At 41.5% G+C, this 144,179-nt stretch overlaps 5 protein-coding genes and 1 pseudogene across 5 annotated transcripts; all 6 read right to left on the reverse strand.

Annotated features, from left to right (window-relative positions):
- Window positions 1-15,581: 15,581 nt before the first annotated feature.
- On the reverse strand, window positions 15,582-16,556 carry LOC148534931 (olfactory receptor 1M1-like). The gene has a single exon (XM_088464823.1). The coding sequence runs from the start codon at window positions 16,554-16,556 to the stop codon at window positions 15,582-15,584; it is 975 nt and encodes a 324-aa protein (XP_088320949.1).
- Window positions 16,557-30,565: 14,009 nt separating this feature from the next.
- On the reverse strand, window positions 30,566-31,477 carry LOC148534932 (olfactory receptor 5V1-like). The gene has a single exon (XM_088464883.1). It carries the CDS (start codon window positions 31,475-31,477, stop codon window positions 30,566-30,568), a length of 912 nt encoding a protein of 303 aa, XP_088321009.1.
- A 27,596-nt stretch (window positions 31,478-59,073) lies between these two features.
- Window positions 59,074-60,825, reverse strand: LOC148534933 (olfactory receptor 5V1-like). Its single transcript, XM_088464824.1, has 2 exons — window positions 60,124-60,825; window positions 59,074-59,310 (listed from the first exon to the last, which is right to left on the reverse strand). Exons 1-2 carry the CDS (start codon window positions 60,823-60,825, stop codon window positions 59,074-59,076), a joined length of 939 nt encoding a protein of 312 aa, XP_088320950.1.
- A 23,984-nt stretch (window positions 60,826-84,809) lies between these two features.
- On the reverse strand, window positions 84,810-85,748 carry LOC148534934 (olfactory receptor 5V1-like). The gene has a single exon (XM_088464884.1). It carries the CDS (start codon window positions 85,746-85,748, stop codon window positions 84,810-84,812), a length of 939 nt encoding a protein of 312 aa, XP_088321010.1.
- A 15,811-nt stretch (window positions 85,749-101,559) lies between these two features.
- Window positions 101,560-102,489, reverse strand: LOC148534935 (olfactory receptor 5V1-like; annotated as a pseudogene).
- A 20,297-nt stretch (window positions 102,490-122,786) lies between these two features.
- Window positions 122,787-123,725, reverse strand: LOC148534936 (olfactory receptor 5V1-like). Its single transcript, XM_088464885.1, has one exon. It carries the CDS (start codon window positions 123,723-123,725, stop codon window positions 122,787-122,789), a length of 939 nt encoding a protein of 312 aa, XP_088321011.1.
- Between the last annotated feature and the right edge of the window lie 20,454 nt (window positions 123,726-144,179).

Raw genomic sequence — 144,179 nt, forward strand, 5'->3', positions numbered from 1 at the left:
ATATCTATCACCCAACGTTTCAGCCAGTCGTACCTTTTAGCCGCAGTAGGCACCGCAGAGGCGATATTATTATTCATCATGGCGTATGACCGATATGTGGCCATATGCAATCCCTTGCACTATCACCCCATAATGTGTTGGAAACACTGTGGGCCTGATTCAGAGCCGCTCGTAAGCGGCCACTCGTCGCTCCGAGTGATGTTCGCACACCTGCGCATGCGTTTTAGTACGCATGCACGAACCAGTCAGTGCGGTCGAAAATCGTGTGCTCGCAAAACAGCGAATGCCTGCTAATTTGAGTGACAGAATGAGGCATTTGTGGGTGGTAACAGGGGAAGGTGCTTGAAAACGGGGAGTGGAGATCTGAACGCAGGCGTGCCAAACGGTTTAAATGGGCGTTTAATGGGTGTGCATAATTAACAAAGCAGCGTCATTGACCACGTCACTTGGTTGTATTTTAGCCTGAACTGCTCGCATGATTGCGGTAGGAAAATCCAACCACAAGCACTGCGAGCAGTTCATACGCCTTTCGATGTACTCGATTAATCTAATAAATAGGGGAGATGACGTATGATGCGAGCGGCCAGGGGGCGTTTTTTCCAAAATAGTGAGCGCATGTTTTGTTCGCTCGTTCAGACATAGAGGCGTCAACAGACCGCAAAGAGCGAGCGCTTAATTTAAATAGCCAGCCCCTTTTTCTGAACGAGCGTCCGCAAATAGCGTCCGGCTCTGAATCAGGTCCTGTATCCTGATAACTATAGGAACAGAATAGAATCATCTTTATTGGCCAAGTATAGAAACGTACAGTATACCCGGAATTTAGCTCCGGTTACTGCATGCCAAAAACACACATAAATAACAATTCACAGCCAATCATAAAAAATATAAAAACAATACATAAATGATTACCACAAATCTAAGCAAATCCTCACGTTAGTTATTCAGCAAACGAACAGCCTACGGATAAAAACTATTATAATGTCTGGAAGTGTTTGCAGGCAGTGTTCTATAATGCCTGGCTAACGGAAGTAGTTTAAACAAGGGACAACCAGAATGCAACTGATCCCTTGCACAATATTAGTAGCCCGATTCCTTGCCCTAGACAGGAACAGCTCCTCAACTGAAGGGAGACCTACCCCAACAATCCTTTCCACTGTTCTCACAACCCCTTGGAGCCTACAGTACACTTATCTTTTCTGGTCGCTGAACCAAACCAGATTATAACCGAGGAACATAGCACTGACTTAGTATTGGCAGTGTAAAAGAGAATCAGCAACTCACGGGGGAGATTAAACTTTTTAAGCTGCCGCAGAATATACAATCTTTGCTGAGCTTTCTTGACAATAACATCGATATTAGGCCCCCACTTAAGGTCTTGTGATATTGTGGACCCCAGAAACTTAAAGGAGTCAACAGTAGCCACAGCATTTCCATCTATCACAAGTGGGGTCACAGGGGCAGAACTCTTCCTAAAGTCTACAACCATCTCAACTGTTTTGAGCGGATTCAACTGTAGGTTGTTACTGCAACACCACAAGGCCAACTGTGCCACCTCTTTCCTATATGCAGACTCCTTCCTGTCCTTTATCAAACCAATAACAGTGGTGTCGTCTGCAAATTTCAAAAACTTCACAGATTGCTCATCAGCACAACAGTCATTGGTATACAAAGAAAAAAGAATAGGGGAAAGGACACAACCTTGGGGAGCCCCTGTGCTGATCCTGCGTGCACATGAGGTGATCTCCCCTGCTTTCACATACTGCTTCCTGTCTGTCAAGAAATCTACAATCCACACACAAGCAGATACTGGAACTCCCAAATGCAACAATTTGGAGTACAATATCCGTCGGACAATCGTGTTGAATGCCGAGCTAAAGTCGACGAACAGAACCCTCGCATAGGTACCAGGCAGGTCAAGATGTTGCAAAACATGATGCAGCCCCATATTGACTGCATCCTCCACTGACCTATTTGCCCGATAGGCAAACTGCAAGGAATCCAAGCGAGGGCCTGCCGTCGCCTTCAGATGGTTCAATACTAGGTGTTCAAAAGTTTTCATGGCCACAGACATCAAAGTGATCGGTCTGTAGTCATTCAAACTCAAAATGGCAGATTTCTTCGGGACAGGAACAATTGTGGAACATTTAAAACAGGAAGGGACCACACATAATTCCAAAGATCTATTAAAGATCCTTGTAAAAACAGGTGCCAACTGCTCAGCACAGGCTTTTAGGCCATAGGGGGATATGCCTCCCTGGGCTTTAGCTGCCCGAATAGCTTAGCCACCTCCGCCTGACTTACCTGTAATCTAAAAGAACCACTCCCAGTCTCAGAGGAGGCTTTTTGGGGAAGGTCAATAATAAATTTAGATTCAGGCTTCTCAAACCTACAATACAATCCTTTGAACTCATCAACCAATTCCGGCTCATGGCAGCATGGCTAGATGTTATTTTATAATTTGTAATAGCCTGCATGCCTCTCCACACAGACATAGGATCGTTAGCCGAAAAATAGTTTAACAGCTTATCAATGAAACATTTCTTAGCAGCCCTGATCTCCCTGGACAGGTTATTACTGACTTGTTTATACAAATCCCCGTTGCTATAGGCCTCCTCCTTGGCACGGCGCAATCTCCTAAGATTAGGAGTAAACCATGGTTTGTTATTACTAAAAATTTGAAATGATTTTGATGGCACACACAAATCCTCACAAAAACCAATGTAAGATGACACAATATCAGTTAACTCATCTAAGTCAACAGCTGCATCCTCGAAAACACCCCAATCAGTACAGTCAAAACAAGCCTGAAGTTCCAACTTCGCCTCATTGGACCATCTCTTCACCGATTTAACCGCAGGTTTGACCGATCTTAACTTTTGCTTATAAGTGGTAAGCAGTTGTATCAAACAGTGGTCAGAGAGGCCTAACGTGGCACGATTAACTGACCGATAAGACGGTATAGCAATGGTCCAAGTACGTGCATCCCTAGTTGGACACTTGACATGTTGCTTGTACTTGGGTAACTCCTGGCCTAGATTTGCTCTATTAAAGTCTCCCAGCACAATAGTCAATGAATCCAGGTATTTAAGCTCTGTCTCAGTAAAATAGGCAGCTACATGATTTAACGCCTCAGTTACACAAGCCTGGGGAGGGATGTAAACACCAATCAAAAAAACTATGCAAATTCTCAGGGTGAATAAAAAGGTTTGCAATTGATGAAGAAAGACTCCAGATGGAGGCTGCATGATTTCTGAAGAATATAGGTGACAACATGCATAAATTCATTAATACTAACAGTCTCATCTATAGTTACGTCCTACTGTCATTCTAATTTAATTCACCAGTTCTTCTGTGATACAAAATCTCTGACTAGGAGCTCCTGCGTGAGCACAGACGGGTTTTATACAATATTGTGAATTGACATCTTCCTTTTCGAACTTACTGTTATGCAGTTTGCCATCCTATATAAACATTTTCTCGATCGTCTTCAAGCATCAAGTCCAGTGATGGAAGAAGAAAAGCCTTCTCCACCTGTTGAGGCAGTTTTCATTATAGCAGGTGATTTCAATCAAGCTGACCTGAGGAAAGTATTGCCTAAGTTATATAAAAATGTATCGGCTCCAACTAGGGGCATGCGTACCTTGGACCAGGTGTATACAAACCTCAAGTCAGCTTATAAAACTGTTGTTTGCCCCCATATTGGCAGATCCGATCATATGTCCCTGTTTCTCATACCTGTTTACAGGTCATTAGTTAGGAGAGTGCGACCGGTCAGACGTCTGGTAACTATATGGCCGGAGGACGCACTGACTAGATTACAGGATATGTTGGAATTCACAAACTGGGATTTGTTTATTGATGAGAGTAGGGTAAATGGCGATATAGATATTGACTCTCTAGCATCATTGATATTAGGTTACATCGGTTGCTGTACGGATAGTGTTACAGTAACAAAGAGTATTAAAATATTTCCCAACGTGAAGCCTTGGTTGAACGGGGAAGTTCGATCTCTACTCAAGGCTCGTGATAGAGCGTTTAAATCTGGTGATTTAGAAATGTTGAAATCTTCCAGGTGTGAATTGCAGAAAGGTATTAGGAGGGCTAAAATTAGTTACTCCACAAAGATTGAAGCTAGAAGTCATGATAACAGGAATCCGAGAAGCCTGTGGCAGATGATCCAGGATATTACTGGTTGTAAAATAAAAAAGGAGGTGATTAGCAATGACAATAATCTATTAGCTGAAGATTTGAACCTGTTCTACTCTAGGTTTGATCAAGAGAATAGTTTTTCTGTTACGCCCCAAATTCCCCGGGTGGGGGAGTCTCCTCTTATGTTGGAGGAGTATGATGTGATTAAATGTCTACGTCGGGTTGATTTGTGTAAATCAGCCGGCCCGGATGGGATTAGCGGTAAAGTCCTCAAGGGGTGTGCAGACCAGTTAAGTTGGATATTAACGGTCTTATTTAATTTGTCCCTTTTTAATTGTGTAGTGCCGAGATGTTTTAAGAAGGCAAATATTGTTCCAGTTCCAAAAAAGGGGGTAGTAAAATGCCTTAATGATTATCGCCCAATTGCACTAACTTCATTGATAATGAAATGCTTTGAAAGGCTGGTATTAGGACATATTCAATCTTTTTTCCCAGTAGATTTTGATCCTTTTCAGTTTGCATATAGGAAAAATCGTTGCACTGATGATGCGGTACTTACAGCACTTCACTCTATTTTAGCTCATTTGGAAGTGAGGGATTCTTATGTTCGGATACTCTTTGTTGATTTTAGTTCTGCTTTTAATACGGTTATTCCCATCTCACTAACATCTAAGTTGTTTGACTTGGGGTTAAGTGGGTCTATTTGTAACTGGGTTTTAAACTTTTTAACTGATAAACCACAAGTAGTTAGAATTGGAGGTGATGTGTCGGGGGAAGTGTTGATTAAGACTGGTGTTCCCCAGGGTTGTGTTCTCAGCCCCCTATTATACTCGCTATTTACCCACGACTGCGTGTCGACTTCTGATTCTGTGAAAATCATCAAATTTGCTGATGATATTGCAGTCGTTGGGTTAATTAGCAGGAATGATGAGTCCCATTATAGGAAAGAGATCAAAAATTTGGTTTCTTGGAGTGGTGATAATCACTTGCTCCTAAATGGTGACAAGACAAAAGAACTGGTAATTGATTTTCGTAGGAGATGTTTAGAGCAGAAATTGCCAGTGTCTATTAACAACCAGGATGTTGATATAGTTGAGTCTTTTAAATTTCTGGGTATCCAGGTTGCGGCAGATTTGACATGGTCTTTAAATACACTGTCCCTAATTAAAAAGGCGCAACAGCGTTTGTTTTTCCTAAGACGTTTGAGGGCCTCGGGAGTTAGCAAAGTAACTATGCTAAACTTTTACAGATGCTCAATTGAGAGCATTCTGACGTTTGGTATTATTTTCTGGTATGGCAACTGCACAGCGAGTGAAAGAAGTGCACTGGAACGGGTTGTTAGGACCGCCAGCAAAATCATTGGCGTGCAGTTGCCAACTATTCATGATGTTTATGGGCTTAGGGTTCTAAAGAGAACCAAAGGTATCATATCGGATCCAAGCCATCCATTTCATGAATTTTTTGATAAGCTCCCATCTTTAAAGCGGTTTAGAGTACTTCGGGCACGTACGAGTCGCTTGAGGGTTAGTTTTCTTCCATCTGCTGTGCGCTTGCTGAATGCTATGATTGTATCTCTTTAGTTAATTTTAATTTTATTATTTTTGTGAAATTGTTTGTGATAACCTTTACCATGGATTGCTATTCACTGTTTTAAAAAAGTGCAATGTAATTTCGTCTGTCAAACTTGTTTTGCTGATGACAACAATAAATACAATACCTGCTCATCCCACCTCTCTGTGATGGCCTTGTACTATGGGTCAGGAATATCGGGTACATGATGCCATCATCGGAATACTATCATGCCCTGGGACACATGGTCTACATGACTGTTACACCCTTGATAAATCCTATCATATACAGTCTGAAGAATTAGGATTTAAAAATGAGGTGCGGGTTTGGTTTTACTCGGATTTACTCGGTTCTCTTTGCCAAAATTATCGCAAGTTCGGCTTAGTTCGGATTTATTTTATTGGCTATCCAAAAAACGATAGCCGATAGCCAATAAAATGCCGTTTTTGAGATCCGAACATATCCAAGTAAATCCGAGTAAAACCGAACCCGCACATCTCTATTAAAAATGTCTCTGCAGAGACTTTGGGCAAAGATTCTACCCTATAAAAGCACCTTTCCCACTCAGGAAATATGGAAGCTATTTTCTTCCTATTCAACACTTTGGCCTAAATCTAAAAGAGTGTGAGCCGGCGCCACTATGGGAATACATAGTGAGTATTCCTGTACTTTTAAAGCAGCAAGCATGTTAAAGGCAAAACCATCTTGGTTATGCCGGTAACATGCTTGCTGCTTTAAATTTCTGCTTTAAATTTAGCCCTTTCTATCTCAGAAATGCTAATTAACCATTGATATTAATACTTGAATGCACTAGTTACTTATGTAGTCAGTGACAACTCTACTGTTTAACTTGCAACTTCATACACATGCTATAATTCTAAAAAATATAAATGTATACAATATAATATCATCTAAGAGCACAAATACACACAAGACGAGTACTAGTCTTCTAACAAAAACAGCAAAATACTCAATAGTAGGAGCAAATAATAATAATTGGAGCAAACCAGGCACCGCTCATCACCAGGCCAATACCATCCCTACAGCGAAGCATGGTGGTGGCAGCATCATGCTGTGGGGCTGTTTTTCAGTGGCAGGAACTGGGAGATTAGGATAGATGGAAAGATGAATACAGTAATGTACAGAGACATCCTGGATGAAAACCTGCTCCAGAGCGCTCTTGACCTCAGACTGGGGTGACGGTTCATCTTTCAGCAGGACAACGACCCTAAGCACACAGCCAAGATATCAAAGGAGTGGCTTCAGGACAACTCTGTGAATGTCCTTGAGTAGCCCAGCCAGAGCCCAGACTTGAATCCAATTGAACATCTCTGGAGAGATCTGAAAATGGCTGTGCACCGACGCTTCCCATCCAATCTGATGGAGCTTGAGAGGTGCTGCAAAGATAAATGGGCGAAACTGCCCAAAGATAGGTGTGCCAAGCTGGTGCATCATATTCAAAAAGACTTGAGGCTGTAATTGCTGCCAAAGGTGCATCAACAAAGTATTGAGCAAAGGCTGTGAATACTTATGTACATGTGATTTCTTAGTTTGTTTTTTTTAATTAAATTTGCAAAAATCGCAAAAAAACTTTTACACGTTGTCATTATGGGGTATAGTGTGTAGAATTTTGAGGACATAAATGAATTTATTCCATTTTGAAATAAGGCCGTAACATAACAAAATGTGGAAAAAAGTGAAACGTTGTGAATACTTTCCGGATGCACTGTATATAAACAAAATAACTTGTGTATTAGAATAGTCAACATTTCAGGGCAGCAGCCCCTTCTTCAGAATCACAAGTACAGCATAGAGAGATAAGCATAGAGAGATTTTGGCTCGGTTAAGTTCGGATCTGAAAACCGAACCTTGTTGGCTATCTCGCATGTTTTAGATATCCAGGGTGAGATGTACTAACCTTGCGGAGTACATCCTGCCGTGCTTCGCATTCCTACTGATCGCACATGCATAAAACATATGCGATCAGTAGCGCAAAGGACAGTTCTTCGATAAGAGCTGTCCTTTGCGATGTGCGCTGTGCTGTGGACTTCCGGGTTTATGACCCGGGAGTCCATCTGCGCATGTGCAGAGTGACGTGGTGGCCGCAGGGCATGCTGGGAGTGATCCGATCAGATCCCTCATAGCAGCGCAATGCGGTAGAAGCCCGTAGGCTTTTATAGCGTTACCCTCCGCATCGGAGACCCGGCGGCCAGGTGATTATTTATTTATTTATTAACAGTTTCTTATATAGCGCAGCAAATTCCGTTGCGCTTTACAATTTGAATCAAGATTAACATTATACTGGGTTGTAAAAGACATACATACATGACATACATAAGGGTAAGAGGGCCCTGCTCACAAGCTTACAATCTATAGGATACATACAGAAAATGCTGTAAAACCCTGAAAATGTTTTTTTTTTTTACCGCATTTTCCGTTTAGTACATCCCGTCCCCAAAGAGATAAATTTGAACTTGTGCTATTTTGGTGGAAAGAACCGAGTAAAACCAAACCTCTCGTCTATAATAAATATATATTGCGGCAGGGTGGCCATTGTCGTGTCAGTACATTTGAACGCCGTTGCATGGGCGTGCATAAATTAGCCATTGTGATAGGATACGCAGCTTGAGCTCCCACTGCGTGCAATGAAGTTAGCAATCTCTAAGTAAGGTCAGGGCTGCTGTAGTTCTACGTGAGGGACCGATGGTACTCCATGGTACTGATGGTTTTGCTATTTAGCAAAGTATTATGGATGTGCGTAAGGGGAAGTGGGCGTCCTTATGTTGGGCTGCGACGGCATCGCGATTGCTATCATTAGCATATTTTCGCAGTGGATCTGCATGCGATTACGGAGCTGTGATCGCAGTAACGATCCTTACCGAATCAGGCCCTTTGAGTGATGTTTTTCAAATAACAATAGTAATTAATACTAAACCAGGCTTGTTTACCATTAATTACTATAACTGTTTGAAAAGGATTGATCAAAACCATCATCAGCATCTTTGAAAATTCAACGCTTTGTAAATATGCCCCTTAAGGGCCTGCTTTAGAGGTGCACGCAATGAAACTTCTGAAAACCCCCTATAACGCATGTGTTACACAGGGTGTACTCTCAATGGTTATGTCACGACTTGGAACAGACAATATTAGTTAGGGAATATATAGGGGAAACCTCACGCAATTTTTTTTCTCCCTATATTTAAAACCAGGTCTGGCCCTGCTGCCTGGTGCTGGTTCTTAAATTACAGTGGAACCCTACACGTTTTGTTCCCCATAATTTTAGGTACCAGGACAGGCTGCCAAGTCCGGGGCTGGTTAGACCTTTGGGGGGGGACCTCACGTCATTTTTTAAACACAAAAGTAACCGTAAAAAATACAATAACAAAAAACAGTCTGCACATATTTCACTGATATGTGCAGGCTGCTTGTTTGGGAGAGAAATTCGGCCGGTTAAATCAAGACTTCAAAATGGACAGGATCGACCAAATACACCATCAATCAAAATGATCCTGTCAAAACCGGGACTTTGATAAATTCCAGATTTTTTATGAGAAAAAAAAGCCAGTTTTTGATCGATCCTATCCGAATTGAAAAACGGGACAAATCGGGACCAAATCGAATGTTAATAAATTTACCCCTCACAGTTTCACACTTGCACTACATACTTACATTCTCCCTGGAGGAGGTCAGTCCCCTTCTCCAGGTAGAATCCCAAGTCTTCTGAACAGAATACCCGATACCCGTGGACCCACTGCAGTACTGTATAGAGCACCAAATGATGGAACCCAAGTGGGTTCCGGCCCTATAGCCATGATTGGCTAAGAGTCACACTACTCTTAGCCAATCAGCAGTCGCTGTCATATGACTAGTTACCTTCTTCTCTTCTTTATTCAATATACAAAATAGCTCCTCTAAGCGCCCAGGTTCCAGGCGACTCGACTGCTCTGAGTGTCCTTTTCGCTCAAAATGTCCATCTTATTTGCACAAGTAACCACTGGAAGCGGCACAGCTGCATTGCTAGCACACACAAACTCCTGCGGAGTATGACTTTTGTACATCTGTGTGTGACCGTGTCTGAATCTGTATAAAAAGTGTTCTGCTACCAGCGGCCATAGCATTTCCTCATGCAAAGTTCCGCTGTGCTTAATCTGCAAATTTGTACGTGTATGAATGAAATTCCTGAGCTGGTAAAGTGGCAGCCCAGCATCTCTAGTACACTGTGAGTGACTTTTTGTGGAACCTGCGATGTGACTAAGATGCAAAATTTGGTATACTATTGTTTTTCTGCCTCTTGAAAAAGCCACTTAAGTACGGAGAAACGCGTTGAGAATATGGAGATAACTGGACTTGTGGCTGGATCTTACCATCTAAATAAGATCTGTAGCAGGACTCCCCAGTGAAACCCATCTGCAGTTTCCAGCGCCCCACAAGACACTGCTGAGCCCTGTGGAAGTGGGAGACTCATAGAGCTGAGATCAGTGAGGCCTGTGGAGAGAGAAGCCGTGACACTGCGCTGAGGGGAAGATTCACATTACTGAAGGACTCAGTCTGAGGGCCTCTGGAGCAGTGCTTCACGCAAGTGGATTGTGAGTACTGTGGAGAACTGGGATTTTTTAACTGTCCCCTACTCACTGTTTGTATATACACTCCTGCTACAGTATTTTGAATTCCACTATCAGAGTCCTGTGGAGCTTTGGAGACATTAACCTCTAACTGTGAACATATAACAGCTATAACAACCTGCTACAGTGTTATTATCTACCAGCGATACATAAGCTCTTATTGAGAACTGTTACATAACAATCAATATTGCTACTTTTCAGAGACGTTGCTGGATAGCAAGACCACAATTATAGTGGCTGAGTTTATTATGAAAGCTACCTGCCACAAGCTGATTTTATTGGATGTATATGCTTTTTTATTTCCTATTGTGATCAGACTGATGCACTCATAACCCCACTCCCGAGAGTTTTATAATTGTTGACCATTGATTATTTAGTATTTTTTTTTTTAAATAAATATTGATACATCATCCCTCGCAGTGAGTGATAAGCGCCATCTACTATTGTCTTTTTCTGGTTTATTGTTAGAGGTGTGCAGCATTGATCACTAGCAGGGGAATTAGTTCTTTACACCCCACTGGTGCCTGGGCTATTACATTGTTTTGTGTGATACTATTGTTTTTTGTCTCACAACCTATGGCGAACAGGTGTTATGAGGAGACATCTGTGTGTCTACAAATGAACTTGCTTGACAGCACCAACCAGGTTGAGACAGCTTCAATAGGGAAAAATACTTATACATTTATAGTTTTAACCTGATATACACTACTGTGCAAATATTTTAGACAGGTGTGGAAGAAATGCTTTAAAAAATAGAAGTGTTAATAGTTTATTTTTATCAATTAACAAACTGCAAAGTGAATAAACAGAAATAAAAAATAAACTATTAACACTTCTATTTTTAAAAGCACTTACTTTGCAGCATTTTTTCTACAATATCATGTAGAAAAAGAGTGAGATTCTATGGTGCACTCAGGGAGTTGTTGAATACTATTGTTAACTACTGAATTTGGCCCTCATTCAGAGCCGTACGCTCTGAGCAGAGCGCACGCTCTGAATGAGGGCCGCCCTCCATGAAAATGGAGCGTCCTCCTGGACGCTCGTATAGCTGTGGGTCACCACCCACAGGCTATACGAGCGTGCAGTTTGATGGCCGCGATGGTCTTGACCATCGCGACCATCGAAACTGCGAGCCGGAGCCTGCGGTTGAGGTTTTCAACCGCAATCTCCGGAGTGATTTTGGCTCTATCAGAGCCAAAATCACTCCCACTGACATCACTAGTGATGTCAGTGGGCCGGCTTCTGACGGGAGGCGTTCCCGTGGGAACGCCCCCGTCAGGGAGGCACGCCCCCGGCACGCCCACCAAAGGGGGCGTGCTGTCAATCAACATCGACAGCACGCCCCCTTTGATCAGACACAACGAGCGAAGGACTTTCCTTCGCTCGTCGCGTCTGGCGCATGCGCACAACGGAGCTCCCTCCGTCGTGCGCATGCTCAGTGCAGAACATCGACTCACTTGCGAGCGGACAGCCGCTCGCGAGTGGGTCTGAATCAGGGCCTTTGTTTGTAACTTTGTATATAATGTCATTAAAACATAGCTTTTATTATAATATTTATAAAAGTTTAGAGAAACGCTTCTATTTTTTCTAACACAAATATTAAAATAAAGTCAAGAAAAAAAGTGCTTGAAGTATAGAAATGGTGTATATTAAAATTATTATGATCCGCTGTGTCAGCGTCTTGTTAAATACTTATTGAAGAGGTATTATTTATTTATGTAATTCAAAGGATACTTCTCTCCAAGAAAAAGTCTCTTCAGTAATAGTTGTCTCACTAACTAGTGTTATAATAACATTGTTACTTCTTCAATTTCGTAAATACCAAGTTGCCAGTTGTATCTCATAAATATGTGTGCTGCTTTACTGGCTGTTCTATGGGGCGTATGTATCAAAGCTTGATGTGAGATAAAATTGTGTGATATATATCACCAACCAATCAGCTCCAAACTATCATTTCTTAAACACAGCCTGCAAAATGTAAGTTAGAAGCTGATTGGTTGGTGATATATATCTCACAATTTTATCTCACATCAAGCTTTGATACATAGGCCCCTATATGTGAAAGTAAACAATGCTTAATTCCCTGTTATCCTATCTCTCACACAGGATAAAGTGAATATATTCACTTGGCCTCCTTATTTTAATTATATTTATTGGGATAATATTCCCTACAGGGGTAAGTTTGTGGAAACACTTGTATCGTTTTCCTCAGTGTACCTATGGAAGCAGATCTGGATTAAAACACGGGAGCTTTTCACTAAGCTAAATTGCTGTTCTGACCTCTCCCTGTAGCTGCTCTAACTATCCATTACAGCTGTTCTCATTATCCACTTCTGCACTCAATATGTTTTTACAGGGCTCCGGTGTCCCGCAGTGAAGCCGGCTATTGCTTTTCATTGACTGCCGGGATACACACACCTGTTACAAGTGTTTCCATATTTTAGTTAGTACATGACATTCATTATAACATGTGTTTTAACAAGACTGACTCAGCGGTCAGTACTGCCGATGCACATTTTGCTGGACATCCGGCTTCCTCAGGGCAAGCCGAGCGGGCCACGTATGATTTTTTGTCCTCTCTCTCCTAACAACCGTAGTTAGGGGGTGTGTCTACTGGATATCTATTGTCTTTTCACATGTTCATAGGATAGTGGATATATCTTAGATCGTTACAATAAAAAGGCACTTTTGCTATTTCACAAATATGTATATCCTATTCAAATATGATTCTTATCATTTCTAACAAAATTATATTAGATATATCATATACTTGTGTGTATACATAGGTGATTTATTACTTAAATTAAATATTTAATTGGAATATCTCAGAATGAAAATAAAATAATAATTCCTATATACAGTCAGGTGCATAAATATTGGGACATTGACAGAATTTTCATATTTTGGCCTCTATTCACCGACACAATGGCTTTGAAATGAAACAAACAAGATGTGCTTTAACTGCAGACTTTCAGATTTAATTTGAGGGTAATTACATCCAAATCGGATGAACGTTGTAGGAATTACAACGGTTTCTATATGTGCCTCCCACTTTTTAAGGGGCCAAAAGTAAGGGGACTATCAACTCAAAAGCTATTTCATGGACAGGTGTGGGCTATTCCCTCGTTATTTCATTATCAATGAAGCAGGTAAAAGGTCTGGAGTTGATTCTATGTGTGACATTTGCATTTGGAATCAGTTGCTGTCGACTCTCAATATGAGATCCAAAGAGCTGTCACTATCAGTGAAGCAAGCCATCAATAGGCTGAAAAATCAAAACAAACCCGTCAGAGAGATAGCAAAAACATTAGGTGTGGCCAAATCAACTGTTTGGAACATTCTTAAAAAGAAAGAACGCATCGGAGAGCTCAGCAACACCAAAAGACCCGGAAGACCACGGAAAACAACTGTGGTGGATGACAGAAGAATTATTTCCCTGGTGAAGAAAAAACCCTTCACAACAGTTGGCCAAATCAAGAACACTCTCCAGGAGGTAGGTGTATATGTGTCAAAGTCAACAATCAAGAGAAGACTTCACAAGAGTGAATATAGAGGGTTCACCACAAGATGTAAACCATTGGTGAGCCACAAAAACAGGAAGACCAGATTAGAGTTTGCCAAACAACATCTAAAACAGCCATTACAGTTCTGGAACAACATCCTATGGACAGATGAGACAAAGATCAACTTGTACCAGAGTGATGGGAAGAGAAGAGTATGGAGAAGGAAAGGAACTGCTCATGATCCAAAACATACCACCTCATCAGTGAAGCATGGTGGTGGTAGTGTCATGGCATTGGCATGTATGGCTGCCAATGGAACTGGTTCCCTTGTATTTATTGATGATATGACTGCTGACAAAAGCAGCAGAATGAATTCTGAAGTGTTTTGGGCAATATTATATGCTCATATTCAGTCAAATGCTTCAGAACTCATTGGACGTCGCTTCACAGTGCAGATGGACAATGACCCGAAGCATACTGCAAAAGCAACCAAAGAGTTTTTTAAGGCTAAAAAGTGGAATGTTATGCAATGGCCAAGTCAATCCCCTGACCTGAATCCCATTGAGCATGCATTTCACTTGATGAAGACAAAACTGAAGGGAAACTGCCCCAAGAACAAGCAGGAACTGAACACATTTGCAGTAGAGGCCTGGCAGAGCATCACCCTGGTGATGTCTATGCGTTCCAGACTTCAGGCTGTAATTGCCTGCAAAGGATTTGCAACAAAGTATTAAAAAGTGAAAGTTAGATTTAGGATTGTTTAGTTTGTCCCATTACTTTTGGCCCCTTAAAAAGTGGGAGGCACATATAGACACGGTTGTAATTCCTACACCGTTCACCTGATTTGGATGTAATTACCCTCAAATTAAATCTGAAAGTCTGCAGTTAAAGCACATCGTGTTTGTTTCATTTCAAAGCCATTGTGGTGGTGAATAGAGGCCAAAATATGAAAATTCTGTCAATGTCCCAATATTTATGCACATGACTGTATATATAAAATATATTATTTCTATTATGTGTTAATATCTCAGTTGTTACAATATTGAAGAAACTATATTTATCATTAAATCCCTTTAACCCCTAAGTGTATTATATTCCCTAAAGGATTATGAATTGTCTATATACTTATGGTGCCAAATATAAGTTGTGTAATAAAAATAAAATAAAATTGTGTTCTAAGATTACTTCTTTGACCTTATGATTTCCTTGTTAAAATGACTATGATGTTTATAAATGTAAATAAAACCTTAATATAATGTGCCACACTACCTGAAATCTATCTTATCTAAAAATTATATAAATGCCTAGCTCTCAAGTGAAAAACTATACTTTGAAAAAATATATTGTGCTCAAAAAATATAATATAATTTTTCTAATCATTAAATAAATAGTGCTTATTAAATCGGATTATGTGTTTTTGGCCTAGCCCATAACCTATATCATGTGTATCAATTTCATGTGAATTAAACAAAAAAAACTATCTCATTAAAAACCTTAAAAAAATTATTATATATATTAATCAAAATGTCAAAAGAACATGTGGACTGACATGACTGCCCCTTAGCAAATCTCCCCCAGGGCTTCCATTATCTGATATTTTCATCCAAACCTCTATCCAATAATGACTTGCACTTGTTTTATGCTGCAGGATGGTCAGATAGTACCTGCAGGATAGTCCTGTGTTGGAAGACAGATAACAGAAGTACATTTTTCACAAAGTTTTTTTTTTTAATTACTATTAGGATATAATATTTAATAAACAATTTAAATTAATCAAGTTAATTATTGCTCTTATTTTTAACCAAATGCATCTCTTTATTGCATTCTTTACATCTTTATTCTGTAGACTGTATATCAGCGGGTTAAACATGGGTGTAACTACAGTGTACAGTACAGTGAAGATCATCTCCAGGACTCTGTAGTGGTCTGAGGATGGCATCATAAAGACAGAGGTAATTGTCCCATAAAATATGGTGAGGACCGTGAGGTGGGATGAGCAGGTGGAGAAGGCTTTTCTCCTGCCATCTCTGGATTTAATCTTCAGGATGGCGCTAATTATTTTTATATAAGACAACAAACTGCAGAAGAACGGGCAGCAGCCAAATACCAACAATTCTACATATACCACTATAAAAAGCAGCTCCTTGTTGGCGCTTGCAATGTCCATGAGAGATTTAGTATCACAGAAGTGTTGGTGAATTATATATGAATAAGAATAAGACACATTTGAGGCTGATAATGTAACTAGAAAAGAATTTAAACATCCAGATACCCATAGGGCAGCCGTGAGTTGTACACAAAGTTTCCAGCAGAATATACGGTGATAGTGTAAAGGTTTACATATAGCTACATACCGGTCATAGGCCATTGTGGACAAAAGAACAACTTCGGTGACAGCAAATAGATCAAAAAAATACATCTGGGTAAAGCACTGTATGAAGGACACGATGTAGTTACCAGACAGTAACATGTACAGCAGCTTAGGGACCGTGACTGTTGTGTAACAAAGATCTATTAAGGACAAATTGCAGAGAAACAGATACATTGGGGTGTGTAAGTGCTGATCCATATATATAACTGTTATTATAACAGAATTTGCCATCAGACCCATCAGATATAAAAATAGAAACACAGTGAAAAAAAATGAATTATACGCTGATGTATTAGAAAAAGCCACAATATGGAATTCTGGAAAAGATGTGTAATTATCCATTAGTCATTAAATGTTTATTATTATTTTAAGATTCTGGCGTTGACTGGTCAAAGTGTCCTGTGATTCCTTGACAGATGACATCATCAGGGGAGCACATGGGTATGGATACGACATGACAGTGAGTAATGACTCTCTCAGTTGTTGATGTAACCAAATTTATATAGACACCTGCAATATAGCAAAATCATTTATATAACACTTCAAAAACTGAAGAATTATATAAAAGTATCTTACTCAAGCATCTATTCTATAAACTTCAAAACAACAAGCAATTTAATCACTCCAAATCAATGTGTATGTATATATCTGTAGAAACAATACTATGGAGTAGAATATCAAATACTCCTATACATCTAAAAATTTTAAAATACACATACAATAAAGACAATAGAGAATAAGTTTATCTGTCTAGATCATGGCTCCTGGGAGCTAGAAATCAGTCAGCAGAAGAGTGGGCAGCAGACCTGACCATTCAAGGCTTTATAGACAGGTAACAAGCAATGGTATCCTAGTGATGGCCCTGGTGAAATTTGTCCTTTCGGCTTCTTCAGTCCTCAGTTCCTTAATTCTAGTTTTGACACCTGCCAAACAAACTGGTGCAATGGAAGGAAGGCAGCTATTATATGCACTGTATTATTGGTGTTGAGCACCGGATCCCACGGGTGAAGGAAGGTGATGGGGCTGGGTGCAGAGGAAGGTGATGGGGCTGGGGGCCCGATGGGAGGCCCGATGGGAGGAATAAAAACTTCACCCTTATCACCTCACAACTCTCTATGTAATAGGAATAAAAATTATACTATAAGAAGGGGGAATTGGATCCCATATAGAGTTGTATAATCCACTTTAGGAGCTCCCCAATAAACCAACATTATCATGGCATATCTTTTAGTTAACATATCATGCTTCACATATCACACATGCAGGGGTGGGATGTGTTGGTTTGGGGTCGGGGGGTTGGGTCCACAGAGACATCAGTGTACAAGGCCCTGAGATTTTTGTTGGTGGCCCTGGTTCAGTATTTGTGGGCTATAGGCAGAAGCAGACAGAATTTGCCCTGCATGCAAAAAATAATACATGTATTTGCCCCCTTTGCATTGCACCCCATAGAAATTAGCTCTTTTCTGCTATGTATTAAATGTTATTCCCCCATACTCAGTGTTATAGAATGATATGGAGAAGAGCAGGACTTACCATTGGAATTGCAGACAGGATAACTCCAAGTTCCAGCTTGTGTTACACTGAGTCAATGAAGGAAACTATAAATAACATACACTATACCACTGAGGAACAGGAGATAGGTGATCATTGGTCCCCTGTGCATGTAATGTGATTATTCTATAATTCTGTTATTCCCTCTTCTATTAATTTGTTAAGCTATTTTGAGGTGTGTTGGGAGATTGGCTTCTAGTCAGTATGATGTGAGCTAATATAACTGGAATGTTGAAATAAACCTAAAGGTATTTAGCCTTAAATTTAATAGATAGCAATCATCACTATAAAATGGGTTTATATATTATGCAGAACTAGATCTACTGTATATGGAAATTATGTTTGTATTTTTTTAACTGTATTTTATTAATTATTTTGTTGTTATATTATTTGCGACATGCCAGTATCATTAATGCTGTCCCATTTATTTAGAATAGTGTCAGATATCTTTATACCAGGGTCACCATCAGTGGAGGACTGGAAGGACTAGAGTCCTGGACCTGGACAGAGAAGGTGGCCCAACCTCACTGATAACTGGAGAGATGCACAATGGCAGAACTCCTGGAGGTCATGGAAGCATTGGTCTCTGGGTGCCAGCTGTCCGGGGGGCACAGAGAGAGCCATCTATAATGGGTGCCTGCACCCTGCTCATCACTGCAGCGCCACAGGTAGTGGTTATACAGTAAATGGATCCATCCTACCCATAACTGTGGGGTCATCCTAGCACAATAAAATTTTTTTTAATTGAGACAAGGCATGCACACCACCCACTGACAAAGGAGCCATCTGCAGCATGAAGAGAAGCAGCCAAAAGGTACAAGAGAAGGAAAGTGTCTGTGGGCTGCAGGGGACTGGATGTGGGGGCTGGCTGGAAAGAAAGAAGGAGTGCTGGTTGGAGAGACAGGTTGCTGGCTGGAGAGACAGAAAGGGTGTTGTCTTGAGAGACAGAAAGGGTGTTGTCTTGAGAGACAAAAGGAGTGCTGGCTGGACAGACAGAAGGGGTGCTGACTGGAGAGACATTAATATCAGTATCTTTTATAATTGGGGTACTAAATCATCCAACTGAGCTTTGATGGTATTAATGGATATTAGACTACGACAGCAACTAGGAATGGTATTCCATCCCACTAAAAATGTTTTAATAGTTCTTGTATATACAAACTCCAAACTCAGTGGTGCACGTTAATATTATAATGAATTCTGTTTTAAAACCTCATTCTGCCTATTACAGTCAACACCAGGGGTGTCTGTTGCAAACTATGTTTACTGGCTTTTAGCTATATAGCTCCTAGTCACTCTCTTTTCATGAGTCTCAAACCGACTTTATGGGTCTTAATGAGAGGGAAGGCAGCTGCTGCAGATAAAATAGTGTTACATAGAAATACTGTATTTGGTTTGTTGCAATTGAAGTAGTGCACATGTATGTAATTGGGTCAGTTGAGACTTATGATGTAGGTAATGTGTAGGGTAGTTGGATGTAGTAGTTTTGTCAAGACGTTGCATGGAAGTGATACTTGAATGTTGCACACCCAGGTCCATGTGTCTATTATAGTTTTGTACTCCAATCAAACACTTTACCTTGTATGTTCCTTTCAATTTTGTACATATATCTGTTATTCAGGTGTAACTGCTAGTGCATGATTCTAATATGGTCATGTATGTGCTATTATGTTTTATTATATTTTTGGATGTTATGTTTGCTTTTTATATTTCTGTAATTCATACCTGCATGATTACCTGGTGCCACATTGCAGGTGTCTTCTAAATAAATAAATAAATAAATGTTGATGATGATTATTATCTGTTAGTATTATTATTATCTATTAGTACTGAATTTGACTGTTATTTTCTTTTAGTATCCAGATTAGTATATGGGGTATATTTACTAAGGTGAGAGTTTTTAGAAGTGTAGATGTTGCTTATAGCAACCAATCAGATTCTACTTAACATTTAACTAGCACCTTTTAGAATATAATAGCTAGAATCTGATTGGTTGCTAAACTCTCACTTTAGTAAATATACCCCCTATGTTGTATTTCTCTAAACCATTGTATGTAAACTGTTACAGTCGGTGCATTATGAAATGCACTATAATATGCAGTTACTGTGCACTTATGATCGGTTTTGTGTTAGAAACACTTCCAAAAGTTGTGATCTGTCATCTAAGAAGTGAAAATGGGTTAATTTTTCTACCATGTAATGTATATGAATGCTGTAATGGAAAAGACCTTGTAAATAATTTGACAGTTTTTTTTTTAGATTTAACCATTTTACAAGATCCGGATTAAGACCCCATGGGGCACGAGGCAAGATACCAGTTTGCCCCCCCCCTCCAAAATGCACCAGTGTCCCAGTATCTATATTCTGTACATGTAAATATATATAAATACTGTAGAAAGATACTATCACGAGTATCCATTGTTAATAGTATAAAAAACTAAACAGTTCCAGTGCTCAAGATCAAGAAAGAATAAATAAAAGCTGTTGTATAAAAAGATACCACTTAAATATTCAAGAATGACAACTCACAGCCCAATTTGCATACTGATGGTGAATTTGCATATAGCATATTTAACAATAAAAAGAAGTCAAATCAGACAGCGCTAGCGCATGTTGTCAGTCTGGTTATTAAATTAATAGAAAGAGTCAGATGTATTATAACAATTAATAATATGCATATAAAACAATAAGAAACTCTGAATAATAACAAAGGAAATAAAATGAGTTAATACAAACTCACATGGGCGCCCAACGAAACAATTCCATTGTTTTAGGTACCCATTAATTATCGCACTGGGTTTAGCCTCTGGAGGTTGCGAGCAGAAATGTAGGTGGCCGTGGGACTTGAGCCGTATTGGAGGAACATTTAAATTGCTCCGCTGGGCGCCCATTACTAATAGTCACGATAAAAACAATTTAATCCCCCCCACAGAAAGTGAGTTTTATATAGACAATATAACTTTGTAACAAGGTAAAGAGATTAGTTACATGTATCACTAGCACTAAAATGTATCAATAGCACTAATAAGATTTTTTTAAGTGTGGGTACTGCTTAGTAATACTGTTCCTTCAAAGTGTGATTATTTACCCATCACATAATCAATTCCAGTGGTCCAATATATGTAAAAGGCTTTCAGATAAAACAGATGTATAGGAAACTATTATCCCAGTTGGAAACTATTATCCTGGTTAACGCAAAGTTGTAATATAGTCTCCAGGTAAATCCAGGTGGTCCACAGCCAAGTGACACTATTATCCTGGAAAGATGTACTGTATATGGAGATTATATTAGGTCATTAAGCAAAATAAGCTGCACTTTATGGTGAAATCGCTCTGATGTTGGCGGATGGCAGACTGACCCACAGACGTCCTCCGGTTCTGCTTGGTGAATTATAAGGCCCTGCATTCACTTTTGTATTCCCCTTTGAGCAATCATAGAAATCCAGTTCTTTGTTCCCTGAAAATGCTCTTCAACATAAGGCCAGGCCAACTATCTGTTTTATCTTTGCCTATAGGCTTTATGGAACAATCAAAACAAAAGAACATTCAGTAGGTCAGAGGCACCAGCGGAGACAGTATAGTCTGATGACTGTGTCTTTGTTCAGTGCTCAAGGAGGATCAGCATTGGAAGGTAAACCCACAGCACCTCTAATGGGTGAAACTTGCTACGTAGAGCTCGCAGTGTGATGACAATCATTGCATTCACCAGAAAGCGCAACAAGGGAACTTGGGGGGTAGATTTACTAAGGAGTGAGTTGTCAATGCCGCCAATGATCGGTAGCCTTGACCAGCAGTTTTAAAATGCTCGCCACGCCAACACATTGAAATAACGAGGGAGATGTATCAAAGTATGGAGAGAGATAAAGTGGAAAGAGATAGTGTGAGAGTGTGGAAAGAGAGTGTTTGAAAACTGAAAGCTAGGAGCTGATTGGTTGGGAGTGGACCTTATCTCTTTCCACTTTACTTTTCTCCAAGGTTTGATCAATCTCTCCCAAATACTTTGATATTGTATATTCAAGTTTATTATAAAAAAAATTAATATACAATATCAAAGTATTTATTTTCTATGTGTTGGCGTGGTGCTATAATAGCCAAGAATGTTGATATTATCTCTTATAAGAACAACTAAATAACTAAATAACTATAGAATCCATGTGGAGAGATAGGGAGTTGTTAACCCAGTTTTTATTCTAACATCACAAATCAGTGTTATTATTGTTTTATTATATGATCATTGTCACATATACTGTATGTATATGTTGTCGTGTGACACAACTCCTGATACTGGTCACATCCCCTCCCCCATTTGTATGTTTTGCCATTTTTAACAAATTGGAGAGTAACAAAATATCATTGTAAAAATAATAACTAATAAAAACTCACTCAGTGATGGCGTCTATAAGAACTGGTTACATTTTTATTTTCTGTTATCAATACACAGATGTGTCCTATCTTATTGTGGCTTCAGCCGTGCCAAATATCCTCTCTCCGGGTAATGGGTGACTCGGCTGTAATGAGCGTCCTTTTCCTTCAACATGTGCATCTTATGTGGTTTGCGACTTTTGTACATCCCTGTGCAACTGAGTCTGAATCTGTATGAAAAACAGCCGCGTCTCTTCATCATACCAAGTTCCGCTGTGCTTAATCTGCAAAACTGCACATGTATGGAACTAATTCCTGTGTGATTAAAGTTGCGGTCTACAATCTCTACTACAAAGTGAGCACCATTTCCCTGAACCTGTGATGCGCCTAAGATGCAAAATTTAAGGGAAAATATTTACTGTTCTCTGTCCATCTAAGCCATGTGGGGCATCTCACGCCATATGGCATATTGGATATGTGCACAGACTCCAGTGTTTTGGCTTTGATTTAACCAAAACCACACTCAAAGGTTTTGGGTTTGCAAGAACCACCCTTAAGTGTTTAGGTTGTAGATCTAGATTTCTTTAAAAATTGATCAAAATAGCTAAAAACATTTAAATTGGGCCTGTTTTTGTTCCTGCAGTATTATTAACCTCAATTACATTAATTTCCAGTCATTTCCAGTCAATTTTCACCACCAGACAGCTCACATTATTTTTTTCAGTTTTCACCCATATTCGCCACAGGCTGCAGTGACAGAGCTGTGGCATAAACACATGGCAGTCAGTTTAAAAGAGAATATAGCACATCTAGGAAACATAGTGGTACTGCAGTGGCAGACAGGATGGCAGTTTAATATAAACTATACAATGCTATAGGATGTTTTCATTAATCAAAAATTAGATCAGAGGCCAGAGGCCAGCACAGGTAAGTGGATGTGGAGTACTATTTACTGGAAGCTAGGTGAAGCATTTCTTGACTGATTGATTAATTGATTCATTGATTGATTATAGTATATATCTATAAATTTAATATATATATATATATATATATATATATATGGAAAAAAATCATTAAACAACAAGAATCCAAATAAAATTGATTGATTTGATTACAGAATACAACTATAAATTGAAACAGAAATAAATTAGTAAACCATTAAAAAATAAGTATCCAAATAAGATTGATGAATTGTATTAATATAATTTAATTGAAAAATGTAAATCCGAAAAAAGAAAAAAAAAACACTACCAAAAAACAAGCATCCAAAATACCAATGAGGTAGATTGATTGATTAATTGATGGATTGATTAGAGAATATAACTATAAATTAAAAGAATTTGACAAATGGAACAAATCCCTATAAAACAGGAACCCAAATGAGATTGATTGATTACAAAATATAGCTAAAAATAAAAAAGTTATCAATTGAACAAACCATTAAAAAATAAGAATCCAAAAGAGATTGATTGAATAATTGATTGATTAGTGTTAATAATTTAACTATAAAAAAATAAATTAGAGAAATGGAAAATAAATCATCACCAATTAACAAGCATCCAAAACCCCAATCCGACTGATTACTGACAATTTAAGGCAGAGTAAAAGCATATTCATATTAAATAATTAATTATATGATTTGATGACACTAGTCTGTATCTGCTGAGAAGCTGCAGGGAATGGGCCCTATGTGCTTGGATGAGAAGCTGCTGATGGGATGCATTGCAAGATACAAAAATAACATGAATACTCCAGTAAAGTACAGTAATATATAGTACACTGCCTGTCAAACATGCACAATTTTGCTAAAACCCATGATAAAAAGTGGCACATGATGGAATTGTCCTTGGGCCAATATGTTGTATTTTAAAAAACACTTGCAGAGTTTAACAAATCAATCACTTCAGCAACAGGAACTGCAACTTTGTGGCTGAAGTGCTTGATTTGTTTGGGCCCTACAAAACAAGCTACCAATGGGTGTTGTTATTAATCATGTAAAAAACACTAGTGTCTGCGCCTATAAACACCTGACCATATGAACAAACCAGAAAAGTAATATGAATTAATTTATTTCAATAACAATAGACCTGTTAGAACTGCAGCTCCTCAGGACATAAATTAAAACAATGCAGTGATATAATAAACCACTTTTGATACTGAATAAAATAAAAAATGAATAACAAATAAAATGAACCAGTTTCTGGGTGGATGACAAAAGTTCCTCTGAATATAGAAATCTGGGTATAATGATTCAATAGAGATGGCAAACAATTGTCCCAGAGGTATAGGTTATCCGCATCTCCTTGGACCAAAAAAGGGGACTACTCACTGCTGATAAATTCAAGTTCCAAGTAAGCCAGTATGGATGGACAATACGGTATAAAATCATATAGTGATCATATAACCTGCGCTCCTATAAGACCAGATGATAATAGATAATCTGGGACTGCAGATCGAGATGAACTCTGGATTTGTAAGCTCTCAAGACCAATCACAGTGTACCCAGAAAAGAAATATAATATGCATATGATGAAGTACAGTTTAATAAAATATAAACATAAAAACAAGTGAATGAACAATCACACAGGGATCCCCAAGGAGGCAACAAAGGTAACGTTTACCGGATCCGTGCTTGAAAGGAGCATGTGGTGTAAAACATCAATAGAAGTCCCGGTCACTTCAGTGATACAGCTCCCCAGCCTGGGTCCGTGTCAATCATGATCCCCGTCAGCCGCCGAGGTTCCCGTTCTACCGACGCGTTTCGACCCCCGTTCTGGGGTCTTTTTCAAGGTAAGTACGAAATGGTGAGTGTATGTTTCTGATTTCCTATCCCTTAAAAACCCCCCCTGTCCAATCAGATCGGCGCCGGCACAGCTGATCTCTATACAGAAATCAACTACATTGTCCATGATCCTTTGCTGCGCCAGCGCCGTCCACATGACTATCCCGCGTCACTTCCGGTTGCATGCACTTGCAGGAACAGGTCTTTGTGAGAATTGTTTTGGGGTGCAGATGATGGGGGGGCGCCAACATACACAGAACAGTAATATACGCTGCGTTACTCTTGTCTTAACAAATAACTTTTTGATATACACAATATAATTTTTTCAATTCAATTAGAAAAGACTGCAGGTTTGTTTGTATTAAACAGGAAAAAAAAATATTTGTTTGCAATTTTCTTTTTATGTATAACTTGGGTTGCAGCAGTTTAAAACACCGCAGAGTATTTTTTAGACAGATAAACAATATAGTGTAATGCAGGAAGCAGGGGCGTAACTAGAACTTTTTGGGCCCCATAGCAACATTTTTAAGGGGCCCCCCTAACTTAGGTCTTACACATTGCCCACAGTAGTTCCCCTAAAACACTAAATGCCCACTGTAATGGTGTCCCTTATGCAATGGCCACTGTAATGGTGCCCCTTACGCAGTGTCCCCAGTAGTAATAATGCCCCGTGTAGTAATGCCCCTAAAAGTAATGCCCCCTGTAGTAGTGCCCCCTGCAGTGCTGCCAGTAGTAAGGTCCCAGTAATGCCCCCATATTATGCCCCCAGTAGTAAGGCCCCTGTAATGCCCCCTGTAGTGACCCATATTATGCCCCCAGTAGTAAGGCCCCTGTAATGCCCCCTGTAGTGACCCATATTATGCCCCCAGTAGTAAAGCCCCTATTATGCCCCCTGTTGTGCCCCCATATTATGCCCCCAGTAGTGAGGCAGGCCCCTGTAATGCTCCCATATTATGCCCCAGTAGTGAGGCAGGCCCCTGTAATGCCCCCATATTATGCCCCCAGTAGTGAGGCAGGCCCCTGTAATGCCCCCATATTATGCCCCAGTAGTGAGGCAGGCCCCTGTAATGCCCCCATATTATGCCCCCAGTAATGAGGCAGGCCCCTGTAATGGCCCCATATTATGCCCCCAGTAGTGAGGCAGGTCCCTGTAATGCCCCCATATTATGCCCCCAGTAGTAAAGCCCCTATTATGCCCCCTGTAATGCCACCATATTATGCCCCCAGTAGTGAGGCAGGCCCCTGTAATACCCCCATATTATGCCCCCATATTAATCCTCCAGTAGTGAGGCAGGCCCCTGTAATGCCCCCATATTATGTACCCAAGTAGTGAGGCAGGCCCCTGTAATGCCCCCATATTATGTACCCAAGTAGTGAGGCAGGCCCCTGTAATGCCCCCATATTATGCCCCCAGTAGCAAGGCCGCCCCCCTGCCGCACACCGACATACACACAAATAAAAAAAACTTACCTTAAACCCCGCTCCAGTGCCTGCTGCTGACATCCATCCCCGGCGCCCGCTCCTCGGAACTATGGGAGTGACGTCATGACGTCACTCCCATAGTGCACTGCAGGACCCAGAAGCCGGAGCTCAGGAGTGAGCTCTGTCGTCCGGGTTCTGCTGGTGCCTATAGGGAGAGAAAAGAGAAGGAGCCGGGCGCCCGCTAGTAACACAATCTCAGCAGGTGCCCGGCAAATGGAGGGTGCAGGGAGTGCGATCGCTGGGCCGCTGGGCCCCATAAGCCACCGGGCCCCATAGGATCCGCACCCCCTGCACCCTCCGTAGTTACGCCACTGGCAGGAAGGTGCAGGTTACAAAGATGCCTGAAGTCACATTTCCCAGACACCTACTCCTGTCTCCAGATCTACCTATTAAACTCTTAAATCTAAACTAACTCCTCCTAATTTAATGGTAATCTGATGGTGCCCTGATGGTGTGCTAATGGCATCACAGGGCTACAGCCCACAGTCCAACACCCTCTCCCTCTAATCTCCTGTGTGAAATGTTGCCCAATTACAAGGTCGGGACTTTTATATGTAATACAAAACATGTGAGATCCGACTCCGGGAAGATGACGCTTTGAGACCCAACCCGGGACTCAGAACCACCCGTTTCCCTTATGTTTGGATGTGTTCAGTTTTCAGGAAACCAAACTGCTCATCTCTAATGACGACACATCTGTAAGTCTACTAAAAAAACAGATAGACAGCACCAACCCAGGTTGAAAAAGCTTATATGTGATTGCATTAGGTCAAGAACATTTATTTCTAACTTATCCATGATTTTCTTCACAAAAAAAAATACAGTATGTCATCAAAATAGCAACATTAATAGCATACTGTGCATGGACTGGAATTCTAAACACTTTTAAACTATGTAATCATCCCTACTCCTCATCCCATACCTATATTCTTGATCAATATGGGTGCACCATAATCAAAAGGACACATGCAATTAGGAACAATATTAATATTATATAATATTTACTTTCTGATAGATCAGCAATCACGAAGTGCTAGGGGAGCAGAGGCTCGTCTATATTTATATGTCCCTGGTAGCTACCCTTCTCTGCAACTGCCAGGTATACACTGGTGCCTCAGGGATGCTTGCTTTACTTTTCTGAGGTGACTGCTCCTCTCTGTAGCCAATGAGGGTGGTGGTGGGTGTGGTGCTGCTGGGCATACAATAGGGGAGGATGCAATGTGCAGAGGGGCTGGGAGCAGGCCCGGCCACAGGGGGGGACTAAGGGGACACCTGTACTGGGCCCCAAGGTCCAGATGGGCACAAAACATGGAGGTCAGACTTACTGTTCCAGCCGCGGCCACCAGGACCCATAGCCGCCACCCAGCCACAGCTCACCTGTGTTACGACCAGGGTTTTCTGGAATAGGCAACGATGGGTATTACCTGTGAGAGCGCTGTGGTGTGGTCCTTCCGGTGGAGAGGCTGGTGTCTGGCGGCAGGCATTGGCTGTGCAAAGTGTCCCGCAGGCACTGTGTCATTCTGGCTGGGGTAAGTCTGGTGGTGTTTCCATTCTGCTCTGGTATGGGCACCGCCATCTTGCTTCTGGTCATGTGATTTAGATGCTCCAATCCTGGTGTGTCACATGCTCTCTCCGACCTATCACGATCCTGCACTGGGTACTTAAGGGAGTTATAGCCTTGCAACGTGCTTCACAGCACATGCTGTGAGAGAGTTCCTGTGCTCCTGAGACCTGTCTGTTCCAGGGCTTGCCTGTGCTCTTGCTGGATCCCAGCTTCTTAGCTGCCTTCACCGCTCAGCCTGCTCCTAGCCTCCTGCTGGAACCATCCTTCCCATTCTATCAACACTTCCCCTGCCAGCAGACCTGAGTGTGCAGTTAACCCTGTACCTACACTGCCTCTGCTTACCTTGCTCTCTGTTGGCTCTTGTTACAGCTAATCCAGTTTCTACACTACCCATCTCAGTACAACTCTCCAGTTAACACAACAGCTACTACTATTCAAATTACTTCATAACCTCTCTGGATTTCATCTCACCTGTATCAACTTGTAACCTGGTATCCTGTCTGCAGCCTTGCATTGACCCATTGGATTACAAATACTTTTTATTAGATCTGTCATTACCTAGACATTACCCATTCATACTTCACTACAGTTTCTAGTCATCACTTTCCTAACTATATTCTGGACTTTATTTTATCTGTGTGCATGTCTTCAAATTCACCCATTAAAAAAACAACTTTTCAGTTTAAATCTGTTCAGGTGTCTGCTCCTATTACCAATCTGGGTGCTCAACAAACCCAGATCCTAACATCCTGTAGCCTGGCCCGGGCAGTGCTGGGTTCTTCCAGGTGGCTCAGCTCTGGCCTGGGCCAGGCATAACCTTTAATTCTGTGAAGTGGCGGCATGACATCATAGGTCACATTGCCGCACATGTTCCCTGCTTGAGCGGAAGTGTATAGCTCCCTGGCTGGCCGTCAGGCAGGCAGAGCTGCTGTGCTAGTTTTGGCTGCACCACTGCAGTAGTAAGGAGTTGAGTTGAGGCTGCCATTAGGAATGGGGCTGGGGTTGGAAGATGGTGAAGGGAACAGAGAAAGGTGATGAGGGCTGGGGGCAGAAGGTGACAGGCTGGATGCAGAGGAAAGTGAAGGAGGCTGAGGGTAGAGGAACATGATGGGGGCTGGGGCAGAAGGTGGCAAAGGCTGGAAGCAGAGGAAGGTGATGGGGCAGAGGATATGAAGGAGGCTGGGGGCAGATGAAGGTGATAGGGGCTGGATGCAGAGGAAGGTGATGGTGCCTGGGGACAGAGAAAGGTGAAGAGGGCAGAGGAAGATGAAGGAGGCTGGGGCAGATGAAGGTGATGGAGGCTGGGGGCAGAATTTGACGGGCTGGATGCAGAGGAATGTGATGGGGGCTGGGGATGGGGGGCTGATGGCAGATGGTGATAGGGGCTGGGGACTGAAGGTGGGGGCTGGGGATAGAGAAAGGTGATGGGGGGACTTCTGAGCTGATGGTGATGAGAGGCTGAATTTGAGGAAGGTGATGAGGGGCTGACAACTAAGGATGGCTGACTACAGACACCATCCCTCCTACCCCTGAAGCATCCACCTCACTGTCATCAAGATGACCTTGCAAGAGGCGGCAGGCAAGAACTACAGCCTGCATCCTCAGTGACAGAGAGACAGTGTGGAAGTCATAGTGTATTTTAAATTTATTTAAAGGCTGGCATATCTTTCAGTTAAAAGTATCATGTTTCACATATCACACATGCAGGGAAGGGATGTGCGTGATCAGGGTTGGTGGTGAGAAGATGGGGCCCCCAGAGACATCAGTGTACTGGGCCCTGAGATTTCTGTTGCAGGCCATGGCCAGGAGGTCCACCTGAGATTGCGGCTGCTGGAAGACAATCTTTCAGCAGCCGCTCATTGGGAATTTCCGATTGAACGTGTCAGATGGGACCGTATCAGGAAAAACCTCAACCTGGTGTTTTCACAACTGATGCGACTGCTCCACGCAAGTGGTTAATATGGAAAAAGTCTTATAAATGTAAAGTTTTAGCATAATGTAGATGAAAATTGGTTGATCTTGTATGGTTAGCATGGCCTAAGCCCCCTCTGTTTGCATGCCTGATAGCTACGTATAAAGGCAAGCGATTTCAGCTATCTTACCTATTAAAACCACATATTTTTTGGGGTGCAAATAAGCAGCAGTTCGTCATGCACTTTGGTAGACTTCCATGTAATACATGGAATGGTTTTATACCTTCTCTTCCATATACAAAAATCAGCACTATGGTTTTATGTAATGCAATTTAATCTAAGTGAGGACTGATGAACAATTAGACTCTTAGTAAATTACGTGTTTTGCAAATATATCAATTCAAAATGTAAAAAAAACATAACATATGGTTTGGTATAACTGCCCCTTAGGAAATCCACCCTTGGGGCAAATCTCCCCCCAGGTCTTGCACTATTTGTTATTTTCAACCAAACCTTTATGCAATAATGATTTGTACTTGTTTTATTACACAAAATGGTGAGATATTACCTGCAGGATAGTCCGGTGTTGGACGACAGATAAAATGAGTAATTTTTTCACAATGTTGTTTATTACTATTAGGATATAATAATTAATTAACATTTTCAATAACTAATTAATTATTGCTCTTAGTTTAAATCAAATGCATCTCTTTATTGCCTTCTTTACATCTTTATTCTGTAGACAGTATATCAGCGGGTTTAACATGGGTGTAACTACAGTGTACAGTACAGTGAAGATCATCTCCAGGACTCTGTAATGGTCTGATGATGGCATTATGTACACAGATGTACCTGTCCCATAAAATATGGTGAGGACCGTGAGGTGGGATGAGCAGGTGGAGAAGGCCTTTCTCCTGCCATCTCTGTATTTAATCTTCAGGATGGCGCTAATTATTTTTATATAGGACAACAAACTGCAGAAGAACGGGCAGCAGCCTAATACCAACAATTCTACATATACCGCTATAACAAACATTTCCTTGTTGACGCTTGCAATGTCCATGAAAAATTTAGCGTCACAGAAGTATCGGTGGATTGTGTATGAATAATAGAAAGACATATTTGTTGCTGATAATGTAATAAAAAAAGAATTTAAGCAACCAGACACCCATAGGGCAGCCATGAGTTGTACACAAAGTGTCCTGTTGAATATACGGTGATAGTGTAAGGGATTACATATAGCAACATACCGGTCATAGGCCATTGTCATAAAAAGGAGAATTTCTGTGCTGACAAACATATCAACAAAATACATCTGGGTTAAGCACTGTATGTAGGACACGGTGTAATTCCCAGACAGTAACATGTACAGCAGCTTAGGGACAGTGACTGTTGTGTAACAAAGATCTAGTAAGGACAAATTACCAAGGAACAGATACATTGGGGTGTGCAATTGTTTATCTATATATATGATCGTAATTATAACAGAATTTGCTATGAGACCCATTAGATATAATAAAAGAAACACAGTGAACAAAATTGAATTATACGCTGATATAGTAGAAAAAGCCACAATATGGAATTCTGGAAAAGATGTGTAATTATCCATTATTTGTTCATAAAATTCTTGAAAATAATTTCATTATATATATATTTGAAAAAAAAAATGGTTTCCAAAAATTGGTTTTAATGGAAGGAGGAGTTTCAGAGTGTCCCGTGATTCATTGACAGATGACTACATCAGGAGAACGTACTGACATAACAAAAGCATGTCAGTGAGTAATGACTCTCTCAGTTGCTGATGTAACAAAACATTTTTATAGACATATAATATAACGTTATTTATCTAACACTTCAACCACTGAGGAATTATATAAAAATATCTTACTCAAGCATATATATCCCATAAACTTTAAAACAACTTTCTAGGACAATTTAATCACTCTAAATTCTATATAAATATGTAGAGAATATAATAATAATACCAATAATTATTATTATCCTTTATTTCTATGGCACCAACAGGGTTCCTCAGTACCTTACAAAGTTCATAAAAAAATTAGCAGAACAAGAGAACAGTGACATTTTGAACAAGACAATGCAGGATGAGTAAATGGTATATAAATTTTTCTGCAATAGCAGTTATTACCATCAAATACTGTATGTAGTATGGTGGCAGAAGTCAAGGGTTAAGTGCTGAAAGTAATGCTAAGGGAAGGAAAATCACATGAGTAAGAGGGCCCTGCTCGTGAGCTTACATAGCAGAGAGATAGTGTTAAGATCTGCAGTTAGCAAATCATCTTGATTGCAGTTCTAAGTCTTAGTTGCTACTGGGACACTGCATTTTTCCTATCTGTCTGTTTGCAGTATCAGCTGCACACTAGTTAATTGTCCAGTCTGTGTGCACAGGCCAAATGCACACTAGTCTGTCATTAGGGAGGCTTGCAGGGCTTGCTCTGATTGTACCTTGTATCTGTTAAATTACAGCCAGCCCTTCACTCCATGCCGGTGATAGAGTATTTGTGTTTCTGGTTCTGGCTTAGGACCTGATTCAGAGCCACTCACAAGTAGCTCGATGTTTTATCCCTGCATATGCGCCGCGTCCGGTGTTCGCATGCACAAGCCTCGCAGAGTGACTGAAGTTCAGTCGCTCTGAGGCTCGCAACAAGATGGGACAGCTGTCGATGTTAATTGACAGCTATCCCTGTTTTGTGGGTGGGTAGGGGGGTGGCTGGACAAATGCACGCATTCCCTTAGGAATGCCTGGCGTTTGTAGGAGGGCTTACTGACATCACTGGTGATGTCAGTAGTGGACTTCCTGCTCTATTAGAGCAGGAACTCCACTCGGACTTGGGGCAGCAGAGACCCTACCCAGGGTCTCGACGCAAGCCAGATGGTCACGATACCCACAGCTTTGCAAGCAGCCTGGAGTAAAAAAAAAATGCCCAAAGACCCAGCGAGCAGCCAGCAGCAGCGACCTGGTCTGAATCAGGGCCTTAGTCTCCTGTCACTCAGTAGAACTTCAGTTCTCCTGTCTATTGTATTGTGCTATTCTGCGGTTTGTGTCATCAAGGCAGCATGGTTTGCTTATCATTTACCTGTTATTAGTGTCATCTTGGCGGCACGGTTCACATACCTGTCCTCTGCCGTTCGTGTCATCCAGACGGCACGGACAGTACTCTGTGTCCAGAGTATGCAGCCCAGCATATACTGCTTGTGTCAACCCAGCAGCACAGGCTGCATTACAGCATCAGCTGCTTGTGTCAACCTGGCGGAACAGGCCACCCTACAGCATCAGCTGCTTGTGTCAACCTGGCGGCACAGGCCACACTCCAGCGTGTTCAGTGCACCATCTGGCGTACCAACGCCAGTGACTTTATTATTGTACAGATCTTAATCTTCCACAACTTGCCAAGCTTATTCAGCTCTCAAGGCTGCTTCATGGCCCAAATGGCGCACCATATTCTATGGCCCACCGGCCACAGCTAGCCAAGATATACCAGCCCTCAAGGCTGCTACATGGCCCAAAGGACACTTCATATCCTATGGCCCACCGGCCACAGCTAGCCAAGTAATTCCAGCTCTCAAAGCTGCTTCACGGCCGCATCTAGCCAAGAAAATCCAGCCCCCAATGCTGTAGTGGGACTATACCCTAAAGGGTCACATATGTGGCATAACAGATAATTAGAGATACAAGTGAGGAGAGAGAGTGAGAGGCCAGGGGAGGATAGGTGGATCTGTGTTTCATCTTCATAGAGCTGATATGTAGGCCAAAAGAACTGATGAGCTTACCTAAAGAGGATATATAGAGGGAGAATAGAAGGGGACCATAAATAGAACCTTTGGGGACACCTACTGTTAATGGAAGTGTGGGGGAAGAGTAATCAGCAGAAGCAGAGAAGGAGCAGTCAGAGAGGTAGGAAGACAGCCAGGAGAGAGAGCAGCATCATGTTGATCAAGGGAGTAAAGGATTTGCAGGAGAAGAGGTTGGTTCACAGTGTCAAAAGTAGCAGAAAGGTCAAGGAGAATGATCAGAGAGTAATAGCCCCTGGACTTGGCAGCAAGTAGGTCATTGATGACTTTTGTCAGGGCAGTTTTATTGGAGTAGAGAATATGAAAGCCACACTGCATTCAGTCAAGTAAGGAGTGGGATAAATGAAAGTTGGTTGTAAACAATATGCTCAGGGTATTTAATGGCAAAATGGAGGAGAGAGATAGGTCAGTAGTTGGAGAGAGTGTTAGGATCAAGGGTAGTCTTTTTAAGAATGGGGGAAACAAGGTGCATACTTGAATGCTGAGGTAAGAGTGCCTGAAGAGAGGTAGAGATTGAGGAGGTGGGCAAGATGGCAACAGATAGGAGAGATGTTTTGGAGGAGGCAGGAGGTGAGATGAAGATCAGATGAGAGCCATAGCTTCATCTACGGATACAGGGAAAACTAAGTCAGTTGGTGAAATAGATGGGGAGGGATAGGCTGGCAAATGAGGGGGTGGGATGCAGAGGGTCTAGTGGGATATGAAGTCCTTACATATGGAGTCAATTTTAGATGTAAAGTAGGTGCAAAATCAAGGTCAGAGAGTGATAAGGGGAAGTGAAGAGGGTCTGAGCAGAGGAGGGTGTTGAGAGTGGCAAAGAGACTCCATGGGTTTGAGGATTGGGAAGAAAAAAGGTTTTTGAAATAAGACTGTTTAGAGAGGGAAAAGTCAGCAGTGTAGGATGAGAGCATAAATTTTAAATGGAGGAATTTTGTCATAGAGTGTGATCTTCTCCACTGTCAGAGGTTAGTGAACACTTTTGTAGGTATCTGGTGCACTTAGAATGCCAGGGTTGAGGTGTGAATCTGTGATGGTGAGTAGAGATTGCCAGAGCAACAGAATCAATAGCAAAAGTAAGGAATGCATTGTATACGGAGGTGGCTTGTTGAGACTAGGACAGAGAGATTAGGGTACAGAATTTAATCTAGTAGGGAGTATAGGGAAGCAGCGTTGACAGCCTCAATGTTACGTTTAGTGGTAGTAGCCTTAGGAGGCAGAGGTGGAGAAGGTGAGAGGGGTAAGTGAAAAGAGAGAAGGTGATGGTCAAAGAGGGGTAATGAAAAATTTCTTTAATCAGAGATATCACAGCGGTGAGTGAAAACCAGGTTGAGTAAGTGCCCACTTACATGGGAGCATGAGGAGGTCCATTTGAAGAGACCAAATGATGATATTAGGGTAAGGAATTTAGAAGCAGAGGAATGAGGGGATATCGTTAGGGATATTGAAGTCACCTAAGATAATGGAAGGAAGAACTGAAGAGATGAAGTGAGGAAGCTGGGAAGCAAAGTTGGCAAGGAATTTAGAGGGAAATAACAGCTGCTTGAAGGTAAACAGGTTGGAAGAGACATATTGCATTAACCTCAAATGTAGCGAATGTGAGGGATGGTTCAGAGGAAATTTGTTTTTAGGAGTAACAGGAGGATAGAATAAAATCAACACCACCACCATGGTGACCCTCCCACCTCCTTAATTCCCTCCTCTCTCTACCCTGTGATCGGCTCTTTGCCCCTGTCCACTCCTTTCTTATTGACTTCTGTCCCCTCCCCTCTCTGAACTGCACTCTCCTCTACCCTCTCCTCTTTGATCCCCTCCCTCCTCTCCTCATTCTGTGATTCAATGGACTGGATAAGTAATGGAGATGTTCCCAGGCATGACCACAAAGTGTTATTTGAAAGGTCTTTTAATAAATATTAGGAGACATGAAATAATAATAATGGTGGTGGACAGAACATTACATGGTTAGTATAGGTGCAATGTATATGAGACGTAGGAGCATAGCTGAGAAGGGTATGCAGTCAGGAAGCCAGCAGTCGAAATGCCAACTGCTGGCTTCCGACAGAGAAATCCCAGCATGGGACTAATGATAGGCATCTAAATACCACCGCCTATAGTTTGCCCCACGCTGAAATCCCAATGCCTGGCATACCGATCATAGGTAAGCTGGAAATTGGGAGCGGCTAGCCACGCGGGGGGGGGGATTAGGTTTTGGATCTCCCAGGGGGGCCTTAGGGTTAGACACCCCCCCGGATGGTTAGCCTAGGGAAAACGGGGTTAGGGCCAGGCACACCTGGGGAAAGGTTAGGGTTAGGCACCCCCCCAGGAGGGTTATGTTTAGGGTGTGGGGAGTGGGGGTTAGGTTTAGGTAGGTACCCCTGGGGCAGTGATTAGGGTTAGGCACTAGGGGGGAAGGTTAGGATTAGGCACCCCTAAGGGAGGGTTAGGGTTAGGGGGGGAGGCTTAGGGATAGTCATTATACTTACCCTGTTGGGATCTCCATATGCCAGCCTTTTGACATCGGTATTTCATCTGCCGGACTTACGTCACATACCGATTCCCTGAGAAGGGCGCTTCCCATAGGTGTTCCCACTCCAGTGAAAGCTGCTCGGGGCAGTAATTGTAGTAATAACCTGTGGAATATCACTCTAGCACATGTATTGTGTCAATTTAATTTAAATGATCAGAATATATAATACAATCTCCTCTATTGACTAATACCAATAATTGAAATGAGATAAAAGTTAGATCCTAGGTGCTATATATAAAAAAGCAGTGCCAAGGAACTACCCATTAATGTCAGATCACTGAAGCATCACTGAAGCATTACTGAAGCATTCCATTCCCCTATTGAGACCTCAACGCCCAGCGTGATACTACCAGTACAGGGAGGGGGGCACTATGACATGCACTTTCTCCAGGCGCCATTGTTCCACGCTACTACTCTGCTAGTGGTTAGATGAATAAAGGCCATGGGGGAGGGGGAGAAAATGGAAAAATGGGGAAAAAAATGACAAAATACAAGATTGCACTTTAGACAGGGACAAATATATATTGGTACAGATGTGCAGTCAGATGTTTGTGTAAACCAGAAAGTCTGCACAAAGTACTGTAAGTGAAGTTGTGGTTTCTTGCAATTTTCAAACTGGGGGTATATTTACTAAAGTGCGGTTTTTTAGAAGTGGAGATGTTGCCCATAGCAACTAATCAGATTCTACTTAACATTTATCTAGCACCTTATAGAAGATAACAGCTAGAATCTGATTGCTATGGACAACATCTCCACTTTTAAACACTGGCACTTTAGTAAATATACCCCTTGTTGTTCTGTGTAGATTGTCCAGGTTATACAAACAGCTAGTTTTAGTAGTGGAGATTAAGTAAAACTCACAATTGTTGCATACAAGTAGCCCTTCAGTAATAGAGATTGATGTTTAAACCTTCAGTTTTCCTTTGGTATAACGCCGGTATAACACCAAAATTAGGTTTAAAATGTAAAGTGCACTTTTAAATTCTGCATTTATAATATGCACTAAAGCGCAGCTTACAGCCTTATCATGAACCTTAAATCAGGAGACCTGACATGAGAATCCACAGATGGCAAACAACCCCCAAAACACCCCCACTCCCACTAGAATGGCTAGCAATAATTCACTTAAACAGATAAACAGTCCATACCACATTGCTAACAATTGGGTCAATATGTAAACTAAATAAAAAACACTTGAAGGAGATACAATGCAGTAATGTATGAAATTAGGTTACCTATAAAGTGAATACTGGGTGTTGTAGTCAACTCCCTATAAGTTTTAAATCTGGGCTGTAGCAATACAAGGCAGCAGTAAATACTGAGTGTTGTAGTCAATTACCTGTAGATGACAAGAAGAGAAGAGAAGTAGTACATGAAATACTCCTGTACTGTAATAGGCAAATTGAAAAATACATTAAAAACAATGGAGCTGTCTAGATCGTGGCTCCTGGGAGCTAGCAATCAGTCGGTAGAAGAGTGGGATACAGACCTGACCATCTAAGGCTTTAACAGACATATAACAAGAAATGGTATCCTATTGATGGCCCTGATGACAGTTGTCCTTTAGACTTCTTCAGTCATCTGCTCCATCAGTCTAGTCCAGCCTGAGGAAGCAGACGGATCTGAGAAACGCGTAGCTAGATTAAGAAATAATTGACTGTTTTATAAAGAAATAAGTGTATATTCACAATTATTTTTGGACTTGGTATAAGGACCCATAGTAATATACCGACAGACATTGGGATGAGAAAATGAATGTCCAGGGCATATAATATATCCCACTCAAGGTGAGCACACTACATATTGTGTACAATTTTGGATTGGGTAAATTGATCTGTACCATGGAGGCTTGATGTATTTATTTTCCCATTTATAACAGTACGTGTGGAGGAATTGAAGACCTCACCTTAAAGACCAACGTTGTATTTTGCAACCACCTCACGACCATAGCGAAAATTGGGTCCAATGTCAATAACTCATGTCTAATGGGTGAGTGTATATCAATCTTTCACGATTTATAAAACATTATTACGGTTTTACACTATATATTATATTTTTCTTTTACATATATTTTTTTGGAGAAAAATACCAAAAAGAAAAGACTTTCATCAGATCACAGGAAGGGCCGGAAACACTTTACAATACAATTATCCTTCTGAGGGGCCGTTTGAAAGCTCCTGCTGTTCCGGGCTGTATTCTGGGTCGATCGTTAGACTTCACAGGGAATGTAGCGTCAGCCACTTACATCTGTAGCCCTAGTTTTTCCTCCTGCCAAACCTACAGAGGAAAGGAAGGCAGCTGTTATATGCACTGTACTTATCTTAAGGTTTTGTTTTCCATTTATTGGTTATGACTTAAATTCATCACTAGTTAAATCTTATGTCGAAGCTGGATAATTGGCTGAGACAGAATCAGTTTAAAATTAGATTGGAACGATGCCATCTTGCGAATGGCCGCAAGACACCATCTTAAAAATGAGATCTGCACAACGCCATTTTGTGAATGGCCGCCCAGCGCCATTTTAGAGAAACTCACACTTAAGTACATATGGTGTTGCTATTATTAGCATCATGCGATCGCATATTTCACCATACCCCATACACACATTAAAAATGCGCACATTAGCGAATGCATAATACCCCGCGTATGGACGCTGTTTATTAGCTTCATGCGTACGCATCTTCCCTAAGTTAAAAGTCCTCACTACATAAATCTAACTAATGTCTTTTCCCAAACCCCTAATACTTACACACTGCACACTCACATGAAAGGTTCCATAGTTTCAAAGTGTAATATTCAAGGTTTATTCATTTATTACTAATGTTGTGAAATAAAGACTATTTGATATCTAAGGTTTAGTACATGATAAGCAAACCGTGTTTGGTGTTGTACTGATCTACTCTGTCTCAACAGCTTTCCGTTGTCATCGGTGAGAAGAGCGCAACATGCGTTCACAACTTATGGACTGTAGAGAGTTAAAACACTAAAATGTACTTTGTAATGTTAGCAGCTTAGATTTGCATGCGGCGGGAAAAAGGAGACAAAAGGCTGTTGGAGGCTGACCTGTGTCCATTTGAATCGACCTGTTAAATGTCCTGTAACAGAAGCACCGTGACGGAGAACCAATGGAATCATGCCAAACTTTCCTATTGTATTGCCTGTCCCTGTAAGGGAATATATGTGCTCTCAGACCCCAATCTGGAGTCTTCTTGCTGATGCTGTTGACGGAGGTTTCTTGTTGATGCCGGTAACTGGTCCCAGAGCACGTGCGTATGTAATAACTGTACCTTGGGTCTGTATGATTTCTTTGCACTAAATTGTCTTTAGATCACAGCATGTAACCTACTGTTTTTATGTTGAATAATAACCTTTGTACATTGGAAACACATTTTAAAGTCTGAAGGCATTTATTTACTGTATGACTGCGTATGCAAATAGCGACAATTCTAGAAGGTATAGTCAGGATTTAGAAGGTATAGGCAGGAGTGTATAGAGGTTTAAATCAAGGTATCGTTAGTAAGGGGGCTCGCAGTGTGAATCTCGCAACCGGTCTGTAACACTCGGTATCAAACTCTCAGCAAACGGGTGGAGGCGCCTGAGAGGAGAATGCATTGTGCGTTCGGAATCTGTTACTACCGTTGTTGCTGAGAGTGCGCTACCGGTTACTGTGACTTTAGGAGCGCTGATTGAGAATCCAGGGACGGGGGAGGAAAAAGTTTGTTTTCCTTCATCGATAGGTTGTTTTTCCGTTTTATTTTGTGTGTTAAAAAGGGGGTGTCGCATTATTGCGTACACGGCTGGGTCGCATTTTTGCGTACACAGCTGAGTCGCATTTTTGCATAAGCAGCTAAGTGTAAGAGTCATAATACGGTTGTGTAATAGTTGCAATATTGTGTATGCGACTAGTCGCACAATAGCATATACGTATTTCCGGTCTTGCTGCCACATGTTTTAAACAAAGCCGTTGAAATTACATTATCAATTGTTGCCAATAACTGGGTTAACGTGTATTTTTCTGCACAGGAAAAAAGTGTGTAACTGTGAGTATTTGTTTAGGGTGTAACACGGGACCTAAATGTTAAGGGTATCATAGGACCCTTAAGTGCTAGGCGTAATGAACGGCCTAGTGACTCGGTAGCAGCTTACCGTTTACACAAGGCAGGTGTATGGGTTGTTATTTTTGTTAGGGTTCGGCTCCCAGTGTGATTATAGTATTCAGTAATCGGTTAGGCTTATTTGAGCACTATAATTGAACCGCATAGTTTTGGGCTAAACTGTGATTGTGAACTGGTGAGAGGGTGGATAAAATCAACTGGAAAACAAAGGGTATATATTGCCCCCTAGCAGTTGAAACGTAGTGAAAAAGGGATTTCTAGTGGGAGTAGCTTTTCTTCCATAGGTGAGTGGAGGCGTCTAGAGGTCTTCCATACTGTTTGTGGATACACCCTGTTTCCAAGACGTCCACAGGTAAGTGAAAGTATCTTGACTGTCTTTCATCAGTTTAAATCTTTATTGAAAAACGTAGGATTTGTCCCAGGATGGGAGCCACGCAAACAGTAGAGATATTAGACAATGATGTGCTGCTAATGGAAGCGCCGCTTGGATCGGCACGTCGTATTATGCATACTAAGTATGGTTCTTATGCAATTAGGTACTGTGATATATGGTTTAAGAGGACGATAAAGAGTGTAAGGCCGTTTCCCAGAATTGGTAGTTTTGATAAGGATGTATTGAACAATGTCCAAGATCACATCAGTCTGGTGCGTTCTCGAGTGAAAAAGGTAAAATATAATGAATGTTTAAAATTAGCGTGAGGGGGATGCGTGGCTTAAAGAGGTGCAAGAGATGCAAACTAGCGTCTTGAGCACGTTACCAGAAAGTACACAACCAGCGCTAAATTGCAATGTGTGCGAGCCGCGAAATAGCGCGCACGTGCAACAAGGTAGCATTGTGGAAGGTATTGCCAGTGGTTCACACGCACCACCGCCGCCCTATGTTGATGGTGGTGCAGGTACAGTTGTTGAAAAAACCCATAAAAATGTAACAAGTAATTTGTACCCTCTCTTAAGTAACCATAAGGAAAATGTTTATGATGTGGATGATGAGCCTATTGTTATGTCTGCCATTTCCCATTCTGTACACATGTTAGATGCTCCACCATGACAATCACAAGTGGTGCCACCATCTCCATCAGTGATAGTACAGGAAGTGTTAACATCCACTGCACCCGTAGAGGAAGTTGTTAACCCTATACGTTGCAGTAACAGACTAAACCCCCAGCCGGGTAATACGGTCAAAATACGGCAGTGCGGCTAGTCTGCATCCCATCCGGACAATAACTGTTCCGAATGGGAATGCGGATGTGAACGGAGTAGTGCCCACAAGGGAAGTAGTAATGCATTGTCCTTGGACAAGAGCGGAGCTAATTTCCATAATGAATGATTTCCCAGATCCCAAAAAGGAATTAGCCAAATGTCAAAGATTTTTGAGAAATTTGGGTAGTTCTCACGAGCCAACCAACAAAGATTGGCGAGTGGTGTTAAGGGCCTGTCTACCACGCAATATCAATGTGACAAAATTTATCACGGATTGTGTATTGGATGGAGATGTTCCCTTAACAGACAAAATTAATCAAGGTAACATTTCCCGCATTGTAACTCAATTAGGTGTATATTTCTCAGTAGTAGTTAACTGAACAAAATCTTCACCATAAAACAAAAAGAGAGTGAATCTGCAGAAGATTATTGTGACCGGGCTCTGCAGGCTATCACCCAGTACACTGGGTTAGAAAATATTAACGATAGCACTCACCACAGGGGAATGGTTGTCACTGTACTCATGGATGGTCTTAAAGAGGACCTAAAGACCTGGGTTCAGACCTCACAGCCTGGCCGGAGGGGAGTCACAGTAGACACCCTCATAGAATCCGCAATTGAACATGACAAGAACATCTCTAAAAAGAGAGAGACCCAGAGCGAGAAACTAATGGCTGTCAGTATTCAAGCTCTAGAAGGAATGACGGTAACATCACAGCCAGCAGACATACCTGCATCCACACCTGCACCTGAACAGTTACATGTCCTCACTAATCCTACACCACAGCAAACGCAGCCTGACCCCACTTATCACACACAGCCACAATTCCCATGCTATCCACAAACCCCATATCTCCCACAATATCCTCTCCCTCAATATCCTTACCTATACCCACCACCTTTCCCTCCTGCTCAACCCACACAACAATCCTTTCATCCACCCCACCCACGAAAGTGTTTTAATTGCAACCAGCCAGGACATCTCAGTAAGAACTGTACGGCAAAGAGGGTAGGACCCTCGAACCAGGGAGTACCTGGGTATCCCCATAAAGAATATACACAGAGACCAGCATATGTCCTACAGGCACCAGCTCCAATTGTGGCCGTTAATTCTTTATTGGAGAGTGGGAGCCAACGCTAGGGGTCAGGTCATACCTGCGGTCTACAGATAGTCAGGTTAACGGGAAGTACTAGGGAAGAACCGGTACTGATGATTGATGTAGCTGGTACTAAATATCCTTTTCTTGTAGACACAGGGGCCACCAGGTCAGTAATAAAATCTCCCATTAATTTACAGGTAACCAACGAGACAGTACCAGCAATGGGCGTAACAGGTAAAGTACAACATTATCCTTTAACAAAATCCATAGAGGTCACTATCGGGCTGTTGCATACCAGGCATTCTTTCCTCCTGGCAGCAGCAGCAGCTCCTACTAACCTACTGGGAAGGGATTTGTTATGTAAGATGGGATGTGTTATATATTGTACCCCTGATGGTGTATTTTTAGATATCCCAGAGAAAGTTGCGCACGAGGTGAGGGATATGTTGGACACTCCCCAAAGGATAATGTATCACTCTATCAGTTTAAGTGAAAATCCATCTCAGGTAAATCAAATGTTATCCCAAATTCCAGATTCACTTTGGTCCAAGGATGGACAGGATACTGGATTAATGGATAAATGTAAGACCTGTAAAGGTAAATTTAAAAGGCGGTAGGCAAGCTCCAAAAATTCCCCAGTACCCACTAAAACAGGAGGTAGATTTAGGGGTTTATCCCATAATTGAGCAATTGTTACAACAGGGAATTTTATTTCGTACAGCTAGTGTAGCCAACAGTCCCATCTTTCCGGTAAAGAAGAGTGGTGGGAGGGGTTATAGGCTGGTACAAGACCTTAGAGGTGTTAATAAAGTAGTAGAGAGCCAATTTCTCGTAGTGCCAAATCCAGCTTTCATTCTCATGCAGATCCCACCAAATGCAACCCATTTCACTGTCATTGACCTCGGTTCTGCTTTCTTCTCTGTGCCTCTTCATCCTGACTGTCAGTACCTATTCGCTTTCACATACAGGGGTGTACAATATACATGGATACGATTGCCCCAAGGTTTCATAGACAGCCCCAGTATCTTTTCCCAAGCCTTGCACGACTGTTTACAATCTTTTCAACCTGCCAATGGGTCTGTTGTAATACAATATGTAGATGATTTATTGTTATGTTCTGATTCATTTTTAAATGATACTAAACTTTTGTTGCTTCATCTCTCACAAACAGGACACAAGGTTGCTAAGGACAAACTACAGCCGTGAAAATCCAGAGTAAAATACTTGGGACACTGCCTAACCCAGGGGTTACGACATCTAACTACTGATCGAATCCATGCCATACAGAACATGACACTGCTGCAGAACCAACAGCAAATTTGTACCTTCTTGGAAATGTGTGGATACTGCAGAATGTGGATCCCAGGTTTTTCCATTTTGGCCTTGCCATTACAGGACTTAGGACCTCATTCAGAGTCGGTCGAAGCGGCCGCACAGTCGTATAGAAAAAGGGGCCGGATATGCTAATGATGCACACGCATGTTGCGTCCCTAAGGTCGGATCATTAGCTGGCCGACCAAGGGGTGTATGCGGTCGGATCGCTAAAAATACGCCCACATCTCGTACGCATAGCACGTCATCTCCAGCTACATAAGGATTAATCGCGAGCATCGTATACCATCGGAACTGGTCGTAGAGCTAAAGGTTGACCTTACCCTCTCTTAAGCTCTGTGATCATGTCAGTGTAAAACCTCCCCTGTCACGTGTGCCATGACACTACTTTGTTAATTATGCACTCCCATAAAATGCTGTTCGCATAATGAGGCATGCCTGCGTTCAGATCTCCACTCCCCCGTTTTCAAGCACCTTCCCATGTTACCACCCACAAACGCCGCAATCTGTCACTCAAACTACCGAGCTGGCGGTGTTCAAGGAGAGAGAAGTTTCTGGTCATAGCCGCTAGTTTGCGCACGCGCATTGCGAACTGTACGCATGCGCAGTTTAGTGAACATCAGCTGCGTACGACCGTGCGGCTGCTTCGACCGACTCTGAATGAAGTCCTTAGTCTCTTCCTCAAAACCCGTCCGTGTCATACACACACAGGAATCAGAGCAGGCTTTCCTTAATCTTAAGGATAGTCTGACAAAAGCACCTGCATTGGGAATACCTGATTATGTAAAACCTTTTGATTTGTATTGTACAGAAGCCGATGGTTGCGCAGCAGGTGTCCTTACACAAAAACATGGTGATGCCAGTAGACCCGTAGCATACTACAGCGCACAATTGGACACTGTGGCAAGATCACTCCCAATGTGTTTAAGAAGTGTAGCAGTAACTGCTCTATTGGTCACTAGGAGTGAGGATGTGGTACTAGGCCATGATATGATTGTCTATACTCCCCATGCTGTATCTGCTCTGCTGAACTCTGCCCAAACCAGACATGATGCACAAAGGGTGGAGGGAGACCGGTTGCTGGTGAGAAGTGAGTTCAGCGGACATAGTGATGCACATGATTGTATGGAATATCTGAACCAGACCTTTACTGAACGATCTGACATACGTGATACACCTTTAGAGAATGTGGATGTGACATTTTACACGGATGGGAGTTGTCATAGACAAACAGACACAGGTGAATTATGTACAGGTTATGCTGTTGTAAATGACACAGACATCATAGAAGCTGAACCCCTTGCTCCTCCTCACTCAGCCCAGGTGGCGGAGTTAGTAGCACTAAAAAGAGCGTGTGAATTGGCAGCAGGCAAATCTGCTAACATTTACACTGACTCTAGGTATGCATTTGGAGTGGTATATGATTTCGGAGATCTATGGCGTCTGAGAAATTTTATGACAGCAGCAGGCACACCAGTTGCACATTCCAGACATATAAAACAATTACTAAAAGCAATTCAACTGCCCAAAATGGTGGCAGTAATTAAGTGTAAAGCCCATACATGTGAGGATGATCCGGTGTCACTGGGCAACAACAGAGCAGATGAAGCTGCAAAATGGGCAGCAGGGTTAAAAGTGAATATACCAATGGAACAAATAATGTTTTTTCAAACAATTGATATGCTGAAATTAATTGAGATGCAAAATGTGTGTTCTATCCAGGAAAAGTCAGTCAGGAAGTCCAAAGGATGTGGGCAAGAGTCCTCTGGGCTCTGGAGGGACGGACAAGGTAAGCCAGTAGCTCCCAAGGCATACTACCCCATCCTGGCTGAGGCAGCGCATGGTATGACTCTTTTGGGAAAGCAAGGCATGTGCAAATAGGTGAGAGCATACTGGTGCGCACCGGGGTTTTCTTCTGAAGCGGAAAAGAGAGCAATGTCCTGTCTGACCTGCTTGAGGAAAAACATTGGGAAAACAATCCCTACCAAACCATCCCACATTCCACTGACTGACAGACCTTTCCAGGTAATACAAATTGATTTCATCCAATTACTACCTTGCAGGAATCTCAAGTATGTATTAGTGTGCACTGATGTGTTTTCCAATTGGGTTGAGGCATACCCAGCGGCCACTAATACTGCTGTGTTTACTGCCAAGAAAATTGTACAGGAGTTTGTATGCAGATACGGTATCCCTGAAATTATCGAGAATGACAGGGATACTCATTTCACAGTGATGTTTTTCAAAATATGTGTAAACTGATGGGTATTAATAGTCGACTTCACACCCCCTACCGACCGCAAGCCAGTGCCAAGGTGGAGAGGATGAACTGGACTATTAAAAATAAACTAAGTAAAATCATGGCAGAGACTGGACTAGGATGGCCAGAAGCATTACCGTTGGACCTACATAGCATAAGGACCACTCCTAGACCCCCTCTAAATCTGTCCTCCTTTGAAATACTGTTTGGTAGACAAGCTCATTTGATTATAAGTCCACAGGAAGACTTGGAGGGTAACAACGAGGTAACTGTAAGGTATCTTATATCAATGAGTAAACAGTTAAAACAGCAACAGCAGAAACTGAAATTGTTGTCACATTATATGCCTGAAACTAACTGTCATGATGTTGAACCTGGAGAATATGTTATGATCAGAAATTTCTTATGATCAGGTTGTGTGGCTGATTGTTGGGTGGGTCCATATCAGGTGTTGCTGATGAGTACCACATCTTTGAAGGTGGCCGAGAGAGATACCTGGGTCCATTCCACTCACTGCAAAAAGGTCAACCAACCAGTGGAGACACAAGGCGGAGACAAGGCTGATAACATGGACCTGTCGATCGCAAGCTTGTTTCGGGAGGATTAAAAGGTTGTAGCGAGATACCTGAGCTAAAGAAATTTGCAGGTCCTTGCTGCGGCGATGGACTGGTCTGCTGTGTTCATTTTCATATTCTCTTCCAGAGTTTCAATCATCCTGGTTTGTTTGGGGATATCTGGTTTCTGTGATGGGGGACCGATAGAGGAGATGGGAGCTGATGGCAGTGCTGATGGAGTGGAGTCAAGAGGAGGAGTGCTATGCCAATCAGGGGAGTGTCTGACCAATCTTAGTACTGTAATTGTTAAGAGAACTGCTATTTTGGATACTCGGGGACAGTGTGAAGGTCTATCGTCTGAGGATTATTGTATGTGTGAGTTCTGTGGGTCAGTAATTGATGAGAGAAACATCCAGCGTTGTCAACCTAAGTATAATCAGTATTGGGGTGGGTATCCTTTACAGGATTATCACACCATGGTGAGCAACATTTTGAACCAAACCGACTGTTGGGTGTGCCCTCATGTGCCCTAAGGACAGCATAATGTAGGATTGGTGCCATTCCCATTAAATATCTCTGAAATTTTAGAATTGCCAAAAGGCAAGACACTGGACGGAAAATTTCTTAATACCAAACCACCTCATTTTAAACTCTGCCAGTACCAAGTAGATAAAACACTTTTATGTTTAAACATCACCAACTCCAATGACCCAGGAAGTTGGGAGGTGACTGGTAATAATCCGACAATGACCTTCTCACAAAGAGCTGACCGTGAGCCTATGAATTATGAACTACTACGCAAAATTAGGTCAGGTGGAAGGCACTTCCGGTATAAATATACACTGAGTAACACCAAAGAAATGGTTAGTAGAATACTAGAAGGGTATTGTGCAAAGCTTATACAATCAGAAACATGTATTTGCCAGATGGGAGAACCTGAGATAGGGTTATATGCGAGAGAAATGTGTTTAATAATAATGATGCATACTATTCCTTATGTTCTCCCTGATGATGTATATTTTATATGTGGAAGGAAAGCTTATACATGGCTCTCTCCGAGTTTCGAAGGTTTGTGTTACCTGGTAAGAGTAATCCCAGAGGTTATGACCCTTACACATGGTGAAATGCTTGGTATTCATAAAATCACACCATCACCATATCTTCACATGCAGTATGAACACAGAGGCAAAAGAAATATGATACCTGGTGATGTGCATAAAGCCACTCAGTTAATTAGTGAGACAACTGGCTTTCAAGTTTTAGTAGCATTGGATCCCACCAGGATCGCTCTGGGTACACTAAATTTTAGATATATCCAAGATCTTGCTAAATTGATAGATAATATCACTGAGATGTATGATGACACCTTCAGGTATACAGGTAGAGAATTGCAAGCATACAAGAAAGAACTGGTGCAACACAGACTAGTGTTAAATTACTTAACAGCTGTCACTGGAGGGTACTGCGTAACTTTGGCCACCCAATTTGGAGGGAAGTTTTGTACTTATGTCATGAATGATACCAGCGATCCCAAGGAGGTGATAGACCGGAAGATGGATGAAATTCTGCAGCTAATATGGGAATTTCGAAAGAACCATAATGCTTCAGTGGCTGAAGTGGAGGAGAATGTAGAGGAATGGGTTTCATGGTTGAACCGCAGGAAATGGTTCTCAGGTCTAGGGGAGTGGGTCCAGGAAATGATTTCAAGCATAGGTAAACTCCTGGTCCTCATATTGGTTGTCATCATAGTAATTGGCATATGTGTCAAGTGTGTTCCTACTGTGTTGAATTGTGGAAGATGTAAAAATAAGGTAAACCGGAAGAATGAAATTATGATGGTGGTCAGTAGTGACAATATGAATACTGAGGTAAATGTAGAACTGCATTACAACCCTGAACTAGGAAATACCAACATATGATGTATTATATTTAGACATGCACAAAATGTATTATTAAAATGTTATTTTTAAACACCTCAAATAATGTAAGTCCCTAATCCCCCTCAAGACTTCCTTTATAGGATAGGTGCACCCCCACATATAATGGTAGTTTTATGTTCCCTCTTAGAGACCAATTATTGATGGATTAAGAACCACCTTGTGCCATCCCATAACAACATTAAATAATATGTCAAAATGTAAACCTAAAAAAATTAAATGTAAGATCAATGTATGATAGCCTGTTGGTTGCTGCCAAAGGGTGGACTGTCGAAGCTGGATAATTGGCTGAGACAGAATCAGTTTAAAATTAGATTGGAATGATGCCAACTTGCGAATGGCCACAAGACACCATCTTAAAAATGAGATCTGCACAATGCCATTTTGTGAATGGCCGCCCAGCACCATTTTAGAGAAACTCACACTTAAGTACATACGGCAATGCTATTATTATCATCATGCAATCGCATATTTCACCATACCCCATACACACATTAAAAATGCGCACATTAGCGAATGCATAATACCCCGCGTACGGACGCTGTTTATTAGCTTCATGCGTACGCATCTTCCCTAAGTTAAAAGTCCTCACTACATAAATCTAACTAGTGTATTTTCCCAAACCCCTAATTCTTACACACTGCACACTCACATAAAAGGTTCCATAGCTTCAAAGTGTAATATTCAAGGTTTATTCATTTAATACTAATGTTGTGAAATAAGACTATTTGATATCTAAGGTTTAGTACATGATAAGCAAACTGTGTTTGGAGTTTACTGATCTACTCTGACTCAACAGCTTTCCAGTGTCATCGGTGAGAAGATTGCATCATGCGTTTGCAACTTATGGACTGTAGAGAGTTAAAACACTAAAATGTACTATGTAATGTTTGCAGTTTAGATTTGCATGCGGCAGGAAAAAAGAGACAAAAGGCTGTTGGAGGCTAACCTGTGTCCATTTAAATCGACCTGTTAAATGTCCTGTAACAGAAGCACCTTGACGGAGAACCAATGGAATCATGCCAAACTTGCCTATTGTATTGCCTATTTCTGTAAGGGTATATATGTGCGTTCAGACCCCAATCTGGAGTCTTCTTGCTGATGCTGTTGACGGAGGTTTCTTGTTGATGCCGGTATCTGGTCGCAGAGCACGTGCGTATGTAATAACTGTACCTTGGGTCTGTATGAATGATTTCTTTGTGCTAAATTGTCTTAAGATCACAGCGTGTAACCTACTGTTTTTATGTCGAATAATAACCTTTGTGCATTGGAAACACATTTCAAAGTCTGAAGGCATTTATTTAGTGTATGACTGCGTATGCAAATAGCGACAATTCTAGAAGGTATAGGAAGGATTTAGGTATAGACAGGAGCATATAGATGTTTAAATCAAGGTATCCTTACATACAACAGCCTAGAATTGTTTTTATATCATATTAACAAAAGTAATTATTTGTATAAAGTGTCAGAATTCTCTATCTCCACACATACGGTATTGTACATTACGTGGTATATAAAATAGGATAATAGCATGTACAGACACAAAAATATTATGAGATGAATAAGTCTTTCATATAAATGCAGGGTCATCTGTCCTCTATTTGCTTTTGGAATACTCCGCAAATGTATTACGTGAGGAAGATAAAGTTATATATATTTATGCTGCATGCAAAGAGCAAAACATGTATCTGCACCCTCTGGAATTGCTCCATAGTTTGTCTTTTTCTGCTTTGTGCCCTACAGTAATTAGGTATTTCCTGCCATGTACTAAATGGTAACCCCCTTGTATATCACCATTGCTTGTTGAGGTGCAAAGTTACTTCATTTATTTGTTTTGCTTCCAACTGAAAATCAGCCCCATAGTAATTAACTCTGTTCTGCCATGTAATAAATATTAGCCCCCAATACTCAGTGCTGTAGAATGATATAGAGAAGAGCAGTACTTACCATTGGAATTACAGACAGGATAACTACAATTCCCAGCTTGTGTTACACTGAGGCAATGAAGGAAACTATATATAATATAAATTACACCGCTGAGGAACAGGAGATAGGTGATTAAATCATTGGTCCCCTTTGCACCTAAGTGTGATTATACTATATTTATGTGATTCCCTCTTCTATTAATTTGTTAAGCTATCTTGAGGTGTGTTGGGAGTTTGGCTTCTATTCAGTATGACGTTAGCTTTACCGCACTGTGGAATGTTGAAAAGTGTATTTGCTAAGTATAACAAGTAAACCTAAAGCTTTCTAGCTTTAAAGTTAACAGATAACAATCATCATTATAAAATGTGTTCATATATTATGCAGAACTAGATATATTGTACAGTACCAGTCAAAAGTTTGGACACACCTTCTCATTCAATGGTTTTTGTTTTTTTTAAATTATTTTCAACATAGTAGATTAATACTGAAGACATCAAAACTATGAAAGAACACATATAGAATTATGTTGTAAACAAAAAAGTGTTAAACAAATCAAAATATGTTTTATATTTCATATTCCTCAAAGTAGCCCCCTTTTGCTTGGATGACAGCTTTGCACACTCTTGGCATTCTCTCAATCAGCTTCATGAGGTAGTCTCCTGGAATGGTTTTGAATTAACAGGGGTGCCTTGTCAAGAGTCAATCTGTGGAATTACTGGCCTTCTTAAAGCATTTGAGACCATCATTTGTGTTGTGCAGAGGTAGGGTTAGTACACAGTGGACACCACTATTTGACTACTGTTGTAATCCATATTATGACACCAACCACTCAACTAAGTAAAGAGAATCGACAGTCCATCATTACTTTAAGACAGATTAGAGACTACATAAAGTCTTCATAGAGTTCATAGAGTTCAAGTAGCAGACAAATCTCAACATCAACTGTTCAGAGGAGACTGCATGATTCAGGCCTTCACGGTCGTAGTGCTGTGAAGAAGCCACTACTGAGGATGAACAACAAGAAGAAGAGAATTGTTTGGGCCAAGAAACACAAGGAATGGACATTAGACCAGTGGAAATGTGTACTTTGGTCTGATGAGACCAAATTTGAGATTTTTGGTTCCAACCGCTGTGTCTTTGTGAGACGCAAAGGTAAGCGGATAGTTTCTGCATGTATGGTTCCAAGATACAAAAGACCTTGAACAACCTAGTAAAGTACAGTATTATACAGTACAGTGTCTGTTAAACACACCAACTCTTGCCAAAGCCCATAATGAAAAGTGGCACATGATGGAATTGTCCTTGGGCCCTCTCACCCAAACTTATGTTGTATATTAATAAGTACATGCAGTTTAACAATCTAAGCACTTCAGCGACAGGAACTGCAACTTTTGTGGCTGAAGTGCTTGATTTCTTTGGGCCGCACAAAACAAGCTATCAATGGGCTTAAAATTATACTCCACCATTTAATTGATGCTTACTGTATTAGACGGAGTCATGATAGAGATGTCAATAATGTTGGCCAATTCTTTTTAATCCTGACCAAATGTCATAATGGTGTTTAACCAAACTGATGCAGGAGACATTATTGTGTTGTCTTTGTGAAAATTGTTTTCAGAGTGCAGATTAAGGGTGTGACACCACTACACACACTGTCACTTACACTGGAAGAATAAAGCACTATTTAATCTTTTTTTGCTTTAATGGATTTATTTTTCAGACACAGATAACACTGACAATTGTTTGCATGAACTTGGAGGAACAGGTCTTTGTGAGAATTGTTTTGGGGTACAGATGATGGGGAGGCACCACCGCTCACAAAACAGTAATATACTGTACACTATGTCACTTATCTGAACAGAAGACAATTTCTTGAAATACACTATATAAACTTTAATTTCTATTAGAAAATATTGAAGGTCTTTTGTTTTGAACAGAAATAAAACATTTTTTGCAATTGTTTTATGTTTAACTACAAAAAAATTCAAAACAAAGTGGTCTTCTTAGGGTGAAAGAGCAGCCTTAAACAGTAGAGTATTTTTGGACAGACAAACAAAATAGTATATTGCAGGAAAAAGACGTGAAGGTTTAAAGTCAGAAACAAAAAAGTCAACAGCAAAACACTCGGTAGCCTGTTAGCTGCCTGCAGTGTGTGAGTGTGCAGTGTGTGAGTGTGCAGTGTGTGAGTGTGCAGTATGTGACAAACACACATACACTGATATGTGACAATGATGCCTGCAGCCACACTTCCCAGACACCTACTCCTGTCTCCAGATCTACGTATTATAGTCTTAAACCTAAATTTATCTAACTTCTCCTAACTTGATGGTCCCCTATTGGCAGCATGATGGAGTTTGTTTTAATAGAGTGCCTCACAGGGCTCCAGGTCACAGTCCCACACCCTCTTTCTCTCTAATCTCCTGGTGCCCGATCACGAGGAAGGGACTTTTCTAGGTAAACAAAAAATGCAAGATCCAACTCCGGGAAGATGACATTTTGCCTCCTTTTGTCTGGAAGACCTAACCCAGGACTCGGATCTACTCATTTCCCCTACATTTGGATGTGTTTGGTTTCCAGGAAACTGAACTGCTCATCTCTAAAGAGGACACATCTGTATGTCTACAAAGAAACAGGTAGACAGCACCAACCCAGGTTGAAAAAGCTTTAATTACTTTTTCTATGGTTGAATGAGGTCAACTCACCCTCTATTAATAGAGGGTGAAGAAATATATAAATCATGTGCATGAGTAAAGTACATTTTGGGGAAATAAGCAGACCCTTTCCATATCGTGGTATTTACACATACATAGTTGATCTATACATTAACCCTTAAACATTTCCTGAACCATCATGTAATTTTTAGCCATAGGTTCATATGGCTACATTAGCAATATTAATAGCATACTGTGCATGAACTGGAACTTTAAACACTTTAATCATCCCTACTCCCCTGTCCCATACCAATATTCTTCGTATTGAGAGAGCCATAATCAAAAGGACACATGCAATTAGGAACAATAGTAATATCAATTCTTATACAATATTAATTTTCTGATAGATCAGCAATCACAAAGCGCTAGGGGAGTAGAGGCTCGTCTATATTGATATGTCCCTGGTGGCTACCTTTCTCTGCAGCAGACAGGTATACACTGGTGACTAAGGGATGCTTGCTTTACTTCTCCGCTGTGGCTGCTCCTCTCTGTAGCCGATGAGGGTGTCAGTGGCGGAACTCCTGGAGACAATGGAGTCATTTGCCACTGGGCTCCAGCCCTTAAGGGGACACCTGTCTCCATTGTCCCTCGGCTGTCCACCACTGAGGAGCTAGATGGAGATGGAGTTTTTTTTTGTATGTGTGTGTGCGCATGCAGGGGGGCTCACTACAGGGGGCATTACTGGGGGCTCACTACAGGGTACATTACAGGGGGCATTACTGGGGGCTCACTACAGGGGGCATTACTGGGGGCTCACTACAGGGGGCATTATTGGGAGCATTACTGGAGGCTCACTACAGGGGGCATTACTGGGGGTTCATTACTGGGGGCATTACTGGGGCTTACTACAGGGGGCATTACTGGGGGCTTATAACAGGGGGCATTACTGGGAGCACTACAGAAGGCATTACTGGGAGCACTACAGGGGGCATTACTGGGGCACTACAGGGGCTTACTACTGGGTGCACAACAGGGAGCTTACTACTGGGGGCACTACAGAGGGCTTACTACAGGGGCACTACAGGGGCCATTACAGGAGGCTTACTACTGGTGGCACTACAGGGGGCTTACTATAGTGGGCTTACTACTGGGGGCTTACTACTGGGAGCACTATAGGGGCCTTACTACTGGGGGCACTACAAAGGGGGACCACTACTGGAGGTACTGCATAGGGGGACCATTACTGGGGGCACTACATAGGCGGGCATTGTATAGGGGGACCTATACAGTGTGCACTGCACAGGGGGACCACTACTGGGTGCATTACAGGGGGCATTACTGGGGGCTCACTACAGGGGGCATTACTGGGGGCTCACTACAGGGGGCATTATTGGGAGCATTACTGGAGGCTCACTACAGGGGGCATTACTGGGGGTTCATTACTGGGGGCATTACTGGGGCTTACTACAGGGGGCATTACTGGGAGCACTACAGAAGGCATTACTGGGAGCACTACAGGGGGCATTACTGGGGCACTACAGGGGGCTTACTACTGGGTGCACTACAGGGAGCTTACTACTGGGGGCACTACAGAGGGCTTACTACAGGGGCACTACAGGGGCCATTACAGGTGGCTTACTACTGGGGGCACTACAGGGGGCTTACTTTAGTGGGCTTACTACTGGGGGCTTACTACTGGGAGCACTATAGGGGCCTTACTACTGGGGGCACTACAAAGGGCGACCACTACTGGAGGTACTGCATAGGGGGACCATTACTGGGGGCACTACATAGGCGGGCATTGTATAGGGGGACCTATACAGTGTGCACTGCACAGGGGGACCACTACTGGGGGAACTGCATAAGGGGGCGGCAGCAGCTGGGGCTGGCATAGGTGCTGGGGGGGTGGTACAATTTAATTTGGGGGGGCACCAACATTTATCTTGCCTCCGGGCACCTGGGATGAAGTTACTTGAGGGTGTTGGTGGGTGTGGTGCTGCTGGGCATACATTAGGGGAGGATGCAATGTTCAGAGGGGCCAGGAGGACCACCTGAGATTGCAGCTGCTGGAAGACAATATTCCAGCAGCTGCCAAGTGGGCATTTCTGACTGATCATGTCAGATGAAACCATATAAGGGAAAACCCAGCCTGGTGTTTAACCCCAGCCACTCTGCGCAAGTGGTTAATAGGGCAAACGACTTACAAATGTAAGCCCCCTCTGTTTTCATGCCTGATAGCTACAGATGCGCCAAGTTACATTGTGGCTGATTGCAACAAAAATGTGAGCACGCATCCCACCATTATTATTATCATTATTTATATGGTGCCACAAGTGTTCCACAGCGCCTTACAAAGTACATAGACAAATAAGTAAGCAGTGACTTACAAAACAATACAATACAGGACATGGATAATAAACATTGCTATATTAGTGACCTTTATGCCTACATAAGCAGCCAAGTGTTAGTTGCCCTAGTGAGGAGTAAGAGATCAATTAAATTACAGTAGGGATAAGCACAAGAGGGTAGAGGGACCTATTCAAAATAGCTTACATTCTTTAAAGGAGGGGAAGATAAACAGGAGTGACACAGAATGGGGTAGGTAGGGAGAAAGGAAGATGTAGCAGCAAGTTAGGATGAGAGATGGAAGGCTTTAATGAAATAATGGGTCTTAAGAGCTCGTTTGAAAGATTGTAGAGAGGTGCAGAGTCTGATGGGGAGAGGGAGGGAGTTCCAAAGGTGGGGAGCAGCATGGGCAAAATCTTTGAGGCGGGAGTGGGAGGAAGTAATCAATTGGCATGAAAGGCAGCGTTTGTTAAGTGAACGAAGAGGGCAGACAGAAGAGTGAATGGAGATGAGATCAGAAATGTAAATGGGAGAGGAATGGGTGAGGGCTTTGTAAGTAGGTGTGAGAACCTTGAATTGGGTTCTGAAAGGGAATGGGAGCCAATGGAGGGCTTGCAAAAGAGGGGAGGCAGATGTAGAGCGTTTGGAGAGGAAGATGAGCCAAGCAGCAGCATTGAGCAAGGACTGGAGAGGAGAGAGATGGGATTTGTGGAGGCCAGCTAGGAGAAGGTTACAGTAGTACAATCTGGACATGATCAGTGAATGTACGAGGATTTTGGTAGCATCCTGGGTGAGAAAGGGTCTGATCTTGGAAATAGTCTTGAGATGGAAATGACACGACTGCGAGAGTTTCTGAATGTGTGGTTTGAAGGAGAGGGAAGAGTCCAGGATGACTCCAAGACAACTCACTTTGGGACTAGATGAGATAGTTATGCCATCTATTAATAAAGAAATAGTGGGACATGATGTTATGTGGGAGGGTGGGAAGACTATCAGCTCAGTCTTAGACATATTAAGTTTGAGAAATCACTGGGACATCCAGGAAGAGATAGCAGAGAGACAGTTAGAGATATGAGTCAGTAGAGAGGGGGAAAGATCAGGTGAGGAAAGGTAGATCTGAGTATCATCAGCATAGAGATGATAATGGAGGTCAAAAGAGCTGATGAGTTCACCTAGAGAGGATGTATAGAGAGAGAATAGGAGAGGTCCAAGAACAGAACCTTGGGGAACACCTGCTGTAAGAGGCTGTGGGGGGGAGGAGTCATCATGAGAGGAAACAGAGAAGGAACGCTCAGAGAGGTAGGAGGACAGCCAGGAGAGAGCAGTGTCATGTAGACCAAGGGAGTGAAGGATATGCAGCAGTAGAGGGTGGTCCACAGTGTCAAAAGCAGCAGAGAGGTCAAGGGGAATGAGCAGGGAGTAGTGGCCCTTGGATTTGGCAGCAAGGAGGTCGTTGATGACTTTGTGAGGGCAGATTCAGTGGAGTGGAGAGAACGGAAACCAGACTGAAAAGGGTCAAGGAGGGAGTGGGAGGAAAGAAATGTGGTGAGGTGGTTGTAAACAATGCACTCAAGGAGGCAAAAGGGAGGAGAGAGATTGGTCGGTAGTTAGAGAGAATGTTAGGTTTTGTAAGAATGGGGGAGACAAGGGCATGCTTGAATGCAGAAGGATCAGTGCCAGAAGAGAGGGAGAGATTAAGGAGGTGGGCAAGATGGGAGCAAGCAGAAGGAGAGAGGTAGCAGAGGAGGTGGAAGGGGATAGGGTTGAGGGGAGAGGTGGAAGGGGGGAGGACTGGATAAGGGCCTTAACTTCCTCTCTAGTCACAGGGGAGAAGGATGTCAAAGTCGGTAAAATGGATGGGGAGGGGTGATCCAGGAAAGAGGGTGGAGAGCTGGTGGACTGGTTGGATATGATGTCCTGATGTATGGAATCAATTTAAAATGTGAAATAGGTAGCAAAATCAGTCGCAGAGAGTAAGGAGGGGAGATGAGGAGGGGGTGGGCAGAGGAAGGAGTTGGAGGTGGAAAAGAGACGCTGGGATTTGAGGACAGGGAGGAGATGAGATTCTTGAAATATGACTATTGCTCAGCGGTTTGTTAACATTTTTGCAGGTATCTGGTGCATTTAGAATGCCAGGGTTGAGGTGTGGATTTGCGAGGGTGAGTAGTGATCGCTGGAGCAACAGAGTCAAGAGCAGAAGTAAGGGAGGCATTGTATAGGGAAGCAGCTTGTTCAGTGCAGGAGAAAGAGAGTATAGGGGAGAGAAGTGAGTAAAGTAGGGAAGAAAAGAAAGCAGTGTCGATAGCTTCAATGTTACGCTTATTTATGGTGGCTTTCGGAGGTGGAGGAGGGGAAGGAGAGAGGGATAGGTTAAAAGAGAGAAGGTGATGGTCAGAGAGGGGGAATGGGGAATTAGAGTAGGCAGAAATATCACAGCGGTGAGTGAATACCAGATCAAGCAAATGCCCACTCGCATGGGAGGGTGAGGAGGTCCATTGGGAGAGGCCAAATGAGGATGTGAGGGTGAGAAGTTTGGAGGCAGCAGATTCTGTAATATAGCTAGCAATAAATTAAAACAAACACACAGCACATACCACTAGGCTAATAACAGGCTCAATGAGCTAAATAACAATGAAACTAAAAACATCAAACTAATATACTATGCAGTGATATGCTAAATAACATTGCTTATCAGCAAAAGTCTGAGACTTGTAGTCTGTTACCTAGTAATCAGTAGATTAATGCAAACATCAGAATATGCTTCCAGCAATGTTTGGATTTAGATATACCTAGTAATCAGTAGATTAATGCAAACACCATGCGATTACCCGTGCCTGCATACGCTACGGTACGCTATGGTGCTCACTGCGATCGCACCATTAATTCCTATGGAGGCGCAGTCACGTATGCAGTGCATGTACCTGATTGCCACACCAGAGGCAAGGATATAGCTGGGCATATCTGTATAAAAGCAAGCGATTTCAGCTGTCTCACCTATTAAAACCACGTCTTTTTTGGGGTGCAAATAAGCAGCAGTTCGTCATGCACTTTGGTAGACTTCCATGTAATACATGGAATGGTTTTATACCTTCCCTTCCATATATAAACATTGGCACTGTGGTTTTATGTAATGCAATTTAATCTAAGTGAGGACTGATGAACAATTTGACCCTTAGTAAATTACGTGTTTTGCAAATGTCATATCAAAATGTAAAAAAACATAACATGTGGTTTGATATGACTGCCCCTTAGCAAATCCCCCCTTAGGGCAAATCTTCCCCTGGTCTTGCACTATTTGTTCTTTTCAACCAAGCCTTTATGCAATAATGACTTGTACTTGTTTTATCCTACAAAATGGTGAGATATTAACCATTAAAATGAGTCATTTTTTCACAATGTTGTTTAATACTATTAGGATATAATAATTAATGATCATTTTCAATAACTCTAATTAATTATTGCTCTTAGTTTAAACCAAATGCATCTCTTTATTGCCTTCTTTACATCTTTATTCTGTAGACAGTATATCAGCGGGTTTAACATGGGTGTGACTACAGTGTACAGTACAGTGAAGATCATCTCCAGGACTCTGTAATGGTCATTGGGTGGCATTATGTACACAGATGTACCTGTCCCATAAAATATGGTGAGGACCGTGAGGTGGGATGAGCAGGTGGAGAAGGCCTTTCTCCTGCCATCTCTGTATTTAATCTTCAGGATGGCGCTAATTATTTTTATATAGGAGAACAAACTGCAGAAGAACGGGCAGCAACCTAATAAAAACAATTCTACATATACCACTATAACAAACAGCTCCTTGTTGGCACTTGCAATGTCCATGAAAGATTTGGCATCACAGAAGTATCGGTGGATTATGTATGAATTACAGAAAGACATATTTGTTGCTGATAATGTAATAAAAAAAGAAGTGAGGACTGATGAGCAATTTGACTCTTAGTAATTACGTATTTTGCAAATGTCATATCAATTCAAAATGAAAAAAAACATAACATATGGTTTGGTATAACTGCCCCTTAGCAAATCCACCCTTAGGGCAAATCTCCCCCCAGGTCTTGCACTATTTGTTATTTTCAACCAAACCTTTATGCAATAATGACATGTACTTGTTTTATCCTACAGGATGGTCCGATATTACATGCAGGATAGTCCGGTGTTAGAAGACAGATAAAATTAGTTATTTTTTCACAATGTTGTTCATTACTAGTAGGATATAATAATTAAAGAACATTTTCAATAACTCTAATTAATTATTGCTCTTAGTATTATCCAAATGCATATCTGTATTGCCTTCTTTACATCTTTATTCTGTAGACTGTATATCACTGGGTTTAATATGGGTGTGACAACAGTGTACAGTACAGTGAAGATCAGCTCCAGGACTCTGTAGTGGGCTGACGGTGGCATCATAAAGACAGATGTAGCTGTCCCATAAAATATGGTGAGGACTGTGAGGTGGGATGAGCAGGTGGAGAAGGCCTTTCTCCTGCCCTCTCTGGATTTAATCTTCAGGATGGCGCTAATTATTTTTATATAAGACATCAAACTGCAGTAGAACGGGCAGCAGCCAAATACCAACAATTCTACATACACCACTATAACAAACATTTCCTTGTTGGCGCTTGCAATGTCCATGAAAGATTTGGCATCACAGAAGTATCGGTGGATTGTGTATGAATAGTAGAATAACATATTGGAGGCTGATAAGGTAATAAGAAAAGAATTTAAACAACCAGACACCCATAGGGCAGCCATGAGTTGTACACAAAGTTTCCTGTTGAAGATACGGTGATAGTGTAAAGGATTACATATAGCTACATACCGGTCATAGGCCATTGTCATAAAAAGGAGAATTTCTGTGCTGGCAAATTCATCAAAAAAATACATCTGGGTTAAGCACTGTATGTAGGAGACGGTGTAATTCCCAGACAGTAACATGGACAGCAGCTTAGGGATAGTGACTGTTATGTAACAAAGATCTATTAAGGACAAATTACCAAGGAACAGATACATTGGCGTGTACAAGTGTTTATCCGTATATATGACCTTTATTATAACAGAATTTGCTATCAGACCCATTAGATATAATAAAAGAAGCACAGTGAATAAAATTGAATTATACGCTGATATAGTAGAAAAAGCCACAATATGAAATTCTGGAAAAGATGTGTAATTTTCCATTATTTGTTCATAAAATTCTGGAAAATAATTTCATTATAAAAAAAATGGTTTCCAAAAATTGGTTTTAATGGAAAGAGGAGATTCAGGCGCTGAATGATCAGAGTGTCCTGAGATTCATTGACAGATGACATTATCAGGAGAGCACACTGGCATAACAAAAGCAAGTAAGAGAGTAATGACTCTCTCAATTGTTGATGTAACAAAACTTTTTTATAGACATATATTATATAATGGTATTTATCTAAAACTTCAACCACTGAAGAATAATATAAAAATATCTTACTCAAGCATATATAGTCAATAATCTTTAAAACATCTTTCTAGATCAATTTAATCTCTCAAAATTCTATATAAATATGTAGAGAATATAATAATAATACCAATATTATTATTATTATTATCATCCTTTATTTCTATTGTACCACAAGGGTTCCACAGCATCTTACAAAGTTCATAAACAATTGAGCAGAACAAGAGAACAGTGACATTCTGAACAAGACAATGCCGGATGAGTAAATGGTATATAAACATTTCTGCAATATCGGTCATTACCATTAAATACTGTACGTAGTATGGTGGCAGAAGTCAAGGGTTAAGTGCTGAAGGTAATACTAAGGGAAGAAAGAGCACATGAGTAAGAGGGCCCTGCTCATGGGCTTACATACCAGAGAGATAGTTAGAGATACTAGTGAGGAGAGAGAGGGAGAGGCCAATGGAGGATGGGTGGATCTGTGTTTCATCATCATAGAGCTGATATTGTAGGCCAAAAGAACTGATGAGCTTACCTGAAGAGGATATATAGAGGGAGATTAGGAGGGGTTCATAAATAGAACCTTGGGGGACACCTACTGTGAATGGAAGTGTGGGGGAAGAGTCATCAGCAGAAACAGAGAAGGAGCAGTCAGAGAGGTAGGAAGACAGCCAGGAGAGAGCAGTATCATGTTGACTAAGGGAGTAAAGGATTTGCAGGAGAAAGGGTTGGTCCACAGTGTCAAAAGCAGTAGAAAGGTCAAGGAGAATGTCCAGAGAGTAATAGCCCTTGGACTTGGCAGCAAGGAGGTCATTGTTGACTTTTGTCAGGGCAGTTTTATTAGAGAAGAGAATATGGAAGCCACACAGCATTCGGTCAAGCAATGAGTGGGATAAATGAAAGGTAGTTGTAAACAATATGCTCAGGGTGTTTTGAGGCAAAATGGAGGAGAGAGATAGGTCAGTAGTTGTAGAGAGTGTTAGGATCAAGGGTAGTTTTTTAAGAATGGAGGATTCCAGGTGCATACTTGAATGCTGAGGGGAGAGTGCCTGAAGAGATGGAGAGATTGAGGAGGCAGGCAAGATGGCAACAGACAGAAGGAAAGATATTTTTGAGGAGGCATCAGATGACGGTCTGGTTGGATATGATGTCCTTACATATGGAGTCAATTTTAGATGTAAAGTATGTGCAAAATCAAAGTCAGAGAGTGATAAGGGGAAGAGAAGAGGGGCTGAGCAGAGGAGGGTGTTGAGAGTGGCAAAGAGACTCCAGGGGTTTGAGAACTGGGAGGAGATGAGGTATTTGAAATATGACTGATTAGAGAGGGAAAAGTCAGCACTGTAGGATGAGAGCATGAATTTGAAATGGAGGAATTTTGCCATAGAGCGTGATCTTCTCCACTGTCAGTGTTAGTGAACACTTTTGTAGGTATCTGGTGCAGTTAGAATGCCAGGGTTGAGGTGTGGATCTGTGATGGTGAGTAGTAATTGTGAGAGCAACAAAATCAAGAGCAAAAGTAAGGAAGGCATTGTATAGGGAGGTGTCTTGTTCAGGGCAGGACAGAGAGAGATTATAGTAGAGAAGTTAGTGAAGCAGGGAGTGTAGGGAAGCAGTGTCAATAGCCTCAATGTTACATTTAGTGACAGTAGACTTAGGAGGCAGAGATGGAGAAGTTGAGAGGGATAAGTGAAAAGAGAGAGGGTGATGGTCAAAGAGGGGTAATGTGGAATTTATGTAATCAGAGACATCACAGCAGTGAGTGAAAACCAGGTCGAGTAAGTGCCCACTTACATGTGAGGGTGAGGAGGTGCATTTGAAGAGACCAAATTATGATAGCAAGGTAAGGGGTTTAGAAGCAGAGGAACCTGTGGGGATATCAATAGGGATATTGAAGTCACCTAAGATAATGGAGGGAAGAACTGAAGAGAGGAAGTGAGGAAGCTGGGAAGCAAAGTTGGCAAGGAATTTCAAGGGAAACCCAGAAGTATGGTAAATGACAGCTGCTTGAAGGTAAACAGGTTGGAAGAGACATATTGCATTAACCTCAAATGTAGAAAATGTGAGGGATGGTTCAGAGGAAATTAGTTTTTAGGAGTAACTGGAGGATAGAATAAAACTAAAACCACCACCATGGTGACCCTCAGGCCGAGGTGTGTGAGGGAATGTGAGGCCCCTAGTGAAAAAAGCAGCCGAAGAAGTGGTGTCAGATGGGGAAATCCAGGTTTCAGTAATGACTAGGAAATTCAGAGAGTTGGAGAAGAAAAGGTCATGGGTGGGGACCAGTTTATTACAGACAGATCTGGTAGGAGAGAGGGACAGAGTTTGTAGGAGAGATATAAATACGATTATCAGGGTTGCTGTAGTGTGAAGGTGAGACTAATTTGGGAGATTGAGATGAATATAGTGTAGTGATGGTGAGGGCTCCAGAGCTAGGAAGGGAGGGAGTATAGTGTGATGTGGAAGGATATGAGGTGAGGTGAGGTGATAGGGAGAGGAGGAAGGGTGCAGGGCTTAGTGGTGGGGAAGCAGCACCGCAGTTGGGGAGAAATGAATGAGAGTGGAGGGAGAGGAAGGCATACAGAGAAGGGGATATAGAGGGAGAAAGAGTAAAGGAGACAAGGGGGAAAGAGAACATGGTCATGTTGTGGATGAGGTTAATAGGGGAAGGAAAACTGGAGGAAGGAATAAGGATGGATGAGAGATAATGCAGTAGATTTACAGAAATGCAGGTAAAGGAGAGTGTTGGTAAATGACACAATTTTTATTTTTGAAGTGGAATACATGTAGGGCAGTTATAGGTTTAAAAATGTAGTCTTAAAGTAGAGTGTGTTAGAGGTTAGATGAAGAAAGGCTATGGGGAGGGGGAGAAAAGGGAAAAATGGGAAAAAAATGACAAAATACAAAATTGCACTTTAGACAGGGAAAATATATATTGGTGCAGATGTGCAGTCATTTGTTTTTGTAAACAAGACAGTCTGCACAAAGTACTGTAAGTGAAGTGGTGGTTTCTTGCAATTTTTAAACTTTGGGTTATATTTACTAAAGTGCAGGTTTTTAGAAGTGGAGATGTTGCCCATAGCAACTAATCAGATTCTACTTAACATGTATCTAGCACCTTATAGAAGATAACAGCTAAAATCTGATTGGTTGCTATGGACAACATCTCCACTTTTAAACACCGGCACTTTAGTAAATATACCCCTGGTTTTTCTGTGTAGATTATCCAGGTTATACAAACTGCTAGATTTAGTAGTGGAGATTAAGTAAAACTCACAATTGTTGCATACAAGTAGCCCTTCAGTAATAGAGATTGATGTTTAAACCTTCAGTTTTCCTTTGGTATAACGTCGGTATAACACCAAAATTAGGTTTAAAATGTAAAGTGCACTTTTAAATTTTGCATTTATAATATGCACTAAAGCGCAGCTTACAGCCTTATCATGAACCTTAAATCAGGAGACCTGACATGTGAATCCACTGATGGCAAACAACCCCCAAAATACTCTCACTCCCACTAGAATGACTAGCAATAATTCACTTAAACAGATAAACAGTCCATACCACATTGCTAACAATTGGGTCAATATATCTATAAACTAAATAAAAAACATCTGAAGGAGGTAAAATGCAGTAATGTATGAAATTAGGTTACCTATAAAATGAATACTGGGTGTTGTAGTCAACTACCTATAAGTTTTAAATCTGGGCTGTAGCAATACAAGGCAGCAGTAAATACTGAGTGTTGTAGTCAATTACCTGTAGATGACAAGAAGAGAAAATAAAAAGTAGATGAAATACTCCTGTACTGTAATAGGCAAATTGAAAAATACATTAAAAACAATGGAGCTGTCTAGATCGTGGCTCCTGGGAGCTAGCAATCAGTCGGTAGAAGAGTGGGATGCAGGCCTGACCATCTAAGGCTTTAACAGACATATAACAAGAAATGGTATCCTATTGATGACCCCGATGACATTTGTCCTTTAGACTTCTTCAGTCATCTATTCTATCAGTCGAGTCCAGCCTGAGGAAGCAGACGTAGGATATGAGAAACGCATACCTAGATTAAGAAATAAAATTACTGTTTTATACAGAAATAAGTCTATATCCACAATTATTTTTGGAGTGGGTATAAGGACCCATAGTAATATACTGACAGACATCGGGATGAAAAAATGAATGTCCAAGGCGTATAATATATCCCAGTCAAGGTGAGCACACTACATATTGTGTAAAATCTTGGATTGGATAAATTGATCAGTACCATGGAGGCTTGTTGTATTTATTACCCCATTTATAACACTACGAGGGGTATTCAATTTGGAGCGAAAACTCCGTGATGGACATTTTTCGCTCTACATCGGAGCTTTTCTGGGGATAAAGTATCGGGCGCACGCCCGCTTTATCCCCGTATTCAATTAAAAAGTTACGAAAACGGGAGCCGGCGAAACAGGATAGGCAAAAAAACACGGTATTTATCTGGAATAAATTGTAGGACCCCCCTAAAGCTGTCCAGATATGGGGGTCACTATGGGTACCCCCATTTTAGCCTGCAAAAGAAAGTCGGGGTTTTAAATATCTGCGGCAGGTGTTTTTCTCCCGACATTGCAGAAGTGATGCAGAAGAGCAATTAGGTTATTTTTTTCATTTTTTTAAATGGTCCCATCAAATTTGGGGTACATGAAAATGGGTACTAGCATATTTTTAAGTCCCTAAAGTGTTTTTTTTTAAATTCTGCAAAAATGCACCTTCCGCTAATAATCTATTCTAGAAAACACCTGCCGCATACTTACAGAATAGCCCTGAACCTATTTCCCTATTTTTAAACACTTTTTTTTCTTTTTTTTTTTCACCCCAAATGTTTAAATAATTTATTTGGGGTGTCCCTATTTTTTTTAAAACTTTTTTTGACAGTTATTTTTTAAATGTCGTTCCCAGGGGTGCAGCCTATTTTTTGTAAGCCTGCACCCCTAAACCCCAATTCTGCACTTTTTTTCACCATGTAAAACATGGTGAAAACTTATCCCCGTTTTTTTTCAAAGACTTTTCGAACCTGCGAAAAGTCTTTGAAATTGAATATGGGGATAATTGAAATCAGCGAAAATGACGTCATCGGCGATAATTTATCGCTGATTCCGAACTTTTCGCCCCAAATTGAATACCCCTGTATGTGTGGAGGAATTGAAGACCACACCTTAAAGACCAGCGTCGCATTTTGCAACCACCACACGACCATGGCGAAAATTGGTTCCAATGTCTATAACTCACGTCTAATGGGTGAACGTATATTAATCTTTTTCTTTTACATATATTTTTTTGAAGAAAAATACCAAAAAGAAGAGACTTTCATTAGATCACAGGTAGCGCCGGAAACACTTCACAATACAATTATCCTTTTGAGGGGCCTTGGTGAAAGCTCCTGCTGTTCCTGGCTGCATTCTGGGTCTATTGTTAGACTTCACAGGGAACGTAGCGCCAGCCACTTACATCTCTATCCCTAGTTTTACCTCCTTCCAAACCTACAGAGGAAAGTAAGGCAGCTGTTATATATATGCACTGTATTTAGTGTAAGGTTTGGTTTTCCATTTATTGTTTATGGCTCAAATTCATCACTAGTTAAATCTTATAACAGCCTAGAACTGTTTTTATATCATATTAACAAAAGTAATTATTTAGTGTCAGAATTATCTATCTCCACACATCCGGTATAGAACATTACCTGGTATATAAAATAGGGTAATAACATGTACAGACACATAAATATTATGAGATGAATCAGTCTTTCATATAAATAAGTGCAGGGTCACCTGTCCTCTATTTGCTTTTGGAATACTCCATAAATGTTTTGCGTGAGGAAGATAAAGTTATATATATTTATGCTGCATGCAAAGAGCAAAACATGTATCTGCACCATCTGGAATTGCTCCATACTTTGTCTTTTTCTGCTTTGTGCCCTACAGTAATTAGGTATTTCCTGCCATGTACTAAATGGTAACCCCCTTGTATATCACCATTGCTTGTTGAGGTGCAAAGTTACTTCATTTATTTGTTTTGCTTCCAACTGAAAATCAGCCCCATAGTAATTACCTCTGTTATGCCATGTAATAAATATTAGCCCCCAATACTCAGTGCTGTAGAATGATATAGAGAAGAGCAGGACTTACCATTGGAATTACAGAGAGGATAACTCCAATTCCCAGCTTGTGTTACACTGAGGCAATTCAAGAAACTATATATAACATACACTACACCACTGAGAAACAGGAGATAGGTGATTAAGTCATTGGTCCCCTTTGCACCTAAGTGTCATTATACTATATTTCTGTGATTCCCTCTTCTATTAATTTGTTAGCTATCTTGAGGTGTGTTGGGAGTTTGGCTTCTAGTCAGTATGATGTGAGCTAATATAACCTTACCAACACTGTGGAATGTTGAAAAGTTTATTTGCTAAGTATAACAAATAAACCTAAAGGTATCTAGCATTAAAGTTAACAGGTAACAATCATCATTATAAAATGTGTTCATATATTATGCAGAACTAGATATATTGTACAGCACCAGTCAAAAGTTTGGACACACCTTCTCATTCATTGGTTTTTGTTTATTTAAATTACTTTCAACATAGTAGATTAATTCTGAAGACATCAAAACTATGAAAGAAAACCTATGGAATTATGTTGTAAACAAAAAAGTGTTAAACAATCAAAACATGTTTTATATTTTAGATTCCTAAAAGTAGCCCCCTTTTACTTGGATGACAGCTTTGCACACTCTGGCATTCTCTCAATCAGTTTCATGAGGTAGTCACCTGGAATGCTTTTGAATTAACAGGTGTGCCTTGTCAAGAGTCAATCTGTAGAATTACTTGCCTTCTTAATGTGCTTGAGACCATCAGTTGTGTTGGTGGACACCATTATTTAACTACTGTTGTAATCCATATTATGGCACCAACCACTCAACTCAGTAAAGAGAAACAACAGTCCATCATTACTTTGAGACATGAAGATCAGTCGATAAGGAAAATTTCAAGAACTTTGAATGTATCCTCAAGTGCAGTTGCAAAAACCATCAAATGCTATGATGAACCTGGCTCTCCTGAGGATGGCCCCAGGAAAGTTAGACCAAGATTTACCTCTGCTGCAGAGGATAAGTTCATTAGAGTTACCAGCCTCAGAAACCACTACTTAACAGCACCTCAGATTAGAGACCACATAAAGTCTTCACAGAGTTCAAGTAGCAGACAAATCTCAACATCAACTGTTCAGAGGAGACTGCGTGATTCAGGCCTTCATGGTCGTATTGCTGCAAAGAAACCACTACTGAGGATGAACAACAAGAAGAAGAGAATTGTTTGGGCCAAGAAACACAAGGAATGGACATTAGACCAGTGTAAATCTGTACTTTGGTCTGATGCATCCAAATTTGAGATTTTTGGTTTCTGCATGTGTGGTTCCTACTGTGAAGCATGGAAGAGGAGGTGTGATGGTGTGGGGTGCTTGCTGGTGACACTATTGGTGATTTATTCAAAATTCAAGGCATATTTAACCAGCATGGCTAGCACAGCATTCTGCAGCGCCATATCATCCCATCTGGTTTGCGCTTACTTGGAAAATCATTTGTTTTTCAACAAGACAATGACCCCAAACACACCTCCAGGCTATGTAAGGGCTACTTGACCAAGAAGGAATGTGAAGGAGTGCTGCATCAGATGCCCTGGCCTCCACAATCACCTGACCTAAACCCAATTGAGCTGGTTTGGGATGAGTTGGACCGCAGAGTGATGGACAAGCAGCCAACAAGTGCTCAGCACCTCTGGGAACTCCTTCAAGACTGTTGGAAAACCATTCCAGGAGACTACCTCATGAAGCTGATTGAGAGAATGCCAAAAGTGTGCAAAGCTGTCATCCAAGTAAAAGGGGGCTACTTTGAGGAATCTAAAATATAAAACATATTTTGATTTGTTTAACACTTTTTTGTTTACAACATAATTCCATATGTGTTCTTTCATAGTTTTGATGTCTTCAGTATTAATCTACTATGTTGAAAATAATTTAAATAAACAAAAACCATTGAATAAGAAGGTGTGTTCAAACGTTTGACTGGTACTTGTATATGGAACTGATGTTTGTATTGTTTTAACTGTATTTTTTTTAATGATTATGTTGTTATATTATTTGCAGTATACCAGTATCATTAATGCTGTCCCATTTATTTAGAATAGTGTCAGATATCTTATAACCAGGGCCGCCATCAGTGGGGGACTGCTGGGACTGGAGTCCTGGCCCAAGACAGAGAGGAAGTCCACCCCTGGCTTCTACTGCTGATACCTGTAGAGCTGCCTAGTGGCAGTACTCCTGGAGGCCATGGGGGAATTGGCCTCCGGCAGCCAGCTGTCAGGGGGGCACAGAGTGATCAATCTATAATGGCTGCCTGTGCACTGCTGATCACTACAGCGGCGCAGGCAGCGGTTATATAGTAGATGGATCTATCCTTCCCTTTACTATGGGGTCCGTCCTGGTACAAATTAGCTTGTTTTATTGAGGCAAGGCATTCACGCAGCACCACTGACAAAGGAGCCATCCGCAGCATGAAGAGGAACAGCCTCTTGTGTGTGTGTCCAGCCAGGCCCATGTGTCCAACCAGCCAGGTCCCTTTATGTGTCTAACCAGCCAAGTCCCCTTATGTGTCTAACCAGCCAGGTCCCCTTATGTTTCCAGCCAGGCCCCCTTATCTGTCCAGCCAGGCCCCCTTCTCTGTCCAGCCAGGCCTCCTTATGTGTCCAGCCAGGCCCCTTATAAGTCGAGCCAGCCCCCTCTTCTGTTTGTGTCCAGCCAGCCCCCCTTTCCTCTGCTTTCACAAGCACAGCATGTTTAACTTACTGTCTGCTGCTGTGCTGTCTCAGTGTCTCCTAAGTCCCGGCCCCCGAACACTGATGCGCCTGCATGTGTTCCCGGGCAACCGGAGCAAGACTGTTAGAGTCGTGGCGGGTCCTAGTGCCCGCCGGCTCAACTTACTATGACGGAGACAGTAGCTGCTTTCTGTAAAAAAAAACCAAAACGCTAGAAGCCAGGGGCTGGCTGGCAACTTTTAGCCTTCGGGGCAAATTCATGCAGGCGGCCCTGGCAGAGGGGTAGTGTGTAGCCAGGGTGCCCGAAGAACGTGCATACTACGGCACCCTCCTCCCTCAAGTGTTCCAGGGAGGAGGCGGGTCCATATGGGATTAATGTAAAGTAAAAATAAAGATTAGGAACAGCCCCATCGTGGTGCCCATATGCAGTGCCGCCTGTGCCCCAGGAGAGGACCCCCTTATGCAGGCCTCCAATAGTGCCCCCAGTACTGATCCCCCTTATTCAGCCCCTAGTAGTTGTCCCCTCCCCTTGTAGTGCCCCTAGTAGTAGTAGTCCCCCCTTGTAATAGTAGTCCCCCCCTTGTAGTGCCCCCAGTAGTAGTCCCCCCAGTTGTAGTCCCCCCCTTGAAGTGCCCCCAGTTATAATCCCCAGTAGTGGTCCCCCCTTGTAGTGCCCTCCCCCCTGTAGTGCCCCAAGTAGTGACATCCCCCTTGTAGTACCCCCAGTAGAGGTCTCCCTCTTGTAGTGCCCCCAGTAGTAGTCCCTCCCTCTTGTAGTGTCCCCAGTCCAGTAGTGGTTCCCCCTTTGTAGTGCCACCAGTAGTCCCCCCTTGTAGTGCCCCCAGTAGTAGTAGCCACCCCTTGTATTGCCCCCATTAGTAGTAGTCCCCCCTTGCAGTGCCTCCAGTAGTGGTTCCCCCCTTGTGGTGCCCCCAGTAGTGGTCTCCCCCTTGTAGTGCCAGCCTCCCCCCCAGTAGACACACGTAGTAAAAAAACCCAAAAAACACTTACCTGAATCCCCAATCCCGCCGTCGCCATCCGCTTCTCCGTCTGTCCTTCCCTGGCCGGGCCACTCTGCATTATGGGAGAGACGTCATATGACATCATGACGCCTCTCCCATTGCCCACTGCGGGAGCCGGAAGATGGAGCAGCTACTGCAGTGGGTGCAGCAGCAGCTAATGAGAGTCTGACAGACTCTCATTGGCTGCTGATCAAAACAAACACACAGCTTTCAGAGCTGGCGGCTGTGTGTTTGTCACTTGTGTAGCGTTGACCGAACTCCGTCCGGTCAGCGCTACCACGTGGTGCAGTCTGTGTCACAGTGACACAGACTGCCCACGGCCCGCATGACGTTGCGGCCCGAGGGGCACATGGCACCCTGCCCCCCGGCCCAGCCTGCCACTGCTAGAAGCGACAGGAGGGGGAAGGGGGAGCAGGGCCCCCTCCAGTCCCAGCAGTCCCCCCTTGATGGCGGCCCTTGTGCACAGGTGTATTTATTACTCACTGACACATTTTACAAAAATCCACAGGTGGAGCTAATTATTTCCCTTGTGATTCTGTGAGGAGATATGGAAAACATGCACTGTTTGGGGTCCCGAGGACCGAGTTTGAGAACCTGTGGCTTATAATAAACAGCCATCCTGTTTCCTACATGCTCTATATTAATTTTTTTAACTGCCCTGCGTTTGTGCTGTGGTTCTATCACAGAGTTTAGCTAGTCAGCCAGCTGCAGTCTTTGGCCAATATGGGTGAACACTGAAAACAATATTATGAGCTGTGAGGTGGTCAAAATTGACTGGAAATTACTGGAAATTAATGTTATTAAGGTTAATAATACTGTAGGAACAAAAACATGCCCACATTACATGATTGTATCTGTTTTTATACATTTTTCAAGAAACACAGATCTAAACCCAAAAACAAAATAATTACGGGGGGGTTCTGGCTAAACCAAAACCTTTTATTGTGGTTTTGGCTAAATCAAAGCCAAAACACGGGGATCTGCACACATCTCTAGTTCTCATACACTATGCGCCGGTACGCCATATGGCGTGAGATGCCCGGCATGACTTAGATGGACTGAGAAATGTAGCATACAGTATTTTTCCTTACATTTTGCATCTTTGTCACATCACAGGTTCAGCAAAAAGGGTCTCACAGTGTACTAGAGATTCACACACATACAATGTCACAGATCAAGCACAGCAGAACATGGTAAGGTGAAGAGACGTGGTCACTTTCCATACAGATTCAGGCTCAGTTGCACATGGGTGTACATTAGTCACAAAGCGCAGTGGTTTCTGTGCTAGTAATGCAGCTTTATAGCTACCAGTGGTTTTATTTGTGCACTTAAGATTCACATTTTAAAGGAAAGGGACGTTTAGCGCAGCCGATTCATTCATTACCAGGTGCGCTGAGAGAGGATGTCTGGCAAGGCTGAAGCCACAATAAAATTGGAGATATCTGTATATTGATAACAGAAAAGAAAAAGGTAACCAGTTCTTATAGACACACACTGAGAATTTGTTATTGCATCACTTTTATCAGTTATTTCTTGTAAAATCGTATTTTGTTACTCTGCAATTTGTTAAAAGAGGCAAAACAAAAACGGGGAGAGGTTGTGACCAGTATCAGAAGCTGTGTCACATGAACACACAGACATATATATATATATATATATATATATATATATATTAGGGGTGAGCGGGTTCGGATTTCTGAAATCCGAACCCCCCCGAGCCCCCCCGATCCGAGTCCGATCCGAATCAGGCTCGACTTTTCCCGCCTGACTCGGATCTGAAATCGAGGCAAAACGTCATCATCCCGCCTACCAAGTCTCGCGGGTTTTGGATCCTATATAAGGTACCCACGTCGGCGCCATTTTCTCACTCGGCTGTGGACAGTGAAGAGGGAGGGTGGGAGTTAGGGCTGTGTAGTGTAGTGTAGTGTAGTGCTGCTGTTGTCCACTACTTCAAAGTCCATAGGGGCTGGTTGTGTTGTGCTGTGCTGCTGTTGTTAATAGGGGCTGTGTCCACTACTTCAAAGTCCATAGGGGCTGGCTGGACTGTGTTGTGCAGTCAGTTCTCCATAGGGGCTGTGTCCACTCCAAAGTCCTGTGCAGTGTCCCAGTCCTAAAGAGGTGCTGTAGTGTTGTCCAGGGGGTGCTCCCCCCAAGTGCTAAAAAAATAATATATTTTCTGTGTTTGTGAATTGTGTGCGCAGTAGCCGCACGTGCATCAACAAAGTAGTGCCAAGCGTGCGCCTGTGTCATAAGTAAAGGGCCGGCTGGCTTGACCGTTAAAGGGTGCTGTAACCCCCGAAAGTACACTCCAGTCCAAACCAAAAAAAAATTATTTTCTGTGTTTGTGAATTGTGTGCGCAGTAGCCGCACATGCATCAACAAAGTAGTGCCAAGCGTGCGCCTGTGTCATAAGTAAAGGGCCGGCTGGCTTGACCATTAAGGGTGCTGTAACCCCCGAAAGTACACTCCAGTCCAAACCAAAAAAAAAATTATTTTCTGTGTTTGTGAATTGTGTGCGCAGTAGCCGCACGTGCATCAACAAAGTAGTGCCAAACGTGCGCCTGTGTCATAAGTAAAGGGCCGGCTGGCTTGACCGTTAAAGGGTGCTGTAACCCCCAAAGTACACTCCAGTCCAAACCAAAAAAAAAATTATTTTCTGTGTTTGTGAATTGTGTGCGCAGTAGCCGCATGTGCATCAACAAAGTAGTGCCAAGCGTGCGCCTGTGTCATAAGTAAAGGGCCAGCTGGCTTGACCGTTAAAGGGTGCTGTAACCCCCAAAGTACACTCCAGTCCAAACCAAAAAAAAATTTATTTTCTGTGTTTGTGAATTGTGTGCGCAGTAGCCGCACGTGCATCAACAAAGTAGTGCCAAGCGTGCGCCTGTGTCATAAGTAAAGGGCCGGCTGGCTTGACCGTTAAAGGGTGCTGTAACCCCCGAAAGTACACTCCAGTCCAAACCAAAAAAAAAATTATTTTCTGTGTTTGTGAATTGTGTGCGCAGTAGCCGCACGTGCATCAACAAAGTAGTGCCAAGCGTGCGCCTGTGTCATAAGTAAAGGGCCGGCTGGCTTGACCGTTAAAGGGTGCTGTAACCCCCAAAGTACACTCCAGTCCAAACCGAAAAAAAATTATTTTCTGTGTTTGTGAATTGTGTGCGCAGTAGCCGCACGTGCATCAACAAAGTAGTGCCAAGTGTGCGCCTGTGTCATAAGTAAAGGGCCGGCTGGCTTGACCGTTAAAGGGTGCTGTAACCCCCGAAAGTACACTCCAGTCCAAACCAAAAAAAAGATTATTTTCTGTGTTTGTGAATTGTGTGCGCAGTAGCCGCACGTGCATCAACAAAGTAGTGCCAAGCGTGCGCCTGTGTCATAAGTAAAGGGCCGGCTGGCTTGACCGTTAAAGGGTTCTGTAACCCCCAAAGTACACTCCAAACCAAAAAAATATATATTTTCTGTGTTTGTGACTTGTGTGCACTGTGGCTGCACGTGCATCAACAAAGGAGCAGCGCCAAGCGTGCGCCTGTGTCCCATAAGTAAAGAGCCGGCTGGCTCATTTCTTAAAGGGTGGTGTAACCCACAAAGTGCACTACTCTCCAGCAAAAATAAAAAAATATTTTCTGTGTTTGTGTGCGCTTTAGCCGCACGTATATATATCAATATAACATAAATGGAGGACCAAACTTTCTCTGATAAAAATAAAATAGGGAAAGATCAAGAACCACTTCCTACTAGTGCTGTTGCTGCTGCTGAGAGTTGTTCATCATCCCAGAGAGGAAGTAGGAACATCACTACTTTTACTAAACAATTGACCCTCCAACAGTCCCTAGCGATGAGGATGAAGTACGACAGCAGTCATCCTGAAGCAAAACGTATAACTGAGGCCATGACTGCTATGTTGGTGTTAGACGTGCGTCCGGTATCCGACATTAGTGCAGTGGGATTTAGACAATTGATGGAGGTAGTGTGTCCTCGGTTCCAAATCCCGTCTAGATTCCACCTGCATCCTCAAAGCAGCAGCGACAAGCGTGCGTCTGTCTGTTAAAGGGTGGTGACACCCTCAAAGTGTGCTACACAAACAATTAAAATATTGTTCTTTTTTTTTCTGTCTTTGTGAAATGTGTGGGCTGTAGCCGCACCTGCATCCTTAAAGCAGCAGCGACAAGCGTGCGTCTGTCTGTTAAAGGGTGGTGACACCCTCAAAGTGTGCTACACAAAGAATAAAAATATTCTTCTTCTTTTTTCTGTCTTTGTGAATTGTGTGGGCTGTAGCCGCACTTGCATCCTCAAAGCAGCAGCGACAAGCGTGCGTCTGTCTGTTAGAGGGTGGTGTAACCCTCAAAGTGTGCTCCACAAACAATAAAAATATTCTTTTTTTTTTTCTGTCTTTGTGAATTGTGTGGGCTGTAGCCGCACTTGAATCCTCAAAGCAGCAGCGACAAGCATGCGTCTGTCTGTTAAAGGATTACATTGGTGACAGCATCCAAGTAGGCATGTCAGACAGTCCGTACCTGTACTGGCAGGAAAAAGAAGCAATTTGGAGGTCCCTGTACAAACTGGCTCTATTTTACCTGAGTTGCCCCCCCTCCAGTGTGTACTCCGAAAGAGTGTTTAGTGCAGCCGGGAACCTTGTTAGCGAAAGGCGTAGGAGGTTGCTTCCACAAAATGTGGAGAAGATGATGTTCATAAAATGAATGATCAACTCTTCCAGGGAGACCAGCCTCCAGAACGTACAGAGGGACCTGTGGTTCCAGCAGGGACGAATTAATACTCTGTGAGGATGAGGATGTACATAACACTGAAGAGGGTGAGGAATCTGTGGATGAGGAGGATGAGGACGACTTCTTGCCTCCGTAGAGCCAGTTTGTGCAGGGACAGATTAATTGCCAGCTTGTTTTGTGGTGGCCCAAACGAACCAATCATTTCAGCCACAGTTGTGTGGCAGACCCTGGCGCTGAAATGATTGGTTTGTTAAAGTGTGCATGTCCTGTTTATACAACATAAGGGTGGGTGGGAGGGCCCAAGGACAATTCCATCTTGCACCTCTTTTTTTTCTTTGCATTATGTACAGTTTGGGGCCTAGTTTTTCAATGCCATCCTGTCTGCCACTGCAGTTTCACGCCTAGATGGGTCACGTGTTTGTGCCGCCCACTCGTGTTGCTTAGCATAGTCATCCAGCTACCTCGGTGCAACCTTTTGGACATAAAAACACTATTGTGAGGTGTGAGGTATTCAGAATAGACTGGAAATGAGTGGAAATTAAGGTTATTGAGGTTAATAATAGCATAGGAGCAGAAAAACCTACAAATTCTGTGATTTTAGCTGTTTTTATGCTTTTTTTCAAAAAAATACAGATCCAAAACACAAAACCCAGAACCCAAAACACGGAAGGGTGGTTTTGGCAAAACCAATCCAGATCCAAAACACGAAGAAAGATCCAGATCCAAAACCAAAACACAAAACACGAAAAGTGGCCGGTGCACGCCCCTAATATATATATATATATATATGAAATATTAGAGCACAAAAAGGGGGTGCCACATCATGCAACAAATATAGACAAAAGTTTTATTACATAAAAAACAAAGACTCCAGGTCAGCGTGCGTACCAAAGTAGGCGGTCTAAAACCACCGCAAGCATAAACAGTGAAATAACAATAAGGCTGGTGTTTCCCCCGAACGTCCCCAGGATCTATTCCAGCCAGTCAAGCAGTAACAGAGGGTCATGCCCCAACATGTTTCGTCCTTGGACTTCGTCAGGAGGCTGGCTGGCGTTGTTCAGAAGAGGGTTTAAATAGCAGTTCTTGCTCCCATTAAGCAGGTGTATCTTCTTATACAAATTAATTAACTGCTTGTCACAGATTGCAACAGTGTTGATTTAAAAAGTAACAAACTACTACAGCACATGTATGAACATATTTGCATCATTACAAAATATATGATTAAAACATATAAATATGCTATCTAATAATAACAGGATACTAAAATCAATGTATCTGAAAGATAAAAAAATAAAATAAAAACATGTTAAAACTGCATACACCGATATATAAACCAAATAAATAATCAGTCCTATTATAAACAAGTGGACAAAGGTAAAACAATTAATTCCCTTAAAAACGGGGTAATATCATACCCCTCATGTAACCCATTGGGGTGCAGTATTTAAGGTGATAATCCAAAAGGATTCTCTTTTGGCTTATATGTTTTCCCTATTGCCACCCTTCATATCTGGTCGAATATGTTCTAGTCCCATAAATTTCAACGCTGTTGGATTATTACTTTGGCATTTTTTAAAATGTCTGGGTACACTATGGTGTTCTACACCATTTTTTATATTTCTAAGATGTTCTAATATCCTAATTTTTAAAACTCTCTTTGTTTTACCCACATAAAATTTTCCACACCCACATATTAATAAATAGATTACAAAAGTGGTGTTACAAGTAATGAAATGTTTGACCTTAAATTCTTTTCCTGCATAGCTCCTGAAAGTTTTTTGTCTATTCAAACCATGAGGACATACTTTGCAGTTACCACAGGTGAAAAATCCCTCAGTTTTCATGAAGGATCCAGATGCATTTGTTCCCCTATCAACAATCATAGGAAGCAAACTAGGGGATAAAAAGGATTTCAGAGTGCGAGCTCTCCTAAAAATAATGTCAGGTTTTTCTGGCATAATAGTAGATAAAATTGGATCCATTCTTATAATGTGCCGGTATTTATTCAAAATTTTATATACCTCCTGACAGTGATGAACGAACATTTAGTATTCTCTGTATCCTTCTTCACTACTCTTGTATTATTTTTATAACTAATTAGATTTTTTCTTTCAGGAGCTATGCAGGAAAAGAATTTAAGGTCAAACATTTAATTACTTGTAACACCACTTTTGTAATCTATTTATTAATATGTGGGTGTGGAAAATTTTATGTGGGTAAAACATCTTAGAAATATAAAAAATGGTGTAGAACACCATAGTGTACCCAGACATTTTAAAAAATGCCAAAGTAATAATCCAACAGCGTTGAAATTTATGGGACTAGAACATATTCGACCAGATATGAAGGGTGGTAATAGGGAAGACATATTAGCCAAAAGAGAACCCTTTTGGATTATCACCTTAAATACTGCACCCCAATGGGTTACATGAGGGGTATGATATTACCCCGTTTTTAAGGGAATTAATTGTTTTACCTTTGTCCACTTGTTTATAATGGGACTGATTATTTATTTGGTTTATATATCGGTGTATGCAGTTTTAACCTGTTTTTATTTTTATTTTTTTATCTTTCAGATACATTGATTTTAGTATCCTGTTATTATTAGATAGCATATTTATATGTTTTAATCATATATTTTGTAATGATGCAAATATGTTCATATATGTGCTGTAGTAGTTTGTTACTTTTTAAATCAACACTATTGCAATCTGTGACAAGCAGTTAATTAATTTGTATAAGAAGATACACCTGCTTAATGGGAGCAAGAACTACTATTTAAACCCTCTTCTGAACAACGCCAGCCAGCCTCCTGACGAAGTCCAAGGATGAAACATGTTGGGGCGTGACCCTCTGTTACTGCTTGACTGGCTGGAATAGATCCTGGAGACGTTCGGGTGAAACACCAGCCTTATTGTTATTTCACTGTTTATGCTTGCGGTGGTTTTAGACCGCCTACTTTGGTACGCATGCTGACCTGGAGTCTTTGTTTTTTATGTAATAAACTTTTGTCTATATTTGATGCACGATGTGACGCCCCCTTTTTGTGCTCTAATATTTCAGATTTCTACCCATTCGGACCTGGGTCTGCGTGAGGGGAAGATGCCGGCTGATTGCTGTGGCTGCAGGCCTGTGCACTATTAAGATTTCAATTGAAACCAAAAAGACACAGTCCAGTGTGTCTCTGTGAAATCACTTCAGGACTGTGGTATCCTGTCCTATTTCATTGACTAATTTGTACTAGCGCACTGACTTTTATTTGTTGTTTTATTTATATATGTATGTATATATATATATATATATATATATTGTGACAATGATCACATAATTAAACAATAATCACACTGATTTGTGATGTAAGATTGAAAACTGGGTTAACAACTCCGTACTCAACTCCCTGCTTCTTACATGGATTTTAATAATAGTTATTTAGATGTTATTATAAGTGGTAATGCTCAACATTCTTGGCTAATATAACACCACGCCAACACATAGACAGATAAGGGGGCCTGGCTGGACAGATAAGGGGGCCTGGCTGGACAGATAAGGGGGCCTGGCTGGACAGATAAGGGGGACTGGCTGGACAGATAAGGGGACCTGGCTGGTTGGACAGATAAGAGGACCTGGCTGGTTGGACAGATAAGGGGACCTGGCTGGTTGGACACATAAGGGGACCTGGCTGGTTGGATAGATAAGGGTGCCTGGCTGGTTGGTCACATAAGGGGGGGGTTGCTGGACACACACAGAAGAGGGGGCTGGCTGGACACATAAGGGGCCCTCACTGACTATTTACAACACTTTTGCAAAAGATGGATGGGTCCTTATCTCTGGTGTTTTAAAATACCCATTTTACAGTATTTCTTCTGAATACTATGTACATAACCGTTTAATTGTGTTTGTTATAACATTTGGATTATGCATATTAAACTTGCTTTTTATATATCTGCAACCAAAAAACACCCGCACAGATTCCAATAATCTAAGTGGTCCTTCCCTATCATATTAATACAATATTATATATTCTTATATTATGGTAATTGAATAGATGGTATAAAGAAAATAAATACACAACACAATATGTGAAAAAGTGATTAAAATTAATATGACGCTTAACAAGACTGGGAATAATTTCTATCTCCTAATAGTTCCAATGTAATTCTCACTTCTGTAAAGATGGAGAGTCATTGGACATTTTTGATGTGGGGTCTTCAACCAATGGGCCTCAATGAACATATCAACTATGGGGTTTTCCTATAATAATTTTTTGCAGCATTTAATTTTTGTAGTAATAGGTTCAATGATACAGTAGGTAGATGGAATAGAAATATTTCTCACTATAACTGTAATAATGATGGGTTAGGGTTTTACACTGATTTTGATTTAATTTATCACTTGGATTGTAATTGTTTATTTATTACGTTGTATTGTTTCACAATATATACTTTATATTATTTCATACAATTGAATATGATTTTATTGGTTTAATATTTTATATTTAAGTATGTTATACAGTATCACATGGGGTAACCACATAGTAGCACTATCATCTTACACTGTATTATGGTAATATACTGAGAGGGATAATAGATTTATTTGTTATATGTTCTTATGTATATAATATATAACGTAACCCAGGGAAGAAGTAGACCGAATAGGATACTATTTAATCACACTCGTAATCTGAAATTATGGGGTCTTCCTATAAATATAAATATTTTTTTTTGCAGTAACAAATTTGCATCAATAGTTTTGATGGTACTGTATGTGGATGTAATAATAATAATTATGGGTTAGGGATATACACTATTTTAATTAATCACTTGGATTTGATTTTGTTTATTTGTCACATCGTGTTGTTTAATATTTAACATTTCATATTTAATATTTAATATTTCAATTAATATATATTTTTTATTAATGTACACAATTTAATATGATACTATATTGGTCTCACATAATATTTGACTAGTATCACATGGGGTAATTAAATGGTAGCACTATCATCTTACACTATATTATGATAGCATACAGAGAGGCTCAATAGCTATATATATATATATATATATATATGGTTTTATCCCTGTGAAGAAGCAGACCGCCTAAGACATTATTTAATCACACTCGTAACATGAATGATACTCTCCGTGTATATAGATCTAGTTCCCACTATGCTCTGCTAATGAATTTGAAAACCCGTATACAAACGTGAAGTTATAGGATTATACTACATAATATGTAATAGAAAACTGTTACAAATTGATAATAAGAGTGGTCAGTATGGTTACATAAATAAACAATCTGATAGAACGGGACATAGAGAATTCCCCTGTATTTGAGATTCAGCCAATGAGATGGCTGACAGGCTGTAAGGATAGGCTATGAGAACTGTCAATCAAAATAGGCGATTGCATATTTCCTGCAAATACTGCTACTCAGGGAGGTGAATATTGATCGGCTGTTAGCTGAGTCAATCATTTGGGAGACCATTTGATTGGTGAGACCATGGAATTTAACAGGCATCAACCCATCTATCTGGTTGATCCTATGAAAAAGCTGACTAAGCGAAACGCGTGTTGGAAGACACAATGCGCTTGCTGCTAATAGGAGACACGCTGCACTATTGTTAGCGTGCATATTAAATATGATTGCTCGAGATTGGTGCTACATGTACTAACACCTATACTGGCTTACTGTGACAACATACTGTCCATCAATGGAAATATTTATTTGTTGTGACGGGTGAATGGTGTATGAATGCTAGACTGTCAATTGTGATCGTTACATTCACAATGCAGTCTAAGTGTGTGTGAGACATGTCAAATTACTGAATATTGTTACCGCTTAATAGTGTGAGCTTTTGTTAAGATAGAATGCAACCGTTATAAGAACAGAAGTTCAATATCCAGAGTCACTCCTCTTTCCTTTTCTTTTATTAAATATTGCCGATTTGGCAGAATAATATTATACTGGGGTGGTCTATTTAATAGAGGAGCCCAATCATTATCACATTATGGTGGTGTCAATCAGACGGCACTTGGAGATGGATACATTTACTATGCAGTCTGAATATATGTGAGAGATATTTAGCCACTAAACAATGTTACTGAGTACAAAATGAGACTCTGTTTTGGATACTAAGTAATGGTTGCTATAATAAGAATTCCAATATTTCTTTTGATTACTAGTAGGTATAATAATACCTTTCATCAGAGCTGGATATGAATTAGTGGATTTATCCTATGCAACCAAACGGTTGTTCAATTCTTGTGATTAATCTATAAATATTTCCACACACAAAGGATCACAGTAGCCTAGGTGACCTCTCTATTATAATGCTATCCCTGTTTACTGGTCACTTATAGATAAATCATCACATTGACATTTGTGTATGAATATATGATTTATAAGTTTAGTGATCACAGACAAGACTGCCGCCTGATAACAATCCTGATAAGAGGACCCTCTACAGGATAATACTGTACGAAAAGCGGCAGAACAGAAGTGAGAATTACATTGGAACTATTAGGAGATAGAAATTATTCCCTGTCTTGTTTAGCGCCATATTAATTTAATCACTTTTTCACGTATTGTGTTGTGTATTTATTTTCTTCATACTTCGCTGAACTTTTTTAATTGATCAATAAAAGTTACATTTTATTTCAAGATCCCAAGTTGATGGTATAACATTTATAATAATATTACTTTTAGGTCCGTGTGTGCTCCAAATAGGAATACTTTCTCTCATTTTGCTGCTGACTTTTTATATATCTGCATAGGTCGCTCACTCAGTATTATTTATTTATTTATTAATTTATATATTTTTGGGTTTTACTTTTCCAGTTAATATACATTGCATTGTATGCGTTGCATTTTCTTAAAAATCGTTTTTAGGTTTGTTTCTTCTGTTTTCTTTCCTGGGAGACTACCCAGGGTATGCGGCAGCATTTTCACTTTATGTGTGTACATTTTATTATGCTGATTTATTGCTAATTGATTTCTGCACTTTTGAGTATTGTGTACACAACACACAGGGACTGGCCCTAGGCAGCGCCTAACATTTGTGGCTTTCACAATTTTTTTCAGGTGCAGGTTCAATTTAATAAAAAAAAAAACAATCAACAGCAACCAAGACAATAGGCTGTGTGTTTGCAGTGCAATGTGTGAGTTTGCAGTGTGCATGATAAACACACATACACAAGTGACAAAGATGACTGAAGTCACATTTCTCAGACACCTACTCCTGTCTCCAGATCTACCTATTAAACTCTTAAATTTAAACTAACGCCTCCTAATTTAATGACACCCTGATGGTGCCCTGATGGTACCCTGATGGCGTGCTAATGGCGTCACAGGGCTCCAGCCCACAGTCCAACACTCTCTCCCTCTAATCTCCTGTGTGAAATGTTGCCCAATCACAAGGTCGGGACTTTTATATGTAATACAATACATGTGAGATCCGACTCCAGGAAGATGACGCTTTGCCACATTTTGGCTGGAAGACCCAACCCGGGACTCAGAACCACCCGTTTCCTTTATGTTTGGATGTGTTCCATTTTCAGGAAACCAAACTGCTCATCTCTAATGACGACACATATGTAAGTCTACTAAAAAAGCAGATAGACAGCACCAACCCAGGTTGAAAAAGCTTATATGTGATTGCATTAGGTCAAGGACATTTATTTATAACTTATCCATGATTTTCTTAAAAATAACAAAACACAGTATGTCATCAAAATAGCAACATTAATAGTATACTGTGCATGAACTGGAACTTTAAACACTTTTAAATTATGTAATCATCCCTACTCCCCCTTCCCATACCAATATTCTTGATCAATATGGGTGCGCCATAATCAAAAGGACACATGCAATTAGGAGCAATATTAATATCAATTCTTATATAATATTAATTTTCTGATAGATCAGCAATCATGAAGTGCTAGGGGAGCAGAGGCTTGTCTATATTGATATGTCCCTGGTGGCTACCCTTCACTGCAGCTGCCAGGTATACACTGGTGACTAAGGGATGCTTGCTTTACATTTCCCCGGTGGCTGCTCCTCTCTGTAGCCGATGAGGGTGTTGGTGGGTGTGGTGCTGCTGGGCATACATTAGGGGAGGATGCAATGTGCAGATGGGCCAAGAGGTCCATCTGAGATTGCGGCTGCTGGAAGACAATCTTCCAGCAGCCACCCAGTGGGCATTTCTGACTGATCATGTCAGATGGGACCATATCAAGAAAAACCCCAGCCTGGAGTTTTCACAACTGATGCGACAGCTCCACGCAAGTGGTTAATAGGGCAAAAGACTTATAAATGTAAAGTTTTAACATAATATAGATGAAAATTGGTTGATCTTGTAAGGTTAGTGTGGCCTAAGCCCCCTCTGTTTTCATTCCTGATAGCTACAGACGCGCCAAGTTACATTGTGGCTGATCGCACCAAAAACGTGCGCACACATTCCACCATACGACTTCCCGCGTCTGCATATGCTACAGTACGCTATGGTGCTCACTGCGATTGCACTATTCATTCCTATGGAGGCACAGTAACGTACACAGTGCGTGTACCCGATTGCAGCGCGCGTCTCTCGAGGCGTGATTTGCCGCGCCAGAGGCAAGGATATAGCTGGGCATATCTGTATAAAAGCATGCGATTTCAGCTCTCTCACCTATTAAAACCATGTCTTTTTGGGCGTGCAAATAAGCAGTAGTTCGTCATGCACTTTGGTAGACTTCCATGTAATACATGGAAATGTATTATACCTTCTCTTCCATATATAAACATTGGCACTGTGGTTTTATGTAATGCAATTTAATCTAAGTGAGGACTGATGAGCAATTTGACTCTTAGTAATTACGTATTTGCAAATGTCATATAAATTCAAAATGTAAAAAACATAACATATGGTTTGGTATGGTTGCCCCTTAGCAAATCCACCCATGGGGCAAATCTCCCCCCAGGCCTTGCACAATTTGTTATTTTCAACCAAAACTTTATGCAATAATGACATGTACTTGTTTTATCCTACAGGATGGTCCGATATTACATGCAGGATAGTCCGGTGTTGGAAGACAGATAAAATGAGTCATTTTTTTCACAATGTTGTTCATTACTAGTAGGATATAATAATTAATGAACATTTTCAATAACTAATTAATTATTGCTCTTAGTTTTAAACAAATGCATCTCTGTATTGCCTTCTTTACATCTTTATTCTGTAGACTGTATATCACTGGGTTTAACATGGGTGTGACAACAGTGTAAAGTAGAGTGAAGATCATCTCCAGGACTCTGTAGTGGTCTGAGGGTGGCATCATAAAGACAGATGTAGCTGTCCCATAAAAAATGGTGAGGACCGTGAGGTGGGATGAGCAGGTGGAGAAGGCTTTTCTCCTACCATCTTTCGATTTAATCTTCAGGATGGCGCTAATTATTTTTATATAAGACAACAAACTGCAGTAGAACGGGCAGCAGCCAAATACCAACAATTCTATATATATCACTATAAAAAACAGCTCCTTGTTGGCGCTTGCAATGTCCATGAAAGATTTAGTATCACAGAAGTATTGGTGGATTGTGTATGAATAGTAGAAAGACATATTGGAGGCTGATACGGTAATAAGAAAAGAATTTAAACAACCAGACACCCATAGGGCAGCCGTCAGTTGTACACAGAGCGTCCCGTTGAAGATACGGTGATAGTGTAAAGGATTACATATAGCTACATACCGGTCATAGGCCATTGTCATAAAAAGGAGAATTTCTATGCTGCCAAATGCATCAAAACAATACATTTGGGTAAAGCACTGTATGAAGGACACTGTGTAATTCCCAGACAGTAACATGTACAGCAGCTTAGGGACAGTGACTGTTGTGTAACAAAGATCTATTAAGGACAAATTACCAAGGAACAGATACATTGGGGTGTGCAAGTGTTTCTCCATATAAATGACCTTTATTATAACAGAATTTGCTATCAGACCCATTAGATATAATAAAAGAAACACAGTGAATAAAATTGAATTATACGCTGATATAGTAGAAAAAGCCACAATATGGAATTCTGGAAAAGATGTGTAATTATCCATTATTGTTCATAAAATTCTGGAAAATAATATTATTATATATATACAGTATATATATATATATTTAAAAAAAATGGTTTCCAAAAATTGGTTTTAATGGAAAGAGGAGATTCAGGCGTTGACTGATCAGAGTGTCCCGAGATTCATTGATAGAGACATCATCATGAGAGCACACTGACATAACAAAAGCATGTCAGTGAGTAATGACTCTCTCAGTTGTTGATGTAACAAAACATTTTTATAGACATATAATATATAACAGTATTTGTCTAACACTTCAACCACTGAAGAATTCTATAAAAATATCTTACTCAAGCATATATAGTCAATAAACTTTAAAACATCTTTCTAGATCAATTTAATCACTGTAAATTTTATATAAATATGTAGATAATACCAACATTATTATTATTATCCTTTATTTCTATTGTACCACAAGGGTTCCACAGCATCTTACAAAGTTCATAAACAATTGAGCAGAACAAGAGAACAGTGACATTCTGAACAAGACAATGCAGGACAAGTAAATGGTATATAAACGTTTCTGCAATAGCAGTCATTACCATCAAATACTGTATGTAGTATGGTGGCAGAAGTCAAGGATTAAGTGGTGAAGGTAATACTAAGGGAAGGAAAAGCACATGAGTAAGAGGGCCCTGCTCATGAACTTACATAGCAGAGAGATAGTTAGAGATACTAGTGAGGAGAGAGAGGGAGAGGCCATGGGAGGATGGGTGGATCTGTGTTTCATCATCATAGAGCTGATTTTGTAGGCCAAAAGAACTGATGAGCTTACCTAAAGAGGATATATAGAGGGAGATTAGCTGGGGTCCATAAATAGAACCTTGGGGGACACCTACTGTGAATGGATGTGTGGGGGAAGAGTCACCAGCAGAAACAGAGAAGGAGCAGTCAGAGAGGTAGGAAGACAGCCAGGAGAGAGCAGTATCATGTTGACCAAGGGAGTAAAGGATTTGCAGGAGAAAAGGTTGGTCCACAGTGTCAAAAGCCATATAAAGGTCAAGGAGAATGACCAGAGAGTACTAGCCCTTGGACTTGGCAGCAAGGAGGTCATTGTTGACTTTTGTCAGGGCAGTTTTATTAGAGAAGAGAATATGGAAGCCACACAGCATTCGGTCAAGCAATTAGTGGGATAAATGAAAGGTAGTTGTAAACAATATGCTCAGGGTGTTTAGAGGCAAAATGGAGGAGAGAGATAGGTCAGTAGTTGTAGAGAGTGTTAGGATCAAGGGTAGTTTTTTAAGAATGGAAGATTCAAGGTGCATTACTTGAATGTTGAGGGGAGAGTGCCTGAATATATGGAGAGATTGAGGAGATAGGCAAGATGGCAACAGACAGAAGGAAAGATGTTTTGGAGGAGGCAGGAGGTGAGATGAAGATCAGATGAAGGTCATAACTTCATCTACGGATATATTGAAAAAAAGTCAGTTGGAGAGATAGATGGGGAGGGATAGGCTGGCAAATGAGAAAGTTGGCTGCAGATGGTCTGGTTGGATATGATGTCCTTACATATGGAGTCAATTTTAGATGTAAAGTAGGTGCAAAATCAAGGTCAGAGAGTGATAAGGGGAAGTGAAGAGGGTCTGAGCAGAGGAGGGTGTTGAGAGTGGCAAAAAAACTCCAGGGGTTTGAGGACTGGGAGGAGATGAGGTTTTTGAAATATGACTGTTTAGAGAGGGAAAAGTCAGCACTGTAGGATGAGAGCATGAATTTGAAATGGAGGAATTTTGCCATAGAGCGTGATCTTCTCCACTGTCAGGGTTAGTGAACACTTTTGTAGGTATCTGGTGCAATTAGAATGCCAGGGTTGAGATATGGATCTGTGATGGTGAGTAGTGATTGCGAGAGCAACAGAATCAAGAGCAAAAGTAAGGAAGGCATTGTATAGGGAGGTGGCTTGTTCAGGGCGGAACAGAGAGAGATTATAGTAGAGAAGTTAGTCAAGCAGGAAGTATAGGGAAGCAGTGTCAATAGCCTCAATGTTAAGTTTGGTGAAAGTAGACTTAGGAGGCAGAGGTGGAGTAGGTGAGAGGGATAAGCAAAAAGAGAGAAGGTGATGGTCAAAGAGGGGTAATGTGGAATTTACGTAATCAGAGATATCGCAGCGCTGAGTGAAAACCAGGTTGAGTAAGTGCCCACTTACATGGGAGGGTGAGGATGTCCATTTGAAGAGACTAAATTATGATATTAAGGTAAGGAGTTTAGAAGCAGAGGAACCTGTGGGGATATCAATAGGGATATTGAAGTCACCTAAGATAATGGAGGGAAGAACTGAAGAGAGGAAGTGAGGAAGCTGGGAAGCAAAGTTGGCAAGGAATTTCGAGGGAAACACAGAAGTATGGTAAATGACAGCTGCTTGAAGGTAAACAGGTTGGAAGAGACATATTGCATTAACCTCAAATGTAGAAAATGTGAGAGGTGGTTCAGAGGAAATTAGTTTTTAGGAGTAACTGGAGGATATAATAAAACCAACACCACCACCATGGTGACCCTCAGGCCGAGGTGTGTGAGGGAATGTGAGGCGCCTAGTGAAAAAAGCAGCAGAAGAAGTGGTGTCAGATGGGGGAAATCCAGGTTTCAGAAATTACTAGGAGATTCAGAGAGTTGGAGAAGAAAAGGTCAAGGGCGGGGACTAGTTTAATACATACTGATCTGGCATTCCCAGGGTACAGGAGAGAGGGACAGAGTTTGTAGGAGAGATATGAATACAATTATCAGGGTTGCTGTAGTGTGAAAGTGAGATTAATTTGGGAGATTGAGATGAATATAGTATAGTGATGGTGAGGACTCCAGAACTAGGAAGGGAGGGAGGATAGTGTGATGTGGAAGGATATGAGGTGAGGTGAGGTGAGGAGGAAGGGTGCAGGGCTTAGTGGTGGGAAAGCAGCACCGCAGTTGGGGAGAAATGAATGAGAGTGGAGGGAGATGAAGGCATACAGAGAAGGGGATAGAGGGGGAAGAGGAGGTAAAGGAGACAAGGGGGAAAGAGAACATGGTCATGGTGTGGATGAGGTTAATAAGGGAAGGAAAACTGGAGGAAGGATTAAAGGATGGATGAGAGATAGTGAAGTAGATTTACAGAAATGCAGGTAAAGGAGAGTGTTGGTAAATGACACAATTATTATTTTTGAAGTGGAATACATGTAGGGCAGTTATAGGTTTAAAAATGTAGTCTTAAAGTTGAGTGTGTTAGAGGTTAGATGAAGAAAGACTATTGGGGACGGCGAGAAAATGGAAAAATGGGAAAAAAATGACAAAATACAAAATTGCATTTTAGACAGGGACAAATATATATTGGTGCAGATGTACAGTCATTTGTTTTTGTAAACCAGAAAGTCTGCACAAAGTACTGTAAGTGAAGTGGTGGTTTCTTGCAATTTTCAAACTGGGGGGTATATTTACTAAAGTGCGGGTTTTTAGAAGTGGAGATGTTGCCCATAGCAACTAATCAGATTCTACTTAACATTAATCTAGCACCTTATAGAAGATAACAGCTAGAAACTGATTGGTTGCTATGGACAACATCTCCACTTTTAAACACCGGCACTTTAGTAAATATACCCCTGGTTTTTCTGTGTAGATTATCCAGGTTATACAAACTGCTAGATTTAGTAGTGGAGATTAAGTAAAACTCACAATTGTTGCATACAAGTAGCCCTTCAGTAGTAGAGATTGATGTTTAAACCTTCAGTTTTCCTTTGGTATAACGTCGGTATAACACCAAAATTAGGTTTAAAATGTAAAGTGCACTTTTAAATTCTGCATTTATAATATGCACTAAAGCGCAGCTTACAGCCTTATCATGAACCTTAAATCAGGAGACCTGGTATGTGAATCCACTGATGGTAAACAACCCCCAAAATACTCTCACTTCCACTAGACTGGCTAGCAATAATTCACTTAAACAGATAAACAGTCCATACCACATTGCTAACAATTTGGTCAATATATCTATAAACTAAATAAAAAACACCTGAAGAAGATAAAATGCAGTAATGTATGAATTTAGGTTACCTATAAAGTGAATACTGGGTGTTGTAGTCAACTACCTATAAGTTTTAAATCTGGGCTGTAGCAATACAAGGCAGCAGTAAATACTGAGTGTTGTAGTCAATTACCTGTAGATGACAAGAAGAGAAAATAAACAGTAGATTAAATACTCCTGTACTGTACTAGGCAAATTTAAAAATACATTAAAAACAATGGAGCTGTCTAGATCGTGGCTCCTGGGAGCTAGCAATCAGTCGGTAGAAGAGTGGGATGCAGACCTGACCATCTAAGGCTTTAATAGACATATAACAGGAAATGGTATACTATTGATGGCCCTGATAACATTTGTCTTTTAGACTTCTTCAGTCATCTATTCAATCAGTCTAGTCCAGCCTGAGGAAGCAGACGTAGGATCTGAGAAACGCGTACCTAGATGAAAAAATAAAATTACTGTTTTATACAGAAATAAGTCTATATCCACAATTATTTTTGGAGTGGGTATAAGGACCCATAGTAATATACCGACGGACTTTGGGATAACAAAATGAATGTCCAAGGTGTATAATATATCCTACTCAAGGTGAGCACACTACATATTGTGTACAATCTTGGATAGGGTAAAATGATCTGTACCATGGAGGCTTGTTGTATTTATTACCCAATTTATAACACTATGTGTGGAGGAATTAAAGACCTCGCCTTAAAGACAAGCGTCGTATTTTACAACCAACGCACGACCATGGTGAAAATTGGGTACAACGTCTATAACTCACGTCTAATGGGTGAGTGTATATCAATCTTTCACGATTTATAAAACATTGTTATGGTTTTACACTATATATTATATTTTTTCTATTACATATATTTTTTTGAAGAAAAATACCAAAAAGAAGAGACTTTCATTAGATCACAGGAAGCGCCGGAAACACTTCACAATACAATTATCCTTTTGGGGGCCCTTGTTGAAAGTTCCTGCTGTTCCTGGCTGCATTCTGGGTCTATCGTTAGACTTCACAGGGAACGTAGCGCCAGCCACTTACATCTCTATCCCTAGTATTTCCTCCTGCCAAACCTACAGAGGAAAGGAAGGCAGCCGTTATATATATGCACTGTATTTATTGTAAGGTTTGGTTTTCCATTTATTGTTTATGGCTCAAATTCATCACTAGTTAAATCTTATAACAGCCTAGAACTGTTTTTATATCATAGTAACAAAAGTAATTATTTGTATAAAGTGTCAGAATGATCTATCTCCACACAAACGGTATAGTACATTACGTGGTATATAAAATAGGATAATAACATGTACAGACACATAAACATTATGAGATGAATCAGTCTTTCATAAAAATGCAGGGTCACCTGTCCTCTATTTGCTTTTGGAATACTCTGTAAATTTATTGTGTGAGGAAGATAAAGTTATATATATTTATGCTGCATGCAAAAGCAAAACATGTATCTGCACCATCTGGAATTGCTCCATAATTTGTCCAGATGCAAAGTTATTGACCTTTTTCTGCTTTGCGCCCTACAGTAATTAGGCATTTCCTGCCATGTACTAAATGGTAACCCCCTTGTATATCACCATTGCATGTTGAGGTGCAAAGTTACTTCATTTATTTGTTTTGCTTCCAACTGAAAATCAGCCCCATAGTAATTACCTCTGTTCTGCCATGTAAAAAATGTTAGCCCCCAATACTCAGTACTGTAGAATGATATAGAGAAGAACAGGACTTACCATTGGAATTGCAGACAGGATAACTCCAATTCCCAGCTTGTGTTACACTGAGGCAATGAAGGAAACTATATATAACATAAATTACACCACTGAGGAACAGGAGATAGGTGATTGTCATTGGTCCCCTTTGCACCTAAGTGTGATTATACTATATTTCTGTTTTTCCCTCTTCTATTAATTTAAGCTATCTTGAGGTGTGATGGGAGTTTGGCCTCTAGTCAGTATGGCGTGAGCTAATATACCTTTACCACACTGTGGAATGTTGAAAAGTTTATTTGCTAAGTATAACAAATAAATATATCTAGCTTTAAAGTTAACAGATAACAATCATCATTATAAAATGTGTTCGTATATTATGCAGAACAAGATATATTGTATAGTACCAGTCAAAAGTTTGGAAACACCATCTCATTCAATGGTTTTTGTTTATTAAATTTTTTTTCAACATAGTAGATTAATACTGAAGACATCAAAACTATGAAAGAACACATATAGATTTATGTTGTAAAGAAAAAAGTGTTAAACAAATCAAAATATGTTTTATATTTTATATTCCTCAAAGTAGCCCCCTTTTGCTTGGATGACAGCTTTGCACACTCTTGGCATTCTCTTAATCAGCTTCATGAGGTAGTCTCCTGGAATGGGCTTGAAGTAACAGGTGTGCCTTGTCAAGAGTCAATCTGTGGAATTACTTGCCTTCTTAATGCGTTTGAGACCATCAGTTGTGTTGTGCAAAGGTACGGTTAGCACACAGTGGACACCACTATTTGACTACTGTTGTAATCCATATTATGGCACCAACCACTCAACTCAGTAAAGAGAAACAACAGTCCATCATTACTTTAAGACATGAAGTTCAGTCGAAATGAAAAATTTCAAGAACTTTGACTGTATCCTCAAGTGCAGTTGCAAAAACCATCAAACGCTACGATGAAACTGGCTCTCATGAGGACCACCCCAGGAAAGGAAGACCAAGAGTTACCTCTGCTGCAGAGGATAAATTCATTAAAGTTACCAGCCTCAGAAACTGCTACTTAACAGCACCTCAGATTAGAGACCACATATATTCTTCACAGAGTTCAAGTAGCAGACAAATCTCAACATCAACTGTTCAGAGGAGACTGCGTGAATCAGGCCTTCATGGTCGTATTGCTCCAAAGAAGCCACTACTGAGGATGAACAACAAGAAGAAGAGAATTGTTTGGGCCAAGAAACACAAGGAATGGACATTAAACCAGTGGAAATCTGTACTTTGGTCTGATGAGACCAAATCTGAGATTTTTGGTTCCAAACGCTGTGTCTTTGTGAGACGCAGAGAAGGTGAGCGGATCGTTTCTGCATGTATGGTTCCAAGATACAAAAGACCTTGAACAGCCTAGTAAAGTACAGTATTATACAGTACAGTGCCTGTTAAACACACCAACTCTTGCCAAAGCCCATAATGAAAAGTGGCACATGATGGAATTGTCCTTGGGCCCTCTCACCCACCCTTATGTTGTATATTAATAAGTACATGCAGTTTAACAATCTAAGCACTTCAGTGACAGGAACTGCAACTTTTGTGGCTGAAGTGTTTGATTTCTTAGGGTCGCACAACACAAGCTATCAATGGGCTTAAAATTATCCTCCACCATTTAATTGATGCTTACTGTATTAGATTGAGTCATGATAGAGATGTCAATAATGTTGGCCAATTCTTTTTAAGCCTGACCAAATGTCATAATGGTGTTTCACCAAACTGATGCAGGAGACATTATTGTGTTGTCTTTGTGAAAATTGTTTTCAGAGTGCAGATTGAGGGTGTGACACCACTACACACACTGTCACTTACACTGGAAGAATAACGCACTATTTAATCTTTTTTTGCTTTAATGGCTTTATTTTTCAGACACAGACAACACTGACAATTGTTTGCATGAACTTGGAGGAACAGGTCTTTGTGAGAATTGTTTTGGGGTGCAGATGATGGGGAGGCACCACCGCTCACAAAACAGTAATATACAGTAATATATGTCACTCATCTGAACAGTAATATAACAGTAATAATATATGTCACTCATCTGAACAGAAGACAATTTCTTGAATACACTATATAAACTTTAATTTCTATTAGAAAATATTGAAGGTCTTTTGTTTTAAACAGAAATAAAACATTTTTTGCATGTTTAACTACGAAAAAACTCAAAACAAAGTGGTCTTCTTAGGGTGAAAGAGCAGCCTTAAACAGTAGAGTAGTTTTGGACAGACAAACAAAATAGTATATGCAGGAAAAAAAGGTGCAGGTTAAAAGTCAGAAACAACAAAACACTCGGTAGCCTGTTAGCTGCCTGCAGTGTGTGAGTGTGCAGTGAGTGAGTGTGCAGTGTGTGACATTTGACATGTGACAATGATCCCTGCAGCCACACTTCCCAGACACCTACTCCTGTCTCCAGATCTACCTATTATACTCTTAAACCTAAATTTATCTACCTCCTCCTAACTTAATGGTCCCCTATTGGCAGCATGATGGAGTTTGTTTTAATAGAGTGCCTCACAGGGCTCCAGGTCACAGTCCCACACCCTCTTTCTCTCTAATCTCCTGGTGCCCGAACACGAGGTAGGGACTTTTCTAGGTAAACAAAAAATGCAAGATCCGACTCCAGGAAGATGACATTTTGCCTCATTTTGTCTGGAAGACCTAACCCAGGACTCGGATCTACTCGTTTCCCCTACGTTTGAATGTGTTTGGTTTCCAGGAAACTGAACTGCTCATCTCTAAAGAGGACACATCTGTATGTCTACAAAGAAACAGGTAGACAGCACCAAGCCATGTTGAAAAAGCTTTAATTACTTTTCTGTGGTTGAATTAGGTCAACTCACCCTCTTTTAATAGATGGCGAAGAAATATATAAATCATGTGCATGAGTAAAGTACATTTTCGGGAAATAAACAGACCCTTTCCATATGGTGGTATGTACACATACATAGTTGATCTATACATTAACCCTTAAACATTTCCTGAACCATCTGCCTATAGTCATGTCATTTTTAGCCATAATTTCATATGGCTACATTACCAATATTAATAGCATACTGTGCATGAACTGGAACTTTAAACACTTTAATCATCCCTACTTCCCTGTCCCATACCAATATTCTTCATCAATATGGGAGCGCCATAATCAAAAGGACACATGCAATTAGGAACAATAGTAATATCAATTCTTATACAATATTAATTTTCTGACAGATCAGCAATCACAAAGCGCTAGGGGAGCAGAGGCTTGTCTATATTGATATGTCCCTGGTGACTACCTTTCCCTGCAGCTAACAGGTATACACTGGTGACTAAGGGATGCTTGCTTTACTTCTCCGCTGTGGCTGCTCCTCTCTGTAGCCGATGAGGGTGTCAGTGGCGGAACTCCCGGAGACAATGGAGTCATTTGCCGCCGGCCTCCAACCCTTAAGGGGGCACCTGGCTCCATTGTCCCCCGGCCATCCACCGCTGAGGAGCTAGATGGAGATGGAGTTTTTTTTTTGTATGTGTGTATGCGCGCATGTGCTGGGGGGCTCACTACTGGGGGCATTACTGGGGGTTCACTACAGGGTGCATTACAGGGGGCATTACTGGGGGCTCACTACAGGGGGCATTACTGGGGGCTCACTACAGGGGGCATTACAGGGGGCATTATTGGAGGCATTACTGGGGGCTCACTACAGGGGGGCATTACTGGGGGCTCATTACTGAGGGCTTACTACAGGGGGCATTACTGGGGGCTTACAACAGTGGACATTACTGGGAGCATTACAGGGGGTATTACTGGGGCACTACAGGGGGCTTACTACTGGGGGCACTACAGGGAGCTTACTACTGGGGGCACTACAGAGGGCTTACTACAGGGGCACTACAGGGGCCATTACAGGGGGCTTACTACTGGGGGCACCACAGGGGGCTTACTACAGGGGGCTTACTACGGGGGGCACTACAGGGGGCTTACTACTGGGAGCACTACAGGGGCCTTACTACTGGGGGCACTACAAAGGGGGACCACTACAGAGTGCACTACACAGGGGGACCACTACTGGGGGAACTGCATAAGGGGGCGGCAGCAGCTAGGGCTGGCATAGGTGCTGGGGGGTGTTTCATTTTAATTTGGGGGGGCACCAACATTTATCTTGCCTCCGGGCACCTGGAATGAAGTTACGCCACTGGAGGGTGTTGGTGGGTGTGGTGCTGCTGGGCATACATTAGGGGAGGCTGCAATGTGCAGAGGGGCAAGGAGGTCCACCTGAGATTGCGGCTGCTGGAAGACAATATTCTGTGGGCATTTCTGACTTATCATGTCAGATGGAACCATATCAGGGAAAACCCCAGCCTGGTGTTTAACCCCAGCCACTCTGCGCAAGTGGTTAATAGGGTAAAAGACTTATAAATGTAAAGTTTTAACATAATATAGATGAAAATTGGTTGATCTTGTATGGTTAGCTTGGCCTAAGCCCCCTCTGTTTTCATGCCTGATAGCTACAGATGCGCCAAGTTACATTGTGGCTGATTGCACCAAAAAACGTGCGCACGAATCCCGCCATTATTATTATTATTATTTATTTATATGGTGCCACAAGTGTTCCGCAGCACCTTACAAAGTACATAGACAAATAAGTGACCAGTGACTTACAATACAATACCGGTCATGGATAATAAATATTGCTATATAAGTGACCTTTATGCCCACATAAGCAGCCAAGTGTCAGTTGCCCTAGTGGGGAGTAAGAGATAAATTAAATTACAGTAGGGAGAAGCACAAGAGGGTAGAGGGCCCTGCTTGAAAGAGCTTACATTTTTTAAGGTAGGGGAAGACAAACAGGAGTGACACAGAATGGGGTAGGCGGGGAGAAGGAAGATGTAGCAGCAAGTTAGGATGAGAGCTGGAAGGCTTTAATGAAGTAGTGGGTCTTAAGAGCTCAATTGAAAGATTGTAGAGAGGTGCAGAGTCTGATGGGGAGAGCAAGGGAATTCTAAAGGTGGGGAGCAGCACAGGCAAAATCTTGGAGGCGGGAGTGGGAGGAAGTAATCAGTTGGCATGAAAGGTGGTGTGTGTTAAGTGAACGAAGAGGGTGGACAGAAGAGTGAAGGGAGATGAGATCAGAGATGTAAATGGGAGAGGAATGGGTGAGGGCTTTGTAAGTGATTGTGAGAACCTTGAATTGGGTTCTGAAAGGGAATGGGAGCCAGTGGAGGGCTTGCAAAAGAGGGGAGGCAGATGTAGAGCATTTGGAGAGGAAGATGAGCCGAGCAGCAGCATTGAACATGGACTGGAGAGGAGAGAGATGGGATTTGTGGAGGCCAGCTAGGAGAAGGTTACAGTAGTCCAATCTGGACATGACCAGTGAATGTACAAGGGTTTTGGTAGCATCCTGAGTGAGAAAGGGTCTGATCTTGGAAATATTCTTGAGATGGAAACGACAGGATTGCGAGAGGTTCTGAATGTGTGGTTTGAAGGAGAGGGAAGAGTCCAGGATGACTCCAAGACAACACACTTTGGGACTAGATGAGATAGTTATGCCATCTATTAATAAAGAAATAGTGGGACATGATGTTATGTGGGAGGGTGGGAAGACTATCAGCTCAGTCTTAGACATATTAAGTTTGAGAAATCGTTGGGACATCCAGGAAGAGATAGCAGAGAGACAGTTAGAGATATGAGTCAGTAGAGAGGGGAGGAAAGGTCAGGTGAGGAAAGGTAGATCTGAGTATCATCAGCATAGAGATGATAATGGAGGTCAAAAGAGATGATGAGTTCACCTAGAGAGGACGTATAGAGAGAGAATAGGAGAGGTCCAAGAACAGAAAATTGGGGAAAACCTACTGTAAGAGGCTGCGGGGGGGAGGAATCATTGTGAGAGGAAACAGAGAAGGAACGGTCAGAGAGGTAGGAGGACAGCCAGGAGAGAGCAGTGTCATGTAGACCAAGGGAGTGAAGGATATGCAGCAGTAGAGGGTGGTCCACAGTGTCAAAAGCAGCAGAGAGGTCAAGGAGAATGACCAGGGAGTAGTGGCCCTTGGATTTGGCGGCAATGAGGTCGTTGCTGACTTTTGTGAGGGCAGATTCAGTGGAGTGGAGAGAATGGAATCCAGACTGAAAAGGGTCAAGGAGGGAGTGGGAGGAAAGAAATGTGGTGAGGTGGTTGTAAACAATGTGCTCAAGGAGTTTGGAGGCAAAATGGAGGAGAGAGATTGTTCTGTAGTTAGAGAGAATGTTAGGATCAAGCAGAAGAAATAATGCCAGAAGAGAGGGAGAGATTAAGGAGGTGGGCAAGATGGGAGCAGGCAGAAGGAGAAAGGTAGCGGAGGAGGTGGGAAGGGATAGGGTCGAGAGGAGAGGTGGAAGTTGGGGAGGACTGGATAAGGGCCTTAACTTCCTCTCTAGTCACAGGGGAGAAGGATGTCAAAGTCGGTAAAATGGATGGGGAGGGGTGATCCGGGAAAGAGGGTGGAGAGCTGGGGGACTGGTTGGATATGATGTCCTGACATATTGAATCAATTTTAGATGTGAAATAGGTAGCAAAATCAGTGGCAGAGAGTAAGGAGGGGAGACGAGGAGGGGGTGGGCAGAGGAAGGAGTTGAAATATGACTGTTTAGAGAGGGAAAGGGCAGCACTGTAGGATGACAGCATGAATTTGAAATGGAGAAAATCTGCCTGAGACCGTGATCTTTTCCACTGTCGCTCAGCGGTTCATGAACATTTTTGCAGGTATCTGGTGCATTTAGAATGCGAGGGTTGAGGTGTGGATTTGCGAGGGTGAGTATTGATCGCTGGAGCAACAGAGTCAAGAGCAGAAGTAAGGTAGACATTGTATAGGGAAGCAGCTTGTTCAGTGCAGGAGAAAGAGAGTATAGGAAAGAGAAGTGTCAAGTAGGGAAGAAAAGAAAGCAGTGTCGATAGCTTCAATGTTACGCTTAGTGATGGTGGCTTTCAGAGGTAGAGGAGGGGAAGGAGAGAGGGATAGGTTAAAAGAGAGAAGGTGATGGTCAGAGAGGGGGAATGGGGAATTGGAGTGGGCAGAAATATCACAGCGGTGAGTGAATACCAGATCAAGCAAATGCCCACTCGCATGGAAGGGTGAGAAGGTCCATTGGGAGAGGCCAAATGAGGAAGTGAGGGTGAGTAGTTTGGAGGCAGCAGATTCTCTGGGGATATCAATAGGAATATTGAAGTCACCGAGGATAATAGAGGGAAGGTCTGAGGAGAGGAATTGAGTGAGCCAGGAAGCAAAGTTGTCAAGGAACTTGGAGGGAGGGCCAGGGGGACGGTAGATGACAGCTACTCTGAGGTGTACTGGTTGGAAGAGGTGTATAGCATGAACTTCAAATGTGGAGAATGTAAGGGATGGTTCTGATGGTATATGATGGTATGAGTAACCAGGGAATAGAAGGTCCCCAACACCACCCCCCATGGTGACCCCCAGGCCTGGGGGTGTGGGAGAAGGCGAGGCCCCCATAAGAGAGAGCTGCAGGAAAAGTGGTGTCAGAGGGTAAAATCCAGGTTTCAGTAATGGCAAGGAGATTTAGGGAGTTGGAAATGAAAAGATCATGGGTGGGGACCAGTTTGTTACTGACTGATCTGGCATTCCAGAGGGCACAGGATAGAGTGACAGAGTTAATAGGAGAGATGTGAATGAGATTATCAGGGTTACAATAGCGTGGAGATGAGATTACTTTGGGAGACCGAGATGAATAGAGTGTAGGGATCATGCGTGCTCCTGTGCTAGGGGGGGACCCTGTAAGAAGTGGGCAGGGAGGGAAATTAAGGATACATGGATGAAAGTGGGACAAAGTGAGATAAGTAAGGGAGGAGAGATTACCAGTGGGGTAGTAGGATCCTTGGGGGGTATAAGAGAAAGAAAATGGAGTAATGGGAGAAGAGGGGGAGGAAGGCAGAGAGAGAAGGGGAGATAGGAGGAGGTGGAGGAGACCAGGGGAAAAGGACAGAGGTGGAATTAGAGGACAGAACAAAAGATTAGTTAGAAACTGAGTGGTAATGGTAAGGATGAGGTAAAGTGTCAGCACAACAAAAATATATTATAGAGTTTTGAAAAAGTGGAGATTAGATGGGAGCAGAAATTGAATATTAGAGTAGAGAGTGGAAGTAGCTAGATGATGTAAGACTAGGCAAAAGAGCTAAGGTAAAAAAACATTATTAGAGAGTTAAGCTGACATTAACAGTATTCAGTAAGATTATCTGTTAAGCATAGAGGCAGCACAAATAGTAGCAAGTGATGTCCAAAGTTTTTGTAGCAACCAGAGTTCAGTGTTGAAAGTCCAGGTTACGCAGTCAGCAGGAACTTGTAGCAGTGAGAATTTAAAATCACTTTTGTTGTTGGTTTTTTCTCCAAATATAGATTAGGTTTTTAGAAGTGCAGATCGGTTGTTTCCCTTCTGTTTCACTTCGGTTCAACGCCGGTCTAACACCAGTATTAATCTTAAAATGCACTTTTAATATTGGGCACTTCCAGTCAGGCTATTCCAGCCTACTAATGACCCAAATGTAGGAGACCTGGCATGTTAAATTACTGATTGCTTACAAGCCCACTAATATAGCTAGCAATAAATTGAGTAAAACAAACACACAGCACATACCACTAGGCTAATAACAGGCTCAATGAGCTAACTAACAAAGAAACTAAAAACATCAAACTAATATACTATGCAGTGATATGCTAAATAACATTGCTTATCAGCAAAAGTCTGAGACTTGTAGTCTGTTACCTAGTAATCAGTAGATTAGTGCAAACATCAGAATATACTTCCAGTAATGTTTGGATTTCGATATACCCTGAATCAGTAGATTAATGCAAACGCCATGCGATTACCCGTGCCTGCATACGCTACGGTACGCTATGGTGCTCACTGCGATCGCACCATTAATTCCTATGGAGGCGCAGTCACGTATGCAGTGCATGTACTTGATTGCCGCGCCAGAGGCAAGGATATAGCTGGGCATATCTGTATAAAGGCAAGCGATTTCAGCTGTCTCACCTATTAAAACCACATCTTTTTTGGGGTGCAAATAAGCAGCAGTTCGCCATGCACTTTGGTAGACTTCCATGTAATACATGGAATGGTTTTATACCTTCCCTTCCATATATAAAAATCAGCACTATGGTTTTATGTAATGCAATTTAATCTAAGTGAGGACTGATGAACAATTTGACCCTTAGTAAATTACGTGTTTTGCAAATGTCATATCAAAATGTAAAAAAACATAACATGTGGTTTGGTATGACTGCCCCTTAGCAAATCCCCCCTTAGGGCAAATCTTCCCCCAGGTCTTGCACTATTTGTTATTTTCAACCAAACCTTTATGCAATAATGACATGTACTTGTTTTATCCTACAGGATGGTCCGATATTACATGCAGGATAGTCCGATGTTGGAAGACAGATAAAATGAGTAATTTTTTAAAATGTTGTTCATTACTAGTATGATATAATAATTAATGAACATTTTCAATAAATGTAATTAATTAATTAATTATTGCACTTAGGCCCTCATTCAGAGCCGTACGCTCTGAGCAGAGCGCACGCTCTGCATGAGGGCCGGGCTCCATTTTCATGGAGCGTCCTCCTGGACGCTCGTATAGCTGTGGGTCACCACCCACAGGCTATACGAGCGTGCATTTTGATGGCCGCGATGGTCGTGACCATCGCGACCATCGAAATTGCGAGCCGGAGCCTGCGGTTGAGGTTTTCAACCGCAAGCTCCGGAGTGATTTTGGCTCTATCAGAGCCAAAATCACTCCCACTGACATCACTAGTGATGTCAGTGGGCCGGCTTCTGACGGGAGGCGTTCCCGTGGGAACGCCCCCGTCAGGGAGGCACGCCCCCGGCACGCCCACCAAAGGGGGCGTGCTGTCAATCAACATTGACAGCACGCCCCCTTTGATCGGACACAACGAGCGAAGGAAAGTCCTTCGCTCGTCGTGTCTGGCGAATGCGCACGACGGAGCTCCCTCCGTCGTGCGCATGCTCAGTGCAGACCATCGACCCACTTGCGAGCGGACAGCCGCTCGCGAGTGGGTCTGAATCAGGCCCTTAGTTTTAACCAAATGCATCTCTTTATTGCTCTCTTTACATCTTTGTTCTGTAGACTGTATATCACAGGGTTTAACATGGGTGTGACAACAGTGTAAAGTAGAGTGAAGATCAGCTCCAGGACTCTGTAGTGGTTTGAGGGTGGCATCATAAAGACAGATGTAGCTGTCCCATAAAAAATGGTGAGGACCATAAGGTGGGATGAGCAGGTGGAGAAGGCCTTTCTCCTGCCATCTCTCGATTTAATGTTCAGGATGGTGCTAATTATTTTTATATAAGACATCAAACTGCAGTAGAACGGGCAGCAGCCAAATACCAACAATTCTGCATATACCACTATAACAAACAGCTCCTTGTTGGCGCTTGCAATGTCCATGAAAGATTTGGCATCACAGAAGTATCAGTGGATTGTGTATGAATAGTAGAAAGACATATTTGAGGCTGATAATGTAATAAGAAAAGAATTTAAACAACCAGACACCCATAGGGCAGCCGTGAGTTGAATACAGAGCGTCCTGTTGAATATACGGTGATAGTGTAAAGGATTACATATAGCTGCATACCGGTCATAGGCCATTGTCATAAAAAGGAGAACTTCTGTGCTGCCAAATGCATCAAAAAAATACATCTGGGTAAAGCACTGTATGAAGGACACTGTGTAATTCCCATATAGTAACATGTACAGCAACTTAGGGACAGGGACTGTTGTGTAACAAAGGTCTATTAAGGACAAATTACCAAGGAACAGATACATTGGGGTGTGCAAGTGTTTATCCATATATATGACCTTTATTATAACAGAATTTGCTATCAGACCCATCAGATATAATAAAAGAAACACAGTGAATAAAATTGAATTATACGCTGATATAGTAGAAAAAGCCACAATATGGAATTCTGGAAAAGATGTGTAATTTTCCATTATTCTTTCAGAAAATTCTGGAAAATAATTTTATTATATATATATATATATATATATATATATATATATATATATATATATATATGTATGTATATATTTATATTTTTAAAAAAAATGGTTTCCAAAAATTGGTTTTAATGGAAAGAGGAGATTCAGGCGTTGACTGATCAGAGTGTCCCGAGATTCATTGATAGAGACATCATCATGAGAGCACACTGACATAACAAAAGCATGTCAGTGAGTAATGACTCTCTCAGTTGTTGATGTAACAAAACATTTTTATAGACATATAATATATAACGATATTTATCTAACACTTCAACCACTGAAGAATTATATAAAAATATCTTACTCAAGCATATATATTCCATAAACTTTAAAACATCTTTCTAAATCAATTTAATCACTCTAAATTCTATATAAATATGTAGAGAATATCATAATAATACCAAAATTATTATTATAACCCTTATTTCTATGGTACCACAAGGGTTCCTCAGCATCTTACAAAGTTCGTAAACAATTGAGAAGAACAAGAGAACAGTGACATTCTGAACAAGACAATGCAGGACGAGTAAATGGTATATATAAACTTTTCTTGAATAGCGGTCATTACCATCAAATACTTTATTAGCATGGTGGTAGAAGTCAAGAGTTAACTGCTGAAGGTAATACTAAGGGAAGAAAAGCACATGAGTAAGAGGGTCCTGCTCGTGAGCTTACATAGCAGAGACATAGTTAGAGATACAAGTGAGGAGAGAGAGGGAGAGGCCAATGGAGGATAGGTGGATCTGTTTTTCATCATCATAGAGCTGATATTGTAGGCCAAAAGAACTGATGAGCTTACCTAAAGAGGATATATAGAGGGAGATTAGCAGGGGTACATAAATAGAACCTTGGGGGGCACCTACTGTTAATGGAACTGTGGGGGAAGAGTCATCAGCAGAAACAGAGAAGGAGCAGTCAGAGAGGTAGGAAGACAGCCAGGAGAGAGCAGTATCATGTTGACCAAGGGAGTCAAGGATTTGCAGGAGAAAAGGTTGGTCCACAGTGTCAAAAGCAGTAGAAAAGTCAAGGAGAATGACCAGAGACTAATAGCCCTTGGACTTGGCAGCAAGGAGGTCATTGTTGACTTTAGTCAGGGCAGTTTTATTGGAGTAGAGAATACAGAAGCCACACTGCATTCAGTCAAGCAAGGAGTGGGATAAATGAAAGGTGGTTGTAAACAATATGTTCAGGGTGTTTATAGGCAAAATGGAGGAGGGAGATGGGTCAGGAGTTGGAGAGAGTGCTAGGATCAAGGGTAGTTTTTTTAAGAATGGAGGATTCAAGGTGCATACTTGAAGGCTAAGGAGAGAGCGCCTGAAGAGATGGATAGATTGAAGAGGTGTGCAAGATGGCAACAGACAGAAGGAAAGATGTTTTGGAGGAGGCAGGAGGTGAGATGAAAATCAGATGAGGGCCATGACTACATCTAGGGATACATTGAACAAAAGTCAGTTGGAGAGGTAGATGGGGAGGAATTGGCTGGCAAACGAGGGGTTTCGGTGCAGACGGTCTGGTGGGATATGATGTCCTTACATATGGAGTCAATTTTAGATGTAAAGTAGGTGCAAAATCAAGGTCAGAGAGTGATAAGGGGTAGTGAAGAGGGGCTGAGCAGAGGAGGGTGTTGAGAGTGGCAAAGAGACACCAGGGGTTTGAGGACTGGGAGGAGATGAGGTTTTTGAAATATGACTGTTTAGATAAGGAAAAGTCAGCACTGTAGGATGAGAGCATGAATTTGAAATGGAGGAATTTTGCCATAGACCGTGATCTTCTCCACTGTCAGTGTTAGTGAACACTTTTGTAGGTATCTGGTGCCATTATAATGCCAGGGTTGAGGTGTGGATCTGTGATGGTGAGTAGTGATTGCGATAGCAACAGAATCAAGAGCAAAAGTAAGGAAGGCATTGTATAGGGAGGTGTCTTGTTCAGGGCAGGACAGAGAGAGATTAGAGTAGAGAAGTTAGTGAAGCAGGGAGTATAGGGAAGCAGTGTTGATAGCCTCAATGTTACGTTTAGTGACAGTAGACTTAGGAGGCAGAGGTGGAGAAGGTGAAAGGGATAAGTGAAAAGAGAGGTAATGTGGAATTTATGTAATCAGAGATATCACAGCGGTGAGTAAAAAACCAGGTCGAGTAAGTGCCCATTTACATGTGAGGGTGAGGAGGTCCATTTGAAGAGACCAAATTTTGATATTAGGGTAAAGAGTTTAGAAGCAATGGAACCTGTGGGGATATCGATAGGGATATTGAAGTCACCTAAGATAATGGAGGTAAGAACTGAAGAGAGGAAGTGAGGAAGCTGGGAAGCAAAATTGGCAAGGAATTTCGAGGGAAACCCAGGAGTATGGTAAATGACAGCTGCTTGAAGGTAAACAGGTTGGAAGAGACATATTGCATTAACCTCAAATGTAGAGAATGTGAGGGATGGGTCAGAGGAAATTAGTTTTTAGGAGTAACCGGAGGATAGAATAAAACCAACACCACCACCATGGTGACCCTCAGGCTGAGGTGTGTGAGGGAATGTGAGGCTCCTAGTGAAGAAAGCAGCAGAAGAAGTGGTGTCAGATGGGGGAAATCCAGGTTTCAGAAATGCCTAGGAGATTCAGAGAGTTCGAGAAGAAAAGGTCATGGGTGGGGACCAGTTTTTTACAGACTGATCTGGCATTCCAGAGGGCACAGGAGAGAGGGACAGAGTTTGTAGGAGAGCTATGAATACGTTTATCAGGGTTGTTGTAGTGTGAAAGTGAGACTAATTTGGGAGATTGAGATGAATATAGTGTAGTGATGGTGAGGGCTCCAGAGCTAGGAAGGGAGGGAGCATAGTGTGATTTGGAAGGATATGAGGTGAGGTGAGGTGATAGGGAGAGGAGGAAGGGTGCAGGGCTTAGTGGTGGGGAAGCAGCACCACAGTTGGGGAGAAATGAGAGTGGAGGGAGATGAAGGCATACAGAGAAGGGGATAGAGGAGGAGAAGGAGGTAAAGGAGACAAGGGGGAAGGAGAACATGGTCATGGTGTGGATGAGGTTAATAGAGGAAGGAGAACTAGAGGAAGGAATAAAGGATGGATGAGAGAAACAGTGCAGTAGATTTACAGAAATGCAGGTAAAGGAGAGTGTTGGTAAATTATACAATTTTTATTTTTGAAGTGGAATACATGTAGGGCAGTTATAGGTTTTAAAAATGTAGTCTTAAAGTAGAGTGTGTTAGAGGTGAGATGAAGAAAGACTATGGGGAGGGGGAGAGAAGGGAAAAATGGGAAAAAAATGACAAAAAAAACAAAATTGCACTTTATACAGGGACAAAAAATAAATTGGTGCAGATGTGCAGTCATTTGTTTTTGTAAACCAGAAAGTCTGCACAAAGGCCCTCATTCAGAGCCGTACGCTCTGAGCAGAGCGCACGCTCTGCATGAGGGCCGGGCTCCTTTTTCATGGAGCGTCCTCCTGGACGCTCGTATAGCTGTGGGTCACCACCCACAGGCTATACGAGCGTGCATTTTGATGGCCGCGATGGTCGTGACCATCGCGACCATCGAAATTGCGAGCCAGAGCCTGCGGTTGAGGTTTTCAACCGCAAGCTCCGGAGTGATTTTGGCTCTATCAGAGCCAAAATCACTCCCACTGACATCACTAGTGATGTCAGTGGGCCGGCTTCTGACGGGAGGCGTTCCCATGGGAACGCCCCCGTCAGGGAGGCACGCCCCCGGCACGCCCACCAAAGGGGGCGTGCTGTCAATCAACATTGACAGCACGCCCCCTTTGATCGGACACAACGAGCGAAGGAAAGTCCTTCGTTCGTCGTGTCTGGCGCATGCGCACGACGGAGCTCCCTCCGTCGTGCGCATGCTCAGTGCAGACCATCGACCCACTTGCGAGCGTACAGCCGCTCGCGAGTGGGTCTGAATCAGGCCCAAAGTACTGCAAGTGAAGTGGTGGTTTCTTGCAATTTTTAAACTTTGGGTTATATTTACTAAAGTGCAGGTTTTTAGAAGTGAAGATGTTGTCCATAGCAACTAATCAGATTCTACTTAACATTAATCTAGCACCTTATAGAAGATAACAGCTAGAATCTGATTGGTTGCTATGGACAACATCTCCACTTTTAAACACCTGCACTTTAGTAAATATACCCCTGGTTGTTCTGTGTAGATTATCCAGGTTATACAAACTGCTAGATTTAGTAGTGGAGATTAAGTAAAACTCACAATTGTTGCATACAAGTAGCCCTTCAGTAATAGAGATTGATATTTAAACCTTCAGTTTTCCTTTGGTATAACACCGGTATAACACCATAATTAGGTTGAAAATGTAAAGTGCACTTTTAAATTCTGCATTTATAATATGCACTAAAGCGCAGCTTACAGCCTTATCATGAACCTTAAATCAGGAGACCTGACATGTGAATCCACTGATGGCAAACAACCCCCAAAATACTCTCACTCCCACTAGACTGGCTAGCAATAATTCACTTAAACAGATAAACAGTCCATACCACATGGCTAACAATTGGGTCAATATATCTATAAACTAAATAAAAAACACCTGAAGGAGATAAAATGCATTAATGTATGAAATTAGGTTACCTATAAAGTGAATACTGGGTGTTGCAGTCAACTACCAATAAGTTTTAAAACTGGGCTGTAGCAATACAAGGCAGCAGTAAATACTGAGTGTTGTAGTCAATTACCTGTAGATGACAAGAAGAGAAAATAGATCGTAGATTAAATACTCCTGTACTGTACTAGGCAAATTTAAAAATACATTAAAAACAATGGAGCTGTCTAGATCGTGGCTCCTAGGAGCTAGCAATTAGTTGGTAGAAGAGTGGGATGCAGACCTGACCATCTATGGCTTTAACAGACATATAACAAGAAATGGTATCCTATTGATGGCCCTGATGACATTTGTCCATTAGACTTCTTCAGTCATCTATTCCATCAGTCTAGTCCAGCCTGAGGAAGCAGACGTAGGATCTGAGAAACGCGTACCTAGATTAAGAAATAAAATTACTATTTTATACAGAAATAAGTCTATATCCACAATTATTTTTGGAGTGGGTATAAGGACCCATAGTAATATACTGACGGACATTGGGATGAAAAAATGAATGTCCAAGGCATATAATATATCCCACTCAAGGTGAGCACACTACATATTGTGTACAATCTTGGATTGGGTAAATTGATCTGTACCATGGAGGCTTGTTGTATTTATTACCCCATTTATAACACTACATGTGGAGGAATTGAAGACCTCACCTTAAAGACCAACATTGCATTTTGCAACCACTTTCATGACCATGGCGAAAATTGGGTCCAACGTCTATAACTCACCTCTAATGGGTGAGCGTATATCAATCTTTCACGTTTTATAAAACATTGTTACGGTTTTACACTATATATTATATTTTTTCTATTACATATATTTTTTTGAAGAAAAATACCAAAAAGAAGGTGCTTTCATTAGATGACAGGAAGCGCCGGAAACACTTTACAATACAATTATCCTTTTGAGGGGCCTTGGTGAAAGCTCCTGCTGTTCCTGGCTGCATTTTGGGTCTATCGTTAGACTTCACAGGGAACGTAGCGCCAGCCACTTACATCTCTATCCCTAGTTTTACCTCCTTCCAAACCTACAGAGGAAAGGAAGGCAGCCGTTATATATATGCACTGTATTTATTGTAAGGTTTGGTTTTCCATTTATTGTTCATGACTCAAAATCATCACTAGTTAAATCTTATAACAGCCTAGAATTGTTTTTATATCATATTAACAAAAGTAATTATTTGTATAAAGTGTCAGAATGATCTATCTCCACACATATGGTATAGTACATTACGTGGTATATAAAATAGGATAATAACATGTACAGACACATAAACATTATTAGATGAATAAGTCTTTTATATAAATGCAGGGTCACCTGTCCTCTATTTGCTTTTGAAATACTCCGTAAATGTATTGTGAGGAAGATAAAGTTATATATATTTATGCTGCATGTAAAGAGCATTTGCACCATCTGGAATTGCACCATAGTTTGTCCAGATACAAAGTTACTGATCTTTTTCTGCTTTGCACCCTACAGTAATTAGGTATTTCCTGCCATGTACTAAATGGTAACCCCCTTGTATATCACCATTGCTTGTTGAGGTGCAAAGTTACTTCATTTATTTGTTTTGCTTCCAACTGAAAATCAGCCCCATAGTAATTACCTCTGTTCTGCCATGTAATAAATATTAGCCCCCAATACTCAGTGCTGTAGAATGATATAGAGAAGGGCAGGACTTACCATTGGAATTACAGAGAGGATAACTCCAATTTCCAGCTTGTGTTACACAGAGGCAATGCAGGAAACTATATATAACATAAATTACACCACTGAGGAACAGGAGATAGGTGATTAAGTCATTTGTCCTCTGTGCACCTAAGTGTGATTATACTATATTTCTGTGATTCCCTCTTCTATTAATTTGTTAGCTATCTTGAGGTGTGTTGGGAGTTTGGCTTCTAGTCAGTATGATGTGAGCTAATATAACCTTACCAACACTGTGGAATGTTGAAAAGTTTATTTGCAAAGTATAACAAATAAACCTAAATGTTTCTAGCTTTAAAGTTAACAGGTAACAATCATCATTAGAAAATGTGTTCATATATTATGCAGAACTAGATATATTGTACAGTACCAGTCAAAAGTTTGGACACACCTTCTCATTCAATGGTTTTTGTTTATTTAAATTACTTTCAACATAGTAGATTAATACTGAAGACATCAAAACTATGAAAAGAGGACATGTGGAATTATGTTGTAAACAAAAAAGTGTTAAAACAATCAAAATATGTTTTATATTTTAGATTCCTCAAAGTAGCCCCCTTTTACTTGGATGACAGCTTTGCACACTCTGGCATTCTCTCAATCAGTTTCATGAGGTAGTCACCTGGAATGGTTTTGAATTAACAGGTGTGCCTTGTCAAGAGTCAATCTGTGGAATTACTTGCCTTCTTAATGTGCTTGAGACCATCAGTTGTGTTGGTGGACACCATTATTTAACTACTGTTGTAATCCATATTATGGCACCAACCACTCAACTCAGTAAAGAGAAACGACAGTCCATCATTACTTTGAGATATGAAGATCAGTCGATATGGAATATTTCAAGAACTTTCCTCAAGTTCATATTTCAAGAAGTATCCTCAAGTGCAGTTGCAAAAACCATTAAATGCTATGATGAACCTAGCTCTCATGAGGACGGCCCCAGGAAAGGAAGACCAAGAGTTACCTCTGCTGCAGAGGATAAGTTCATTAGAGTTACCAGCCTCAGAAACCGCTACTTAACAGCACCTCAGATTACAGACCACATAAATGCCCTCATTCAGAGCCGCTCGCAATTAGCGCTCGCTCGTTCATAAAAAGTGGGTGGCTATTCAAATGAACCGTTCGCTCTTTGCGGTGTGTTGCCGCGTCCATGTCTGAACGAGCGAACAAAATATACGCTTGTTTATTTGTTAAAAACGCCCCCTGGCCGCTCGCATCATACGTCATGTCCGCTATTTATTTGATTAATCGAGTACATCGAACAGCGTATGAACTGCTCGCTATTCTTGTGGTTGGTTTTTGCTACCACAATATTGCGAGCAGTTCTGACTATAAAACAACCCAGTGACATGGTCAATGACGCTGCTGTATTAATTATGCACACCCATAAAACGCCCGCTTTGATCTTTAAGCACGCCTGCGTTCGGACATCCACTCCCCGTTTTCAAGCACCTTCTCCTGTTACCACCCACATACGCCTCATTCTGTCACTCAAAATAGCAGGCACTCGCTATATAGCGAACAAACGATTTTCGGCCGCACTGACTGGTTCGCGCATGCGTACTAAAAACCGTACGCATGCGCAGATGTGCAAATATCGCTCAGAATGAGTGTACTGCTGCTTACGAGCGGCTGTGAATGAGGGCCTAAGTCTTCACAGAGTTAAAGTAGCAGACAAATCTCAACATCAACTGTTCAGAGGAGACTGCGTGATTCAGGCCTTCATGGTCGTATTGCTTCAAGTGCAAAGAAGCCACTACTGAGGATGAACAACAAGAAGAAGAGAATTGTTTGGGCCAAGAAACACAAGGAATGGACATTAGACCAATGGAAATCTGTACTTTGGTCTGATGCATCCAAATTTGAGATTTTTGGTTTCTGCATGTGTGGTTCCTACTGTGAAGCATGGAGGAGGAGGTGTGATGGTGTGGGGGTGCTTGCTGGTGACACTATTGGTGATTTATTCAAAATTCAAGGCACATTTAAGCAGCATGGTTACCACAGCATTCTGCAGCGCCATATCATCCCATCTGGTTTGCGCTTACTGGGACCATCATTTGTTTTTCAACAAGACAATGACCCCAAACACACCTCCAGGCTATGTAAGGGCTACTTGACCAAGAAGGAATGTGAAGGAGCGCTGCGTCAGATGCCCTGGCCTCCACAATCACCTGACCTAAACCCAATTGAGCTGGTTTGGGATGAGTTGGACCGCAGAGTGATGGACAAGCAGCCAACAAGTGCTCAGCACCTCTGGGAACTCCTTCAAGTGTTGGAAAACCATTCCAGGAGACTACCTCATGAAGCTGATTGAGAGAATGCCAAAAGTGTGCAAAGCTGTCATCCAAGTAAAAGGGGGCTACTTTGAGGAATCTAAAATATAAAACATATTGTGATTTGTTTAACACTTTTTTGTTTACAACATAATTCCATATGTGTTCTTTCATAGTTTTGATGTCTTCAGTATTAATCTACTATGTTGAAAATAATTTAAATAAACAAAACCACTGAATGAGAAGGTGTGTTTGACTGGTACTTGTATATGGAACTGATGTTTGTATTTTTTTAACTGTATTTTTTTTAATGATTATGTTGTTATATTATTTGCAGTATGCCAGTATCATTAATGCTGTCCCATTTATTTAGAATAGTGTCAGATATCTTATAACCAGGGCCACCATCAGGGGGGGACTGCTGGGACTGGAGTCCTGGCCCAAGACAGAGAGGAAGTCCACCCCTGGCTTCTACTGCTGATACCTGTAGAGCTGCCTAGTGGCAGTACTCCTGGAGGCCATGGGGGAATTGGCCTCCGGCAGCCAGCTGTCAAGGGGGCACAGAGTGATCCATCTATAATGGCTGCCTGTGCACTGCTGATCACTACAGCGGTGCAGGCAGCGGTTATATAGTAGATGGATCTATCCTACCCATTACTGTCTGGTCAGTACTGGTACAAATTAGCTTGTTTTATTGAGGCAAGGCATTCACGCAGCACCACTGACAAAGGAGCCATCCGCAGCATGAAGAGGAACAGCCTCTTCTGTGTGTGTCCAGCCAGACCCATGTGTCCAACCAGCCAGGTCCCCTTCTGTGTCTAACCAGCCAAGTCCCCTTACATGTCTAACCAGCCAGGTCCCCTTATGTTTCCAGCTAGGCCCCCTTATCTGTCCAGCCAGTCCCCCTTATCTGTCCAGCCAGGCCCCCTTCTCTGTCCAGCCAGGCCTCCTTATGTGTCCAGCCAGGCCCCTTATATGTCCAGCCAGCCCCCTCTTCTGTTTGTGTCCAGCCAGCCCCCCTCTCCTCTGCTTTCACAAGCACAGCATGTTTAACTTACTGTCTGCTGCTGTGCTGTCTCAGTGTCTCATATGTCCCGGCCCCCGAACACTGACGCGCCTGCATGTGTTCCCGGGCAACCGAAGCAAGACTGTTAGAGTCGCGGTGGGTCCTCGTGCCCGCCGGCTCAACTTACTCTGACGGAGACAGCAGCTGCTCTCCGTAAAAAAAAAAAAAATGCTAGAAGCCAGGGGCTGGCTGGCAACTTTTAGCCTAGGGGGCAAATGCATGCAGGCGGCCCTGGCAGAGGGGTAGCATGTAGCCAGGGTGCCCGAAGAACGTGCGTGCTACGGCACCCTCCCCCCTCAAGTGTTCCAGGGAGGAGGCGGGTCCATATGGGATTAATGTAAAGTAAAAATAAAGATTAGGAACAGCCCCATCATGGTGCCCATATGCAGTGCCCGCCTGTGCCCCAGGAGAGGACCCCCTTATGCAGGCCTCCAATAGTGCCCCCAGTACTTTCCCCCCTATGCAGCCTCTAGTAGTTGTCCCCTCCCCGTGTAGTGCCCCTAGTAGTAGTAGTCCCCCCTTGTAATAGTAGTCCCCCCCTTGTAGTGCCCCCAGTAGTAGTCCCCCCAGTTGTAGTCCCCCCCTTGAAGTGCCCCCAGTTATAATCCCCAGTAGTGGTCCCCCCTTGTAGTTCCCTCCCCCCTGTAGTGCCCCCAGTAGTGATCTCCCCCTTGTAGTACCCCCAGTAGAGAACTCCCTCTTGTAGTACCCCCAGTAGAGGTCTCCCTCTTGTAGTGCCCCCAGTAGTAGTCCCTCCCTCTTGTAGTGTCCCCAGTCCAGTAGTGGTTCCCCCTTTGTAGTGCCACCAGTAGTCCCCCCCTTGTAGTGCCCCCAGTAGTAGTAGTCCCCCTTGTATTGCCCCCATTAGTAGTAGTCCCCCCCTTGCAGTGCCTCCAGTAGTGGTTCCCCCCCTGTGGTTCCCCCTGTAGTGGTCTCCCCCTTGTAGTGCCAGCCTCCCCCCAGTAGACACACGTAATAAAAAAAACAAAAAAACACTTACCTGAATCCCCGCTCCCGCCGTCACCATCTGCTCCTCCATCTGTCCTTCCCTGGCCGGGCTGCTCTGCATTATGGGAGAGACGTCATATGACATCATGACGCCTCTCCCATTGCCCACTGTGGGAGCCAGAAGATGGAGCGGCTACTGCAGTGGGTGCAGCAGCAGCTAATGAGAGTCTGACAGACTCTCATTGGCTGCTGATCAAAACAAACACACAGCTGCCGGTGCCGGCGGCTGTGTGTTTGTCACTTGTGTAGCGCTGACCGAACTCCGTCCGGTCAGCGCTACCACGTGGTGCAGTCTGTGTCACAGTGACACAGACTGCCCACGGCCCACGGCCCGCATGACGTTGCGGCCCGCATGATGTTGCGGCCCGAGGGGCACATGGCACCCTGCCCCCCGGCCCAGCCTGCCACTGCTAGAAGCGACAGTAGGGGGAAGGGGGAGCAGGTCCCCCTCCAGTCCCAGCAGTCCCCCCCTGATGGCGGCCCTTGTGCACAGGTGTATTTATTACTCACTGACACATTTTAAAAAATCCACAGGTGGAGCTAATTATTTTCCTTGTGATTCTGTGAGGAGATATGAAAAACATGCACTGTTTGGGTCCCGAGGACCGAGTTTGAGAACCTGTGGCTTATAATAAACGGCCATCCTGTTTCAACATGTTCTATATTCATTTTTTAAACTGCCCTGCGTTTGTGCTGCGGCTCTATCACGGAGTTTAGCTAGTCAGCCAGCTGCAGTCTTTGGCCACTATGGGTGAACACTGAAAACAATATTGTGAGCTGTGAGGTGGTCAAAATTGACTGGAACTTACTGGAAATTAATGTTATTAAGGTTAATAATACTGTAGGAAGAAAAACATACCCACATTACATGATTGTATCTGTTTTTATACATTTTTCAAGAAACACAGATCTAAACCCAAAAACAAAATAATTACGGGGGGGTTCTGGCTAAACCAAAACCTTTTATTGTGGTTTTGGCTAAATCAAAGCCATAACACAGGGATCTGCACACATCTCTAGTTCTCATACACCAAACGCCGGTACGCCATATGGCGTGAGATGCCCGGCATTACTTAGATGGACTGAGAAATGTAGCATACAGTATTTTTCCTTACATTTTGCATCTTTTTCACATCACAGGTTCAGCAAAAAGGGTCTCACAGTGTACTAGAGATTCACACACATACAATGTCGCAGATTAAGCACAGCAGAACTTGGTAAGATGAAGAGACGCGGCCGCTTTTCATACAGATTCAGGCTCAGTTGCACATGGGTGTACATTAGTCACAAAGCGCAGTGGTTTGTGTGCTAGTAATGCAGCTTTATAGCTACCAGTGGTTTTATTTGTGCGCTTAAGATTCACATTTTAAAGGAAAGGGACGTTTAGCGCAGCCGATTCATTCATTACCAGGTGCGCTGAGAGAGGATGTCTGGCAAGGCTGAAGCCACAATAAAATTGGAGATATCTGTATATTGATAACAGAAAAGAAAAAAGTAACCAGTTCTTATAGACACACTCACTGAGAATTTGTTATTACATCACTTTTATTAGTTATTTCTTTTAAAATCATATTTTGTTACTCTGCAATTTGTTAAAAGAGGCAAAACATACAACAGGGGAGAGGTTGTGACCAGTATCAGAAGCTGTTTCACATAATAACATATATATATATATATATATATATATATATATATATGTGTGTGTGACAATGATCACATAATAAAACAACAATCACACTGATTTGTGATGTAAGATTAAAAACTGGGTTATCAACTCCCTACTCAACTCCCTGCTTCTCACATGGATTTTAATAATAGTTATTTAGATGTTATTATAAGTGGTAATACTCAACATTCTTGGCTAATATAACACCAAGACAACACATAGACAGATAAGGGGGCCTGGCTGGACAGATAAGGGGGACTGGCTAGACAGATAAGGGTGCCTGGTTGGTTGGACACTTAAGGGGACCTGGTTGGTTGGACACATCAGGGGACCTGACTGGTTGGACACATAAGGGGACCTGGCTGATTGGACACATAGGGGGACCTGGCTGGTTGGAAAGATGAGGGTGCCTGGCAGGTTGGACACATAAAGAGACCTGGCTGGTTGGACACATAAGGGGGGCGGGTTGCTGGACACACCCAGAAGAGGGGGCTGGCTGGACACATAAGGGGGCCTGGCTGGAAACATAAGGGGGTCTGGCTGGACACATAAGGGGCCCTCACTGACTATTTACAACACTTTTGCAAAAGATGGATGGGTCCTTATCTCTGGTGTTTTAAAATACCCATTTTACAGTATTTCTTCTGAATACTATGTACATAACCGTTTAATCGTGTTTGTTATAACATTTGGATTATGCATATTAAACTTGCTTTTTATATATCTGCAACCAAAAAACACCCGCACAGATTCCAATAATCTTAGTGGTCCTTCCCTATTATATTAATACAATATTATATAATCTTATATTATGGTAATTGTAGTGGGAGGTGCATCCAGGAATAAAAATAACATGACAGCAGCAAAAAGAGAGAAAGTATTCCTATTTGGAGCACACACGGACCTAACAGTAATATTATTATAAATTTTATACCATCAACTTGGGATCTTGAAATAAAATGAAATAAAATGTAACTTTTATTGATCAATTAAAAAAGGACAGCGAAATATAAAGAAAATAAATACACAACACAAGACTGGGAATAATTTCTATCTCCTAATAGTTCCAATGTAATTCTCACTTCTGTAGATGGAGAGTCATTGGACATTTTTGATGTGGGGTCTTCAACCAATGGGCCTCAATGAACATATCAACTATGGGGTTTTCCTATAATAATTTTTTGCAGCATTTAATTTTTGTAGTAATAGGTTCAATGATACAGTAGGTAGATGGAATAGAAATATTTATCACTATAACTGTAATAATGATGGGTTAGGGTTTTACACTGATTTTGATTTAATTTATCACTTGGATTGTAATTGTTTATTTATCACGTTGTATTGTTTCACAATATATACTTTATATTATTTCAAACAATTGAATATGATTTTATTGGATTAAAATTTTATATTTCATTATATTATACAGTATCAGATGGGGTAACCACATAGTAGCACTATCATCTTACACTGTATTATGGTAATATACTGAGAGGGATAATAGATTTATTTGTTATATGTTCTTATGTATATAATATATAGTGTAACCCAGGGAAGAAGTAGACTGAATAGGAAACTATTTAATCACACTCGTAATCTGAATTTATGGGGTCTTCCTATTAATATAATTTTTTTTTTTGCAGTAACAAATTTGCATCAATAGTTTTAATGCTACTGTTTGTGGATGTAATAATAATAATTATGGGTTAGGGATATACACTATTTTAATTAATCACTTGGATTTGATTTTGTTTATTTGTCACATCATGTTGTTTAATATTTAATATTTAACATTTAATATTTAATATTTAATATTTCAATTAATATATATTTTTTATTAATGTACACAATTTAATATGATACTATATTGGTCTCACATAATATTTGACTAGTATCACATGGGGTAATTAAATGGTAGCACTATTATCTTACACTATATTATGATAGCATGCAGAGAGGGACAATAGCCATATTTATATATATATATATATGGTTTTATCCCTGTGAAGAAGCAGACCGCCTAAGACATTATTTAATCACACTCATAACATGACTGTTACTCTCCGTGTATGTAGATCTAGTTCCCACTTTGCTCTGCTAATGAATTTGAAAACCCGTATACAAACATGAAGTTATCGGATTATACTACATAATATGTAATGAAAACTGTTACAAATTGATAATAAGATTGGTTACTATGATTACATAATTAAATAATCTAATGGAACAGAACATAAAGAATTCCCCTGTACTTGAGATTCAGCCAATGAGATGGCTGACAGGCTACATATAACAAAGGAACAGAATTTGCATAGGAACAAAAACTGAAAAAAAGACAAATAAGTCTTTTTGGGGCACTCTTGAAAGAGATATAGATATTATGGTAGAAATATTAAAATATTATTTTATTAAATACCTTGGTTAAAATAAACTTCACTTCACAAATACGAAAAACATAAATTACATTACAGATAGACATATAACAAAATTGTGTGGCACAAAATGCACACAATAGATAAATCATAATCAGGATCATAAGATCTGTAATAGCATATGCATGGAATTATTTTATCCAATTAGATTATATGCAAAATTGGAGATGTGATGCACACAAAAATAAATCATAAGTAAGATCGTGCGCATAAGATTAATATATCCAGTTGGATTACATAGTAGGCGAACATATAATAATATAACAAGTTCTAGATAGTCCAGTAGATAAATTTCGGTTACATAAGAGGAAAAATAACACACACAGTAAAGAGAAAAGTGACCAATATGTCATATAATTATGCAGTATCAACCAATATATAGGGTCACATTAATTAGTATAACAGAGAAGACTGTTACTCATGCAGCATAACATGATATCATAAATTCATAATGAATGAATGCATCTGATTAGTTCTGGTCAGATGAGGTGGAAATGGCAATAAAGAGATAGTCCATTCACAGGTCAAAATAAAATTTCATACAGTGATATTACTTTTAGTTCGTGCAGATTAAATCGATAATCTGTGATCTTAAATCGATAAAGTATAAGATTACTTAAGTAATATTATCTAAACAATACACATAATCCTGTATTCAATGTAATCATGAGTTGTATCTCTACATTATCAACTTTATATAGCAGATATGGATCAGCCTTATATTGCAGATATAGATCAGGTAATGTAATCCTATAGTTGGTAAAGTAATAATCCCTTTATTATGGATGTCAACATAGGCTTACAGTGATATTTATATACCTTCTAAAGGAATGATCGTTCGTAAGTACAGCATGTAACAAATTCAATATAATATTGGTAACTGCAGATCTAATATCATATGAGGATTATACAGATGTATGTACCTAAGGAACACGTTGGTATGGAATCACTGTTGAAGAAAGTAAGATCTGCGGTACTGGAAACGCAAAGCCACTTCTGCTTTCCCTTGTCTAATTCTGACAAGGGATGAGAGAGTGGACAAGCGTGACACACAGACAAAATAAAAGTTAGGCTCTTCTGCTGTTTGAGAAAGAGTTGTGTCTCTCCCCTGTTACCTGGTGGGCATTGCAGGGGGAGTCAACATGCAGGGAACTCAAATGAGAGAGTGCGTTTGAAAGGATAGTAAAATACCTTGCCTGAAAGAAAAGGACCAGAGCTGCATGCACTGTGTGCGGGACCCTCGTGCTGATGCACCATTCTGTCTGTACGCGCGTTTCGCCGGTATGGCTTGATCACCTGATCGTGCGGCAGTGTTCTTGCTTCCTGGTTGCTAAAGGGTGACTGCCCAATCAGCATTAGCTGTTTTAGAGATTGACTGTTATTACAGCCAATCCTGATAAGTCAAGTTCTAAGCCTATCAATCTAGTTAGGACGGTCAGTGGGTGTAACCAGTATGCGGATTAGCATATATAAACAAAGAGGACGGAGAGGCAATGATAAAGGAATCAAACGTATAGAGCACAGTCAGAATAATTATATACCTAAATAGGAATAATATTAATAAACAAAGAAATAAGGTGAGTATTAAAAATATAAGTTAAAATTGCAAGATATACAAATACCCGGTTAAATAGATCATTAGCATCAATATATTGTGATACCAGTGCGGACTCTATCCTTCTTTCCATATGGCTGACAGGCTGTAAGGATAAGCTATGAGAACTGTCAATCAAAATAGGCAATTGCATATTTGCTGCAAACACTGCTACTCAGGGAGGTGAATATTGATTGGCTGTTAGCTTAGTCAATCATTTGGGAGACCATATGATTGGTGAGACCATGGAATTTAACAGGCATCAACCCATCTATCTGTTTGATCCTATGAAAAAGCTGACTAAGCGAAACGCGTGTTGGAAGACACAATGCGCTTGCTGCTAGTAGGAGACACGCTGCACTATTGTTAGCGTGCATATTAAATATGATTGCTTGAGATTGGTGCTACATGTACTAACACCTATACTGGTTTACTGTGACAACATACTGTCCATCAATGGAAATATTTATTTGTTGTGACGGGTGAATGGTGTATGAATGCTAGACTGTCAATTGTGATCGTTACATTCACAATGCAGTCTAAGTGTGTGTGAGACATGTCAAATTACTGAATATTGTTACCGCTTAATAGTGTGAGCTTTTGTTAAGATAGAATGCAACGGTTATAAGAACAGAAGTTCAATATCCAGAGTCACTCCTCTTTCCTTTTCTTTTATTAAATATTGCTGATTTGGCAGAATAATATTATACTGGGGTGGTCTATTTAATAGAGGAGCCCAATCATTATCATATTATGGTGGTGTTAATCAGACGGCACTTGGAGATGGATACATTTACTATGCAGTCTGAATATATGTGAGAGATATTTAGCCACTAAACAATGTTACTGAGTACAAAATGAGACTCTGTTTTGGATACTAAGTAAACATTGCTATAATAAGAATTCCAATATTTCTTTTGATTACTAGTAGGTATAATAATACCTTTCATCAGAGCTGGATATGAATTAGTGGATTTATCCTATGCAACCAAACGGTGGTTCAATTCTTGTGACTAATCTATAAATATTTCCACACACAAAGGATCACAGTAGCCTAGGTGACCTCTCTATTATAATGCTACCCTTATTTACTGGTCACTTATAGATAAATCATCACATTGACATTTGTGTATGAATATATGATTTATAAGTTTAGTGATCACAGACAAGACTGCCGCCTGATAACAATCCTGATAAGAGGATCCTCTACAGGATAATACTGTACGAAAAGCAGCAGAACAGAAGCGAGAATTACATTGGAACTATTAGGAGATAGAAATTATTCCCAGTCTTGTTTAGTGCCATATTAATTTAATCACTTTTTCACGTATTGTGTTGTGTATTTATTTTCTTTATACTTCGCTGAACTTTTTTAATTGATCAATAAAAGTTACATTTTATTTAATTTTATTTCAAGATCCCAAGTTGATGGTATAACATTTATTATAGTATTACTTTTAGGTCCGTGTGTGCTCCAAATAGGAATACTTTCACTCTTTTTGCTGCTGCCTTTTTTATATATCTGCATAGGTCGCTCACACAGTATTTATTTATTTATTAAGTTATATATTTTGGGGTTTTACTTTTCCAGTTAATATACATTGCATTGTATGCGTGGCATTTTCTTAAAATAGTTTTTAGGTTTGTTTCTTTTGATATCTTTCCTGGGAGACTACCCAGGGTATGCAGGAACATTTTCACTTTATGCGTGTACATTTTATTATGCTGATTTATTGCTAATTGGTTACGGCACTTTTGAGTATTGTGTACACAACTCACAGGGACTGGTCCTAGGCAGCGCCTAACATTTGTGGCTTTCACAATTTTTTCAGGAGCAGGTTCAATTTAATAAAAAAAATAAACAATCAACAGCAACCAAGACAATAGGCTGTGTGTTTGCAGTGCAATGTGTGAGTTTGCAGTGTGCATGATAAACACACATACACAAGTGACAAAGATGACTGAAGTCACATTTCTCAGACACCTACTCCTGTCTCCAGATCTACCTATTAAACTCTTAAATTTAAACTAACGCCTCCTAATTTAATGACACCCTGATGGTGCCCTGATGGTGCCCTGATGGCGTGCCAATGGCATCACAGGGCTCCAGCCCACAGTCCAACACCCTCTCCCTCTAATCTCCTGTGTGAAATGTTGCCCAATCACAAGGTCTGGACTTTTATATGTAATACAAAACATGTGAGATCCGACTCCGGGAAGATGATACTTTGCTACGTTTTGGCTGGAAGACCCAACCCGGGACTCAGAACCACCCGTTTCCCTTATGTTTGGATGTGTTCCGTTTTCAGGAAACCAAACTGCTCATCTCTAATGATGACACATCTGTAAGTCTACTAAAAAAACAGATAGACAGCACCAACCCAGGTTGAAAAAGCTTATATGTGATTGCATTAGGTCAAGGACATTTATTTATAACTTATCCATGATTTTCTTAAAAATAACAAAACACAGTATGTCATAAAAATAGCAACATTAATAGTATACTGTGCATGAACTGGAGCTTTAAACACTTTTAAATTATGTAATCATCCCTACTCCCCCTTCCCATACCAATATTCTTGATCAATATGGGTGCGCCATAATCAAAAGGACACATGCAATTAGGAACAATATTAATATCAATTCTTATATAATATTAATTTTCTGATAGATCAGCAATCATGAAGTGCTAGGGGAGCAGAGGCTTGTCTATATTTATATGTCCCTGGTGGCTACCCTTCACTGCAGCTGCCAGGTATACACTGGTGACTAAGGGATGCTTGCTTTACATTTCCTCGGTGGCTGCTCCTCTCTGTAGCCGATGAGGGTGTTGGTGGGTGTGGTGCTGCTGGGCATACATTAGGGGAGGATGCAATGTGCAGATGGGCCAAGAGGTCCATCTGAGATTGCGGCTGCTGGAAGACAATCTTCCAGCAGCCGCCCAGTGGGCATTTCCGACTGATCATGTCAGATGGGACCATATCAAGAAAAACCCCAGCGTGGAGTTTTCACAACTGATGCGACAGCTCCACGCAAGTGGTTAATAGGGCAAAAGACTTATAAATGTAAAGTTTTAACATAATATAGATGAAAATTGGTTGATCTTGTATGGTTAGTGTGGTCTAAGCCCCCTCTGTTTTCATTCCAGATAGCTAGAGATGCGCCAAGTTACATTGTGGCTGATCGCACCAAAAACGTGCGCACACATTCCACCATATGACTTCCCGTGTCTGCATATGCTACAGTACGTTATGGTGCTCACTGCAATTGCACTATTCATTCCTATGGATGCACAGTCACGTACGCAGTGCGTGTACCCGATTGCAGCACGCGTCTCACGAGGCGTAATTTGCCACGCCAGAGGCAAGGATATAGCTGGGCATATCTGTATAAAAGCAAGCGATTTCAGCTGTCTCACCTATTAAAACCATGTCTTTTTGGGGGTGCAAATAAGCAGCATTTCGTCATGCACTTTGGTAGACTTCCATGTAATACATGGAAATATATTATACCTTCTCTTCCATATATAAACATTGGCACTGTGGTTTTATGTAATGCAATTTAATCTAAGTGAGGACTGATGAGCAATTTGACTCTTAGTAATTATGTATTTGCAAATGTCATATAAATTCAAAATGTAAAAAACATAACATATGGTTTGGTATGGTTGCCCCTTAGCAAATCCACCCATGGGGCAAATCTCCCCCCAGGTCTTGCACTATTTGTTATTTTCAACCAAACCTTTATGCAATAATGACATGTACTTGTTTTATCCTACAGGATGGTCCGATATTACATGCAGGATAGTCCGGTGTTGGAAAACACATAAAATGAGTCATTTTTTCACAATGTTGTTCATTACTAGTAGGATATAATAATTAATGAACATTTTCAATAACTCTAATTAATTATTGCTCTTAGTTTTAGCCAAATGCATCTCTGTATTGCCTTCTTTACATCTTTATTCTGTAGACTGTATATCACTGGGTTTAATATGGGTGTGACAACAGTGTAAAGTAGAGTGAAGATCATCTCCAGGACTCTGTAGTGGTCTGAGGGTGGCATCATAAAGACAGATGTAGCGGTCCCATAAAAAATGGTGAGGACCGTGAGGTGGGATGAGCAGGTGGAGAAGGCTTTTCTCCTGCCATCTTTCGATTTAATCTTCAGGATGGAGCTAATTATTTTTATATAAGACAACAAACTGCAGTAGAACGGGCAGCAGCCAAATACCAATAATTCTACATATACCACTATAAAAAGCAGCTCCTTGTTGGCGCTTGCAATGTCCATGAAAGATTTAGTATCACAGAAGTATTGGTGGATTGTGTATGAATAGTAGAAAGACACATTGGAGGCTGATACGGTAATAAGAAAAGAATTTAAACAACCAGACACCCATAGGGCAGCCGTGAGTTGAACACAGAGCGTCCCGTTGAAGATACGGTGATAGTGTAAAGGATTACATATAGCTACATACCGGTCATAGGCCATTGTCATAAAAAGGAGAATTTCTATGCTGCCAAATGCATCAAAACAATACATTTGGGTAAAGCACTGTATGAAGGACACTGTGTAAATCCCAGACAGTAACATGTACAGCAGCTTAGGGACAGGGACTGTTGTGTAACATATATCTATTAAGGACAAGTTACCAAGGAACAGATACATTGGGGTGTGCAAGTGTTTCTCCATATAAATGACCTTTATTATAACAGAATTTGCTATCAGACCCATTAGATATAATAAAAGAAACACAGTGAATAAAATTGAATTATACGCTGATAAAGTAGAAAAAGCCACAATATGGAATTCTGGAAAAGATGTGTAATTATCCATTATTTGTTCATAAAATTCTGGATAATAATTTTATTATATATATACAGTATATATATATATATTTTAAAAAAAAATGGGTTCCAAAAATTGGTTTTAATGGAAAGAGGAGATTCAGGCGTTGACTGATCAGAGTGTCCGGAGATTCATTGACAGATGACATCATCAGGAGAGCACACTGACATAACAAAAGCATGTCAGTGAGTAATGACTCTCTCAGTTGTTGATGTAACAAAACATTTTTATAGACATATAATATATAACAGTATTTGTCTAACATTTCAACCACTGAAGAATTCTATAAAAATATCTTACTCAAGCATATATAGTCAATAAACTTTAAAACATCTTTCTAGATCAATTTAATCACTGTAAATTCTATATAAATATGTAGAGAATATAATAATAATACCAATATTATTATTATTATCCTTTATTTCTATTGTACCACAAGGGTTCCACAGCATCTTACAAAGTTCATAAACAATTGAGCAGAACAAGAGAACAGTGACATTCTGAACAAGACAATGCAGGACAAGTAAATGGTATATAAACGTTTCTGCAATATCGGTCATTACCATCAAATACTGTATGTAGTATGGTGGCAGAAGTCAAGGATTAAGTGGTGAAGGTAATACTAAGGGAAGGAAAAGCACATGAGTAAGAGGGCCCTGCTCATGAACTTACATAGCAGAGAGATAGTTAGAGATACTAGTGAGGAGAGAGAGGGAGAGGCCAATGGAGGATGGGTGGATCTGTGTTTCATCATCATAGAGCTGATATTGTAGGCCAAAAGAACTGATGAGTTTACCTAAAGAGGATATATAGAGGGAGATTAGGAGGGGTCCATAAATAGAACCTTGGGGGACACCTACTGTGAATGGATGTGTGGGGGAAGAGTCACCAGCAGAAACAGAGAAGGAGCAGTCAGAGAGGTAGGAAGACAGCCAGGAGAGAGCAGTATCATGTTGACCAAGGGAGTAAAGGATTTGCAGGAGAAAAGGTTGGTCCAGTGTCAAAAGCTGTATAAAGGTCAAGGAGAATGACCAGAGAGTAATAGCCCTTGGACTTGGCAGCAAGGAGGTCATTGTTGACCTTTGTCAGGGCAGTATTATTAGAGAAGAGAATACGGAAGCCACACATCATTCGGTCAAGCAATGAGTGGGATAAATGAAAGGTAGTTGTAAACAATATGCTCAGGTTGTTTAGAGGCAAAATGGAGGAGAGAGATATGTCAGTAGTTGTAGAGAGTGTTAGGATCAAGGGTAGTTTCTTTAAGAATGGAAGATTCAAGGTGCATACTTGAATGCTGAGGGGAGAGTGCCTGAAGAGATGGAGAGATTGAGGAGGTAGGCAAGATGGCAACAGACAGAAGGAAAGATGTTTTGGAGGAGGCAGGAGGTGAGATGAAGATCAGATGAAGGTCATAACTTCATCTACGGATACATTGAAAAAAAGTCAGTTGGAGAGATAGATGGTGAGGGATAGGCTGGCAAATGAGAAGGTTGGGTGCAGACGGTCTGGTTGGATATGATGTCCTTACATATGGAGTCAATTTTAGATGTAAAGTAGGTGCAAAATCAAGGTCAGAGAGTGATAAGGGGAGGTGAAGAGGGGCTGAGCAGAGGAGGGTGTTGAGAGTGGCAAAAAGACTCCAGGGGTTTGAGGACTGGGAGGAGATGAGGTTTTTGAAATATGACTGTTTAGAGAGGGAAAAGTCAGCACTGTAGGATGAGAGCATGAATTTGAAATGGAGGAATTTTGCCATAGAGCGTGATCTTCTCCACTGTCAGGGTTAGTGAACACTTTTGCAGGTATCTGGTGCAATTAGAATGCCAGGGTTGAGATATGGATCTGTGATGGTGAGTAGTGATTGCTAGAGCAACAGAATCAAGAGCAAAAGTAAGGAAGGCATTGTATAGGAAGGTGGCTTGTTCAGGGCAGAACAGAGAGAGATTATATTAGAGAAGTTAGTCAAGCAGGAAGTATAGGGAAGCAGTGTCAATAGCCTCAATGTTAAGTTTCATGACAGTAGACTTAGGAGGCAGAGGTGGAGAAGGTGAGAGGGATAAGCAAAAAGAGAGAAGGTGATGGTCAAAGAGGGGTAATGTGGAATTTACGTAATCAGAGATATCGCAGCGCTGAGTGAAAACCAGGTTGAGTAAGTGCCCACTTACATGGGAGGGTGAGGATGTCCATTTGAAGAGACCAAATTATGATATTGTGGTAAGGAGTTTAGAAGCAAAGGAACCTGTGGGATATTGAAGTCACCTAAGATAATGGAGGGAAGAACTGAAGAGAGGAAGTGAGGAAGCTGGGAAGCAAAGTCGGCAAGGAATTTCGAGGGAAACCCAGGAGTATGGAAAATGACAGCTGTTTGAAGGTAAACAGTTTGGAAGAGACATATTGCATTAACCTCAAATGTAGAAAATGTGAGAAATGGTTCAGAGGAAATTAGTTTTTAGGAGTAACTGGAGGATATAATAAAACCAACACCACCAGTGACCCTCAGGCCGAGGTGTGTGAGGGAATGTGAGGCACCTAGTGAAAAAAGCAGCAGAAGAAGTGGTGTCAGATGGGGGAAATCCAGGTTTCAGAAATTACTAGGAGATTCAGAGAGTTGGAGAAGAAAAGGTCATGGGCGGGGACTAGTTTATTACATACTGATCTGGCATTCCCAGGGTACAGGAGAGAGGGACAGAGTTTGTAGGAGAGATATGAATACAATTATCAGGGTTGCTGTAGTGTGAAAGTGAGACTAATTTGGGAGATTGAGATGAATATATTGTAGTGATGGCGAGGGCTCCAGAGCTAGGAAGGGAGGGAGTATAGTGTGATGTGGAAGGATATGAGGTGAGGTGAGGTGAGGAGGAAGGGTGCAGGGCTTAGTGGTGGGAAAGCAGCACCGCAGTTGGGGAGAAATGAATGAGAGTGGATGGAGAGGAAGGCATACAGAGAAGTGGATAGAGGAGGAGAAGGAGGTAAAGGAGACAAGGGGGAAAGAGAACATGGTCATGGTGTGGATGAGGTTAATAGGGGAAGGAAAACTGGAGGAAGGAATAAAGGATGGATGAGAGATAGTGCAGTAGATTTACAGAAATGCAGTTAAAGGAGAGTGTTGGTAAATGACACAATTTTTATTTTTGAAGTGGAATACATGTAGGGCAGTTATAGGTTTAAAAATGTAGTCTTAAAGTAGAGTGTGTTAGAGGTTAGATGAAGAAAGACTATTGGGGAGGGGGAGAAAAGGGAGAAATGGGAAAATAATGACAAAATACTAAATTGCATTTTGACAGGGACAAAAATATATTGGTGCAGATGTACAGTCATTTGTTTTTGTAAACCAGAAAGTCTGCACAAAGTACTGTAAGTGAAGTGGTGGTTTCTTGCAATTTTCAAACTGGGGGGTATATTTACTAAAGTGCGGGGTTTTAGAAGTGGAGATGTTGCCCATAGCAACTAATCAGATTCTACTTAACATTTATCTAGCACCTTATAGAAGATAATAGCTAGAATCTGATTGGTTGCTATGGACAACATCTCCACTTTTAAACACCTGCACTTTAGTAAATACACCCCTGGTTGTTCTGTGTAGATTATAAAGGTTATACAAACTGCTAGTTTTAGTAGTGGAGATTAAGTAAAACTCACAATTGTTGCATACAAGCATCCCTTCAGTGATACCCCTTTTACACCTAAATTCCGGGTCTGACCCGGAGTTGGAACAAAGTTCCTATCCGGATCAGACCCGGAATTTTGCCGGCGCTGACTCGGGATATTCTTGAGTCAGCGCCGCTCACACCGCAGTCGGGTCTGCATAGACCCGGCTTTTGCAGAGTGAAAGTGGACGCTTGGAGATGACCTCATCTCCAAGCGCCACTGAAGCCGGGCCAATCGGCCGGCTAGCAGCGCACTCCAGGTCTTCGTGACCCGGAGTGCACTGTTCCCATAGCAGGGTTTCACGGGCTACGCCCGTGTTAAACCCTGCTAGTTACCTGGGTTGGATTGCCGGGTCACTCGACCCGGCGATCCAACCCTCTCCCCTTTTACACCAGGGAGCTGCCCGGGTTAACCCTTCAAAAACCCGGGTTTTAGCTCCGGTGTAAAAGGGGTATGAAAGAGATTGATGTTTAAACCTTCAATTTTCCTTTGGTATAATGCCGGTATAACACCATAATTAGGTTGAAAATGTAAAGTGCACTTTTAAAACCTGCATTTATAATATGCACTAAAGCACTGCTTACAGCCTTATCATGAACCTTAAATCAGGAGACCTGACATGTGAATCCACTGATGGCAAACAACCCCCAAAATACTCTCACTTCCACTAGAATGGCTAGCAATAATTCACTTAAACAGATAAACAGTCCATACCACATTGCTAACAATTTGGTCAATATATCTATAAACTAAATAAAAAACACCTGAAGAAGATAAAATGCAGTAATGTATGAAATTAGGTTACCTATAAAGTGAATACTGGGTGTTGTAGTCAACTCCCTATAAGTTTTAAATCTGGGCTGTAGCAATACAAGGCAGCAGTAAATACTGAGTGTTGTAGTCAATCACCTGTAAATGACAAGAAGAGAAAATAAATAGTAGATTAAATACTCCTGTACTGTAATAGGCACATTTAAAAATACATTAAAAACAATGGAGAATAAGCTGTCTAGATCATGGCTCCTGGGAGCTAGCAATCAGTCAGTATAAGAGTGGGATGCAGACCTGCCCAGCTAAGCCTTTAACAGACATATAACAAGAAATGGTATCCTATTGATGGCCCTGATGACATTTGTCCATTAGTCTTCTTCAGTCATCTGTTGATCCATCAGTCTAGTCCAGCCTGAGGAAGCAGACGTAGGATCTGAGAAACCCGTACCTAGATTAAGAAATAAAATTACTGTGTTATACAGAAATAAGTCTATATCCAAAATTATTTTTGACTGGGTATAAGGACCCATAGTAATATACTGACGGACATTGGGATGAAAAAATGTCCAAGGCGTATAATATATCCCACTCAAGGTGAGCACACTACATATTGTGTACAATCTTGGATTGGGTAAAATGATCTGTACTATGGAGGCTTGTTGTATTTATGACCCCATTTATAACACTACGGGTGGAGGAATTGAAGACCTCACCTTAAAGACCAACGTTGCATTTTGCAACCACCGCACGACCATGGTGAAAATTGGGTCCAATGTCTATAACTCACGTTTAATGGGTGAGAGTATATCAATCTTTCACGATTTATAAAACATTGTTACGGTTACACTATATGTTATATTTTTCTTTTACATATATTTTTTTGAAGAAAAATACCAAAAAGAAGAGACTTTCATTAGATCACAGGTAGCGCAGGAAACACTTCACAATACAATTATCCTTTTGAGGGGCCTTGGTGAAAGCTCCTGCTGTTCCTGGCTGCATTCTGGGTCTATCATTAGACTTCACAGGGAACGTAGCGCCAGCCACTTACATCTCTATCCCTAGTTTTACCTCCTTCCAAACCTACAGAGGAAAGGAAGGCAGCCGTTATATATATGCACTGTATTTATTGTAAGGTTTGGTTTTCCATTTATTGTTTATGACTCAAATTCATCACTAGTTAAATCTTATAACAGCCTAGAATTGTTTTTATATTATATTAACAAAAGTAATTATTTGTATAAAGTGTCAGAATGATCTATCTCCACACATATGGTATAGTACATTGCGTGGTATATAAAATAGGATAATGGCATGTACAGACACATAAATATTATGAGATGAATAAGTCTTTTATATAAATGCAGGGTCACCTGTCCTCTATTTGCTTTTGGAATACTCCGTAAATGTATTGTGTGAGGAAGATAAAGTTATATATATTTATGCTGCATGTAAAGAGCATTTGCACCATTTGGAATTGCACCATAGTTTGTCCAGATACAAAGTTTCTGATCTTTTTCTGCTTTGCACCCTACAGTAATTAGGTATTTCCTGCTTTGAACTAAATGGTAACCCCCTTGTATATCACCATTGCTTGCTGAGGTGCAAAGTTACTTCATTTATTTGTTTTGCTTCCAACTGAAAATCAGCCCCATAGTAATTACCTATGTTCTGCCATGTAATAAATATTAGCCCCCAATATTCAGTGCTGTAGAATGATATAGAGAAGAGCAGGATTTACCATTGGAATTACAGAGAGGATAACTCCAATTCCCAGCTTGTGTTACACTGAAGCAATGAAGGAAACTATATATAACATAAATTACACCACTGAGGAACAGGAGATAGGTGATTAAGTCATTGGTCCCCTTTGCACCTAAGTGTGATTATACTATATTTCTGTGATTCCCTCCTCTATTAATTTGTTAGCTATCTTGAGGTGTGTTGGGAGTAAGGGTGTGCACTGGCCACTTTTCGTGTTTTGTGTTTTGGTTTTGGATCTGGATCTTTCTTCGTGTTTTGGATCTGGATTGGTTTTGCCAAAACCACCCTTCCGTGTTTTGGGTTCTGGGTTTTGTGTTTTGGATCTGTATTTTTTTGAAAAAAAGCATAAAAACAGCTAAAATCACAGAATTTGTAGGTTTTTCTGCTCCTATGCTATTATTAACATCAATAACCTTAATTTCCACTCATTTCCAGTCTATTCTGAATACCTCACACCTCACAATAGTGTTTTTATGTCCAAAAGGTTGCACCGAGGTAGCTGGATGACTATGCTAATCGACACGAGTGGGCGGCACAAACACGTGACCCATCTAGGCGTGAAACTGCAGTGGCAGACAGGATGGCATTGAAAAACTAGGCCCCAAACTGTACATAATGCAAAGAAAAAAAAGAGGTGCAAGATGGAATTGTCCTTGGGCCCTCCCACCCACCCTTATGTTGTATAAACAGGACATGCACACTTTAACAAACCAATCATTTCAGCGCCAGGGTCTGCCACACAACTGTGGCTGAAATGATTGGTTCGTTTGGGCCCCCACAAAACAAGCTGGCAATTAATCTGTCCCTGCACAAACTGGCTCTACGGAGGCAAGATGTCATCCTCATCCTCCTCATCCACCGATTCCTCACCCTCTTCAGTGTGTACATCCTCATCCTCACAGAGTATTAATTCGTCCCTGCTGGAACCACAGGTCCCTCTGTACGTTCTGGAGGCTGGTCTCCCTGGAAGAGTTGATAATTAATTTTATGAACATCATCTTCTCCACATTTTGTGGAAGCAACCTCCTACGCCTTTCGCTGACAAGGTTCCCGGCTGCACTAAACACTCTTTCGGAGTACACACTGGAGGGGGGGCAACTCAGGTAAAATAGAGCCAGTTTGTACAGGGACCTCCAAATTGCTTCTTTTTCCTGCCAGTACAGGTACGGACTGTCTGACATGCCTACTTGGATGCTGTCACCGATGTAATCCTTTAACAGACAGACGCACGCTTGTCGCTGCTGCTTTGAGGATTAAAGTGCGGCTACAGCCCACACAATTCACAAAGACAGAAAAAAAAAAGAATATTTTTATTGTTTGTGGAGCACACTTTGAGGGTTACACCACCCTTTAACAGACAGACGCACGCTTGTCGCTGCTGCTTTGAGGATGCAAGTGCGGCTACAGCCCACACAATTCACAAAGACAGAAAAAAGAAGAAGAATATTTTTATTGTTTGTGTAGCACACTTTGAGGGTGTCACCACCCTTTAACAGACAGACACACGCTTGTCGCTGCTGCTTTAAGGATGCAGGTGCGGCTACATCGCACACATTTCACAAAGACCGAAAAAAAAAGAACAATATTTTAATTGTTTGTGTAGCACACTTTGAGGGTGTCACCACCCTTTAACAGACAGACGCACGTTTGTCACTGCTGCTTTAAGGATGCAGGTGCGGCTACAGCCCACACAATTCACAAAGACAGAAAAAAGAAGAATATTTTTATTGTTTGTGTAGCACACTTTGAGGGTGTCACCACCCTTTAACAGACAGACACACGCTTGTCGCTGCTGCTTTAAGGATGCAGGTGCGGCTACATCGCACACATTTCACAAAGACCGAAAAAAAAAGAACAATATTTTAATTGTTTGTGTAGCACACTTTGAGGGTGTCACCACCCTTTAACAGACAGACGCACGCTTGTCACTGCTGCTTTAAGGATGCAGGTGCGGCTACAGCCCACACAATTCACAAAGACAGAAAAAAGAAGAATATTTTTATTGTTTGTGTAGCACACTTTGAGGGTGTCACCACCCTTTAACAGACAGACGCACGCTTGTCGCTGCTACTTTGAGGATGCAAGTGCGGCTACATCGCACACAAGTCACAAACACATTAAAAAAATAGTTTTTTATTTTTTGGAGCACTTTGAGAGTTACACCACCCTTTAACAGACAGACGCACACTTGTCGCTGCTGCTTTAAGGATGCAGGTGCGGCTACAGCCCACACATTTCACAAAGACCGAAAAAAAAAGAACAATATTTTAATTGTTTGTGTAGAACACTTTGAGGGTGTCACCACCCTTTAACAGACAGACGCACGCTTGTCGCTGCTGCTTTAAGGATGCAGGTGCGGCTACAGCCCACACAATTCACATAGACAGAAAAAAGAAGAAGAATATTTTTATTGTTTGTGTAGCACACTTTGAGGGTGTCACCACCCTTTAACAGACAGACGCACGCTTGTCGCTGCTGCTTTAAGGATGCAGGTGCGGATACAGCCCACACATTTCACAAAGACCGAAAAAAAAGAACAATATTTTAATTGTTTGTGTAGCACACTTTGAGGGTGTCACCACCCTTTAACAGACAGATGCACGCTTGTCGCTGCTGCTTTAAGGATGCAGGTGCGGCTACAGCCCACACAATTCACAAAGACAGAAAAAAGAAGAAGAATATTTTTATTGTTTGTGTAGCACACTTTGAGGGTGTCACCACCCTTTAACAGACAGACGCACGCTTGTCACTGCTGCTTTAAGGATGCAGGTGCGGCTACAGCCCACACATTTCACAAAGACCGAAAAAAAAAGAACAATATTTTAATTGTTTGTGTAGCACACTTTGAGGGTGTCACCACCCTTTAACAGACAGATGCACGCTTGTCGCTGCTGCTTTAAGGATGCAGGTGCGGCTACAGCCCACACAATTCACAAAGACAGAAAAAAGAACAATATTTTAATTGTTTGTGTAGCACACTTTGAGGGTGTCACCATCCTTTAACAGACAGACGCACGCTTGTCGCTGCTGCTTTAAGGATGCAGGTGCGGCTACAGCCCACACAATTCACAAAGAGAAAAAAGAAGAATATTTTTATTGTTTGTGTAGCACACTTTGAGGGTGTCACCACCCTTTAACAGACAGACGCACACTTGTCGCTGCTGCTTTGAGGATGCAAGTGCGGCTACATCGCACACAAGTCACAAACACATTAAAAAAATAGTTTTTTATTTTTTGGAGCACTTCGAGAGTTACACCACCCTTTAACAGACAGACGCACGCTTGTCGCTGCTGCTTTAAGGATGCAGGTGCGGCTACAGCCCACACATTTCACAAAGACTGAAAAAAAAGAACAATATTTTAATTGTTTGTGTAGCACACTTTGAGGGTGTCACCACCCTTTAACAGACAGACGCACGCTTGTCGCTGCTGCTTTGAGGATGCAGGTGCGGCTACAGCCCACACAATTCACAAAGACAGAAAAAAGAAGAAGAATATTTTTATTGTTTGTGTAGCACACTTTGAGGGTGTCACCACCCTTTAACAGACAGACGCACGCTTGTCGCTGCTGCTTTGAGGATGCAAGTGTGGCTACATCGCACACAAGTCACAAACACATTAAAAAAATATTTTTTTATTTTTTGGAGCACTTTGAGAGTTACACCACCCTTTAACAGACAGACGCACGCTTGTCGCTGCTGCTTTAAGGATGCAGGTGCGGCTACAGCCCACACATTTCACAAAGACCGAAAAAAAAGAACAATATTTTAATTGTTTGTGTAGCACACTGTGAGGGTGTCACCACCCTTTAACAGACAGACGCACGCTTGTCGCTGCTGCTTTAAGGATGCAGGTGCGGCTACAGCCCACACAATTCACAAAGACAGCAAAAAGAAGAAGAATATTTTTATTGTTTGTGTAGCACACTTTGAGGGTGTCACCACCCTTTAACAGACAGATGCACGCTTGTCGCTGCTGCTTTGAGGATGGAAGTGTGGCTACATCGCACACAAGTCACAAACACATTAAAAAATGTTTTTTGATTTTTTGGAGCACTTTGAGAGTTACAACACCCTTTAACAGACAGACGCACGCTTGTCGCTGCTGCTTTGAGGATGCAAGTGCGGCTACAGCCCACACAATTCACAAAGATAGAAAAAAAAGGAACAATATTTTAATTGTTTGTGTAGCACACTTTGAGGGTGTCACCACCCTTTAATAGACAGACGCACGCTTGTCGCTGCTGCTTTAAGGATGCAGGTGCGGCTACAGCCCACACATTTCACAAAGACAGAAAAAAAAAGAACAATATTTTAATTGTTTGTGTAGCACACTTTGAGGGTGTCACCACCCTTTAACAGACAGACGCACGCTTGTCGCTGCTGCTTTGAGGATGCAGGTGGAATCTAGACGGGATTTGGAACCGAGGACACACTACCTCCATCAATTGTCTAAATCCCACTGCACTAATGTCGGATACCGGACGCACGTCTAACACCAACATAGCAGTCAAGGCCTCAGTTATACGTTTTGCTTCAGGATGACTGCTGTCGTACTTCATCCTCATCGCTAGGGACTGTTGGAGGGTCAATTGTTTAGTAAAAGTAGTGATGTTCCTACTTCCTCTCTGGGATGATGAACAACTCCCAGCAGCAGCAACAGCACTAGGAGGAAGTGGTTCTTGATCTTTCCCTATTTTATTTTTATCGGAGAAAGTTTGGTCCTCCATTTATGTTATATTGATATATATACGTGCGGCTAAAGCGCACACAAACACAGAAAATATTTTTTTATTTTTCCTGGAGAGTAGTGCACTTTGTGGGTTACACCACCCTTTAAGAAATGAGCCAGCCGGCTCTTTACTTATGGGGCACAGGCGCACGCTTGGCGCTGCTCCTTTGTTGATGCACGTGCAGCCACAGTGCACACAAGTCACAAACACAGAAAATATATATTTTTTTGGTTTGGAGTGTACTTTGGGGGTTACAGAACCCTTTAATGGTCAAGCCAGCCGGCCCTTTACTTATGACACAGGCGCACGCTTGGCACTACTTTGTTGATGCACGTGCGGCTACTGCGCACACAATTCACAAACACAGAAAATAATTTTTTTTTTGGTTTGGACTGGAGTGTATTTTCGGGGGTTACAGCACCCTTAACGGTCAAGCCAGCCGGCCCTTTACTTATGATACAGGCGCACGCTTGGCACTACATTGTTGATGCACGTGCGGCTACTGCGCACACAATTCACAAACACAGAAAATAATTTTTTTTTTGGTTTGGACTGGAGTGTACTTTCGGGGGTTACAGCACCCTTTAACGGTCAAGCCAGCCGGCCCTTTACTTATGACACAGGCGCACGCTTGGCACTACTTTGTTGAAGCACGTGCGGCTACTGCGCACACAATTCACAAACACAGAAAATTATTTTTTTTTGGTTTGGACTGGAGTGTAGTTCGGGGGTTACAGCACCCTTAACGGTCAAGCCAGCCGGCCCTTTACTTATGACACAGGCGCACGCTTGGCACTAATTTGTTGATGCACGTGCGGCTACTACGCATACAATTCACAAACACAGAAAATAATTTTTTTTTTGGTTTGGACTGGAGTGTACTTTCGGGGGTTACAGCACCCTTAACGGTCAAGCCAGCCGGCCCTTTACTTATGACACAGGCGCACGCTTGGCACTACTTTGTTGATGCACGTGCGGCTACTGCGCACACAATTCACAAACACAGAAAATAATTTTTTTTTTGGTTTGGACTGGAGTGTACTTTCGGGGGTTACAGCACCCTTTAACGGTCAAGCCAGCCGGCCCTTTACTTATGACACAGGCGCACGCTTGGCACTACTTTGTTGATGCACGTGTGGCTACTGCGCACACAATTCACAAACACAGAAAATATATTATTTTTTTAGCACTTGGGGGGAGCACCCCTGATGGACAGAGCACCCCCTGGACAACACTACAGCACCCCTTTAGGACTGGGACACTGCACAGGACTTTGGAGTGGACACAGCCCCTATGGAGAACTGACTGCACAACACAGTCCAGCCAGCCCCTATGGACTTTGAAGTAGTGGACACAGCCCCTATTAACAACAGCAGCACAGCACAACACAGACAGCCCCTATGGACTTTGAAGTAGTGGATAACAGCAGCACTACACTACACTACACTACACAGCCCTAACTCCCACCCTCCCTCTTCACTGTCCACAGCCGAGTGAGAAAATGGCGCCGACGCAGGTACCTTATATAGGATCCAAAACCTGCGAGACTCGGAAAGCGGGATGATGACGTTTTGCCTCGATTTCAGATCCGAGTCAGGCGGGAAAAGTCGAGCCTGATTCGGATCGGACTCGGATCGGGGGGGCTCGGGGGGGTTCGGATTTCAGAAATCCGAACCCGCTCATCCCTAGTTGGGAGTTTGGCTTCTAGTCAGTATGATGTGAGCTAATATAACCTTACCAACACTGTGGAATGTTGAAAAGTTTATTTGCTAAGTATAACAAATAAACCTAAAGGTATCTAGCATTAAAGTTAACAGATAACAATCATCATTATAAAATGTGTTCATATATTATGCAGAACTAGATATATTGTACAGTACCAGTCAAAAGTTTGGACACACCTTCTCATTCAATGGTTTTTGTTTATTTAAATTACTTTCAACATAGTAGATTAATACTGAAGACATCAAAACTATGAAAGAAACCCTTTGGAATTATGTTGTAAACAAAAAAGTGTTAAACAAATCAAAATATGTTTTATATTTTAGATTCCTCAAAGTAGCCCCCTTTTACTTGGATGACAGCTTTGCACACTCTGGCATTCTCTCAATCAGTTTCATGAGGTAGTCACCTGGAATGGTTTTGAATTAACAGGTGTGCCTTGTCAAGAGTCAATCTGTGGAATTACTTGCCTTCTTAATGTGCTTGAGACCATCAGTTGTGTTGGTGGACACCATTATTTAACTACTGTTGTAATCCATATTATGGCACCAACCACTCAACTCAGTAAAGAGAAACGAAAGTCCATCATTACTTTGAGACATGAAGATCAGTCGATATGGAAAATTTCAAGAACTTTGAATGTATCCTCAAGTGCAGTTGCAAAAACCATCAAATGCTATGATGAACCTGGCTCTCCTGAGGATGGCCCCAGGAAAGGAAGACCAAGAGTTACCTCTGCTGCAGAGGATAAGTTCATTAGAGTTACCAGCCTCAGAAACCGCTACTTAACAGCACCTCAGATTAGAGACCACATAAAGTCTTCACAGAGTTCAAGTAGCAGACAAATCTCAACATCAACTGTTCAGAGGAGACTGTGTGATTCAGGCCTTCATGGTCGTATTGCTGCAAAGAAGCCACTACTGAGGATGAACAACAAGAAGAAGAGAATTGTTTGGGCCAAGAAACACAAGGAATGGACATTAGACCAGTGGAAATCTGTACTTTGGTCTGATGCATCCAAATTTGAGATTTTTGGTTTCTGCATGTGTGGTTCCCACTGTGAAGCATGGAGGAGGAGGTGTGATGGTGTGGGGGTGCTTGCTGGTGACACTATTGGTGATTTATTCAAAATTCAAGGCACATTTAACCAGCATGGCTACCACAGCATTCTGCAGCGCCATATCATCCCATCTGGTTTGCGCTTACTGGGACCATCATTTGTTTTTCAACAAGACAATGACCCCAAACACACCTCCAGGCTATGTAAGGGCTACTTGACCAAGAAGGAATGTGAAGGAGTGCTGCGTCAGATGCCTTGGCCTCCACAATCACCTGACCTAAACCCAATTGAGCTATTTTGGGATGAGTTGGACCGCAGAGTGATGGACAAGCAGCCAACAAGTGCTCAGCACCTCTGGGAACTCCTTCAAGACTGTTGGAAAATCATTCCAGGAGACTACCTCATGAAGCTGACTGAGAGAATGCCAAAAGTGTGCAAAGCTGTCATCCAAGTAAAAGGGGGCTACTTTGAGGAATCTAAAATATAAAACATATTTTGATTTGTTTAACACTTTTTTGTTTACAACATAATTCCATATGTGTTCTTTCATAGTTTTGATGTCTTCAGTATTAATCTACTATGTTGAAAATAATTTAAATAAACAAAAACCATTGAATGAGAAGGTGTGTAAAAACGTTTGACTGGTACTTGTATATGGAACTGATGTTTGTATTTTTTTAACTGTGTTTTTTTTAATGATTATGTTGTTATATTATTTGCAGTATGCCAGTATCATTAATGCTGTCCCATTTATTTAGAATAGTGTCAGATATCTTATAACCAGGGCCGCCATCAGGGGGGGACTGCTGGGACTGGAGTCCTGGCCCAAGACAGAGAGGAAGTCCACCCCTGGCTTCTACTGCTGATACCTCTAGAGCTGCCTAGTGGCAGTACTCCTGGAGACCATGGGGGAATTGGCCTCTGGCAGCCATCTGTCAGGGGTGCACAGAGAGATCCATCTATAATGGCTGCCTGTGCACTGCTGATCACTACAGCAGCGGAGGCAGCGGTTATATAGTAGATGGATCTATCCTTCCCTTTACTGTGGGGTCCGTCCTGGTACAAATTAGCTTGTTTTATTGAGGCAAGGCATTCACGCAGCACCACTGACAAAGGAGCCATCCGCAGCATGAAGAGGAACAGCCTCTTCTGTGTGTGTCCAGCCAGGCCCATGTGTCCAACCAGCCAGGTCTCCTTATGTGTCTAACCAGCCAAGTCCCCTTATGTGTCTAACCAGCCAGGTCCCCTTATGTTTCCAGCCAGGCCACCTTATCTGTCCAGCCAGTCCCCCTTATCTGTCCAGCCAGTCCCCCTTCTCTGTCCAGCCAGGCCTCCTTATGTGTCCAGCCAGGCCCCTTATATGTCCAGCCAGCCCCCTCTTCTGTTTGTGTCCAGCCAGCCCCCCTCTCCTCTGCTTTCACAAGCACAGCATGTTTAACTTACTGTCTGCTGCTGTGCTGTCTCAGTGTCTCCTAAGTCCCGGCCCCCGAACACTGACGCGCCTGCATGTGTTCCCGGGCAACCAGAGCAGGACTGTTAGCGTTGCGGCGGGTCCTAGTGCCCGCCGTCTCAACTTACTCTGACGGAGACAGCAGCTGCTCTCCGTAAAAAAAAAAAAAAACACTAGAAGCCAGGGCCTGGCTGGCAACTTTTAGCCTGGGGGGCAAATGCATGCAGGCGGCCCTGGCAGAGGGGTAGCATGTAGCCAGGGTGCCCAGAGAATGTGCATGCTGCGGCGCCCTCCCCCCTCAAGTGTTCCAGGGAGGAGGCGGGTCCATATGGGATTAATGTAAAGTAAAAATAAAGATTAGGAACAGCCCCATCGTGGTACCCATATGCAGTGCCCGCCTGTGCCCCAGAAGAGGACCCCCTTATGCAGGCCTCCAATAGTGCCCCCAGTACTGATTCCCCCTATGCAGCCCCTAGTAGTTGTCCCCTCCCCTTGTAGTGCCCCTAGTAGTAGTAGTCCCCCCTTGTAATAGTAGTCCCCCCCATTGTAGTGCCCCCAGTAGTAGTACCCCCAGTTGTAGTCCCCCCCTTGAAGTGCCCCCAGTTACAATCTCCAGTAGTGGTCCCCCCTTGTAGTGCCCTCCCCCCTGTAGTGCCCCCAGTAGTGATCTCCCCCTTGTAGTACCCCCATCAGAGGTCTCCCTCTTGTAGTACCCCCAGTAGAGGTCTCCCTCTTGTAGTACCCCCAGTAGAGGTCTCCCTCTTGTAGTGCCCCCAGTTGTAGTTCCTCCCTCTTATAGTTTTCCCAGTCCAGTAGTGGTTCCCCTTTTGTAGTGCCACCAGTAGCCCCCCCTTGTAGTGCCCCCAGTAGTAGTAGTCCCCCCTTGTATTGCCCCCATTAGTAGTAGTCCCCCCCTTGCAGTGCCCCCTGTAGTGGTTCCCCCCTTGTGGTGCCCCCTGTAGTGGTCTCCCCCTTGTAGTGCCAGCCTCCCCCCTTATAGTGCCAGACTCCCCCCAGTAGACACACGTAGTAAAAAAAAAAAAAAACACTTACCTGAATCCCCGCTCCCGCCGTGGCCATCCGCTCCTCCATCTGTCCTTCCCGGGCTGGGCCGCTCTGCATTATGGGAGAGACGTCATATGACATCATGACGCCTCTCCCATTGCCCACTGCGGGAGCCGGAAGATGGAGCGGCTACTGCAGTGGGCGCAGCAGCTGCTAATGAGAGTCTGACAGACTCTCATTGGCTGCTGATAAAAACAAACGGAGCCGGCGGCTGTGTGTTTGTCACTTGTGTAGCGCTGACCAAACTTCGTCCGGTCAGCGCTACCACGTGGTGCAGTCTGTGTCACAGTAACACAGACTGCCCGCGGCCCACGTAGCACCCTGCCTCCGGCCCAGCCTGCCACTGCTAGAAGCGACAGGAGGGGGAAGGGGGAGCAGGGCCCCCTCTAGTCCTAGCAGTCCTCCCCTGATGGCGGCCCTGTGCACAGGTGTATTTATTACTCACTGACACATTTTAAAAAATCCACAGGTGGAGCTAATTATTTTCCTTGTGATTCTGTGAGGAGATATGGAAAACATGCACTGTTTGGGGTCCCGAGGACCGAGTTTGAGAACCTGTGGCTTATAATAAACGGCCATCCTGTTTCCTACATGTTCTATATTCATTTTTTAAACTGCCCTGTGTTTGTGCTGTGGCTCTATCACAGAGATTAGCTCATCAGCCAGCTGCAGTCTTTGGCCAATACGGGTGAACACTGAAAACAATATTATGAGCTGTGAGGTGGTCAAAATTGACTGGAAATTAATGTTATTAAGGTTAATAATACTGTAGGAACAAAAACATACCCACATTACATAATTTTAACTGTTTTTATAAATTTTTCAAGAAACACAGATCTAAACCCAAAAACAAAATAATTACGGGGGGGGGGGGGTGTTCTGGCTAAACCAAAACCTTTTATTGTGGTTTTGGCTAAATCAAAGCCATAACACAGGGATCTGCACACATCTCTAGTTCTCATACACTAGGCGCCGGTACGCCATATGGCGTGAGATGCCCGGCATGACTTAGATGGACTGAGAAATGTAGCATACAGTATTTTTCCTTACATTTAGCATCTTTGTCACATCACAGGTTCAGTAAAAAGGGTCTCACAGTGTACTAGAGATTCACACACATACAATGTCACAGATCAAGCACAGCAGAACATGGTAAGGTGAAGAGACATGGTCACTTTCCATACAGATTCAGGCTCAGTTGCACATGGGTGTACATTAGTCACAAAGCGCAGTGGTTTGTGTGCTAGTAATGCAGCTTTATAACTACCAGTGATTTTATTTGTGCGCTTAAGATTCACATTTTAAAGGAAAGGGACGTTTAGCGCAGCCGATTCATTCATTACCAGGTGCGCTGAGAGAGGATATCTGGCAAGGCTGAAGCCACAATAAAATTGGAGATATCTGTATATTGATAACAGAAAAGAAAAAGGTAACCAGTTCTTATAGACACACTAACTGAGAATTTGTTATTACATCACTTTTATTAGTTATTTCTTGTAAAATCGTATTTTGTTACTCTGCAATTTGTTAAAAGAGGCAAAACAAAAACGGGGGAGAGGTTATGACCAGTATCAGAAGCTGTGTCACATGACAACATATATATATAAATAAATATATATATATATATATATATATATATATACTGTATGTGACAATGATCACATAATTAAACAATAATCACACTGATTTGTGATGTAAGATTGAAAACTGGGTTAACAACTCCCTACTCAACTCCCTGCTTCTCACATGGATTTTAATAATAGTTATTTAGATGTTATTATAAGCGGTAATACTCAACATTCTTGGCTAATATAACACCATGCCAACACATAGACAGATAAGGGGGACTGGCTGGACAGATAAGGGGGACTGGCTGGACACATAAGGATGCCTGGTTGGTTGGACACATAAGGGGACCTGACTGGTTGGACACATAAGGGGACCTAGCTGGTTGGACACATAAGGGGACCTGGCTGGTTGGACAGATAAGGGTGCCTGGCTGGTTGGACACATAAGGGGACATGGCTGGTTGGACACATAAGGGGACCTGACTTCTTGGACAGATAAGGGTGTCTGGCTGGTTGGACACATAAAGAGACCTGGCTGGTTGGACACATAAGGGGGGCGGGTTGCTGGACACTTACAGAAGAGGGGGCTGGCTGGACACATAAGGGGCCTGGCTGGAAACATAAGGGGGCCTGGCTGGAAACATAAAGGGGTCTGGCTGGACACATAAGGGGCCCTCACTGACTATTTACAACACTTTTGCAAAAGATGGATGGGTCTTTATCTCTGGTGTTTTAAAATACCCATTTTACGGTATTTCTTCTGAATACTATGTACATAAACGTTTAATCGTGTTTGTTATAACATTTGGATTATGCATATTAAACTTGCTTTTTATATATCTGCAACCAAAAAACACCCGCACAGATTCCAATAATCTCAGTGGTCCTTCCCTATCATATTAATACAATATTATATTTTCTTATATTATGGTAATTGTAGTGGGAGGTGCATCCAGGAATAAAAATAACATGACAGCAGCAAAAAGAGAGAAAGTATTCCTATTTGGAGCACACACGGACCTAAAAGTAATACTATTATAAATTTTATACCATCAACTTGGGATCTTGAAATAAAATGAAATAAAATGTAACTTTTATTGATCAATTAAAAAAGTTCAGCGAAATATAAAGAAAATAAATACACAACACAATACGTGAAAAAGTGATTAAAATTAATATGACGCTTAACAAGACTGGGAATAATTTGATGGATAAGATGGAGAGTCATTGGACATTTTTAATGGGGGGTCTTCAACCAATGGGCCTCAATGAACATATCAACTATGAGGTTATCCTATAATAATTTTTTGCAGCATTTAATTTTTGTAGTAATAGGTTCAATGATACAGTAGGTAGATGGAATAGAAATATTTATCACTATAACTGTAATAATGATGGGTTAGGGTTTTACACTGATTTTGATTTAATTTATCACTTGGATTGTAATTGTTTATTTATCACGTTGTATTGTTTCACAATATATACTTTATATTATTTCAAACAATTGAATATGATTTTATTGGTTTAAAATTTTATATTTAAGTATATTATACAGTATCACATGAGGTAACCACATAGTAGCACTATCATCTTACACTGTATTATGGTAATATACTGAGAGGGATAATAGATTTATTTGTTATATGTTCTTATGTATATAATATATAATGTAACCCAGGGAAGACGTAGACCGAATAGGATACTATTTAATCACACTCGTAATTTGAAATTATGGGGTCTTCCTATAAATATAATTTTTTTTTTTGCAGTAACAAATTTGCATCAATAGTTTTACTGCTACTGTATGTGGATGTAATAATAATAATTATGGGTTAGGGATATACACTATTTTAATTAATCACTTGGATTTGATTTTGTTTATTTGTCACATCATGTTGTTTAATATTTAATATTTAACATTTCATATTTAATATTTAATATTTAAATTAATATATATTTTTTATTAATGTACACAATTTAATATGAAACTATATTGGTCTCACATAATATTTGACTAGTATCACATGGGGTAATTAAATGGTAGCACTATCATCTTACACTATATTATGATAGCATACAGAGAGGGATAATAGCCATATTTATAATTATATATTTATATATATATATATATATATATATATATATATATATATGGTTTTATCCCTGTGAAGAAGCAGACCGCCTAAGACATTATTTAATCACACTCATAACATGACTGATACTCTCAGTGTATGTAGATCTAGTTCCCACTATGCTCTGCTAATGAATTTGAAAACCCGTATACAAACATGAAGTTATAGGATTATACTACATAATATGCAATGAAAACTGTTACAAATTGATAATAAGAGTGGTCACTGTGGTTACATAAATAAATAATCTAATTGAACGGAACATAAAGAATTCCCCTGTATTTGAGATTCAGCCAATGAGATGGCTGACAGGCTGTAAGGATAGGCTATGAGAACTGTCAATCAAAATAGGCGATTGCATATTTGCTGCAAACACTGCTACTCAGGGAGGTGAATATTGATTGGCTGTTAGCTGAGTCAGTCATTTGGGAGACCATTTGATTGGTGAGACCATGGAATTTAACAGGCATCAACCCATCTATCTGGTTGATCCTATGAAAAAGCTGACTAAGCGAAACGCGAAGACACAATGC

Source organism: Taudactylus pleione, unplaced genomic scaffold (assembly GCF_031769625.1).
Source record: "Taudactylus pleione unplaced genomic scaffold, aTauple2 ptg000061l, whole genome shotgun sequence".
NCBI lineage: Eukaryota > Metazoa > Chordata > Amphibia > Anura > Myobatrachidae > Taudactylus > Taudactylus pleione.

What these genes read in the sequence shown, in the direction of transcription:
- LOC148534931 (XM_088464823.1), bottom strand. Translation starts at nt 16,556, where the DNA reads ATGGATAATTACACATCTTTTCCAGAATTCCATATTGTGGCTTTTTCT.
- LOC148534936 (XM_088464885.1), bottom strand. Translation starts at nt 123,725, where the DNA reads ATGGATAATTACACATCTTTTCCAGAATTCCATATTGTGGCTTTTTCT.
- LOC148534933 (XM_088464824.1), bottom strand. Translation starts at nt 60,825, where the DNA reads ATGGAAAATTACACATCTTTTCCAGAATTTCATATTGTGGCTTTTTCT. An exon ending in CCAGAGAGGGCAGGAGAAAG is followed by an intron (nt 59,311 to 60,123) that starts GCCTTCTCCACC and finishes GGCAGGAGAAAG; the next exon opens with GCCTTCTCCACCTGCTCATC.
- LOC148534934 (XM_088464884.1), bottom strand. Translation starts at nt 85,748, where the DNA reads ATGGATAATTACACATCTTTTCCAGAATTCCATATTGTGGCTTTTTCT.
- LOC148534932 (XM_088464883.1), bottom strand. Translation starts at nt 31,477, where the DNA reads ATGGATAATTACACATCTTTTCCAGAATTCCATATTGTGGCTTTTTCT.